Source organism: Zootoca vivipara, chromosome 6 (genome assembly GCF_965207765.1).
Source record: "Zootoca vivipara chromosome 6, rZooViv2.hap1.1, whole genome shotgun sequence".
NCBI classification, from domain to species: domain Eukaryota; kingdom Metazoa; phylum Chordata; class Lepidosauria; order Squamata; family Lacertidae; genus Zootoca; species Zootoca vivipara.
Window position 1 is genome coordinate 9,547,825 of NC_142589.1, and position 117,836 is coordinate 9,665,660.

Consider the following 117,836-nt stretch of genomic DNA (forward strand, 5'->3'; position numbering starts at 1 on the left):
TATAAACTATATCCACTTCTGCTACCGGAACCTCGAACTCAGGTCCCCATATTCCCTTTAGACTAAAAGTTTGGTCTTTAAGGTACTGATCCTGTGTCACACAGTGTGATCTAACCAGACTCACTTCTGCACCTGTGTCACGTAAACCCAAATATTCTTGATTATTTAAAATCACTGGCTCCATAAAGTCTTTATTAATCCCCTGATCAGCTCTCCAGACCTGCCTTATGTTAGCCACAGTCTCTGAGGCACTGACAGTTGATTCGGGGTTACTTTCCTGAGGTGATTTTTTTACCTCAGCTTGGGTTAGCAACTTCACTGACTTGGTAGCCGTGTTGGCATTTTGTTTTTTTGCTAATTGCGGGCATCTTGATCTTATGTGACCTTCTAATCCACAAAAATAGCAAGATATTTTTCTGACTACTGGAGTGTCTACTTTGTCAGGAGCCCGGTCAGCTTTCTCCCCTTTTTCATAAGGCTTCATCTGCCTGTTCTTTGGCCACTGCCTTGGAATCAGCATTTCAGGACAATCTCCTTCAATCTCATCTAATATTAAAGCCATTTTGGACACATCCATCAGCCTTTTGTCTTTAATAAACCAGCGTAGATTCATAGGGACATGTTTATAAAACTGCTCCACACAAATTAGCTGTTTTAATTCTTGGAAGCTGGTCACCCCGCTCCCCTGAATCCACCTGTCCAGCAAACGATCTAGCTTGCTTGCCAGCTGAGAAAATGTCTCTTTGGGACCTCTTTTTAGTTCTCTAAAGGCTTTTCGGCTTTGATCAGCAGTTAGCCCACAGCGTACTCTCACCCGCTGCTTAAATATCTCATAACTGGATAGTTCAGTATCCCTTAAGTCTGAGTATATTTCACTCAAGATGCCACATATTTGAGGCCTCAGATACATCATCCAGTCCGCCTCAGCTATTTTTAATTCCTGACAAATGCGTTCGAAACTGAATAGAAAGCTTTCGGCATCATCCCCATTTACATATTTTGGGAATCTCTTGAGGTTTGCTGAGGTAACCTCCACATTTTCTCTATTTGGAGATACCTCTCCTCTCAATTGAATCTCTTCCAAACGCATTCTCCCCAGCTGCATCTCCTTTTCTGCTTGCAATCTCTCCTGCTCCAATTGTGTTTTTAATTTCTCAGACTGCATTCTCTCCTCAGCCGCTAACTTTTCCCTTTCAACTTCAATCCTAGCCTTCTCCTTTTCACTTTCAATTCTAGACATCTCAATTCTCAATCTCATAAGCTCTAATTCAGAATTTGGGCTCCCCTCAGCCCCTTCTGTCCTCTCATCCCCTTTAGCCTCTCTTGCTTTTCTTAAATGTGCCATTTTCCTTCTCTGGAAAATATCGTTTTAAAACTCCCACAAACTTCAACTTTGGTTGTGGATTCAGATCACGACGCTGCCACCAATAATGTGATGGATCCCCCACCTCACTGCTTAAACCTCAGAGGCTCTCCCTGTGCTTCTCCACAAACGGGAGAAAAAAAAAAACCTCCAGAGTCCAAACTGGACTTGTCTCCAGAGTACCTCAGGCTCTGCGTTCGAAACCTATGGCCACCAGTGGGGTCTTCCTCCCTGGGTTCCCTACAGCTACAGTGTGCCTCTCCCTTAGGCAACTATGTGGCTCCTTCGGCTTCGCTAACCAGCCCTTTGTATGACAGGAGAAACAGCAAACAGTTTCCTCTTCCCCAGGAAAGCTTTGTTCTCCCCTCTTTGTCACACCTCTGAAGGTACTGAGACACTGCCGAGTCAGTGAACGTTTAAGCACATTTGACTTTATTATTTAACTTCTAAACATGAGTTTCTTTGGTTCTTAAAAGCACAAATCTTCTTTTTATTTAACACAGTTTTCTTCATACAGCTCCTGCATCCCACTCTCTACCAACTCCCTAACTCCCAACTGCCAACTGCCTAACCACCTCTCCCTCGCTCCCACAACCGAATTAACTCCCTCCCATTCCTTTTAAACTCCTGGCAGTCCCGCCCCTCAGGAATGGAATGCGTCATTTATCCAGGAGGTTGGGGTTTAACTCTCTGCACCCTGGAGTTCTTTTGCCCACCAGGCCAATCCGTCACACTTGGCAATACATTCATCTTTAAATTCAACACTCTACCTAGTAGTGGAAGATTCATTCTGTTCCAAATTTGCAAATTTAATATCTTTCCAGGTTTTTAAATAATTATCTTTATACAAATTTATATTGTTTGCTGTTGTTTAAATACTTAAGCACTTAACCCATGGCTGTGCTGCAGCCTACATTTAAAGCAGGTGGCTTCCCCCAAAGAATTCTGGGAACAGTAGTTTAAGGGTGCTAGGAAATATAGTTGCGGGATGGGAAAACTTCTGTTTCTGGGATTCTTTTTTGTTAGCTTTTGGGACTTTTTTTGTTAAGAGAAAAAGCAAGGAAGAGAGGCCACATTGATGGAAGTTTAGAAAACGATGCACGGTTCGGGGGAAGTGGAAAGAGAGAAGTTTTTCTCCTCCTCTCACAACATCATGGTCATCCAGTGAAGCCGAGTCAGAGCAGAGAACAAGAAATGCTTTTTCACACAGCTATGGAACCGTTAAGCTATGGAACTCACTGCCACAAGAAGCAGTGACGGCCACCAACTTGGATGGCTTTAAGAGAGGACCGGACAGATTCATGGAGGAGAAAGCTATTGATGACTTAACCACCACTGTGGTCATGCTTCTGGATGCCGGTCGCTGGGAAATGCAGGAAGGAAGTGCTCATGTGCCCTGGTCTTATTTGTGGGCTTCCCGTAAGGGGCATCTGATCGGCCACGGTGAGAAGGTGACGCTGGGCAGAATGCCCCAATGGCCTGATCCATCAGGGCTGCTCTTAGGTTCTTACGCAGCCTTGGTAGGTAAAAAAAGGACCCCTGCGCAGTTATGTCCAGTCAGAGGCGACTATGGGGTTGCAGCGCTCATCTCGCTTTCAGGCCGATGAAGCTGGCATTTGTCCACAGACAGCTTTCCGGGTCACGTGGCCAGCAGGACTAAACCGCTTCCGGCGCAATGGGACACTGTGACGGAAACCAGAGCGCATGCAAATGCCGTTTACCTTCCCGCTGCAGCGGTACCTATTTATCTACTTGCACTGGCGTGCTTTCGACCTGCTAGGTTGGCAGGAGCTGGGACAGAGCCACGAACCGCCGACCTTCCAATCGTCAAGCCCAAGGGGCTCAGTGGTTTAGACCACAGCACCACCCGCGTCCCCACACAGCCTTGGAGAAGAACTTGGCATTGAACGAAACGAGACTTTATCTATCTCTCGCTTGCACCAACCTCCCGCTCAAGGCCTGCTTGCTGCTTTTCTCCATTTAGCATCCGTTCCGTTGAAAGCCATCCCAGCCTGCAGCAAGCACAAAGGGAGATATGGTGGGTGTATGTGTGTATTTTTTGCAGGGCCTGCCTCCCAGCTGGAAACCCTCACCCCCAACTCCCTTCTCTTTGTGACATCCATCACCTCTTCATTAAATGCTCGGCTAGGCAGGCGACCTCTCCGCCTCCTCTTCCTCGCACCCTGGGTTCCTTTTTCCGCTGATTAGGCTGATGATGAAGGAGCCTGCTGGGAACAGCTGAGCCTCCTCCCCCCCTGCCACAGCACACCCCAAAAAGAGAAGCTTCCTTCTACATCTTCAGGGACATGCTTCTCGTCTCATTAGCTCCCGCCTGTAATCGACCGGGTTGGGATTAACTTGTGCCATCATCCGTTTGCTCCTGGACTCAAAGGTTGGTGGGGGGGGGGGGGAGAGAGAGAGAGAGAGAGAGAGGCTGAGTGGAAGAAGAAAGAAAAAGTACAAGATAATTTCATGCTCGCTCTGTTATCCGGATCAGAAAGGTGGCCAAGCACCTACAAATTCCAAAAGGATCTTAAAAAGGGGGCCTGGGGGGAGATTGCACCTGGAAGACAAAGGATTGTGCAAAATTTGGGTTAATACTGAAGAATGCAATGTAACAGACATCACATATTTTGAGGGTGCTGAGACTTTCGGTTTCCGTTCAGGTTGAAAGAAAAGGTTTATAGCCGAGTTAAGACAATAAAATGGATTAGAAAAAATTTAATTAGATGCAAAAAAGATACGGAAAATTGGAAACCGGGCGGGGGGGAGTGTCTGAGGGATCTAATCTATCCCAGAAGGATAGAAATTGAAAATGATGTGAATGTAGAATAATGTTGTTTAAAAAATGAAAATGAAATATTAAAAGAAAAAGTTTATAGCCCTTCTTATTTATATTTCATGAAGTCTATATACCCTAAGCCTCAAAACAGATTATTATAGGCTAGCACAAAGTGCTTGGGAATTTTTTTATTTAAAAAAAAACGAAAAGAGGTGTGTTTTTAAACGGATAGTGTCATTTGTGAGTTTGGACCAGCCACACAAAAAATCAGGCAAAGTCGTGCTGAAGTCTCGTTTCCACCTGGCATGTTGGTTCAAAAAGGCACCCAAACATTTGACGTCGATCCTCAGGAACTCTTGTATATCTCATCAAGATGCAGCTGAACCTGTTCCCCCTGAACAGGCCTAAGCCATGCAAAAGTGATTTTTCTGTCCACCATCTTGTTGCAAAATGGTGCCTGGCATTCCAACAGCTACAAAGTGTGCCCCCACCTCACCCCCCAGGAACCCCTAATGCAGAGTTTGGCAACGATATCACAGGAACCTATGCCCCCAAATGGGCAGCGTCATGCCGGTTTTTGTTCCGCCATCTTGATTCAAAATGGCGCCTGGCGCCCATATGTTTCTGCCCCTCAAGTCCCAATGGACACCAGCCATGAGTGAGGGGGGGGGGAAAGAGGCCACATTCCATAACTCCCAGCATGCGCTGCGATGTCCCCAACCACACTGCTACTAGCAAGTCCCAAGCTCTTCCTCTCGTTCGACACATTTTTAAAAAAAGGCAAGTCACGTAGGCATCGACTACATTTTATTTCATTTCGATTTCACTTCTCTCCTTCCCCGTACAAGCGTCTTAAATATCCGACCTCTTCCCCCTTCCCCTGCAAGAGAAAACGAGAAGACGCAGGAAGGAGACCACAGTCCTGCGCCTTTATAATTAAATAAAAACAGAATAAATAGCCAGCCAACCACAAACTGCGGCTCCCCAGAGGGGGGCAGCTGCATTGCAGGTGGTCGTGCTCATCCTGATTTTTTTGCAACTCCCGTTCTGAACTAGAGGCTTGTAAAGCCATCAGTCCCACTGATCAGAGAGTGTTGCACTGAAGCAGCAGCTGAAAGTTTTCTTTTTTTAGAGTGCAACCCAGAAACAAGAGGGGTGGGTGGGCCAGATAGAGATTTGGGGTGGGGTGGGGAATAAGGATTTCTAGCTGCCATTAGTCTTAAGGAAGAGGGAAAGGGATTGTAACAACCCAAGAAGGGCTCAAAAACATCCTCAAGAGTCTTTTGGATCAGAAGGGAGATGTGCCTGTCTTAACTGGCCTCCCGCTTTGAAGGCAATTGGGTGTGTGTGTGTGAATGCAGCCAAGGGCGCTCCCTAGAGGCGTGTCTGGGCCACTGTGGTTCCACAACCTCACACCCCTAAGGTTTTTGACTTTTGCCGCCAGCCAAATCTGGGAGGGTGTGTGCCTTTTCTCCCTTTCACGGTTCCGCTGGAGAGTTCAAGAGTGTGTGCATGTCTTCCAAGACCTGCCAGAGGCAGCTGTCCAGGGGGAAGTCGTTGTCCACCAAGTTGACCAGGTAATAGTTGTCGTGCATGTACTGGAGGATCATGCGGGAGGGAGACTCCTCTTCGTACAGCTTGGCCCACTGCTCGATCCACAGGGCAAAGGCCTCATCCTGTCCAAGGGGGGGCAGAGAGAGAGAGAGAGAAGCGGGTCACACTTAAAAACAACTCGGGGTAGGGGCGGGAGTGCAGGAGGAACTATGGGAAAATAATAATAATAATTATTTATTGAATTTATATACCCAGGGGTCTCAGGGCGGCTCACAGAATAAAATCAAGCTATAAAACCACAAAATACATATAATATTTTTTTTAAGGGCATAGGATGCAAATCAGATCAACCAAAGGCCTGCACTAAAAAGGAACGTTTCTGCTTGGTGCCTAAAGGCGTATAATGAAGGCGCCAGGCGAACGTTCCTGGGGAGAGCATTCCACAGACCGTGAGCCACCACAGAAAAGGCCCCGTTCTTGTGTTGCCACCCTCTGGACCTCTCAAGGAGGCCCAGGAAGGAGGGCCTCAGAGGATGATCTCAGGGAATGAGCGAATGGAGGTGGCTGCATTATGCAGACTCAGACTTAACGGTGAAACTCGCTCAGTGTTGCCTGCTATGGCCAGCAGTGGCTCTCCAGGCTTTCAGGTTGGGTGCTCCCCCAGTTCTACCCAAAGATGCCAGAGACCGAACTTGGGGCATTCTGCGTGCAAAGCAGATACCCTTGCCTGGAGCTACAGGCGGAAGAAGCTGCCTTAGACAGAGCCAGACGGTTTGGTTCGTCAAGCTCAGCACTGCCTATACTAACTGGCAGCGGCTCTCTGGTGTTGCATAAAAGGGGACATTTCCCAGCTCTACCTGGAGGTGCTGAGAAATTAACCCTTCTGCATTCAAGGCATATGCTCTGCAACTGAGCTACGGCCCTTAGCATTCAGAAAAGGACCTGCATGTTTCCCTTGGAGGCACCTGGTTAGCTAATGTGATCATATGAACCTACCTGGACCCTGAGATCACCCTCTGAGGCGCTCCTTCGTGTGCCTGCTCCTCGAGAGGTCCAGATGGTGGCAACATGAGAACGGGGCCTTCTCTGCAGTGGTTCCCCGTCTGTGGAATGCTCTCCCCCAGAGAAGTTCGCCTGGCGCCTTCATTATACACCTTTAGGCGCCAGGCAAAAACATTCCTTTTTAACCAGGCCTTTGGCTGATCTGTTTGACATCCTATACCCTTTTAAAATGTTGTTCTTTTTTGGGGAGGGGGTGTTATTGGGTTGCTGTTTTTATCATGATTATATATGTTGTGATCTTTTCTGTGAACCGCCCTGAGACCTCCGAGTATAGGGCTGTATATAAACTCAATCATGGGCGTACCCAACAAGGGGCGGGGGGGCAGCTGCCCCCCCCAGAAGCACAAACTTTTTAAAATGGTTATAAAGGAAAGGCGATCGGAGCAAAATGCTCCACGCGTGCAGCCCGGCAACAACCGTGAATCAGCTGTTAAGCAGCGGCGGCGGAGCCGCATTTACAGGCAAGCTGGAGAGGAGCCCGCAGAGCCCACAAACGTTGGCACCCCCACCCCCAAAGGGTGGGAAACTGGGAGGGGGAGGGACAAAATAAAAAGGGGAGGAGGAAGCCTATAAAATGTGGGGGTAGGGAAGGATGTCACAACCTGAACGAGCTTGCCCCCCCCCCTAGTTTTGATCCTGGTACGCCCCTGAACTCAATCAAACATCATCATCATTGATGGACCACTGGTCTGATCCAGCAGGCTCTTAAGTTCTTATGACTTGATACAGACCTATGAGTTCGCTGAACCTGTGCAGGCAAAAGTGGGAGTTGTACCCCCAACTTGTTATTAGAGGAGCAGAAGTACCCTGGCACCACAAATTCTAGGGGATAGTACTTCTGTTCACATACATTTTTCGCAGAAATTTACCAAAGCCGCAGATCTGTACCAACAGGCCAAGAGTTTCCTGGGTGTTTGGGGCAGGGCAGGGAAGCATAACCCTCTTACCTTCCAGTACATGAAGCTAACCGGGTCTACAACCGTCGGCTGAATGATCTCTCTGCCGGGGAAGATGCCCCACGTTACGGCGTTGGGCTGCATTTCATGCGCGTTGGTGATGTTCTCACCCTACCGACGGGAAACAGGAAGGTGTTTAGAAGGAAGAGGGGGAAATGGGGCGCAAGCAGTCTGGAAACAGCTGCATCACGGTTTTGTATACACCTGTTAATTTGCTGCCAGGCCTGTACAGAACTCAAGATGCGGGTGGCGCTGCTGTGGTCTAAACCACTGAGCCTTTTGGGCTTGCCGATCGGAAGGTCGGCGGTTCGAATCCCCACAACGGGGTGAGCTCCCGTTGCTCAGTCCCAGCTCCTGCCAACCTAGCAGTTCGAAAGCACGCCAGTGCAAGTAGAGATGTAGCTGTGGTGGGAAGGTAAACGGCGTTCTGGTTTCCATCAAGGTGTCCCGTTGCGCCAGAAACGGTTTAGTCCTGCTGGCTACATGACCCGGAGAGCTGTCTGTGGACAAACGCCGGCTCCCTCGGCCTGAAAGCGAGATTAGCTCCGCAACCCCATAGTCGCCTTTGACTGGACTTAACCGTCCAGGGGTCCTTTACCTTTTTTTCTTTTTCTTTTTTACAGATCTCAGGCCCAACTGAACAGTTCCTCCCTGCATCCAACCAGGTGAAGTAAACCCAGAAAACTCCTCCAGGGAACAATATGCTCACCCAGGGAGGCTGATCAGATTCTCTGGCTAAACAGGAGGCACTGAAGCTGGGCCACAAAGAGGGGCCATGAACCCCAAGCCGATTGTCCAAGCAGAGGCTGAACAAGACTGCAAATATTCTCCAGAGATCACCAGCAAGGAATTGAGCAGAGGGCTTGCTCCCCACATCCGCTCTCAGTCCAAGCATCCCAAGTTACCATGGAAACGTTTTCGGCGCCAGCCTACCAGAGGAAGGACTTAAGTGTTGGATTAAACCCTGTGGAGGCTCCTAGGCAGTCAGAACCACGGAGCGAGGCCCCCTCACTAATTATCTCCTAATGATGGATTGTAATTTTCTTTCAAGGACAAACCAACATTATTTGGATCTGTTGTTGAGGGGCCCCTAGGCTCATAGGCCAGGGTCCTAGTCTGTCTATTTGGTTGAGCTGATCTGTGACCGTAAATAAAATTGAATTGAATTGTCTATTTGGTAATCTGGCACTGAGGAAGGACGCACCTTGACATTGACAATGTGGTAATTCACTCGCTGGCCGTAGTTCTTCAGCACTGTTTGGAGGGCTCTGACGTTCTCGCTGGAGGTGAAGAACTCCAGGTAGGCCTGGAAGGAGTCGGGAGGAGATGTTGAAACCAGAGAATCCCGGCAACGGCACAATTTCAATGTTTAAATTAACTTTTGTAAAAAAACAAAAAAACACAGACATTTTTCTATTAGGGATTGTAGGTGCCGATATTCCAAGGGAGCAGAAAAGACTTTTTATGTATGCGACGACAGCCGCCCGGATGTTACTAGCCCAGAGATGGAAAGAAGACAAAGTCCCTAACAGAGAAGAATGGCAAATTAAATTGTTGGACTATGTCGAAATGGCAAAACTCACCGGAAAGCTCAGGAACCAAGAAGACCAAAACTTCAACAAAGAATGGGGAAATTTTCTCATTTATCTTGGAGACCAGTGTAAGCAGATGAAAACATTAGCAGGAAAACTTAGTTGGTCTTTAAGGTGCTGCTGGAAGGAATTTTTTTATTTTGTTTTGACTACATCAGACCAACACAGCTACCCACCTGTAAATAATATATAATATAATAATAAATAATACTGAATAATATGCTGGTTGACAATAGGACCCATAGAGGGAAAGGTGGGAAGTCCAGAAATCCGGAGGAATCTTTAAATACGGATGTATATGGTTGTATTGTTATAATTTTATACTTGTAAAACCAAATAAAAATTATTTCAAGGGGGGGGAAGAGAATCCCTGGCAGCGGGGAGCAAAACTTGAGGATTGCCCTTTATTTATTGCATCTATACATAGTTCACCATTCTTCTCAAAAGAGCTCATATGCACCTTCCCCCCTCTCCTCATTTAACCCACACAACAACCCTGTGAGGTAGGCTAAGCTGAGAAGCAGTTACTGACTCCTCCCAAGTCACCCTGTGAGATTCATGGACGAGTGGGGATTTGAACCCTGATCTCCCAGGTCCTGGTCCGATGCGCTAGCCATTATGCCACACTGCCTCTCTTCCCCCTTGCTTGGGGAAAGGCTGTGTAGCCCAGTGGCAGAAGGCCCCAGGTTCAACTCCCGCCATCTCCAGGTCAACCTGGGAGAGACTCCTGTCTGAAACCCTGGAGAGCTGCTGCCAGTCAGTGTAAGGAATACTGAGCTAAATTGACCAAGGGCCTGACTGTTTTAAGGCAGCTTCCTGTCTTCCTATGTCTTAAGGGAAGGGCTGCAGGTCAGTGGCAGCGTCTCTGCTTTGCATGCAGAAGGTCCCAGGCTTAGTCCCCGTGAAAACATTCTGGACGCACCGAGGTTGCATTACAATCAAACGATAAATAAATGTCGTGACGTTAATAAATAAAAATGTGAAATGTAACAGCTATTCTTCTTCTGACAGTACCGCTTGACTGTCCCTTTGTCGGTCTGGGAGTGTGTTAAATCCATTCTCCTCTACTTCAGTGTTTCTGCTACCATGTGGAGCAGAGCAGCTTAGAAACAGCAACACCGATTGCCTCTGAAGATAAATACCCTCCCCCCCCCACCGGCCACCCCAGTTCACATTTGGATTAGCTTTGGGGCACTGAGCAAAAGTCTCACTTGACCTTAATCTTACTTGGATTATAAGAGAGAAGGGAGACAGTACCAAAAATAAAATAAAAAATCAAAGAAGTTGATCCAAAGCTGGATGCTTTTTGTTTCAATGGAAAGGTAAACTGGACAGACTAGATTTCTCATTGTGGTCAGAGTTTTGTAGTAGTCTGGCACCATTTATGGGGAAATGTCCAGTTGGCAGAGCCTCCGGTTTACAGGATTATGGCTCCCAAGTTGATAGTCATGTGGAAATGTGTGTGTGATTCTGGTCAGAGAGAGTCAAAATGGTGTCAGTCAGGCCTGTCTTCATGTGCTGTTTCAGACCTGTGTCTGTACATTCATGTACATGTTTATGAACAATTATTATTATATATATATAGAACCTTAACATTTACAACAGTTTCAAAAAGGGGAAGGGGTGTGTGGCAAAGATCAAGAGGCTGCTTTCGAAAGCAAGACAAATCATGCAAAGCGCTCTGGTGGCGCACTGGGAGGGGAGCAATTTCACAACAGGGGGTCCCCGTTTAATGGGGGCTGCCGACACAGCACCCCATGGGCTCATAATGAGAGCTTTTGAAATCCGCAGCCCTGCAGCCTTTTGTCTCGGGGATGCAAAGGGCAGATCTGCTAGCCCCCTGCTAGCGTTGCTTAATCTCCCCACCGCTTGCTTTGTAGCCAGCTGGCGCAGAGGATCACAGCTCTCCCCCCCCCCACAATTTACTTGCTCATTGTAAGGGGCTTGTCACACACACACCCCACACACACCCTGTCCCCACACTTCAATATTTCTGGGGTGGGGAATCTTTATTTCCCTCCACTGCTTCTGACACCTGCCGGCACCGAGTGGCCAGACTTCTTTGACTTAGCCGGCCTGCTGCTTGACAACTGCTTGGGCCAAGTTAATAACAACAACAACAACAACAACAACAACATATTAATTATTATTATTATTATTATTATTATTATTATTATTATTATTATTATATATACCCCGCCCCTTCTGGCCGGGTTTCCCCAGCCATTCTGGGCGGCTTCCAACAAAACATTAAAATACAGAAATCCATCAAACATTAAAAGCTTCCCTAAACAGGGCTGCCTTGAGATGCCTTCTAAAGGTCTGGTAATTGTTGTTCTCTTTGACCTCTGGTGGGAGGGCATTCCACAGGGTGGGTGCCACTACCGAGAAGGCCCTCTGCCTGGTTCCCTGTAACTTAGCTTCTCGTAGCGAGGGAACCACCAGAAGGCCCTCGGAGCTGGACCTCAGTGTTCGGGCAGAATGATGGGGGAGGAGACGCTCCTTCTGGTATACTGGACCGAGGCCGTTTAGGGCTTTAAAGGTCAGCACCAACACTTTGAATTGTGCTCGGAAACGTACTGGGAGCCAATGTAGGTCTTTCAGGACCGGTGTTATGTGGTCTCGGCGGCCGCTCCCAGTCACCAGTCTAGCTGCCGCATTCTGGGTTAGCTGTAGTTTCCGGGTCACCTTCAAAGGTAGCCCCACGTAGAGTGCATTGCAGTAGTCCAAGCGAGAGATAACTAGAGCATGCACCACTCTGGCGAGACAGTCCGCGGGCAGGTAGGGTTTCAGCCTGCGTACCAGATGGAGCTGATAAACAGCTGCCCTGGACACAGAATTGACCTGCGCCTCCATGGACAACTGTGAGTCCAAAATGACTCCCAGGCTGCGCACCTGGTCCTTCAGGGGCACAGTTACCCCTTTCAGGACCAGGGAGTCCTCCACACCGGCCCGCCTCCTGTCCCCCACAAACAGTACTTCTGTCTTGTCGGGATTCAATCTCGATCTGTTAGCCGCCATCCATCCTCCAAAGTTAGAGCTACAGATCAACCTTTCAAGCTAAAGAACGAGGGGAGGAGCCATAGCCCAGTGGCGGAACACCTGCCTTGCATGCAGAAGGCCTCGGGAAGCAGGTTCAACCCTCAGCATCTCCAGGTCAGCCTGGGAGAGAGACTGGTCTGAAACCTCAGAGAGCTGCTACGAGTCCGTATGGATGAGACTGAGCTGGACAGAGCAACGGCCTGACTAATCATAACACAGTTTCCTATGTTCCTATGTCTGAAGAGAAGGGTTGTGGCTCAGGGGCAGAGCATCTGCCTTGCATGCAGAACGTCCCTGCTTCAATCCCCAGCATCTCCAAGCAGCCACTGCCCAGCAGTGCAAACCTCATTGGGCTAGGTGCACCCGATTCTCCGACTCTGCATAAGGCAGCTTACTATGTCTTAAAGGAAGAACAGCAGAGATATTTTGGCTGGTCCTAATAAAGCAGGTGTGGGCAACATTTGACTCTCTGGTTCTTGCTGAACTACAACTGCCATCGGCCCCAACAAGTATGGCCAGTTCAGCGACCTGTGGAGGGCCAAAAGGTTCCCCACACTTCAGCTTTTTAATTGAGAGCCATTTTAAATTTCCCAATCCTAAATTTTCATTGGACCTATACAGCCTAGAGCAGGCACCCCCAAACTCGGCCCTCCAGATGTTTTGGGACTACAATTCCCATCATCCCTGACCACTGGTCCTGTTAGCTAGGGGTGATGGGAGCTGTAGTCCCAAAACATCTGGAGGGCCGAGTTTGGGGATGCCTGGCCTAGAGTCTTTCTTTGTTTACACTACCCAATGTCTCCGGATAGGGCTGGGAGAGTCCCCAGCCAGAAATCTTGGAGCATCACAGCCAGTCGGTGTAGCCAACATTAATCTACAGTGGTACCTTGGTTCTCAAACTTAATCCGTTCCGGAAGTCCGTTCCAAAACAAAAGCATTCCAAAACCAAGGCACGCTTTCCCATAGAAAGTAATGCAAAATGGATTAATCCATTCCAGACTTTTAAAAACAACCCCTAAAACAGCAATTTAACATGAATTTTACTATCTAATGAGACCACGGATCCATAAAATGAAAGCAACAATCAATGTGCTGTACTATGAAATAAATACGACAGTATTGTAGGTGATAAAAATTAAAATTATTTTTTTTCTTTCCTACACTGATGATAGTCATTGTTTGGATGGAGGGCTTTTATCCATTTCCGCAGTCACTCACTCAATCAGTAGCTGAACTGGGTTCCACACAGTCACAAAAACGAATGAACAGAAAAAGCCTCAAAACCAAAATACATAGCAAAAACAAAATCCGTTCCGGAAGTCCATTTGACTTCCAAAATGTTCGAAAACCAAGGCGCAGTTTCTGATTGGTGCATATGCCCCGGAAACAATAGTTGTTTGGCTTTTGAAAAACGTTAAAAAACCGGAACATTTATTTCCAGGTTTTCGGCATTTGAGAACCAAGGTACTACTGAACATGACTTCATGTTGAAAGACAACTAACTTCCTGTGCTCCTATCCCTAACTGAGCATTGTCTTTCCCGAAGACCGGCCCCTGAACAGCACAAATCTATCTTCCTAATTTGCCATAGCACACGACTTGGAATCGCAGAACTGTGGAGTGGAAGAGACCCTAGGGGTCATCCAGCCTGACCCCCTGAAATGCCGTATTTTGTAAAGCTTTGCCGCAGTGTGGTTCCTCCTTTCACACAAAAACGCAAGCTCGAAGTTAACACACTTGATCCACGCAAGAGGACAGGACTGCTTGGACTGGGAGGGAGGGAGGGGGAGAAGAGCACCCCAGGCATGTTACCTTCTGGAAGACGTAGCCTCCCTCGGGACCCCAGCCCACAATCGGGTCGGTGGAGGGCTTGCCGTTGATGTTCGGCTGGGAATTGATGGTCAGGATCCCTCTCCTGTTCACCTTGGCCAGCTCTTCTTTCATTAGGTTGGTCTCGGGTGCCAGAGGATCGTCGTTCCAAGGTAGGCAGGTCACCTATCGGGGGAGGAGGGGAGAGAGAGAATATATCAATATTTTGGAAAGGAGACCGGGCAGGTTGTGTGTGCACACAAATGCACAGCTTTCTCCCATGTTGTTGCTGTTTAGTAGAAGAAGTAAAATAAGAGAACAAGAAAAATACACATTTAAAGAAGATTGGAAAATGTTCATTGAATATATGGGGGGGAGAGAATTGTGTACACTTGAAAACGTTGGCAGCATTAAGATAAATCAACAATGTAAATAAGTTTTGATGGATGTAATTACGGAATACTGAAGGGTTTAGTTTATGTAAAATATGCAGGGATTTATGTTATACAAAATGAACCACGGAAAGAAAATAAGGAAAGCCATTGATATTTTAAGGTTGTTTGAATGAATATTCTAAATTGCAAAGCAGAAAATTATTATATTTGTAAATAATGTGTTTTTTTAATGTTGGAAGCCGCCCAGAATGGCTGAGGCAAACCAGTCAGATATAAATAAATAAATGATGATGATGATGATGATGGAATAGGACATCCCCAATTTCATTGGAGAAATATTGGAGGGTATGTGAGACTTGTGCCAGGACTCTAGAGACCTGACACCAACACCTGTTCACCGCCTATGTGGAGGTTCATGGGCCAGGGTCCTCCCTGAATCTCTCACCTTGTGGCCATCCTTGTTGGGCTCTCCAGCGATGTAACACCTGAACACCTCGAAGACGCTTTCCTCGCTGGCCAGCTCCTCACCCCACATCTTCAGCAGCTCGTCCCTGGGAGATTTGCTCTTCAGGTAGAAGAGGTAATAATCCTTCAGCTCCCCAAAGGCTGGGGAGGATGAGTTACCCCTGAGGGTTGCGGGAGAGAGAGGGCATGTTAGGGCAGGGCAGGAACAAGCCCCCTTACGGGCAGGATCACCTCCCCTTCACATTCCCCCATTTGACTGCTTCGATCACCAGAACTGTTGGCAGGGACCACCCAATCCCTGTTCTAAATTTATAAGAAGTCCATCTTTTAGTGTGGTAATACCCAAACCCTGGAATTCCTTGCCTACTGACCATTAGGCAGGTCCCTTCGCTGTACTCTGTGCTAGAAACATTTGTGAAGCCCACCCAGATGTTTAGAAAACGGATGCCTATTTCCATCTGTTTTTAGCCAGTTAACTTGAGCTCTTGAAAGTCTTACATTATTGCTGTTACATTTTTCTTACTGATAAATTTTATCGTTTTGTTTTTTTCGTAAACCGCTTTGAGGCTCGTTTGCTTTTTTTTTTTTTAACAGTCAAGTGGTGCATCCATTTCATGAAATAATGAATCAAACAAAGAAACAAAACAAGGAAATCTGCCCAGAAAGTATAGGGTCTTCTCTGGACTTGGTAGGAGACAATCCTATGGGTTTCAGTCAACTAGGTTTTACTCAGGGTAGCCCCGCTGAAATTAACGGTCCCAAGAGATAGTCATTCCATTAAGCCCAACAGGTCTATCAGAGGGAAATTCCCAGGAGTCAAAAAAGACTAGTACTGCGGCCCATTGTCTTGTTAGCCCCAAAATGGAAAATGAGTGAGGTCCCAACCAAAGAAGAATGGCAACTTAAACTGATGAAATATGCGCCACTTGCAGATTTAACATATAGAATAAGAGAACAAGAAGAACATACATTTAAAGAAGACAGGAAAAGGTTTACTGAATATATTGTGTTCATTTAAAAACACTGGTAGCATTAAGGTACAGTAAATTCAACAGTGTAAATAAGTTTTGATGGATGTAGCAATGGTTTCCTGAATGATTTCGTTACAGGTAGGTAGCCGTGTTGGTCTGAGTCGAAACAAAATTAAAAAATTCCTTCAGTAGCACCTTAAAGACCAACTAAGTTTTTATTTTGGTATGAGCTTTCGATCTGAAGAAGTGTGCGTGCACACGAAAGCTCATACCAAAATAAAAACTTAGTTGGTCTTTAAGGTGCTACTGAAGAGATTTTTAAATTCTGAATGATTTAGTTTATGTAAAATATACAGGGATGTATGGTATGCAAAATGAACCACAGAAAGAGAAGAAGGGAAGTCACTGATTTAAGGTTTAAATGAATATTTTGAAATGTAAAATTTAATAAAAATTATATATAACAACCTCAACGGGTCTATTACCATTGCATCTTTCTGGCATCTTCTGTTTTATTTCAGATATGCTTCCCATTGCTTCCCAGTTCAACCAGATCTTTCCAGAAGGATACATCTACCTGCCACCCCTACCTGCCACACTCACCAGCGGCCATTAGGAAATTCATCCCATTCCTGAGTTCGGTAGATGTAACTCTTTGGCCTGGAGGCCCAGAAAATGGGTCGGACATCTTCAACTCGCCGTTTGGGGTGAGCACTGACCGCCCAGGGCAGGGAACGCCTTGCAGGGGAGGGCGAAGGAGGGAGAGAAAATTAAAACATATATTTGCACCTATACTTGCGTGCTGCATCTTTTTCAAAATTTCCCGGTAGCTTACACGTGTTTTGTTCCCCCTGAATTAAAAACTGAAGGGGTGGCTCACTTTTATACCCAACAAGTGAGTGACAGTGTGGTTGTAGTGGTTGGACTGGGACTTGGGAGGCCAAGTTTCAAATCCCCACTTGAACCCTGAAGTTCACAGGGTGACCTTGGGCCGGTTACTGTCTCTCAGCCTAGCCTATTTTGCAAGATCGTTGTAGGGATTGTATGTGGGGGGGGGGGAAGAAGTGCATGCAAAAAGTGGGCCATAAATATGAGTAAATGAATGAAGTTTACTTTTACAGCATGCAAGTAATGAAGAACTCATTACACCCTGGTGTGTGTGTGTACATTAGGGTTACCAGACGTCCCCGGTTCCCGGGGACAGTCCCCGGATTTGCAAATCTGCTCCCCAGACAAATTCCGCCCCTGGAATGTTCCCAGATTTGCAAATCTGTCCCCAGGAAATGTGACAGCGGCAGCCTCAGCAGCTTGCTGCTGTGGCACCCACCATTTTTCCTTGCCAAAAGTCCCCATACGATGTGTCTTGTACGCAACACATCATATGGGGACTTCCGGCGAGGAAAAATGGCGGGCGCCACGGCAGCGGGCAGCTCCTGAAGCCAGCCAGAGCCAACTGTGCTACCAGGCTGGCTCCGGGATGCTGGCTGTCACAGCCGCCGCCACTGCCAAAGGGGAACTGGGGACGTCCAGCGGTACAGATCTCCTTCCCCCTTCGTTTTGTCTGATTGGGGGAGGCTCAGGAGTCACGGCCGGCCAGCCATTGCCCAGTTTTTTAAAAAAAACTCTGCGCGAGTACGAAAGAAGGGATTTGCACCTTGCCTGGCAGAGAAACCGCGTGCCTTGCGCCCCTCCTGGGCAACGCCCACCTACCTGTGACTCCCGAGCCTGTCAAAACAAAGGGGGAACGGGGCATATCATCGGGGAAGGCTTGGGATATGCATGTGTACTTGGGCCCAGGGTCTTTTGCCTCTTCATGCCCACTACTGACTCCCTGTTGCTACTCAGCTTCAAAAAAAAAAAAAAAAAAAGTAGTGTCCCCGGATTCATTGAAAAAAATCTGGTAACCAAAGTGTACATCACTGTTTTGAGCATGCCTTGTAATTCAGAGGAGCTAAGCTCAGGCAAGAACAGTGGCATGCAGAGACAAAAGAATCAATCTCTCATCCAAGGAGGCTGCCTGTTCTGTCTTTGTGTTGGGAGAGACTGAACGCTCCAGAGGAATTACACATTCCTAGCACAGGCTGACTGGAGGAGGCTAGTGGAGTCTGCTAGTCAAAGCAATCTCTTGCTGAGACAACTTGGGATGCCTGGCCCCACTTGCAGGAGAGCTCTCCGTGGTCCTTAACCCAAACTTTAGACTGCTCTCCAATGTGCTGTTGCCTTTTCAATCAAGAGTTTCTGGCCTTCCCTTGCTTGGGGCCACCAAGCAACTGGTGGGAGAGAATCGCCCTCTGCTCCTCTTCTGCCACTGGCTAGAAGGCCTTTTTAATTTTTTTTTATTTGTAGCCTTTACCTCCATGAACGCTGCGGAGGATGAAGTTTCCCTTACCCGGCAGCCAGCATGGAAACAATTACCACAAGCTAGTAAAGAATGTGGCAAGATGGATTCCTTTGGGTTCAACGAGGGAAAATAAGATAAACAGATTCCAACAAGGATGGGCAATGTTTAAAGAATTATGGAAGGCCAGACAGAGGGGGGGGGTTGGATATAATCCTTTTAAAATTCTGTTGAGAGCATATGAATATTGTTCTTAAAGATCATAAATATATAAATAAAAGGGCCCACCCACTGGATACCTCGGTTAGATTGTGGTGCTGATAATGCCAAGGTTGCAGGTTCGATCCCCATACGGGACAGCTGCATATTCCTGCATTGCAGGGGTTTGGACTAGATCAGGGGTAGGCAACCTAAGGCCTGGGGGCTGGATGCAGCTCAATCGCCTTCTAAATCCGGCCCATGGACGGTCCAGGAATCAGCGTGTTTTTACATGAGTAGAATGTGTCCTTTTATTTAAAATGCATCTCCAGGTTATTTTGGGGCATAGGAATTTGTTCACCCCCCTCCAAAAAAAATATAGTCCAGCCCACCACATGGTCTGAGGGATGGTGGACCGGCCCACAGCTGAAATAGGTTGCTGCCCCTTGGACTAGATGGTGCTCAGGGTCCCTTTGAACTGTACAATTTTCTGATTCCACTCGATAGCTTTCCTTATTATTTTGCTGTCTTCTTTCCTCCGTCATAACTTGGTGCATCTTTGCAAACTGTGCAATTATTGACCGGAAGCTTGTTTGTTTCCATTTCTGCACTTGCATTGCTTACAGCAACACAAATAAATAAACTGGTTTTCCTTTTTTAAAAAATAAAAAAAACACGATGTTGCAAGCCAGTTAATTTTTGTAACCTGGTTTACGAAGATTGGCTCTTTTAGGAATAGGACAAAAAATGCTCACCTGGGGTCCTCCTTCCAGAGGCCCAGGTGCTTGAGAACCTCCATGGTGGCCACTTCCCGGTTCAGGGTGTAGAAATGCAGGCCGTGGACCAGGCCGCTGTCCAGCAGCTCCCGGCACATGGTGACGGCCAGCTCAATGCCGTAGTTCCGGATTGCTGCGTCATTGTCCTTGATGGGCTCTATGACGTCCTTGATCTCCTGCGGCACCTCCAGCTTCGAAAGCTTCACAAGCTGGCGCAAGGAATGATAGCCCTACAGCGCGGGGGGGGGTGCGGAGAGAGAGAAATTATGGGTTGGACCAAATGCTAGCCTTGTTCAGAGTTGGGGCTGGACAATATGTCTGGTATTTATTTATTTAATCATTCACATTTTTCAAATTTATACATTTCACAAATTTTAAAATCACTGATTTTACAATCATTTTGACATTTCAGAACTTGATTTCCTCCTTCCTGTGGCTCCTTAAATTTATTTTTAACATCTTCTGCATATCCAAATTAACTAAATTTGATCATTCATTTATCTTCTTTAAATATATACTCATATAAAACTTACAATAACCCTGGCGATCTGTTTATAATTTATCTGTAAATATTCAAGAAACCATTTCCATTCTTTTATTTTTTTAAAAAATGTTATCTTGATTTCTTATTATTCCATCAAGTTTCACCATTTCTGCGTATTCCATAAGTTTTTGTATCCATTCTTCCTTTGCTGGGACTTCTGCTTCTGACATCTGGTTTTCAATGTCGCAATATATCACCATCTAAACGTCATAATATACTGATATAGCACAACGTCTGAAATTATGATGGAACTATGTAGAGCCATTGGCCAGCTTCATGGTTTGTCCTGCGTTGCCATTTTTTGCATAGCACACCACCATGATTTGCAATATCTTGCCAGTTCAAAAATGACAAAACTGGTATTATGATATGGACTTGAAACCGGTTTTGGACACTGTGTCGCCTAGCCCTAACACACATCATGATTCGCAATAGATTGCCAAGTCAAAAGCTATGAAATTGATATCACAATATGGACTTCTTACAGGCTTTGGACAAGAAGTTGATACATCGTCCAGCCCTACTCAGATTATCATGATCATCAATTTATTAATCACCTCTATACAATTGTTTCAAGACTCAAGGCCAGGGGTCCCCAGACTACGGCCCGCGGGCCAGATGCGGCCCAATTGGCCTCCCAATCCGGCCCAGGACGACCCCCGCTGCCCGCTCTTCAGGCGCGCAGCGCGGCGGCGCACTTCTAGATCGAAAAAAATCATTTGTGCGCATGCGTATGGGCCTCTCCCGACCCAGAAGAGGTCATTTCCGGTGCACTTCCGGGTCGACGGAGACCCATACGCATGCGCACAAACAATTTTTGGTGATTTTTTCCGACCTGGAAGCGCGCCACCGCGCCAGTAAGTGTGTGTGCGCATGCGCACGGGCGCTCACTCCCCCGCCCTCCGGCCCGCCGTACGATTGGCGCGGTGGGCACCAGCCCAAAGCCCGGTAAGTCTGGGGACCCCTGCTCAAAGGCAGTTTAAAAAAAGCAAACAGTTAAAAACACAAAAAAGCAATATGCACACACACACACACACACACTTGTGCCTTGGTACTCGTACGTTTTGGCTCCCAAACGCCGAAAACCCAGAAGTAAGTGTTCCGGTTTTCGAACGTTTTTCAGAAGCTGAACGTCCGACACGGCTTTCACTTGAGTGCAGGAAGCTCCTGCAGCCAATCTGAGGCCACACCTTGGTTTTTGAATGGTTTCGGGAGTCGAACGGACTCTTGGAACAGATTAAGTTCAAGTGTAAGTGTGTGTGTGTGTGTGTGTGTGTGTGTGTGTGTGTGTGTGTCTAAAAATGAAAGAATTTAAGAGCCCTGCTGAATCAGGCCAATGGCCCATCTAGTCCAGAATCCTGCTCTCAGGGGGGCCAACCAGAGGCCCCTGGTTGGGGGGGATCCCACAAGCAGGACCCAAGCACAACTCACCTGTATAGGGAATATCCCGGGCACGACAGGGCAGGTGATGCCAATAGCCTGGCAGTCCTTCAAGAACTTGAGGAAGGTCTCCGACCTAAAGAACAGCTGCGTTATGACAAAGTCGGCTCCCGCAGACACTTTCTCCTTCAGGTGCCTCAAGTCCTCCTCGTAACTCTCTGCTTCCGGGTGTCCCTTGGGGTAACCTTCAGGGCCAACGAGAAAGACAGGGGGATTCAGGGGTGGAGGTTGGTTGTTTTGTTTACCAAAGGTTACAAATTATTTGGATCAAAGGTGCAAAGGTGTGGCCCACGGTCCTAAATTATGCGTTTGAACCAAAGAATAAAATAGGAACTTTACCGGGGGACTGCAAAGGTTCACCCTAGGAGATTCTGAATGGATTTAAAAGAGGGTCGGTCCTATTCATGGAGGAGAAGGGAACTATCAAGGGCTGCCAGGCACAATGGCTATGCTCTGGCTCCATGGTCGGAGGCAGCAATGCTTCTGAATACTAGTTGCTGGAAACCACAGGAGGGGAGAGTTGCTCTTGTGTTCGAATCCTGCTTGACCGTTTCCCCGCAGGGATCTGAGAACAGGGCTAGCTGGGCCTTTGGACTGATCTGGCGGGATTTTCTTATGTACCCAGACCAGAGTTAAAGTCGGTTCACAGAGCGGATCTCTATCAAGCTCAGATTCTCACATTCCTTTAGTAATCCTTGGAGAACTGGCACGTGCGCACACAGACACCGCCAGTCTCTCTCTCTCTCTCTCTTACCTGCCACACAGATGTCAAAGTAATCCTCAAACTCGGAGCGGATGTGCTTCACCAAGTCGACAGCGTGGTTGAAACCCTCGACCTCCTCTTGCCACTCTTCCCCAATGGGGTCTGTGTGAAGAGGCAGGAAGTGCCAGGCCAACACTTTAGTAAATGCACACTCTGCCTACAGTACCAGCATTTACTTCATTCATTTCGACCTTTCTCTCTCTTTCTCTTTCTTTCTCTCTCTTTTTCTTTCTCTCTCTCTCTCTCTCTCTCTCTCTCTCTTCGACAAGACCACAGCCAGATTAAGCCGTTTAGAGACCCTAAACCAGGCATCCCCAAACTTCAGCCCTCCAGATGTTTTGGACTACAATTCCCATCATCCCGGACCACTGGTCCTGTTAGCTAGGGATCATGGGAGTTGTAGGCCAAAACACCTGGAGGGCCGCAGTTTGGGGATGCCTGCCCTAAACACTCAAAAGGTTTGGGTGCCCCCTGTATATATCCAATACAAAATACAAACAATAATAAACCATAAAACAAAAATTTATTTTTCGAAATGAAACAAAGCCTATCATAAGACGGAAAATAACTAGGGTTGCCAGACTCAAGAGAGGACAGGACTTCTGTGCCTTTAATTGCCCTGCTCTCTTTTGAGTCTGGAAACCTTAAAGAGAAACCAGCAGACCCTTTGCTTGGAAATTAAACAATTGACATCTGTTTCCAGACTCAAAAGAGAGCAGGGCAATTAAAGGCACAGAAGTCCTGTCCTCTCTTGAGTCTGGCAACCCTAAAAATAACATTCATTTTTGTATACTTCCTTTTTATATTTATACATGAAAAAAAATTCTCCTGATTTTGCAAAGTCTTTGATCAGATCCTCAAAATTAATCTTATGTAACACACCTGCTTCTGTACTTAGTAGAGATAAGGCCCCCAGCCTGCCTCGTTGCATAGCTGTTCTGTTGGGATTTTTTATATACTGTACTTCAACTGAGAAAATGAATGCTCAGCTCATTTTGTGTGCCTGTGTGTAGAGAGAGAGATGGAGTCTTTCTTGTGGAACCTGGTTCAGCTGCACCATATGGTCCATGGTAAATCTGACAACGAAAATTTCCTGTGATGCCCCCTGTCCCTTGATGCTCTAAGCACGTACTTATTTTCCTTAATGGTTAAACAAGCCCAGGACAAGACATCCAGTGAACATGGATGTGTATTAAAAATTAGGCGTCCTCCTTCCATATGGACTAGCAGGGGTCAGCAACCTTTTTCAGCCGTGGCCCAATCCACCGTCCCTCAGACCATGTGGTGGGCTAGACTATATTTTGAAAAAAAAAAGATATGAACAAATTCCTATGCCCCACAAATAACCCAGAGATGCATATTAAATAAAAGCACACATTCTACTCATGTAAAAACACCAGGCAGGCCCCACAAATAACCCAGAGATGCATTTTAAATAAAAGGTCACATTCTACTCATGTAAAAACACCAGGCAGGCCCCACAAATAACCCAGAGATGCATTTTAAATAAAAGGACACATTCTACTCATGTAAAAACATGCTGATTCCCGGACCATCCACGGGCCAGATTTAGAAGGCAATTGGGCCGATCCGGCCCCTGGGCCTTTGGTTGCCTACCCCTGATATGGATCAACAAAGCCGGAACTTCTGCCTACTGCTTTTCTGGTCCCTCCGACAGACAACAGAGGCTCAGTGGATAGAAAACTTCCATCCCCGATAGAAACCCATGTCTGCTCCTGACGGCCTGGCTTAGTCCTGTTATGACTACATCTTCCTTCAGCCAAAACAAATAAAGCAAAGTTGGCGCTGTGGTTAAACCACTGAGCCTAGGGCTTGCTGACCAGAAGGTCGGTGGTTCGAATCCCTGTGACGGGGTGAGCTCCCGTTGCTTGGTCCCAGCTCCTGCCAACCTAGCAGTTCGAAAGCACGTCAAAATGCAAGTAGATAAATAGGAACCGCTAGAGCGGGAAGGTAAACGGCGTTTCCGTGTGCTGCTCTGGTTCGCCAGAAGCGGCTTTGTCATGCTGGCCACATGACCTGGAAGCTATACGCCGGCTCCCTCGGCCAATAATGCGAGATGAGCGCGCAACCCCAGAGTCGGTCACAACTGGACCTAATGGTCAGGGGTCCCTTTACCTTTACCTTTAGGCTCCCAGAGCAGCATACACAGATCCAACAATAAGGCTGCTCCCAGATTTACAATCTAAAGAGAGACGCAACACAAAGAGGAACTGGGAGGAGGAGGACAAATTCATTCTCCGTTAAAATAATTATTACAATCTGAACCAAAGATGAAAGAAAGACGGGGATGGAGGAGGGCGGGAAGTCAAACCGAGCACTTGTTCTTTGTGATATCTAAAACAGACTCAACACAAAAGGAAGGCGGATTAGGAGGGAAGAGGAAAAATAGAAAACGCGGGCACTCCTCCTCACTGATGCAATGACCAGCAGAAAAGAGTTTGGAGAGGGCCAATGGAGAGGCCCCACAACCCGATCTCTCTCAGGCCCGAGGGAACAGCAGCCGCTCCATTATCTAGCTGCCACCTGTCCTCGATTTACCACAAGAGGGCCGAGAGGCAACTTACCTCCACGCAACGCCATGATGTTCTTGAGACCTAGCCGCTTGGCCTTCTGCAAGTGTGCCGTGATCATCTCCTTGGTCTGGTTGCAGCAGGTCATGTGGAGGACGGTGTCCAGGCCACAGTAGTTGAGCGCTGTGCTCGCCATCATCATGGAGGAGGTTTCCTTGTCGGAGCCTGGGTCGCCAGCCGGGTGCCAGGTCACGTCGATGAAGAGCGGGCCGCCCGCCCCCATGTGGTCAAGCCTGCAGATTGTCACCCAACAGAAACAAAAAAGGATTGTGGTGGACGTGCAAGATAACAAAAGCATTCGGGGAAATGATTTACAAGGAGTCGAAAACAATGTTCAAAATAACATTTGGGGGAAAGCCAGAGTCTTTTCTTCAAAACTTATTTAAAGAATAAGTGTATAGTAGATTAGAAATAAGAGAAGTGAGGGAGAAAAATGAGAGGTTGTAGATAATATAATGGCAAGAGATAATTACAGTTAGAAATAAGGATTTTATTTTTAATTTTATTGAGAAGTAAGATCTAGATAGAATATATAAGGATAAGATGTATAAGATAGAAAAATAAGGGAATATTAAGTAACAAGTGAAATTTATATAAGATTTAGACTTTACTACAGAAGTGGTGTAAAGAATCGCAGAAGGGGAGGGAATGAGGAAGTCATTAGATTGGAGACAAGTTTTATAAGTTAGAATTTTTTGTTTTCCTTATTTATTTTTTGTATGGTGGTACTTTTTTGTATTCTGTATTTTGTATTTTGTATTTGTTTTTGTATTGTTTTTTGTTGTGTGGGTGTGTATTTTTATATGCCTTGTTGTTTCAGAAAATTCTTAATAAATACATTTTTTAAAAAAAGAAAAAAAGCCAGTCTTTTCTACTAGGTGTTAGTAGTAACCGGTAGCGGCACCTATTGATCTACTTGCACTGGCGTGCTTTCGAACTGCTAGGTTGGCAGGAGCTGGGACAGAGCAACGGGAGCTCACCCCGTTGCGGGGATTCGAACCGCCGACCTTCTGATCAGCAAGCCCAAGAGGCTCAGTGGTTTAGACCACAGCGCCACCCTACCAGCTGCTGGAGACCACATGTGGTGGGCTGAGTTGCTTCTGAGCTCAGGTCCTGCTTCTGGGCTTCCCATTGAGATGAGGATGTTGCACCAGATGGGCCACGGGTCTGATTCTTATTAAGCTCTCAATGAGGCCACCACACATTCTTGTGGCAGGGAGTTCCATAGTTTAACCCCGTGCTCCCGCCATCCCTCTCCCACTGGCAACACATAAGCGGCTTCAACACAACGCTCAGATTTCAACGGCCTGCCCCGGAGCACTCCTCCCCTCACCTGGAGATCAGGTTGACGGCCCCGGTAGATGTCCTCGGAGGGAAGAACTCCAGGGAGAACCACTTGTCCCCAGACTCCTGCCGCCTCCGCATCTTCTCCCACAGGCGGTCGTGCCGCTCATTGTCGAGGACAGGGGTGGAGCATCGCGAGCTTTCCTTGGAGCTGTCGCTGCCACTGCTGCCGTCGGACCTAACGACGGCCGCCCCATTGCCGAGGATGGCCACCCCGTTGCCGGCACCGAAGGACTCGTTCACCATGGCGAGAGACCTGGGAGGCAGGAAGCAGGGAGAAAGGTTAAGCAAGCAGGAGGCCACTTACGCTAGCCTGAGGTGCCCCCACTGGAAGCTGCTTATCAGCAACTTGGCCTTGCCAATCGGAAGGTTGGTGGTTCGAATCCCTACGACGGGGTGCAGCTGTCCCAGCTCCTGCCAACCTAGCAGTTCGAAAGCATGCCAGTGCAAGTAGATAAATAGGTACCACTGCGGCGGGAAAGTAAACGCCGTTTCTGTGCGGTCTGGTTTCCGTCACTGTGTTTCATTGCACCAGAAGCAGTTTAGTCCTGCTGTCCACGTGACCCGGAAAGCTGTCTGTGGACAAACACCAGCTCCCTCGGCCTGAAAGCGAGATGAGCGCCACAACCCTATAGTCACCATTTGACTGGACTTAACGGTCCAGGGGTCCTTTACTTTTTTTACCCGTTTTTATCAACAATTCCCATCAGGAGCAGCCAGCTCAGCAGCCATTCCATCAGGCAAAGGAACTGGAGGGTTGCTCTATTAATGTGGCTAAGAAGACCAGCAACTTCATGCTCCTCTCCCTCAGATTTTTTATTCACTGCAACCAGTGAATAAAACCAGTTTTTCTTTTCTTTCTTTTTTTAATAAGAAACTTTATGGTTGCCATCATCATTTTTCATACAGAATGGTTATTGACACGAGCACATACAAAATGCAGTAAGAACAATGAATGCAAAAGTCTAGAAGTAGCATTATGACCAATTTACGATGGGATGGAAGGTTCACAGGCTACGAAGGACTTGCTCACAAATTTATTGACAGCTGCACAAATTATTATAGCTAGGAAGTGGAAGGGGCAAGGAGAATATAAAATGGAAGAATGGTATAAAGAAGTGTGCGATCTAGCCGTTAATGATAATTTAATATGTGCCATTAAGGCAAGACAGGGAATATGGAGGAGAAATGATTTTGAGGAGATAGGGTGTTTGTAGAATTTATACTGTTAAAACGGAAAGGGGTGAAACCATCGCAAGAGGTGTTGAAATTTTGGGAGGTTGGATAGTTACAATGGAATGGTCTCGGGGGTGGGGTGCACAGTTTTATTCTTATTTATTTGTGATTATTACTTTGTCCAAAAAATTAAAACAATGAATGCAAAAAAAATACAAATAGATAAACAAAAATGAGAATACAGAGGGGAGGGGGAAACCGGGAGACAACTGGGAATGCAAAGCCACATACATTTATCAAGTACAAGAATAAAAAAGTGAGTCAAATTACTTATCGATAAAGCCTCTCCACATTTTGTTTGTGAGTAAACAGGGGGTTTAGTGGGCTGTGAGGACGAGTTAACATAGGAGAAAAACTTATACCAAATTGAATAAAAGCGGTCTATTTTTGTTCGACCATTAAGGACTCCCCGTGTCAGGTGTTCTGGACGGTACAATGTCTCATTCCTTCACTAGTCACTCCCCCTGGAGGCGAGTCGGATTTCCAATGGGAAGCCACTGGCATTCTGGCTGCGGCAAGTAACCAGTGCTTTTATTCTAGGAAAAACGGTACTGGTAATGCGTACCCTAGAATACACCCCCCCCCCCGAAAAAGCACTGTAACTAAGAATTAGAGCCTGGACTTGCTTTCACGTCCTCTTCCCTCCCACTCCTCTTTCCTTTTGTGTCATGTCTCATAGACCACACCCACACCCACAAATTTAAAAGCATGTTGCTTCCTTCAAAGGATCCTGGGAACTGTAGTTTACTGTTCTCAGCAACCCTAAACAAAGTGCAGTTCCCAGGATCCTTTGGGGGAGGGAAATTGGATTTAAATCATGTCTGGTTTGGATGTGACTTTAGACTGCGAGGGTGTTCTCAGCGACATTTGTAAGCCTTTTTTGATGGAAGGGTGGCGTGAAAATGCCTAGTAATTAATTGCTCAGCTGAGAGGAGAATCCACATCCAAGAGCTACACAAACACATGCCTAATTAACAGGTTTAATTGCAATTAACTATCTCACACACATCCAGGAAAGAAAGAAAAATAGGGCACCTATTTACAGCAGATAAGATGCAAGGCTGATAAGGTCCGTTTGTTATTAAAGGAGTAATTCCATATGTGATCCTTTCCTCAGGGGAAATTGTTCAGCTGTTAGCTAGACAAACGTTATGAGCTGTGCAGATCCGTTGACATTTGCGGACATGGCCAATTTCAGTGGGTCTACTCTGAGTCAGACATAGTTGGAGACAACCTTACTTCTAATAAAAACATACGTTGCAGAGCCACTTTGCCTCATTTTCCCCCACGCATCAGCGAAGGAGTCCTCAAGACCACGACCCCCATAGACTGACTCAGCCCATCAGTGCCAGGACTGTCAACACTGGCTGGCAGCAGCAACTCCAGGGCTTCAGGCACAAAACATTCCCAGCCCTACCAGGAGATGCCACTGGGGATCTGCACCCGGGACACAAGCAAGATTTCCTCCACCACCGAACTAAGACTCTTCTCTTTCCACGGCTGTCACAAATCACAGGCAAATCTAAACATCCAGGGGTTCTGCGAGGGAACAAGGGTTAAGAAATCGCTTGCCTTTTTTGCAGGCGAGATTTTTCAGGCTCCCGCTCTGAGCAAAGGGAGTTGGAACAGAAGGTCTTTTACAATAAAGGATCTTTCCAAGGCGGAGGTTGGGGCTGGGCAAGTAGGAAAGCGGGGAGAAGGGACGACAGCACAAGCCTGCAAGACCCATCGCAACACTTGCCTGGTGGAGTGGTCCTTCCATGCAACCGTCCACTGCAGCTTGGAGTGTTTCTCCAGCTGGACAGGCTTTTTACTGCGCTCCAGGTTATTTACTCCGGCTGTCCACGTGCGCACACAGTGAGATTCTCAGGCTTCGCCGACCTTGCTTGGATCGAGTGCACAGCCACTCTCCAAAATGGACTCCCGCCAACAGCAGCAGCAGTAGCAGCCTCTAAGCCTCCGCTCTACAGCTATGCAAACAGACGCCACTTGGGCTCTCAGTAACTGCACATACAAAGCCAACCCCCTTCCCCCCCCCGCAAGGTGTGCATTCAAAGGCCCCCCTTCTGCTCCAACCAGAGCCCAGCCCACACCTGCGGGTGCCAGACCTGACCTGCCAATCGGAGGCCAACCCTGGCACATCCTCCAATCGGAGAGGCAGGGTTCTCTGCCTGCTGCTCCAATGGGCAGTGAAGATCCAGCCCTCTAGAGAAACCCTTCTGTTTGTTAAGCATAAACGCTCCTTTTGATTGTCTGGTCTGAATGCCCCGTTGTTTGTACAAGGGCCACTGTCTCTCTTTTACAGAATGTTTTAAGTTCTGAGAGCAGAGCTACATATTATTCCCTGCTGGCCCTCTCAAAAGGAATCAAAATTAGGGGTCCCCCTGCTTTTTATAGTAAAGACACCGCCGCCAAAAATGTACTTTTGTTATGCGTAAGAACCGCACAGTGTCTCGCTTCTTTTCATACTTAAGAGAAGGGGGAAAGTAAAGTTCTCCTGGCAGCCTGACAGAGAGAACCTATAGGGACTGTTTTAAGACCACGTAAAGTGACATTTGCCTGGCACCTCCTTCATATAACATAGGCAGGTGGTTAGAAAACTATTTTATTTTCTCAGGTTTTAATCAACACATTGTGGCTCTGGAAGTGCTATTGCTACACTATGTATCACTTTGTGCTGTATTCTCAGTTTTGTTGAATTTGTATGTAGCCATTTTACTGCATTTTTAATAAAAAAGGGATGGGGGGGGAGGAAGGAAACAATCACACAGCCTCAAAACCGGCAAGAAACATTTTGGCATCTAAAAGGCTAACTTGGGGTGGGGAACCTCAGGCTCCCAGAGAACAAATGTGGCCCTCTGGGCCTCTCTGCCTGGCCCTCAAAACTCTCTGCAGACCACACCCATCATAGGCCTTGCTCCTTCACACACCTTTCTTTTTTTCTTGGCCTGGCTGGAATGTTTTCTTTGAACCCCAATAATGCATTTTGCTTGTCTGGATGAAAGAGGGGGGTGTGAGAGACCATGCAAAAATCAGCCTACTGCACAAACAAGAAAAGCTTGCTGGATCAGGGCAACGGCCCCTCTAATCCAGCATCCTGTTCTCACAGCGGCCGCCCAGATGCCCCAATGGGAAGCCCACAAGCAGGACTTGAGTTCCAGAGCCCTCTCCCCTCCTGAAGTTCCCAGCAACTGGGGTGCAGAGGACTTACTGCCTCCGGCTGTGGAGGCAGGGCAAAGCCATTGTTGCTAGCAGCAATGATAAAATTTATATTGGCTCCCCAACCCACTTTTGCCTCTGGCCCTGCCCACCACAGGCATGTGGCCCTCAGAAGGTTGCCCTGATGGGAATAACGGCCCCCCCTGGGCTAACACATCCCTGGGCTGGCTTATTTGTTATGGCATAAGCCTTCCAAAGGAGTTTACACAGGGTGCCTGTGGTTGATGGGATGTGTAGCCCAGGCACCCCCAAACTTCGGCCCTCCAGATGTTTTGGACTACAATTCCCATCTTCCCTGACCACTGGTCCTGTTAGCTAGGGCAGTGTTTCCCAACCAGTGTGCCTCCAGATGTTTTGGGACTACAACTCCCATCATTCCTGACCACTGGTCTTGCTAGCTAGGGATGATGGGAGTTGTAGTCCCAAAGCATCTGGAGGCACACTGGTTGGGAAACACTGAGCTAGGGATCATGGGAGTTGTAGGCCAAAGCATCTGGAGGGCTGCAGTTTGGGGCATAGCTGCCAAGTTTTCCCTTTTCTCGCGAGGAAGCCTATTCAGCATAAGGGAAAATCCCTTTAAAAAGGGATAACTTGGCAGCTATGGTTTGGGGGTGCCTGTTGTAGCCCAAGGCAGCAGATTAGCCTTCTCCAATCTCAAAAAATAAATAAATAACCAAGAGCAGCAAAGATTCAAAGTCTTTCCAGCAATGCCCTGGCTGGCTGAGCTAATTGATTCTTACTGCCAAGTACCTCCTCAACCCTCACCCCTTCTTCCAAGCCTCAAAAGCCATCTAAGGTGAGCTGGGGGGCGAGGAATGTTTGCAAATTCTAAGAAGTCAGTTCTGCATAGGATTTAGCCCAGGATGAAAATTTCCATGTTGCTGGTTGCTAGGGCTTCTTTTTCCCCACTCACCCCACATAGCCCCATATCTTAGGAACACAGCGTGCTGCTGCCCCCGGCACCTCCATGTCAGAATGCTGGCATTCATTTTAGAAGCAGGTGGATCTTGGAAGGCCAGGGACATTTCCAAATCAATACCCAACAGTAAAAACAGCCGAGGTGACTCACAGAACATTTTACACTGGGTTCTCGCTTGTCCTACCCAGGGATGTAGTCAGTGCTAGAGCCCTAAGAAGCGCCAGCTGGATCAAGAGAACGATTGCCCTCTAAGGCCAGCATCCTGTTCTCACAGTGGCTAACCAAAATGCTGCAGCGGGAAGGATAGCAAGTAGGATCTGAGTAACTTCTGTGTCACGGACACACATTCCCTGCTTTAGTTACAGGTAGGTAGCCGTGTTGGTCTGAGTTGAAGCAAAATAAAAAAAAATCCCTTCAGTAGCTCCTTAAAGACCAACTAAGTTTTTATTTTGGTATGAGCTTTCGTGTGCATGCACACTTCGTCAGATACACTGAAACAGAATCCACCAAACCCTTATGTATATTCAGAGGGTGGGGTGGGGGTGATGGGAATGGGTGATGGGCTGATGGGAGTGGTAAACCTGTAGATGGCTGTTAACAACTGCTGATGACTGCAATTGGTCCTGGGGGGGGGGAGCAAGGGCTGAGGCATGATCAAGCTTTCTTTAGCGCCTCAGCCCTTGCTTTCCTTCCCCCCAGGACCAATTGCAGTCATCAGCAGTCGTTAACAGCCATCTACAGGTTTACCACTCCCATCAGCCCATCACCCATTCCCATCACCCCCACCCTCTGAATATACATAAGGGTTTGGTGGATTCTGTTTCAGTGTATCTGACGAAGTGTGCATGCACACGAAAGCTCATACCAAAATAAAAACTTAGTTGGTCTTTAAGGTGCTACTGAAGGAATTTTTTTATTCCCTGCTTTAGATATCTTTTTCACCTGAGCTTAGGATGCAATCCTCTGCTGTGTGGACATGAGAGGGGGAGAGAGAGAGAGAGAGAAACTCGCTTGTTCCCGTCACCTCAACTAACCTCGAGCAGCCTGACTGCATTCCTGCTGGAGTTATCACTGTGGGTACGGATCAAAGTTTGCTAAGAAGGGAGCCTGATCCTGGCTCCCTGACTGGGACTCTCTCCAGCTGGCAGCCACTCTGGAGAAAAAAGCAGTACTCCTGAACCAAGTACTTCTGAGCCAAGAACAATTACAACCACGGTGAGCAGAAACCAGCTCTGAAAGGGTTATGTGAGCAGCAGCTCTGCTGAGGAGACACCCAGATCCTGTTTCTCATTCCCGAAATGTGGATCTAATTTCAGGTGGTGGAATCGTGACCCCCAACTGCTTCTAAATGCATGGGCTGCAATTGTAACAGAAGCAGCGAACAGGGCGAGGGGTTAGCTTTAGTTCATGAGCATTGCTGAGCTGGATAGACCAAACGTCCGTTTAGCAGGGCTTCAAAAAAATTGCCGCTGGAAAGCTGGCGAGAAGGATGTGGAAAGGGGAGCCGATTGCCGCTGCCCTTGTTCCCAACACTCAGACTTGGAGGGCATGCAAGACTTGCCACACTTCCCTCCCAGGCAAAGCTGCAAATTGAACAACCCAAGTTACTACAGTGGTACCTTGGAAGTCGAACGGAATCCGTTCCAGAAGTCCGTTCGACTTCCGAAACATTTGGAAGCTCCTGCAGCCGATCGGAAGCCGTGGAGGACGTTCAGGTTCCAAAGAACGTTTGCAAACTGGAACACTCACTTCCAGGTTTGCAGCGTTCAGGAGCCAAAACGTTAGACTCGCAAGGCGGTTGGGATATAATAATGAATAAAGGTAAAGGTAAAGGGACCCCTGACCATTAGGTCCAGTCGTGATCGACTCTGGGGTTGCGGCGCTCATCTCGCATTATTGGCCGAGGGAGCCGGCGTATAGCTTCCAGGTCATGTGGCCAGCATGACAAAGCCGCTTCTGGAAAATCAGAGCAGCACATGGAAACGCCGTTTACCTTTCCGCTGTAGCGGTTCCTATTTATCCACTTGCACTTTGACGTGCTTTCGAACTGCTAGGTTGGCAGGAGCTGGGACCAAGCAACGGGAGCTCACCCCATCACAGGGATTCGAACCGCCAACCTTCTGATCAGCAAGCCCTAGGCTCAGTGGTTTCACCCACAGTGCCACCTGTATAAAGGATACAGCCCTGCATTTATACGTATGAGAGTTGCTCCTGCATAGCCCACAATGAAAACTGAAACTGAGCTGCACATGTTGGATCAAAGTATATGTGTAAAATAATATACCAAAGAGGCAAAAATTATGAGGGAAGATACCTAAAACTTGTGGGGTAGGGCTGAAGGGGCAAAATATTTCTTTAAAGTCGGCAAATTTCAAAGGGGTAAACATGATGAAATATGGCAGAGGAGAATTAAGAGGGGAATATGGAGGTATTTCCTGAGGGGTAACAGAAATATAAACAGGAAGGACAGGGTTTTTTTAAGCTGCTGGGCAACCATATAACATTTCCTAATAAATGGTAGGGTGGGGGGGGGGTTAAAAAAAAGATTTTTCAGAGAATCATAGAATTGTAGAGTTGGAAGGGACCTTGAGGGTCATCAAGTCCAGCCCCCTCTGCTTAAAAAGCCATCCAACCTCTGCTTAAAAAGCTCCAACAAAGTAGAGTCCACAACCTCCTGAGACCATTCCAATGTCGAACAGCTCTTATCGCCAGAAAGTTCTTCCCAATGTTTAGTGGGAATCTCCTTCCTCATCACTTGAAGCCATTGGTTCGAGTCCTACCCTCCGGAGCAGAAGAAAACAAGCTCCATCTTCCCTGCGACGGCTATGAAAAAGCCCTTTAGATATTTGAAGATGGCTATCATATCTCCTCTCAGTCACTTTTTTTTTTTGCAGGCTAAACATACCCAGCTCCCTCAACTGTTTCTCAAAAGGCTTGGTTTCCAGACCTTTGATCATCTTGGTCGTCATCCTCTACACATGTTCCAGCTTATCATCATCCTTCCTTAAATTGTGGCAAGCCAGGCGTCCTTCATCTTATCTCTGTGCAGCTGGTTCTTCCTGCCTAAGTGCAAAACCTTACAGTTGTCCCTATTGCAATTTGTTTTGTTGGTTTTGGCCCAGTTCTCCAATCTGTTACTACCAAATCCCAATTGTGGCTTCTGCAGCATTAGCTACCCCTCCAAGTTTGGTGCAATCTCCAAATTAGAAGAGCATCCCCTCGATTCCTCTAATTTGTTTATGAAGACGTTGAATGAAAACGGGCCCAGAACAGAATCCCCTGTCATCCCACTTTTGTCACTTTTTCCCCAGGATGACAAGAAACCATTCATGAGTACTCTTTGGGTTCAGTCTGTCAACCCGCTACAAAACCACCTAACAGCAACCTTATCCAGCCCACAATTTACCAGCTTCCATACAATAATATCGAGGGGGGGGGGTTGTCAAAAGCCTTCTTGAAATCAAGATACACTATGTACACAGCATCCCCCTGATCCACCAAGCTTGTAACTAAAAAAGAAGAAGAAATGAGATTTGTCTGGCATGACTTGTTTTGATAAGCCCATGCTGGGTCTCAATCATCACAGCATCCTTTTCTAAACGCTCACCATTTAGTTTAGTTGTATCTGGGTTTATAAAAAGTTATGTGGAGATACTGGTATTTCCTGAGGGTTGGGGAACCAGGCAGAGGGCCTTCTCGGTAGTGGCACCCACCCTGTGGAATGCCCTCCCACCAGAGGTCAAAGAGAACAACTACCAGACCTTTAGAAGGCATCTCAAGGCAGCCCTGTTTAGGGAAGCTTTTAATGTTTGATGGATTTCTGTATTTTAATGTTTTGTTGGAAGCCGCCCAGAGTGGCTGGGGGAACCTGGCCAGATGGGCGGGGTATAAATAATAATATATTATTATTATTATTATTATTATTATTATTATTATTATTATTATTATTATTATTATACAGGCATGGCCAAACTTGGCTGTCCAGCTGTTTTGGGACTACAATTCCCATCATCCCTGACCACTGGGGTCCTATTAGCTAGGGGTGATGGGACTCATAGTCCCAAAACAACTGGACGGCCAAGTTTGGGCATGAGGCCATTTTTGGCTTGCAGAAAAAGTTCTGACGGATTTACAAGAGGAAGAAAAGTCTGTCTTCCCTCCTTAACTTTGCAATATTACAATTAGTACAATATAGCAAAATAATAATATAATAATATAATTATTACAATATTATAATATCTTATATTGCGGTGCTTATGTGTTGCTATTGTTATTATAAATTGCATTATGCTAATCGTATATTATAAATATTATTTCTTTTAGTGGAAATAAGAGTGGGGGGAGAGGAAAGGAAAGGAGGGTTTAGCCTCCTCGCTTCCCCCTTTTTTACTTCCCAAAATGGTCTCTACCATTAATTAAAAACCTCTATGAGAAAAGGAGACGCCTGGTCGAGAGCCACACCCCCCCCCGGTTTTCCTGAAAGTTAGACCTTTCCACACAGGCACGCGCGCATCCCCCGCGCTCCCTCTCCTTCACTCACCTTTTCTCCGGCGTCTCCCTCTGTGGGGTGGGGGAGGGGAGGGTTGCCTGGGTCTCGATCCGAGGCGGGGGGGGGGGGCGAGAAGGAAAAAGTTGCTCACGCGTGCACGCACACAGACACGCTTTCGGTTCCTCGCTCCTCCCACCTCCTTGAAAATTTATGAAGCCACGCCCTCCTTTAAATGCTGCTTTGTGCCCGATTCCAATATGGCGGCCAATAAAGGGCTGCCCCGCCCCGCCCGGCTTCACGCCTCAACAAAGATGGAAGCCGTTATATCGTTGCCTGGATACCGTCCCAAACGCCTCGCTGGATAGCGTCCCAAACAAACCAATAATAACCAATGGCAGGAACAATTTCCCTTTAACTTGGTCAGCAAGGTCCAATTTCTCTCCTGTCATTATTATTATTTAATTAAACTTATTAGTCTATTATTATTATTATTATTATTCTAAAGTAACTCCAAGCCACACGTAGATTAAAAGCAACAAAACCTGAAAAAAAAAATCTAACGTACATATTTTTAAAAGGCAGGACTAGCATCCCACTCCCTGGAAGAGGCCATAGAAAAATTAAAAGCCAAAGGCATGACAGAAGAAAAAAAAAGTTTTTTGCCTGGTGCCTACTTGTTTATCTCTCTCTCTCTCTCTCTCTCTCTCTCTCTCTCTCTCTCTCTCTCTCACACACACACACACACACACACACACACACACACACTTCTAATGTTTCTGCCAAGTTTTTGTATTCCTTGGAGACCTAAGACACATGAACACCAACAGTCTTCTTTAATGATACTGCTTCTTGTTTTTAAGTTACATAAGACTTACAGACTTTTAAAACATTAGTGCTTAATATTTCAAATATCTCTTAAGTGCGCAAAACTTAAAAACCGTATATATCAGGCATCCCCCAACTTCGGCCCTTCAGATGTTTTGGACTACATTTCCCATCTTCCCCGACCACAGGTCCTGTTAGCTAGGGATCATGGGAGTTGTAGGCCAAAACATCTGGCGGGCTGCAGTTTGGGGATGCCTGGTATATATGCTTTGAAATAGTTGCTTTTAAAAGTCATGCTTTTAAATAAAGCAGCAAGCTCACTATAATCTGGCCAAAGGGTGCCTCAGGCAGCTGTTTTTTGAGTGTCAGAAAAGGGCCACAAATGAATAAGATACTGAAGGGTTGTATCTTTCCTACGTTCCAGAAGAGAAATTTCCGGGATTTTCTGTCTTGACTGCCAAATAGCTTGGGCTAGTCTAGGATACGGTATTCTTATTTTTATTATTTTCAGTTTATTCCCTGCCCTTCACCATAAGCTCCCAGAGCGAGTTACAACAATTAAATATATATATAGGATATAAAATATCGGTTCAAAATTACAGCCACAAGAATAAACACTTTTTGCTTCAGGAAGAGACGGCTCTTTCCACCTCAAACAACAAAATGTGTTAGGCCCGTTTATTCTGCATTGTACTGTACTTCAAAGCATGTTTTTCTTTGCTTATCCACCCTGAGAATTACTTTTTTTAAAAAAAAAATGCACATGACATGAGTTCATTGCATAAAAATAAGAAAAGTTCTAGCATAATCCTGCACACTGTCTTGTGGTGATTGGAGAGATGGAAGCTCTTTTAGACGGTGGTATCCGGTTTCCTGATGGACACTGCCAGGGCGAGCTAAATATAGTGGATTTAAAATAGCTCCCTTTGTCTAAAAGTGGCGCTGAAATATCGTAGTTGCTTCTGCCTGCAGTGAAACATAAGTCCGTTTATCTGCCTGAACCCTAGGTCATCACAAACCCGTTAAATAGATGGTGGTTACTTATTAACAAGACTTGTTGAACTCAGACGCCGAACCCTAATCATTGCAACATTCTATTCTGTTATTGTGTCTGCAAGGAAGTAAAACAAACCAACCACGTGAAACTTTCTGTCTATTTTCTGATTATTTCCCCATGCCGAGACCGCATTTAATAAATCATTTTTAAATCAATAAATCATTTTTTAAAATATGCTGCTTGATCGTAAAAACAAACAAAAAACTCAAGCAGTTTACAAAAAGAACGAAACAATGAAATTATCAGTAAAACACAGTGAAAAACAGCCGTATAAAATCTTCAAAAGATATCAACCATAAGCTTAAAAAAACAGATTAAAACACGTGTCAACAACATCCTACAGGTCTGGATAGGTTTGCCCAAACGAAAATGTTTTTAGCAGGCGTTGGGAAGAATGAGGGTTTGGTCTAATGTCAATAGGCAGGGAGTTGCAAAGTGTATGTGCTGCCACACTAAAATACTTATTTATTGCAAATGCAGAATGAGTACAATGAGTATTATTTATGTAGGACTTTTAATGTTGCCAGTTGCTCAGATTGGAGCAGTTGTGTAGGTGTACATATATGGCCTAAATAAGGCAATCTCACAGGTAAAATTGGCTTGCATGTTATTAATTCATATAATGAGATTGGGCTTGTTCACATGTTGCACTGAACACTGGTATGAAGTGTCCCTGTACATGACAAGTGTTTGTGTGAAACTGTGTGCCCTTGATTTGCACGCTCGGCTGTGTACTCCCTTGTTCGGGTACACAGACTATACATTCATATTAAGTCTTTACATTTAAATAACTGCATGAGTGTACAGCTCAACTATTTGTATACACAGGTACACAGATTTTGCGCTCATCAAAAGTAACATGTGAATGCCCCTATCTTGTGCTCCAAAGGGGCTCTGGGTTTCATCAGTGGGATTGTCTATCCTCTTGGAAACTCTGTGGTTACAGTTTCGAAATAGCTACTTTCCTATTTGGACATCTGGTGAGTAGGAATCGCCTTCTAAATGGCCGCGACAAGAAATATTTTGCATGAGAGGTGATACTGAGTGTGTGGGGGGGGGGGTTTGTGTGACCAGACAAACTAGCTTAAGCAGTATTTAAAAGAGGTCAAACAAATCCAAGGAGGTTACAGGTACTGTAGTTAGATATGTTGGTCTGCCGTAGTTGAAACAAAATTTTAAAAAATTCCTTCCGGTAGCACCTTAGAGACCAACTAAGTTAGTTCTTGGTATGAGCTTTTGTGTGCATGCTTGCACACTTATTCGGATACCCTATCCAAGGAGGATAGGCATTATCAAGTACCGTAGCCAAGGTGGTGTAAATGGAACCTTCACGTTCAGATGCAGACTACCTCTCTGCTGATGGAGATAAATAGGCAAGAGAGGGATGCTGCCTTTTCACAGCTTGTTTGTGGGCTTCCTGGCTGGCTAATGGGAGAGATGGATCTTCAGTGGGTTCTAGCAGGGAGCTCTTGCTATGATATTACCAGTTAAAAATGTGTCCTAGTAACATTGGTAGGTGTAATTGTAAGACTGCTGTGGACTCCTCACCCTCTGGACAAATACTCTCTTTCTTTCTCTCTCTCTCTCTCTCTCTCTCTGTGTGTGTGTGTGTGTGAGAGAGAGAGAGAGAGAGAGAGAGAGAGAGAGAGAGAGACATACACATGCATGAATTTAATGCACAAGTGGGCACAGGGCCTAGAGATTGCCACCCTGGTGCTGAAAGGATTTTCTTCCACTCTGAACATGTATGGATTTCACTGGGACCCCCTTCTGCCAGTTGAAAGCCTCCATCCTTTTAATAAAAGGGAGGGAGGCTGAAATTACAGTGACCTCCCCTACAGGGTTACTGTGACAATTGCATAAGCAGTGGTGGTTATCTGGCAGGTGGGTGGAGGGGGAGGAAAGCAGGTCAATGTGGAAAGGGCGAGGCAGTATCAAAACCCCTAACAGCAATTTCTAGGGATTTCCAAGAATGCTGCAAGATCTTGTTTGGCTGGCTTTCAAGGGCTGGTGTTACGAGCAACTGTGATTTATTTTTAGAACCGGGAATCTCTGGCTTGGTTCTGCAGGTGCAAAACTAGACTTTATTTCACCCGAGTCAAATACCCAGTTTGGCACACAGCCCACATACATTTGCGGAGAGAGAGAGAGAGAGGCTGGGAGCCTCAATGGCACCCCTCTGGAGGTTTTGCCTGCAGTAAAAAATTGGTCAGGGGTCCCTTAACCTTGAACTTTAAGAGAATGCAAGGACATCAGTCATCTGAAGAACAACTTTTGTGGATTTGCAACAGGTAATCTCACACATCTCCGCTGCCCCCTGCCCTACTCCAGCTCCTATAAAAAAATCCCCACGGTTGGAAGCGGCTTGGAAATATTAGGTGCACTTCCTCCAGGGTTTTTTTCCCTATACAAAAAGAAACAATCACACAAAATTACAAAGAGAAGGTGATGCTTTTAAACATGTATGTAAGGATTTATGCAAGATCCACTGGCAATTTGGGGATTTTCTTGTATACGTTATCATAATGTTATATTCGGTACTTAAATATTTCTTAATCTGTGGGAAGGTTTGGGTTAATGTTCTTTCATATGTCCCTGATTTGAATGCAAGATAAAATGGTACCATGCTAACAAATAAACATCAAATCTTTTTAGCTTTGCCTGTAGCTAATTTAAGTTGGCATGGGTTTTTTTTTTGTCATAGCAATTTTCAATATGTATCTTCAGGCCTCCCATAGGTGGCTTCTCCCCCAACCTCAATATTATTTATTCCATTTGTTCGTCATTTTTTACAAAGATGTGTCAAAGCATCTAACAAATCCATACCCCCCCCAAAAAAAAACCCACAAAAAACAAAAGCTACTCCACCCTACAAAAATGGGGACTGGGAATTTTATGATTCAGAGGGCTAGATCTTTATTTCCTGACACTCTGCAAACCAGCTTGGACAGGTGGGCAGGATCTGCCCCTTTTCAGCTTATAGAATCCCTGCAAAAGCTGATCTCGTTGCTCTAAAAACTCCCACCGGCTACAGTTTATCTCTTACCTCTTTTGCAAATTTCCTTTCTCTCTGTCACTCCCTCCCTCCCTCCCTCTCTTATTGGAGCCTGCCCCCTTGTGGCGAAGCAGATGTACAACCACAGATTATTCTTATTTTTTTAATGTAATTAAAGTGTTAGGCGCTAGGTGTCAGAAGAAAAGGTGGTTCAGGAGGGGAAAACCTTACAGCTCCCAGGATTGTGATATAGAAAAAATAGGGGTGGTTTGTTTTTGCTGCCCAACTCCCCAAGGGACTGAGTCTATGATGAATGGATGGAGGCAGGATGCAGTGAAAGCAAGGCACATATTTATTTTTTTCTGTTGCAACAGAGTTCCCTCCTCTCCTAGCAAGGAGGCAAGAGAGACCCAGAACCAAGAAGAAACTTCTTTTTTAAGGGTTTGCATTTTGGAGGGGAGAAGAATCTACAAACAGTCAGAAATTACATCACACATAAGGTGGGGTTGCTGTGGCTCAGGCAGGCCAAGGGGTGATATTCCTGAGGATTGGGCAAGTTTTACATAGTTCCAGACACATTTTACACAAAACATTCGCATTTGATAAGACAATCAGGATGCCCGTCAGACATCCCTCAATGTAGAACATCTGGACAAACAATGGCAATTAATACAAAGGAGGTTCATAGATATAGGAGAGGAATCCCTTCAGGAACTTCCCCAGATTGCTACCTGCCTACCTGTTCTCAAGTTTAAGGAGGCAGAGGAAATATTGAGTCTCTTTAGGAGAGCCATGATGGCTTTTGGATTGCCCTCCTGTACTATTTTAGACATGTGGTTTATATACTTACTATGTGTGTTTACCTTGTGCAATTATCAACATTTATTCTATATTTGAGACCTTAGAATTCTTTAAAAAAATGTATTTATTTGGTTTTTCAGATTAAACTTTTACAGTCACATATCCAACATACAACATAGAAACAAGATTCCAAGGAATCTCTTGGGACTTCCCTCCTCGGGTTCTATTTAGGGTTGCCAGACTCAATAGAGGACAGGACTTCTGTGCCTTTAATTGCCCTGCTCTCTTTTGAGTCTGGAAACCTTAAAGAGAAACCAGCAGCCCCTTTGCTTGGAAATTAAACAAAGGGTCTGCTGGTTTCTCTTTAAGGTTTCCAGAGTCCAGACTCAAAAGAGAGCAGGGCAATTAAAGGCACAGAAGTCCTGTCCTCTATTGAGTTTGGCAACCCTAGTTCTATTGTTAATCATTTCATCCTGCCTCTTTTATGAAAATCCAAGTCTTTTACCCCTTCATTGTGTCCAAAATTCACCATTAAACTACAATGGAGACCTTAGGATTCCCATAACAATTGGGAGGCGGGGTGCTTTAAATGTCGAGGGCATCTTGCAGCCTCAGTCTAAACCGCTGCGCAAAGCATATCGGAACGAATGCTTCGCCGCTGAGTTGCAGGCCTTCCCTTAGGAATGAATACAAGCAAGTTCCTAGTCCTTAGGGAGGACTCGCTTGCAGAGCCGCGCTTTCCCAGCTGCAGGTGGTCGGGGCTTCTTACGCGTACCCGGAAATCTCCCATGCAGAAAAAAAAGTTGGACCTCTCAATTTTTGTGTGTTTCGTATCTCTGTGGGCTTCGCTACCAGCACTTCCGTTTTTCGACCGCGCCTCTCCTTGCTCCTCGAGCGGCAGGGCGCATGCGCGGAGTTCTCCGGCTGGCGTCTGCCTGGGGCTACGAGGAAGATGGCGGCCGGCTGCGGGGCTGGTGCTTGCTGCTGCTGCTGCTGCGGGGAGAGGGAGAGCCGCACCCCGGAGGAGCTGGTGAGGGAGGGGCGCCGGGGGGCCGTGAGAGCCTGGCTGGAGCCAGCACCCTTGCCTGTTCCCATTGCTTGCAGTGTGCTTGATCTTGGGAGGTGGCTGTAGCAAAACAGGGGTACAGTACCTCTGAACATGGGCAGAGTGGACTTCCCTCTTCAAGCGAGTCTCTGCAAAACCCTCACCTCCTGCAGAGATATGCGCGTGGGTGTGTTTGCAGCGATTCATTGGAAAGGGAAAAACCGCTCTGTGCATGCTCCGAGGCAGCCCACCTGCTTTGCTACAGCTGTAAAATCTTATCCCTTGGGACATGCATGTCTGAGGGAGGGGATGCTTCTATGCAAGTACAGAGTGCTTCTCCGATGGGTCACTCTGAAGCCCCCCCCATATATCTGAGGGTTTTTTCTCTCTCTATTGGCACTGCGAGGGGCCCTTGCAGTGACTCGTTGGAATGGGAGAACTGCACCCTACATGCTCAGAGACGCCGGCTGCTTGTCATGTCTATATAAATATTCTGTCTTGGGGCATGCATCTCCTAAGGGGGATGCTTTTGTGCATGTACAGAGTTCCTTTTCAATGGGTCATTGCAGTGATACTTTTTTTATCTCACATGTATAGACAGGATTATATTCCACGTTGGTTCTAGTCAGAGCAAATTGTTGGACATGTTTTCCCAGAAGCCTATTAGTTTCAATGGGTTTACTCTCAATAGGCTGTTGTCGGAAGCAACCCATCTTCGGTATTGGAGTGAGGTGTCTGCAGCATCTAATGCAATAACTTTAAAGTCTGTTTTTATTTTGTTTTCAAATGTATGGAATAGCATGTACTCAGACATTTCTGTGACTGTTTGCACACTGATGAAGAACTAGTGCTTTCTTGAAAGAAGCAAACTTCTAAATGTGGGTATGCAGTAATGGAAATACATTGGGTGATATTGGAGGGTGATATTGGAGAATTCTGATATTTACCAGTTGGGAATCCACTGAGCACCTTTGCTAAATGTTCAGATGCTACCTTTTTGTCATCAAAATGCAGGTTAATGACAAACATTTCTGCTGTAGGGTATTGGATCTCTTACAGTTCTTAGGAGACACTCTATTTCCCGCTCAGAGCTACAATTTTTAGAGTTCCCTGGGAAGATGGGAATGACTGTTAAACCACCCTGGAAATTGTAGCTGTGCAAGGAGAGTAGTCTCTTTCCTCACTATTCTCAGCACCCATAACAAACTACATTTCCAGGATTCTTCAGGGAGGAAGCCATCATTGTTTTAAAGCCGTATAATAGTGCTTTAAATGTGTAGAGCAGTTGGGGCCTTACGATCACAGTTCATTTTTTAATTTTTTTTTAAAGTAAACCCAAAATACATAAAATTAAAGGCTGATTGTCTTAGATCCAAGGTTGCCAATTCATTCTCGGTGCTGAGTGTAAGAATTTGCTGGGCAGCCGGAAATGAGTGGTGAGCGTTGGTTTGTAAGCTGTGTGAGTTAATGGTGATGTCTGTTGGCAATGCAATGTGTCTTGCACACACAGTTGATACTGGGAGAGATCTGCTCCTCTAAGTTCTTGAGTCTCCCAAGCAATTTAGGTCTTTCTACACTAGCACAGACCATATAAGCTAGTTTAGTGTACCGCCTTGGTGCCTTCCAGATGTTTGGGGCTACAAATGCTGGCCAGGACTGATGGGAGTTGTAGTCCACCACCTGTTTGTCAAAATATATTAGCTGTTCCATGTATTAGCTCCTTTTTAAAATAAAAATAAAAATGCTGGTTTTACTTTATATGTTCGCTTAAAATATTGTAAGTCGCTTTGAATTGCCACGGCAAAAAGCAACTAATAAATGTAATTAATAATTTTATATGTAAATGTATATGTGTGTGTGTGGCTAAGAGGTAGGCATTTTATTGTCTCCTTGTTGCATATTGGATCTCTTTTATTTTGTTCTTAAACTGAGGCGTTTTGCAGGGTATGGTTTATTTATGGTTCTCATGTTTAGGCTGAGAGGCAGTGACTGGCCCAATGTCTCCCAGTAAGTGTCATGCCTGAGTGGGAATTTGAACCCTGGTCTCCTAGGACATGGTTCTTGACACTCTTAACTATTATACCACAGGGGTTGTAGAATTTGTTTCCTGGTTTTTTTTTGTCCGTTTGGGGGAGTTTGAGACTGCAGGTGGTTTGAAGTTCTGAATATTACTCAGTTTTCCTTCTGTGAAATGGGTGCCCACAACAAGTTTTTTCCAACGTACCTTCCAGGTTCCCAAAAGTTGGGGACCTCTGGATTAGCCCAGTATCAAACAACGCCGCTTTGAAAAAGAATTGTGGATTAACTCAACTTCCATTTACTTCTGAGACTTAGTACCCTTAACCCTACTGGATCCCTATCAATCAAATTGGAAAACTACATTATACAAAAAGCTAAAAGGCTTGGGGTTTTCGCCACAGGTTATGAGAAAGCCAGAGCAACAATTCGCCAATGAATCTGGGATGTAGAATTTCAGTGTCGTGTGAGTGAGATGAATAAGCACCCAGCAATCAAAGACAATGGGAGAGGTTTTACCCCAGCAATATATCTATCAGAATGAAATGTATCTAAATATAGACGGTCGTTCACCCTCGCTAGATTAAATGTGCTGCCATCTGCCTTATTACAGGGCAGATATGTGGGTAAACCATATGCGGAGTGAGTCTGCCCCTGCGCCCTGATAGAGGTGGAAACCGTCTCTCATGTCTTGCTACTATGTCATTTTTATGAGGATATGTGCTCAGTCTTTATCACCCCTGTTATACAGAAAATTCCAAGTGGGTCTGAACCTCAATGCTTAAAATCCCTATAGAGGATAGGGATCCAGAGATCATGCTAAGGGTGGCCAAATTTTGCGCGGCTGCCATAAAACTCAGGGAACAAGCTGTGCTATTACAAAGACTAAGGCCTCAGATGCAAACTCTAGATAACATTTTAGAGACTAAGACCTAAACCACATTTCTAATGACTGTCATATTCGTATTGCTTATTGTCATATTCGATTATTAATTCAAACTTAATTCTGTTGTGTTTTATGTTTTCTTAATACGGTATGTGAATCTGGTCTGGGACCGTAATAAAGTTCATTCATATACTTCTGAGACTTTTGATTTGTTTCCCAGACTATCCTTGGAGAAACCGAGGAAGAAGATGACGAGATTCTCCCACGTAAGGACTATGAGGTGAGCGGTGACAGTTTTGTCAATGAGCAATTAAAAGAAGCAGATGAGTGGCTCCTGTGAAGGGTATGAGTGCATCCACAAATGTTGGATATATAAGCCAGGTACCAAACAGTACCTTAAATCTAGGTTGGAGTTGCCACAACGTGAGGTCTGTTTGCCAGGGGGTTGGACTGGATGACCCTCAGGGTCCCTTCCAACACTACAATTCTATGGTTCTATGACCTCAGCTCCATTGCTTGACTGTAGCTTGCTCTTGCGACAATTCACTTTTCCCAGGATATAAGAAGGAGAAACGCACGCAGTGGAAATGGAAATGGGATTAACCATGAACTAAGGCAGAGCTTTTGAGACTGTGGTTGCCAAACTGATGCCCAGAAATCTCCATGTAATTGCAGTTGTACCCCGTGCCGGTAGCAAAACGCGCCTGTCTAATTTCTAAACCCTGCTCTGAACTTAGACCATTGCTTGACTTTACTGCCCCTATCTATCTTTATTGCAAGATGGGGGCTATTGGCCACGTCAACACAGTCTAATGAACTTACTTGGTCGCTAAGGTGCTACTGGAAGGATTTTTTAAATTTTGTTTGAACTCTGGAGGGACACAGTTTCTCCCTCCCTCTGTCTGGAGTAAGAAATTTCTTTTCAAAAATGTGAGTGTGAATGTAGCGGTTCTTGCTCCCTTCTGTATTATGGGTTGCGTTCAAATGCTCTTGCTTTCCTCTCCCACCCACCTGCAGAGTTTGGACTATGATCGTAGCATCAATGAACCCTACCTGGAAGTTCTGGAAAGCCTTGACAGCAAGGTAAGGTGGTGTAGGGAAGTTACGGTCAGGGGCATAGCTGCCAAGTCTTCCGTTTTTCCCAGGAAACCCCCATTTTTAAAGCCTTTTCCCGCTGTCATCCCGAATGGCGAAATATCCCGTAATTCCCCCATGTCTGGGCACCGGAAATAGGGCAGCGCCGGCACCAGAAGTTGCTTCTACACATGTCGGGACATGCGTAGAAGCGACTTCCGGTGCCGGCACTGCTGATCCCGTATTTTTCTAACCGGGACTTGGCAGCTATGGTCATGGGAGTAATCGGTTCCTGCTGTTTTAGTCTTGATCAGCTAGCTTTAGGGCTTGCCAGCATGGTACTTGTGGCTCTAGTTGAGTTATGCATAAAACTGCAGAGATCCTCCTTTCATTTCCTTGATCATGAGGAGATGAGAGCTATTATTACCTTTTCCTTCCTTGAAGAGTACAATAGAGTTGCAGGAGGAAGTTGGAAGGATGACACTCTTTCCCACTTCCTCTTTCAGCTCTATGTGCTTTTCAATGCTCAGATTAATTCTACTGGATCTGACTTTTTCTCAGGGTGGATTTGATTTAAATCAAACCAATTTAAATCACTAGTCAGTAAGACTTGATTGAAATCATACTTTTTTACAGAAAGACTCATTCTTGCTGGTATAATCTTAATATTTACAACCATAGAGGTTTCATTTGTGGAATACAGTGGACGGGTGCGGGAAGCACGTTTGCAACCCGCAGCGCCGCATCTGTGCATGCACGGGTTGCGATTTAGCACTTCTGTGCATGCGCAACTGCTGAAACCCGGAAGTAACCCATTCAGGTACTTCCGGGTTCGGTGCAGGGCGCAACCTGACAAGACGCAATTTGAAGCATCTATAACCCAAGGTATGACTGTACTAAATTTTCAGAATAGTTTTTACAGTTATATCAAAAATTACTGATTTGGTTATACTATTAGAAATGCATAGACCCATAATTATGAAATTCTTGTGAGGTTTAATAAGTTAACTGTTTATATTTGGACAACTATTCTGCTGTACTTTATTGGAAGGAGAAAAATAATCATTTCCTTAACAATTTAAACAATTTAACTAAAACAATAACATTATATAGTATACGTATCCATGTTTGTTAACTGATGTGATTAAACATTTTTTTTAGAAGAAAACTTAGACTGAGTTTTAGCACACATGAAAAACTTAAAGCAAATCCTTATTTCCTGATGAATAGCTTTTGGACTATAATGTAACTTAAATAGAAAACTATGTTTAGAAAGGTTTTTCCTCCAAAAGCATATTATTCTAAAAATGCAATTAAAAAATAAAATAAAAATCATTGATTTTTATCCACCCTGCTTTCACTCCAATCCTTTGGAATAGGTGTGTGTGTGTGTGTGTGTGTGTGTGTGTGTAGCTCAGCCCAGAGAAATGGTGATGGCACATGATTCCCAACTGTCTTCCCCCCCCTCTCTCTCGCAGAAAGGCTGGCGTTATGAAGCAGTGAAGTGGATGGTGGTTTTTGCCATTGGAGTCTGCACTGGGATGGTGAGGGTCCTCACTAGCTTACTTCCTCCGGTGAAGGGCAGATGCAATGCTTGTCCTACTCAAAGTAGACCCATTATATCCAGTGCTTGTCCTCCACAGAGTAGACCCTGTCTACACGATACATTTAAAGCACTAGGATGCCACTTTAAACAGCCGCAGCTTCCCCTAAAGGATCCTGGGAACTGATATTTGTTAAGGGTGCTAAGTCACCCCTTTCCCCCTTGCAGAACTACAATTCCCAGAGTTCCATGGGGGGAGGGACTGATTCTTCCCCATCACACACATTTTCAAAGGGCATTATTGCTTTGCATTTGTTTTATTAATAATGATGTCGTGGCATGGGGAAGAAGTTATATGTTAAATCACTCTGTGAAGAGGAATGGGGGGGGTCCTGAATAATTCCCAGCACCCTTAACAAACTACCCCTCCCAGGATGCTTTGGGGGAAGTAGAATCGTCTGGTTTTTGTGTGGCTTGAACATATCCTAATACAGTGGAACCTCGGTTTATGAACACCTCGGTTTACGAATTTTCGGTTTACGAACGCCGCGGACCCATCTGGAACGGATTAATTCACTTTCCATTACTTTCAATGGGAAAGTTCGCTTCAGTTTATGAACACTTCAGTTTATGAACAGACTTCCGGAACCAATTGTGTTCATAAACTGAGGTACCACTGTATACACGTATTGATTTGCCTGTTTTTTTGCCTCTGGACCAACTCACCACTCATGTTTGTTTATTATTTTTAAAAAATCTATTATTGCGTTTATATTTCAATGTGATGTGTACATGGTTCCACCCCTCTTTCCTCGTTTTCTTCTCAGAACAACCCTTTGAGGTAGGTTAGGCAGAGAGGCAGTGAGAGGCCTAAGATTACTTAGATTACTTAGTGAGCTTCAAAGCTGAGGGTTGAACCCTGGTCTCCAAGGGCCTAGGCTGGCACTCTGGCACTTCCATGCGGCCCCTAGTAGGATGAAGAACCTTCCATTCTCCGATGCAATGTAATGGTGCTGGTCTTCGTTTCCTTAACCCCTCTTCTCCTCTTCTCACAGGTTGGTCTCTTTGTGGACTTCTTTGTACGACTCTTCTCCAGACTCAAGTTCCACATCGTGCAGAATTGTATCCACCTTGGTTTTGTCATTTCGGTGGCCTCTCTAATTGAGACAGTGGCTGGGTTGAACAAGAGAACCCTAGGAATTATTTTTGAGAGTTGGTCTGAGAAGCCTCACTGGCTTTGATTGAGACGCTTGATTTATGTGACCTGCCTGTACCACTTAGATTCAGGGTGGGAAGGAGTAATGATCACCTAGAGATGCTTCTTGCAATGTTTGCCAAACTGGGGTAAGCCAATGAGATCATCGGTGTTAACAGAATATTTTATTTTATTTTTTAAAGCAGTGCAGATAAATAAAAATGATTTAAGACTGTAAAACCAAACCCAAAATCAAAATGCATGATGGAATTAAAATGTCTCTAGAAGTTGCCGGCAGTTCAGCAGGGGAGATGGAACCTGTCTGACCTAAGTTAGGAAGGACTTCCATAAAATTAGGCCCGCAATACTGAACACATGATTTTTGGTGGCTGTGAGCTGTAGAGCACCACTGGCAGTGACCCCCCCTAAGAATGGCTGAGCAGGGATATAAGGATCAGGCAGTCCTTGGAAGTATCCTGGTGTCAGACTTCAGGGAATCAGCTTCCTTCTCCCTCTTTGGCAGTAGATAAGCAGAACAAAGGAAAGGAGCTTTCTTACCAGTTAGAAACTTTAATGATCACAGCGAGAGAACAAAGAATCCATTTCCTAGGAACGGCGGTGCTCCCAATTAAGGGTTCCACCCACTTCCTCCCTAGTCACCCACGTCACTACCGCATCTTGTAACCTGAACTCGTAACCACTGTGCTTTCTGTGCTGTCACCTTATCAGTTCTACTTGACCTTGGGCTGAGCAATGCTTTCCAGAGACAGTGAATCTGTTAACACACACTCTCCCAGTGCTTCTTCTTCTAGCTGTTCCCCATCCAGTATTTCCCAGCTTCTGCTTTCTGAACTATGTCCCTCTGCAAACCACTGTTCCAAATCTATACTGTCCTCCTGCTCCTGGGAAGATTCAGGATCCGGATCCGGAGCATGGGGAGGGGGAGGCTCCCACCATTCCTCCTCAGAGCAGCCCTCCTCAGCACAGTCCCTGACACCTGGCTATGAGTTGCTAAGGGCCTTGTAAATTAATGCAAGAAACTTTAACCTTGCCCACTAGCATGTGGAGAGACGGTGCACACTTTGGAGCACTGAGATTACATGCTGGTAAGTCTCTCCCCATGGCATTTTGCACCAGCTGCAGCCTCCAGCCCAGCCCAAGGGAAGCCCCGCAGAGCGCGCACTGCAGTAATTGAGTGTTGAAGTTGGGGAGCCTCTGACCCAGAGGCCATATTCGGCCTTCCAGGTCCCTCTGTGCCCTTGAACCCTGATAATGTTTCTGGTCTGCCTGGGTGGAGGAAAGAGAAGTGTGCGCAAGATTGTGTGTAGAAACTAGCCAACCGCAGAAAGGTAAAATGCACATTGGTTGCTCAGCCCACTTCTGCCTCTGGCCCTGCCTGGCACACAGCCCCTAGGAGCTTGCCCAGAAGGGAATGCGGCCCTCAGGCTGATTTACAAGTTCCTTGCCCCTGTAATGTGGGCAGGCTGGCCGTGCTCATTTCTGTGGCTCTGTCCCTGAAGTAGTGTGGGTTGAAGCAGTTGTTTTTTGCTGATAAATAGGAGCTCTTGTTGCATAGGTCAGCTGGGATAAAGCAGAGAAGGGTCTCAGGCTGGCTGCGTCCATTTCCTTGACTCTTGCTCTGCAGCGGTGGAGGAGTGCAGCGAGAAAGGCTGCCTTGCAGTGTCCCTGCTGGAGCTTCTCGGCTTTAACCTGACCTTCATCTTCCTGGCCAGCCTCCTTGTCTTGATCCAGGTAACACAAAGCAGCCAGCCAGGCTAGAAAGTTCTCTGATGCGCAGAATTTTCTACAGGCCAGTCTTCCCACATGAACCTGAGTTACGTCGTATGTGGGAAAGGGGGAAGAACTTTCCAATCTCTACTTTGCAAAAAAAAAAAAAAAGGTTTCTTGCCTGCCATTGGTGCATGCTCATCGTAGGCAAGCAGGCAAATAGTTACAGCAGGTGTGGGGAACCTTTGGCCCTCTGGATGTTGCTGAATGACAACTCCCATCATTCCTGGCCATTGGTTACATTTGCTGAGGCTTATGGGAGTTGTAGTTCAGGGTCAAAGGTTACCTACACCTGAGTTACAAGCATGGACGAAAGCTAAGGGATTTGAGCAACCTTTTTTGCCACCACATTTCTCTGGGAAGCTGTTGAGGAATCTCTTGGGCGAAGCCCAGTCTTCAGAATTACTGTTACTATTGTTTTATTTGTACTGTATTCCGCCTATCTGGCTAGGTCGCTCCAGCCACTCTGGGTGGTTTCCAGCACATATAAAAGCATAATAAAATGCTAAACATAAAAAAAACTTCCTGAGACAGGACTGCCTTCAGATGTCTTCTAAAAGTTGTGTAGTTCTTTATCTCCTTGACATCTGATGGGAGGCCATCACACAGGGAGGGCACCACTACTGAAAAGGCCCTGTGCCTGGTTCCCTGTAGCTTCACTTCTCGCAGTGAAGGAACCGTCAGAAGGCCCCTCGGCGCTGGACCTCAGTGTCCGGGCTATACAATGGGGGTGGAGATGCTCCTTCAGGGCCTTGTTTAAAGCATTTAGGGCTTTAAACATCAGCACCGACACTTTGAATTGTGCTCGTAAACGATTCAAGAACACCACTTGTGCTGTTGTAAGTGCATTTGTGGGTCAGACATATGAACCTCCTCCGATTCATATTTTGCCTGGGTCTCGAGCATTTCGCCTTCTTATTCATTTAGAAGATTAATACGCCATTTGATCAAAGAGCTTGCCAACAAAATGGTAAAATAAAACCTGGCTAAAATCCACAAACCAATTAAAAACAAACAATGCCTAAAACCACCATCATTAAAAAGACAAACAAACCAAAATCAATAACACTTGAAAAAACAAATGTATAAGTATAAGACATGTAGCTGTCTTATACTGAGTCAGATTCCTGTGGTCCTATCCAGTTCAGCCCTGACTACCTGACTGGCAGCAATTCTCCAGGGTTTCAGACTGGGCTCTCTGTCCCAGCCCTACCCTAAAAAGCCTGGGATTAATTCTGGGACCTTCTGTATGCAAAGCAGTTGCTCCATGGCTGAGCTTTGGTCCTTCCCCTAAAGAAAAACTAAGATCCTAGTCCTCCTGATTCTGAACAGAGGGCTGATTTGAATAGAAACTTGGGAAGCTCTTCATACTGAGTCAGACCACTGGTCTACCTAGCTCTTTGTTCTCTACACTGACTGGCTCTCTAGGGACTTCGGCAAGGGTTGCCCCCAGCCTTACCTGGAGGTTGCTCCCAGGGATTGAGCCCGGGACCTTCTACATGCAAAGCAAGTGCTCTGCTCCTGAGCTGTGGTCCTTCTCCTTGCAGCCTGTGGCCGCTGGTTCTGGGATTCCGGAGATCAAATGCTACTTGAACGGAGTGAAGGTCCCTGGGATTGTTCGCCTCCGGACTCTGGTGTGCAAAGCTCTTGGGGTGCTCTTCAGCGTCGCTGGAGGTAAGAGGGCACCTGTCCCCTGTGGGATTTTGCTCCCACCTGCATGACACTTTTTATTCTGTCTCTTGTCCTTCCAGCTCCCAGATCTTGGTTTTTATAGAGAACTCACCTACCCGTCTCTTTTTTTCCAGGTCTCTTTGTAGGGAAGGAGGGTCCCATGATCCACAGCGGGGCTGTGGTAGGAGCCGGTCTGCCTCAGGTGAGTGCCAGCAGAGGTGGCGTCTGGCCAAATGCCAGGTGGCTCTGTTAATGAGATTCAGAAGCAAAACAAACGCAAGTGAGTGAGAAGATTAAAGAGTTTATTCTGAACAGCAAGCGTTATATACATTACCAAGCAAGCACTTTGATCTGCCACTGGGAAGCCCTCAAGAAGTGGCGAAGCGACCCCCCAGGTAGCCTAAGGTTGCACGACCCTCCGGCTACGAGTTTGTTCACGAGCTTCACGAAGAGCTATGCCCCCAAACCATCCAATTTCTAGATACTAACCTGTTAGCCTACATGCCTTGCCCGACTAGCTAGTGCAGATTATTAATTAGCTAGCCCCCTTCTTTCAATTCTGCACATTCCTCCAAGCAATGTCTAACACCAAAGAAGGTCAGAAGGTACGCTGCATTATCACTTCTTCCTTCCACCAGATTATACATTAAAGGCTGCTATCAGCCCTCAAAGAACTTTAACAAGAGATAGAGAGGGGAAGCAAACAGAGGCAGGAAGAGATGACCATGTCCGATCACTAAACTCATCGAAATTACAAATATCTTCCGGATAGATTGCCCATACAGGTGGTCAGTCCATGCTCATTTCTGAGCTTGCAACAGGGATTCCCTGCAGGCTTTCAAGTCTCTCGTGAGAGCTTAACCTTTTTCAAGATTCCAAGAAGCGGAACTCTGTTCTTAGAATTCTGTCTCCTGATTTTGTGCTTGCTTCTGAGGACCTGAGCGCTCTCCCTAGTTCATTTACTGTGATTTTTGTGTGTGTCCTCATATGGGATCACGGTTTATATGCAGAGCATGGTATACAGTAATTGCTTGTGTGTGTGTATCCATATTGTTCAGCTTCTTAGAACTGTTATTTTTCTCTTTCTCTGCCCAGTTCCAGAGCATCTCTTTGAGGAAGATCCAGTTCAACTTTCCCTATTTCCGCAGCGATAGGTACATTGCCAAATCAGGGTGGGGATGTGGTGGTGATTTCAGATGCGCTATCTTAAGAGGTGCATCTTCATTCTTGTGGTTTATGCCACACTTGGGCAAGGAGGTAAGTGGGTGGACTGATGGCAAATCACTGGCTAGTTTCTGGAGAAAACCTGATTCACATTTAAAGCAAAATAAAAAAATTCCTTCAGTAGCACCTTAAAGACCAACTAAGTTTATATTTTGGTATGAGCTTTCGTGTGCTCATACCAAAATATAAACTTAGTTGGTCTTTAAGGTGCTACTGAAGGAATTTTTTTATTTTGCTTCGACTCAGACCAACACGGCTACCTACCTGTAACTAGAACTATGGAAGGCATCACATTTAAAGGAGAGAGCAATTCTTACATGCTCATGGGAACTGGCGCTCACAGTCGAAGAACCTGGGTCTAACGCACATTCATCAGCTGACAAATGGGGGTTAAATCCTGCACAGCTTGGCTGTGCATGCCTGTTCCCCAGCTGCAAACAGGCACCTGCAGCCCAAAGCACAGCACGGGGCTGCTTGAAAGCCCTTTTGCAAACAGCCTTGCTCTGCTCTTTGAACTTCCAGATTTCCAGAGCCCCATGCTGCACTTTGAAGTCCCAACAATTGGGGCTTCAAAGCACACTGTTGCCTGATTTCACTACGATGTGAGGTGATGGACCTCCCAGAGCCAAAAAGGTTCCCTTTCCCTGCCCCAGCCTCTTTTGTTAAGAAACATCTCCTAGGAAATGCTCACTAAGCGTGTGAAAGCTTTAAATGGAACGTGAGACTCTGATGACTTTATACAAGTGCTTACCTTTCTATTACCTTTTTGACTACAATTCCATGACAGCATTCTCCACTAACACATAAACAGTTGTGGGATAATGCATTTCACTAATGACAGTGTTTATATCCTACTTCTGGTGTGCGTTCCTGCAGCATCTAAAGCTCGATTGGAAACTGATCAAAACATTCTTTAAAAAGAAAACATCTCCCAATTTCTCCCTCAATTTTTCTCTTTTCCTAGGGACAAGAGGGATTTTGTGTCTGCTGGAGCTGCTGCCGGTGTGGCCGCAGCCTTTGGGGCCCCAATTGGTGGCACACTCTTCAGCCTCGAAGAGGGCTCATCCTTCTGGAACCAGGGCCTGACGTGGAAAGTGGTGAGGCTCTAAAGGGATGATTTATCACAAGTTACTGATTGAAAAATGAGTTTGTACTGAAAATGAATCTCTGGGAGGAAGACTATACCAAATCTTATAGGTAGGGCTGGCTCTGAAGACGGTTCGGAAACTTCAGCTGGTGCAGGATTCAGCGGCCAGGTTGCTCACCGGAGCAAGACGGTTTGAGCATATTACACCGATCCTGGTCCGACTGCACTGGCAACCAATGAGTTTCTGGGGCCCAATTCAAGGTGCTGGTTTCGACCTATAACTCCTTAAACAGCTCAGGACCGCAATACCTCAAGGACCGCCTCTTTGCATATGAATCTACCCGGACCCTGAGATCATCTTCTGAGGCCCTCCTTCGTGTGCCACCTCCTCGAGCGGTCCGGAGGGTGGCAACACGAGAACAGGGCCTTCTCTGCAGTGGCTCCCCATCTGTGGAATGCTCTCCCCAGGGAAGTTCACCTGGGGACTTCATTATACACCTTTAGGCGCCAGGCAAAAACATTTTAACCAGGCCTTTGGTTAACTTGATTTGACATCCTGTGCCCTTTTAAAATGTGGTGGCTTTTTTGGAGGGGTGTGTGTGTTATTAGATTGTTGTTTTTATTCTGATTATATATGCTGTGATCTTTTCTGTGAACCGCCCTGAGACCTCTGGGTAAAGGCACCGCCCCTTTCAAATGCTACCTTCTCTCTCTCTCCTTTCCCAGCTCTTTTGTTCTATGTCTGCCACCTTCACTCTGAACTTCTTCCGCTCCGGGATCCAGTTTGGAAGTTGGGGTTCCTTCCAGCTCCCGGGATTGCTGAATTTTGGGGAGTTCAAGGTAGGTATCGCTTGGCATAAAACGATGCGTGGCACGGAGAAATTGGAGCAAGGAAGGTTTTTCTCCCTTGTAACATTAGACCTCATTGGTATCCAATGGAAGATCTGTGACAGATAAATGAAAGTCCTTCACACAGCACATAGTTCAACTGTGGAACTCACTCCTGCGGGAGGCAGTGATGGTCACCAACAGGGCGGCTTTGAAAGAGGATTAGAGAAATTCATGGAGGAGAAGGCTATCAATAGCTACTAGCCATGATTTCCGTGCTCTGCCACCACCATAATTGGAGGCAGTCATGGTCCTGAAGACCACTTGCTGGAAACCACAGGAGGGGAGAGTATGCTTGCTCTCGGGTCCTGTTTGTGGACATCTGATTGGCCAGTGTGAGAACAGGATGCTGGACTAGATGGGCCACTGGCTGGCTCCAGAAGGTCCTTAACAACAACAACCTTATTATTTATACCCCACCCATCTGGCTGGATTTCCCCAGCCACTCTGGGCGGCTCCCAACAGATTATTAAAAACTCGATAAAACATCAAACATTAAAAGCTTCCCTAAGCATGGCTGCCTTCAGGTGTCTTCTAAAAGTCAGCTAGTTGTTATTTCCTTGACATCCTGATGGGAGGGCGCCACTACCGAGAAGGCCCTCTGCCTGGTTCCCTGTAACCTCACTTCTCGCAGGGAGGGAACTGCCAGAAGGCCCTCAGCACTGGACCTCAGTGTCCGGGCTGAACGATGGGGGTGGAGATGCTCCTTCAGGTATACAGGGCTGAGGCCGTTTAGGGCTTTAAAGTTAGGTTCTTATTAGAAACAGTGCAGTTATTAAAAGTGGCCATGAACATTTAGCAGCATGTCAGTACATAAAGCACAGGCCTGTCTCTAGCCTCTGCAGGAAATAAACAAGCATAACTTACTAACAACCCAGAGAGAGGCTTTAACATAACATGACATGGTTAACAAGCAAGCGCTTGTGAAAGTGACGTGGAGTGGAAAACCCATCTCTTTAGCCCCCAAAAGAGGTTGTGTCCTCTTTTTTTTACCATGCGCCTGCTTCTTGATTCCCCCCCCCCTTTGAAGCATAAAATAAAACGGCCACACCTGCCTCATTTTCTCCCCGTTGATTCACCTATTTCCCTTCCGTTCGCTCCACTCCCTCTAGTGCCCGGAATCTGACAAAAAATGCCACCTGTGGACGGCCGTGGACTTGGGCTTCTTCATCCTGATGGGGATCTTGGGCGGCCTCTTGGGGGCTACCTTCAACTGCATCAACAAGAGGCTGGCAAAGTACCGCATGCGGAACGTCCACCCCAAGCCCAAGCTGGTCAGGTACCTGCCCCCTTTCCCCTGCCTGTCGTCGTCATCTTGTTCTGCTGCTGCTGCTGGTGTGTGTGTGTGTGTTTGCCAGACTGTTGGTGAAGAAGGGGGTCAGACATGAGAGCCTTGACACATATTGGATGCTCTCCATCCAGGAAAGCGAGCGCATTATTACAGGCCAAGGGTAACTTACCAGCAAGACAAAAGATTTTGGAAAAGATGTGATGCAGGGTCAGTGGGGGGGCGTGGCCTGGGGAGGGTCTCCCAAGGGCCAGATGATGATAATAATAATAATAATAATAATAATAATAATAATAATAATAATAATAATTTATTATTTATACCCCGCAAATCTGGCTGGGTTTCCCCAGCCACTCTGGGCGGCTTACAACAGAAAAAATGAAATAAAACAATTAAACATTAAAAGCCTCCCTAAACAGGGCTGCCTTCAGATGTCTTCTAAAAATCTGGTAGCTGTTTTTCTCTTTGACATCTGATGGGAGGGCGTTCCACAGGACAGGCGCCACCACCGAGAAGGCCCTCTGCCTGGTTCCCTGCAACTTGGCTTCTCGCAACGAGGGTACCGCCAGAAGGCCCTCAGTACTGGACCTCAGTGTCCGGGCAGAACGATGGGGGTGGAGACGCTCCTTCAGGTATACTGGACCGAGGCCATTTAGGGCTTTTAAAGGTCAGCACCAACAGCTTCCAGTCACCAGTCTAGCTGCCGCATTCTGGATTAGTTGTAGTTTCCGGGTCACCTTCAAAGGTAGCCCCATGTAGAGCACATTTCAGTAGTCCAAGCGGGAGATAACTAGAGCATGCACCACTCTGGCGAGACAGTCTGCAGGCAGGTAGGGTCTCAGCCTGCGTACCAGATGGAGCTGATAGAGAGCTGCCCTGGACACAGAATTGACCTGTGCCTCCATGGACAGCTGTGAGTCCAGAATGAGCCTAGGGAGCCACATCTGGTGTCCTCCAGATGCTTGGGACTCCATCTCCTATTTCCCCATCCTTGGACTACCTTGGGACAGCCTGTTGTGAGGATCCCTCCATTTCTGTGGCTTCCCCGTGGATGGACGGGTGGTGGGCAGCAGCAGCAGCAGTGTGGAAGGGTGGGCGGCAGCAGCGAGCGCTTCTGAGCCACCGAATTCCTTTGCACGCGTCTCTTGCCTCTTCTCGCTTGCAGAGTCTTGGAGAGCCTGCTGGTGTGTCTAACGACCACCCTTGTGGTGTTTGTCGCTTCCATGGTTCTAGGGGAATGCCGGCCGCTGTCTTCCGCCAACCACGGGGGCAACAGCTCTCTCGGCCTGCAGGTAAGAGCGAGAGCTGGGAGCCCTTTCCTTGAAGAGAGGGGTAAAAAGGATGGCAAAGAACACATTCCTCTGCCCTTAGTTTTAAGTGCACACCCCTCCGTCCCTCTACTACCGATGCTCAGTGTGTGAGTGACGTTCCTTTTTTTAACTGTTGCTGTCTTGTTACGGGTTAGGATTCTTCACCTGATGAAGTGAATTCCAGCATTAAGACATTCTTCTGCCCAAACGACACTTACAACGACATGGCAACCCTTTTATTTAACCCTCAGGAGTCCGCCATCCTGCAGCTTTTCCACCAGGAGGGTGAGTGGCCGCTGTGAGGAACCCAGGGGAGCATGCTGGCAGTGCAGCGAAAAAGGCTGCTGCTGGCTTCTTGAAAACCACACCCTGGATATTTTTTGGTGCTCAGGCTGTGAGTGTCATTGTAGCTAAAAAGGAAAAGGAAAACCAATGCACAGTGTCACCCATGCCCAAGAGGAAGATGTCACAGGTGGGGGGGTTGTGGGGGGAACCCCAAAGTTTGTAGAAGCACAAAATATTCAGGGAAATAATTCTCAGGGAGAATACCCCAAAATAGCACAGGGATGCTGGCTAGTGGGCTAGTGGGGTTGTCATCGCTGACTCTACACGGCAACATCTCCCATTAGTTTTGTTTTTGTTTAAATAGGAAGTTTATCTATAAAACTTCCTATTGGACAGCTGCTGCTGTTACTTGCTATTTACTAGACTAGTAGTTTATCTTAATAACTTACTAGGTGTTATACATAAAGCAGAACTGCTGTTACTCAACTAGACGATTAGCCTTACTACTAATTGACTAATACACAGACTTACGGTGTCAAGAAGAGCTACCATTGCTACTATGGATTTACTAGACTATTGGAGTTGCTAGTAACTTACATGGGACCCAGGTGGCGCTGTGGTTAAACCACTGAGCCTAGGGCTTGCTGATCAGAAGGTTGGCGGTTCGAATCCCTGTGACGGGGTGAGCTCCCGTTGCTTGGTCCCAGCTCCTGCCCACCTAGCAGTTCGAAAGCACGTCAAAATGCAAGTAGATAAATCGGAACCGCTACAGCGGGAAGGTAAACGGCGTTTCCATGTGCTGCTCTGGTTTGTCAGAAGTGGCTTTTTCATGCTGGCCACATGACCCGGAAGCTGTCTGCGGACAAACGCCAGCTCCCTCGGCCTATAGAGCGAGATGAGCGCCGCAACCCCAGAGTCGGACACGACTGGACCTGATGGTCAGGGGGCCCTTTACCTTTACCTAGTTTATCTTAATAACTTACTAGGTGTTATACATAAAGCAGAACTGCTTTATGAACTAGACGATTAGCCTTAGTACTAATTGACTAACACAGAGACTTACTGTGTCAAGAAGAGCTACCATTGCTACTATGGATTTACTAGACTATTGGAGTTGCTAGTAACTTACATATAGTGTCCAGTGAGTCTGTAAGCTAGTAAAGCAGAAATGCCATGGGCCGCCCTAGAACAGCTCTTCTGAAAGTTAGGATTTTGTTGATACGGCAGTACCACCTGTGTCCACTTCAGGGTGCTCTCAGCCCATATACATATACACAGGGTGCTCTCGGCCCATATACATACACACAAAGACATCACCACGTCCTTGGGTAATAGCTGATCAAGGCTGAAGATAATGCAGGGAGTGGCAGGTGGTGTAAATGATACCCTTTCTGCAATTTTTTGCAGAGGGGAATGGAAGGTTGAATGTAGGAGAGAGGAATCAAGAAGAGCTTGAGAAGCTTTCTTCTTCTTCTCATGAGCAAAAACTGCTTTTTAGAAGCTCACAATTGAGACAGGGTCATTGAGAAGGCTGATACGGAGATAGGTAGGCAGAGTAGTCATTAAAACATTGCAATTTTCAGGGCAAGATTTGGGCGTTGTGTCTTTTGCCCAGAGCAGAGAATGTTTCCGGTGCAATTTCTCACGGAACCTTACATTGACCCCACATACCTGACTCCGGGGATTTAGAAAACAAAACAAAATGCTCATCCTTACAGAGAAGGGCCTGGGGAACACCTGAGGGTCCCCCGGATGTTGCTGGGCTCTAGTGGGAAGGGTATAATGGGAGCTGGACTCCCGACACCATGTGAGGCGCTGAACGTTCTCCTATAGAGCAATAAATGGCCAGTATCGAAATAACCTGAGTTGCTTTAGCATCCTAAAGCAGGGTGCTTCTGTGGGTGGGAGTCTTTTTAGGGTGGCAGAGCTCTTGCTGAAAGGGGCGTGGCCTTTTTCTTCAGTGGGCGGGGCTTCCACGGGCTGCCCCTTAAACCGCCTCTTTTCCCAGCCACTCAGAATAACCAGAGTGCTGTAGGATGGCTTCTGTGGGTTAGGGTGCTTCTTTTGGGGCAGGGTGAAGAGCTCTTCCTGAATGGGACGTGGCCTCTCGTGTCAGTGGGCGGGGCTCCTGTGGGCTGCCACCCAAGCCTCTTTCCCTGTTCTCTTTGCAGGTACCTTCAGCCCAGTCACCCTCTCCCTGTTCTTCCTCCTCTATTTCCTCCTTTCCTGCTGGACTTACGGGATTTCTGTGCCCAGCGGCCTCTTTGTCCCGTCGCTGCTTTGCGGGGCTGCCTTTGGACGCCTGGTGGCCAACCTCCTCAAAAGGTGCCTCCTCTGCTTTGCGCATGGCGCTACGGGGCAGGACCCCCTCTCCCTCTCTCCCCAGACCCTCCCTGCTTGTCTCCGCTGCATCCTGACACCCCCCTACCTTGTCTTCTCTCCACTCCCCTAGTTACATCGGCCTGGACCACATCTACTCGGGGACCTTTGCCCTGATCGGGGCAGCTGCCTTCCTGGGAGGGGTGGTGCGCATGACAATCAGCCTCACCGTCATCCTAATCGAGTCCACGAACGAGATCACTTACGGGCTCCCCATCATGATCACACTTATGGTGAGCCTGTTAGCAGCGGCACCAAATCTTTCAACGGCTAGCGCAATTGCAAAGCTAAGCAGGGTTTGGTACGGTTTCAAATTGGACGGGGGACTGTGTGTTGAGATACCTGCATTGGAGGGGGTTGGATTCGATGACCCTTGGGATCCCTTCCAATTCTATGATCCTCCACCCCCACCCCATGGAGCCACATCGGCAGTTGCGCCAAGCCCCTTTGTAGGTGCGGTTTGCATCCGACCACAAATTGACAAAATGAGGATTGCTGGACAGAAAGCTTCCTCAGCTACCCTGAGGACTTCCCAAAGCAGAACTCCCTAATTCAGAAATGAACTGGCAACCAATGTAGGTGCTTTAAAATGGCTTATATGAGCTCTAGAAGGGGCATGGGTAGTGCTGTGCTCTGAACCACTGGGCCCCTTGGGCTTGCCGATCGGAAGGTTGGTGGTTCGAATCCCTGCGATGGGGTGAGCTCCCGTTGCTCTGTCCCAGCTCCTGCCAACCTAGCAGTTCAAAAGCACACCAGTGCAAGTAGATAAATAGGTACCACTGTGGTGGGAAGGTAAACAGCGTTTCCGTGAGCTCTGGCTTCCAGCACGGTGTCCTGTTGCTCCTGTGGTCCTGCTGGCCACATGGCCCGGAAAGCTGTCTGTGGACAAATGCTGGCTCCCTCGGCCTGAAAGTGAGATGAGCACCGCAACCCCATAGTCCCCTTTGGCTGGATTTAACAGTCCAGGGCAGGCATCCCCAAACTGTGGCCCTCCAGATGTTTTGGCCTACAACTCCCATGATCCCTAGTTAACAGGACCAATGGTCAGGGATGATGGGAATTGTAGTCCAAAACATCTGGAGGGCCGAAGTTTGGGGATGCCTGGTCCAGGGGTCCTTTACCTTTACCTTATATGAGATCTAAAGGGAGCCCCAGCCAGCAATCTGGCTATTGTGGAAACCAATGGAGGTTTCCGAGTTGTCTCCAAGGTCTGCCCCATGTAGAACGCATTGCAGTGATCTAATCTGGAGGTTTTTCTCCTGTGTGGAGGAGCTTGTGGTACCAGCTCCTCCTCATCCTCCTCTTTCTAGGTAGCCAAATGGACTGGAGACCTCTTCAACAAGGGTATCTACGACATCTACATCAACTTGCGAGGGGTGCCGCTTCTTGAGTGGGAAACCAAGGCAGAAATGGACAAGTTAGTCCCCGATTTCAACAAGCCTTGTTAAAATTGCTTGCTCTCTGTGCATTTGCGCGCGTGTAACTCTCAAACCTGCTTCTTTCTGATGTTCCCCAGGCTGAGAGCCAGCGACATCATGGAGCCCAACCTGATGTACGTTTACCCCCACACCCGGATCCAGTCCCTCGTCAGCATCTTGCGTACGACGGTTCACCACGCCTTCCCGGTGGTGACCGAAAACAGAGCGTACGAGAAGGAGTTCATGAAGTGGGACCAGCTGATCAGCAACAACATCAAGTTCAAGGTGGGTTCTGGCGCCGGAGTCCCTTGTGGGGGAATAAATGGAGTGCTTTCCTTGAGTATGGCAGCACCTAGATCTTTGGAACTCCCTGCCCATTGATATGAGGCAGGTTGGACCAGATGGGTTCCTTTACAACCCTACAACTCGCGTGAATCTATCTCGCGGTATTACTTCCTCGGCCACCCAGTGCCTGGGCGAAGAGGAATGTTTTTCAAATTCCTCTTGGAAGTCTGTAACGGTGGAGGTGATGAAACAGTGGCGGTTTGTTTTTGCCAGAAATCCAGCATCCTCACCCGGGCCGGCGAGCAGCGCAAACGCAGCCAATCCATGAAGTCCTACCCATCCAGCGAGCTTCGCAACGTCTGTGACGACCACATCGCGACGGAGGAACCTCCGGAGACAGAGGACATGTTGCAGCAGATGTTGGAGCGGAGGTGAGCAAACACAGAACGGGACAGGGTGGGATCTTTTTCAGGCTGAGTGCAACAGTCCTTTAAAAAAAATTATTTGTTTTTCCAAATTAAAAAATTTACAGTCACCTATACAACATAAAAACCAGATTCCAAGGAATCTCCTGGACTTCCCTCCTCCCCTTCATGGGTCCTGTTATTAATCATTTCCTCTTGCATCTTTTATGACAATCCAAGTATTTTATCTCTCCATTGTGTCCAAATTTCACCCTTAAACTACAAGAGGTATTCCAATTATAAGAACGACGTCAACTGTTTACAATGGTTTGTAAAGTAAGTTATAAATTCTCCCCATTAATTATTAGAATTTTGGTTTTCCTGATTTCTGTCTCTTCCGACCATTTTAGCCATTTCACCATTTCAGGACTTTATCTTCTTTCCATCTCCGGGTCAATAACATCCGTGCAGCCGTGGTCGCATACATAAATAGTCTTTTCTGCTCCTTTGGGATTTCGGCACCCAGAATTCCTAAAAGGGAAGCTTCAGGTTTTGTTTTTTATAGAAAAGGTTATTTTAAACCTTTTCTTCAACTCGTTATATATCGTTTCCCAAAATCTTTTACTACCTTACATTTCCACCACATATGATAAAAGGTACCTTGAATGCAGCATTCCAACCCAAACAGCCCTCGGGTGGAAGTGAGTGGAGCAATTTCTCCTGCACACAGCAAGCTACCATTTATGCCTTCTCTATCCCCCATCCGGGCAACCAGGAGGCATGCACAGTGTTCCAGGACACATTCAGGCCAGACAAAAGCATCGAGGGCGGGGGTGAGGGGTGTGGCATAGGGGAGAGGGAGGGCTTGGCCTCGGGGAGAGCCCCACAGGCAAGGCTTGGACTTGAGGTCCCCACCTCTGATGGGGGATGTACAGTTCTCAAACACCTTGGTACTCAAAACAGTTTGGAACCCAACACTGCAAACCCGGAAGTAAGTGTTCCGGTTTGCGAACTCTTTTTCGGAAGCCGATTGTGCTCCGTTTTGAGTGTTATGCTTCCGATTTGAGTGTTACGCTGAGGTCTGTCTGTTTTCGCTATTTCTTTTACGTTTTTCTTTTTGCGGCTTTTTGTTTTCTTTTTGTGACTGTGTGGAACCCAGTTCAGCTACTGATTGATTGATTGATTGTGTGACTGCAGTACATTGTTTATTGCTTTCATTTTATGGATCAGTGGTCTCGTTAGATAGTAAAATTCATGTTAAATTATTGCTTAAGGGGTTGTTTCTAAAAGTCTGAAACGGATTAATCCATTTTGCATTACTTTCTATGGGAAAGTGCACCTTGGTTTTCCAACGCTTTGGTTTTGGAACGGTACCACTGTAGTCTAAAGCATCTAGCAGCTGCCAGGCCGGTGAGTTTTTCATCTCAACGCCAGACACTTAGGGAGCTAGTGAGAGCGTGCAAATGTTTCAGGGCCTGACTGGTTGGCTGGCCTGAGCCGGCCCCTTTTCCCTGCATGCGCCCCTGCAATCCATCTCCAAAATGTCTTGCTAAATAATTACCTGTATGTTACCTGATCGACCCCCCCTCCCATCCCAGGTACACCCCATATCCTAACCTTTACCCGGACCAATCGCCAAGCGAAGAGTGGACCATGGAGGAGCGATTCCGGCCCCTGACCTTCCACGGCCTCATCCTGCGCTCGCAGCTGGTCACCTTGCTGGTGCGAGGAGTCTGTTACGCGGAGAATCAGTCGGTGAGTTGGTTCCGCTCAGTGGATTACTTGGGCCTGTGAATGGCTTGGAGCGACGTTATCGTCTAGTGTGGAAGGGACTCTGCATTGACAGAATCCCTGACAGAGCTGTTCCCTTCTCACCTGCACCTGAAGGGAAAAGATCCCCATGTTCCTTGCCCCCCCCCATCCCAATGGATATTTGTCCTTTCTTTATTTAAACGATTAACATTTCTATTGAGCTTTGCCAAGAAAATTCCTCTCCTGTCGTGATATGTTTGAAGCATCCATAGAGGACAAACTAGAACCCAAATTTTATCTTAAAAGAGCTGTTCTTTCTTTCAGCTCATTGGGAGTAGTTCATGAATGATGTGTGTGCCTCTGCACTGCATATCTGATTTTAATCTTTTTACGTGGTTTTATTAATAATAATAATAATTTATTATTTATACCCCGCCCATCTGGCTGGGTTTCCCCAGCCACTCTGGGCGGCTTCCAGCAAAAATATTAAAATACAGTAATTCATCAAATATTAAAAGCTTCCCTAATAATCAGGGCTGCCTTCAGATGTCACCACCGAGAAGGCCCTCTGCCTGGTTCCCTGCAACTTGGCTTCTTGCAACGAGGGAACCGTCAGAAGGCCCTCGGTACTGGACCTCAGTGTCCGGGCAGAACACTGTTGTACTGTTTTAGGTACACTGCTCTGATATTATTATTTTTACTCAATAGCGGTACGTAAATATTTTTACAAACAAGTGGGGAAGACTATTCTCATTCAAAGATCAGAAAATCCCTTCCTGGAGCCTAGAGGACAGTGGTCCTGGCTCAGTTCCCCCCCCCCCAGCTGCCCTTGCAATAGAAATTCACAGTCCAGGATTTTCTCTTCTCCTCCACTTTTGATACGTTGTCGGATTTGATCTGTGTCCGCCTGACTGAGATTTGCCTTCCAGAGCACTAGCCAGCCTCGCCTTTCGTATGGCGAGATGGCAGAAGATTACCCTCGCTATCCCGACATCCACGACCTGGACCTCACGCTTCTGAACCCCAGGATGATTGTGGTAAGGGCAAGAGGGCGTGCTTGCAGAAATTTGTGGAGTGTCAAGCTATCAATAGCTGCCAGCCGTGATGGCGGTGTTCTGAGTACCCGCTGCTGGAAACCAGAGGAGGGGAGAGGGCTCTTGGGCTCGAGTCTTGCTTGCGGGTTTCCCATTGGGCCGCATTGAGAACAGAATGCTGGACTAGATGGGCTATTGGTCTTCGATGGTACCTAACTGTAAGGGGAAGAGAGTATAGAGAACCTCCCCCTCTCATCAGAAGCAGCTCCTCCCCAAGCAGCGATGGAAGCGCGGGCTCTGAAGAGGCTAGTCAGGAAACGGAGAGAGAGAAGGGGAAAGGGGGGAAAGGGAAAGCACGGAGCGTAGACCTTTTCCCCCGGTTCCGGAATTACGGAGGAGGAGAAAGGGGAGGAGATTCACTGTCCCGAGGCTATTATGTTGGGGGAAGTCGCGCAGGGAGGCTGTGCCGGATTCTGGATCGGAATGAGCAGACATGTTTCCAACACCCCGTTACACTGTAAATAGAGTGCACCAATAAAGACTGTTAAAAGGCAAGCATGCAGAGGGTCGTTACTCTAGAGTAGCCGCAACAACCTCTGACACTAACACTGAGCAAATTGGCGAAAATGTATGAATCTAAATCAAATAAGTGTTGGAACTGTAAAGAGAAAGAAGGTTCTTTTTTTTATCACGTGTGGTGGTCTTGTAGTAAGGTTAAAGCTTACTGGGAAATGATATACAGTGGTGCCTCGCAATACGAATTTAATTCGTTCTGTGAGTCGATTCGTTTTGCGAAAAATTTGTCTAGTGAATCCCATAGGAATGCATTGAAATCCCCCCCCTAGGAACACATTAATTGAATTTCAATGCATTCCTATGGGAAACCGCGATTCGCTAGATGAATTTTTCACAAAACGAATTCGTCTAGCGAGGCAACCTCCGCTCGAAAAATCTCTTTGTTAAGCGAAAAATTCGTCTTGCAGGGCATTTGTCTAGCGAGGCACCACTGTATAATGAAATGAAAAGGGTGCTTAAAATAACATTTGTAAAAAAACAACAAAAAACCCAGAAGCTTTTCTTTTGGGAATTCTAGGGACAGAACTACCTAAAATGTATAGAAACTTATTCCTGTATGCTACTACAGTGGCAAGAATGTTACTTGCCCCCAAATGGAAAGAAGCAGAAGTCCCAGCAAAGGAAGAATGCATACAAAAGTTTATGGAATATGCAGAAATGGCGAAACTTGCTGGAAAAATAGGAAATAAAGATAACAATTTTTTAAAATAAAAGAATGGAAATGGTTTATTGAATAGTTGCAGATTAATTATAAACAGATAAGAACATTGGCAGGATTATTGTAATAACCTGCAGTTTCATAAGAGTATATATTTAGAGAAGATGAATAAATGAGCAAATTAAGTTAATATTGATATGCAGAAGATATGAAAAACAAATTTAAGGAACTGCAGAAAGAGGGGAAAGGAAGTCAAGTTTTGAAATGTCAGAATGATTGTAAAATTAGTGAAATGTATAAACTTGAAAAGTACAAAATAAAAAAAAATGCATTAAAAGGCAATAATAATAATAATAATAATAATAATAATAATAATAATAATAATAATAATAATAGATGGGCTATTGGTCTGATCCAGCAGGCTCTCCTTAGCTTCTTGCTGCATCATTGCTGGGTTGCTTTTGACGATCTTCCCCCATGTCTGCTTAACTCCTCTGGCAGGACATTACGCCTTACATGAATCCCTCCCCTTTCACGGTTTCGCCGAATACTCACGTCTCGCAAGTCTTCAACCTCTTCCGGACGATGGGGCTCAGGCATCTGCCCGTGGTGAATGCTGTTGGGGAGGTGAGTTTAATCTGTACATACCGTCTTTGAGTTTAAAATCCAGAGGCCGCCTTGCTGGAGAATCCAGAGCTTTAAGGCAAATGTGTCTGCCTTATAACCACCACTAGATGTTGCTGTGCCCCAGAACAAGCAATCCCAACATATAGTGCAGAGCATTGTAGTATGCCGGGCGATCGGTGTTCCCCAAACTTGGGTCTCCGGCTGCTTTTGCACTACAGTTCCCATCATCCCTGACCCTTGGTCCTGCCAGCTAGGGATGATGGGAGTTGTAGTCCAGGAACAGCTGGAGACCCAAGTTTGGGAAACCCTGGGCTAGATGATCCCGGCATAAACTGCTAGCAGATGTATGGAGGCAAAAGACTGGGCGGCTCTCCCAAGGAGTGGGTCCCCCACTTGGGCAGTACTGTTTTGGGACTACAACTCCCATCATCCCTAGCTAGCAAGACCAGTGGTCAGGAATGATCGGAATTGTAGTCCGAAAACAGCTGGAGGCACAAGGTTGGGAAACACTGACCTAGGGGGTTGCTGGAGGTATAAATGACTATCAGACTCTGAAAAGCTGGTACCTTTAGATCAAGCTTATCAATGTTGTTGAATTCATTAAACAAAATACCATTTTTTGGATTTTGAGTAAATGTGCAATTAACTGTTTTATTGTGTTGCTATCTTCCTTAGTGGGTCATGCAAACACTATTCTGAATAATGCTTTTCTATACCACAATATAGCACTAGGTTATCTTGCAGGGAGCTAGCAGGTGTTAGGAGGCATAAGACTGCCTGTCTTCCGGGTCTTTTGGACTGCAGTTCCCACCAGCCTCAGCCAACATACAGTGGTGCCTTGTTAGACGAATTTAATTCATTCCACGGGTCTTTCCTTATAACGAAAAATTCGTCTAGCGAATCCCATAGGAATGCATTGATTTTTTTTTATTTTTTTTGCCCATAGGAATGCATTAATTAAATTTCAATGCATTCCTATGGGAAACCACGATTCGCTAGATGAATTTTTCATAAAACGAATTCGTCTAGCGAGGCAACCTCCGCTCGAAAAATCATTTCATTAAGCAGGGCATTCGTTAAGCGAGGCACCACTGTAGTTCAGACTCATGGAGGGAGGGCCAGATGCATTTACAGTTGTACCTTGGAAGTCGAACATCTTAGTTCCCGAACGTCGCAAACCCAGAAGTGACTGTTCCGGTTTGCGAACTGTTTTTGGAAGCCGAATGTCCGACGGGGCTTCTGCGGCTTCCGATTGGCTGCAGGAGCTTCCTGCAGCCAATCAGAAGCTGTGTTTGGTTTTTGAGCGTTTTGGAAGTCGAACGGACTTCCGGATTGGATTCCGTTCGACTTCCAAGGTAAGACTGTCTCTTTCTTTCTAGGCAAAATGCTCATGCGCTGGCAAATTAGAACTTCCGTGTTCAGAACTTCCATGTCTGGAGAGTTCAGACCAGGCTCAAGGGCAGCTCTACAGAGAGCACATTGCAATCTTCAGTCTTTTATTTCATAAAATATATGCATTGCTTGATTGAAAAAAAAAAGAGAACAAAAACTCAAAGCAGTTTACAAAGAGAATAAAACCAAGTTACCGGAAGGCTTGTCTAAACAAAAACGTTTTTAGCAAGTGGTGAAAGGAGTGAAGGCGCATGGCTGGTATCAATAGGCAGGGAGTTCCACACTAAAAGATGGACGAGATGGGCCTTTGCTCTGGTCCAGCCTTCTCCATAACATTGGTTTACCCTGCCCTCTTTTTCTCCCGCCGCCTCTTCGCAGATCGTTGGCATCATCACGCGCCACAACCTGACCCACGAGTTCCTGCAGGCCAGGCTACGGCAGCACTACCAGACCCTCTGAGCCCTCGCTTCCCGCCTCCCAAGCCGCTGCTTCGGATCCCGCGTGGCCCCCGGGTCACCTTCGTGCACTTTAAAGGCAACAAAAAGCGGACCGGCTTCTTTCTCACTGGGGGGAGGCCCCCCAGTGACCTCTCGGGGGGCCGGAAGACTCTGGAAGTTGTGGTCTGAATGCTCACCGGCTAATCTTAGGGGCTCGCTCACCTGCTGCCCCAATTGGCTTCGGATCGGTATCGTTCCGACATTTCACCGCCCTGCCGGCACGTTTTGAGAAGAGTCATATCTACGCCATATTCCAGATGGAAGGAACACCTGTCCTTTTCTGCTCTTCTTGCCTTATCCTAAGACCAGGTGTTAACCATCTTGAAAGACACAGAAGACCAACGCAGCACTTAGCCGCTATATCTCAAGCTTGGGCCAGCAATTCCCTCTTATTTCGCATTCGTGGTTTCAGTAAGGCTAAGAAGAAGAGACACTTTTTTTCTTTTCTTTTTTACCGGAAACTGGAATTGCCTGCATAGAGATTTCATTTTCATTCCACTTAACTTCACTTTTGAGTTGTTGTTTTTCTTGGCTAGAGGCTGGGATCCTTGATGTTTGGGGGTGGGGGAAAGTCTCCACTTGAGTGAATCAAACCCTTGACCTTTAATTATCTTTTTGGGGGGGGGGGAGTTTATAGGTGCATATGGAAGGGAACGGACAATCGTACCACTAAAAGTAAGTGTATGTTGGGGTGTGTTTGTGTGTGCTAGTGAAAGGCAGCGTCTGCCTCTTGTGAGTGTGAGAAAAGCCGCCTGGGTCAGTTTTGCAAGGGTTTGGCAGTTGGAGTGCTGTGGGTTTGTTTGCACCTACAACCCTCCAGGCATTGCTGGACTACAACTCCCATCACCTCTGACCGCTACTGGCTGTTGGGAGTTGTAGTCCAGCACCTGAAAGGAGTCACAGATTCACCAACCCTGCCTTGAAGACCCAAGATGGAGCAGGTATGTGCATGCAGAACAGATTCAGGTCTCCTAGCTCTCATAAGGCTTAATTTTTTTTAAAGAATAAGTCAGCACCCTGAATTGGAAATTGGGACCTCAAATTATCTCTTCCCGGGCCATCTTAGGTTGGCATTGTAGTATGGAAGCGTTAGAGCAGAGGGTTGGAACCTGTGGCCTTCCAGATGTTGGGACTACAACTCCCATCATCCCTGGCCCTGGGGCTGATGGGAGTTGGAGTCCAGTGGCTTCTGGAGGGCAAAACCCCTGCTCTCGAGGGAGACAGACATTGGCAGTTGAGCCGAACCAGTTTGCCTGAAGGGTTTCCAGCACACAGTTGGCTTGATGGCCGGTGGCGGTTCAACGTCACCGAGAAGAATTTTGCTTGCCTTGTGGGTGGCTGGCTGGCACCCTGCCACAGACATTTTGTAGGGGAAATCAAGCTCAAACCCACTGGTGACCGGCGCCTGTAATTCCTACCTGTCTCAGCCCCTTAAACTGCCATCAGCTGGTCGCTCCATACCAAGCTTCTGCCAAACTTAAATACATTTCTGGAGTGTTTAAAGGTTTTCTCCTGCATGCGCTAGGCATGTAGCAGCAATTCCCTAAGCAAACCCAAGCGGGTCACATGCATGGGGACAACAGCCCTGTCACTCCAGAGGCGCCAATTTGCAGCGTGGCCCTGCCATGTCTCCTTAGATATACCCGTGCCACATCTGGTTGGGTTTGTTTGACACCCACACACCCCACGGCAGATCTCCAGTCTTTCCCTACCCCCTGCAAGTGATCACAAGGACTGTTGGGGAATTCAGTCCTCAGAACAGGAGATCTCCAGGGGGTGTCCCTGAGAATCCAGTTTTCATAGAAAGACTTCCCTTTAACTAGCAAGTTTTGAAAAGTTGCAATTGTGACACCCAGTCCAGGACCAAAACAGGATTTTCTTTTGCAAGCGGGGGGGGGGGGGCGCTCGAGAGAGTTCCTGTAATTGCAGAGTCACCTCAAGCCAGCCCAGGCCGGTCTGCTGCTTCTCGCAGGCCCCAACTTGGCTGCCCCCACCGCAGTTATTCCAGCAGACTCCTGCCTCCGTAGGTTTCCCCCTCTGTTCTTGCCTCTGCTAAATCTCTCCGGTTTGGAAAGGTGACAGCCCTAATGCTGATGGTCCTGATAAAGCACAGTTGTGGAGTGTGGATTTTGCAGGTTTTTTCTTCCCAGGCCGAACAGCCGGAGAGAAAACGCATTCCAAGAAAAGGACCCCTACAGCTCTCTGCCTGCACACCCCCTCGCCACAAAAATAAAATAAAACAAAATCCTCCCTCCATGTCAGCCCACCTGTTAAAACCTGTTCTGTGCCACAAGGCAGGCAGGGAAGGAATCGCTTTGAGCGTCTCGCCCCATCACAACCTTGTCGGTGTCTTTAAAAGCGAAACGTGGGCTGTCTCCAATGTTAGTTTTACTTACAAGTAGTCCTGCTGAAATGAACAGGCTCGGGCCTGTGAATTTCAGTGGGTCTACTCTCAGCTGGATGCAACCATGTGTGTGTGGACCCCTCCCTCTTTTAAACCCCTCTGTGCTGCCAATGACGCTAATTCAGCCATCTCAGTTTCCTGTCTTCCGAAATTATATTATTTGTTTGCGTTTGGGCTCCTGGGGTGTAGCTGGGGGGTGGGATACAGAACTGGTTTCGAGTTTTGATTTCATCTCCTTGAACCAGGAATGCAGGTTGTGTGTGTGTGTGTAAACGTGTAATGTGTGTTTAAAATGTGTAAAGTCTGTCTCTGCATAGCTCTTTGTGATTGTGTGGTGGTGCGTGTGGGTTTTTTTTTTTAAGGGAAAGAAAATCAGAACCAGGTCCTGCTCTCTGTCCCTCTAAATCCATTGAAAGCCTTCAGCTGTTTTCTGCTTCTCAGACCCACTGCTTTATTCCTTTGACGCCTTGAGGAAGGAAGGAAGTCCACATCTTTAAACCTTAGTTTGGCCCTGGCATTTTCTGGTTGCAGCAGGTATCAGCTCAGCCCTGCATACCACTTTATTATTTATTATTATTATTATTATTTCCTCTCTCTCTTAGCTGGGGCATAATCAGCTTTCTTCCTAAACCTGTGCCCTTGACAGCACCTACTACTCTTAAATTGGCACGGCCACGCTCTTTAAAAAAAAAAAAGTTGTGACAAGTTTGAACCCCTCTGATGCTTATTGATCTGCAAGCCGTGATAAAAAAGTGGGAGAGCTGAACATTTCATTGGCACCAAATGAGAAGTCTGTGGTTCGCTGGGGGGGCATATGCGTGATTTTTCGTGCTGCCCCCTTGTGAAAGTCCCCCCCCCCAAGTCCAGCAGCCTGGCACTGAACAAGTGCAGCATCTTTGACGTCTTGACTTAACAGCCAGCTAAGTGAGCTGCTTTGCCACTTCTCTGCGCAGTTTGTCCAGAACGTGTCGCGTTTCTTCCTTCACTGCGATCTCTTTTAAGATGTCGAACCAATTAAGGACCGTCTCCCCAACTCCCCAGAGCTGTTGGCTGGAAGGAGCTTGACAATACATTTCAGTGTTCTGAGCCCAATTTATTTGTTTTTGGCATCCTGATGATGCCCGAAATGAAGCAGTGCTGCTTCATTTCAAAACCCAAAATTGCCCCAGTGGCTATAGGACTCCTATCCTGAGACGTGTCAGCTATCCTGACAGGGCAGCTGCTCTCTCTCTCACTCTCTGAGGGATCTTTCTTCCCTATCATCATGAAAAGTTCCACTGTTCCCGCACATGCCGACAAGGGGCTTGTTAGTGGAGCTAAGACACAGAGCTTCAGTGCGACTTGGCTTTTTGCTAGGTGATGCCCTTGTTCTCATTGCTGGGCTTCTTGTGGGCTTGAGATTGCCGAGCTTTTTTGTGCAGGGGGAGTTTGCGGGTGGGGGGCTGTAGGGTGTGTGTGTGTGTGTGTGTTTGGGTCTGGGGGAAAGGGGTATATCATGGTGCTGTTCATTTGTTGGCGTGCGTGGTAGGGGAGGGGCATGTGAGTTTTTGCTCCCATGCTGTTGTCCAGAGAACCGTAGCTTAAGGCGAGACTTACGTTCCTAAGCTGGGCTTGGTTCCGGCTTATTCACTTCCCTACAATAGACTCCCCTTTCTCTGTCTCTTACTTTCAGGTAGTGCCTTCTGAGTTTATTCAACCATGCTTTTAAAAAATGGGGGAATATATAACCCATGCAACAATGGCTTTGTGTTCCTATGTTACCAGGGGGAGGCTTGAATGGATGAAATCTATGCTGGTTATGCCTGCCGAACTCTGTGCCCTCTGCAGGAGTGTGCATGTCTTGGGTTTAGTCAGCTCGACATCCACACACATTTGGCGCTGACCACTTCCCACCATTGCCAAATGCCTCTTATCCAAAACAAAGCAATAGGAAAGGTTTTGCTTTTCTGGGTCCCTTCCAAATAATTCTGGGAGCATCTCATCCCCGTCACCCCTTTCGTTTTTAAAGGAGGAGGAAGCAGGCAGAATCTTTACTCGATGCTTTTCATTTTGCGAAGTTAAACTATAGGGGAGAAACGGGTTTACCACAGACGTGGGGGACCTTTGCCCCCCCCCCCAGATGTTGATGAACTATAACTCCCATCAGCCGAAGCAAACGGCCAGGGTTGATGGGGAATTGAAGTCCAGCAACCGCCTTGAAGGCCAGAGGTTCTTCACAGAAAGCCACACTTTTGTTCCACATTGCAAGAGAATCGTTTCCTTCTAACTGCTTTGAAAGTCAGCGATGCAAACCTGTTGGCCTCCCTGTCTCAAATGTACCACTCAAACCCTCCTTTCCGAAATGGGTCTTCCCAGACTGCTTGAGGGTCTGCTGGTGGCTTGACCAAAACTTGGCACCCACCCCTTCTCTCTCTTAGATCAGTGTTAAGCTTGAGCCCAGGGCAGAGAAATCTGGGGCAAATATTCATGCGTTCTCCTTTTCCCTGCCCGCTCTGGTCCCTTAAACAGTGTTAAATTGCCATATCAAGGCATAACCCCTATCTCGTTCCCCCCACATTGCAATGCATCCCCCTGGTTAAACCCTCTCAATGTTTTCTTCAATCTAATTTGTGTTTTAATTTTTTCCCTGAGGGGAGTGTTTGTGACCAAATGATGGGAATTAATTCTGTTGTGTATATAATTATTATTTTTTATTTTTTTAAAAAATGAGTGAGATTATTATTATTATTATTATTTGTGTTTGACCGCCTGTAGTGTTTAACCATGGCCATCCTCTTTTTTTGGGTGGGGAGAAAGAAAATAAATTAAATTCCTCCCGTGCACCTGTCTTCAAGGATGTTTTGTGATGACTATTCTGTTGCGCATCGCCTTTCTAGTTGCTTGGCTTCCTTCGGCCACCTGGGCATAGAGGGAAGCAGTAGCTCAGTGGCTTAGAGCACCTGCTTTGCATGCAGAAGGTCCTGGGTTTGATCCCTGGCATCTCCAGATGGAAAACCTGGAGAGCCTCTGCCAGTCGGCGCAGAGAATATTGAGCTAGCTGCTAGATAGACTGATGGTCTGACAGAACCTCCTATGGTTCTGTTTAAATCAGCTTGTTGCCCGGAGCCATGAGGACTAGAATCTTGTGTTACATGTTAGCGGAAGGACCATAGCTCAGTTGTAGAGCACCTGCTTTGAACATAGCGGTGCATGCTCTAGTTATCTCCCGCTTGGACTGCTGCAATGCGCTCTACGTGGGGCTACCTTTGAAGGTGACCCGGAAACTGCAACTAATCCAGAATGCAGCAGCTAGACTGGTGACTGGGAGTGGCTGCTGAGACCATATAACACCACCAGTCCTGACCTACATTGGCCCCCAGTACATTTTCGAGCACAAGTGTTGACGCTGACCTTCAAAGCCCTAAACAGCCTCAGCCCAGTATACCTGAAGGAGAGTCTCCACCCCCATCGTTCAGCCCAGACACTGAGGTCCAGCGCCGAGGGCCTTCTGGCGGTTCCCTCACTGCGAAAAGTGAAGCTACAGGAAACCAGGCAGAGGGCCTTCTCAGTAGTGGCGCCAACCCTGTGGAATGCCCTACCATCAGATGTCAAGGATATAACTATCTGACTTTTAGAAGGCATCTGAAGGCAGCCCTGTTTAAGGAAGTTTTTAATGTTTGATGTTTTATCGTGTTTTTAATATTCTGTTGGCAGCCACCCAGAGTGGCTGGGGAAACCCAGCCAGATGGGTGGGGTATAAATAATAAATTTTAAGTTGTTGCTATTATAAAAGGTCCGAGCTATAATCCCAGGCATCTTCAGGCAGGTCTGGGAAAGGTTTTCTGAACTGGATGGACCAATTGTCTGACTTCCAGTGTACCTGATCTCACATAGCATCCCCCCTGTTTGCCCTAAAAAAAGTCGGTGGGCAGCTAGCTGCCTCTGGGAAGTTTGCACCCCAAGAACAAGTTGGCCCCCAGCACTTGATATTTAGTGGTACACTGCCTCTAACCATGGGTCTCTATTAATTATAAAGCAGGGCTGACGTCCCTTTTTCAAGTTGAGGGCCAGATTTCTTTCTGGGTAGCCTGCTGAGGGCCACATGCCAGGGACAGGTGGGCCTAGGGGTGAAAGTGGGTGGAGCAACAAATGTAAATTTTACCATGTGTACAGTACTTTTCATCCTCCATTCAGGCAAGCAAGAGGCATCAGCATCCAAGGACACATTGCAGCCCAGCAGGAACTCAAAGCAGGGTCTGTAAGGGGCGTGGCCCGAGCAGAGTGGGGTGTGGCTTATTTGGAAAGGGGTGTGTGGCCTGGGGGGAGCATTCCAAGGACCAGGTGAAATTTCGGGAAGAGGAATCTCGTATCACTCCCAACCTTGAGGTCTTTTTACCTGCATCGCGCCAGGGAACGCAAGTATATACAGGCAGGTAGTAAAACAAGGGTTGCACAGATTTTGTCACTGCAAATGCACAATTTAATGCAGCGGTTAAAACAGCAAGCGGCAGGAAATGTGCCTGGAATATTGGGCAGGGGTCGTCCTTTATGAAAAACCAGCCACGGCAGCTGTTGAAAGAGGCTCTTGAGAAAATAACGGGCATAGGCTCCCTGCCTGAAACCCTAGAGAGCTGCTGCCAGTCAGCGCAGGCAATACTGAGCTAGATGGACCATTGGCACAACTCCTGTTGGGGAGAAGCAGTTTGGCAGGGGATGGAAGTCTCAGATGTTTCCACACCTACAAGCTTTTCTCAACCTTAGGATCCCAGATGTTGTTGGGCCACAGTGTCCATTAGCCCTGACCATTAACCATGCTGGCTAGTGGGAATTGGCATCCCAACATCTTTCGGAGAGCCACTGCCAAGTTGTGGGAACAAGGCAGTTCCAGGGCTTGAGAGACCGGGTAAAATGTGTGGTCTCTTTCCATGGTGCTGAATCCATTTTATATCCCCGAACAGAGCAAGGGCGTCCAAGTTGCCACATGCGTTTGAGGAAATGAAGCCAATTCATGTTACAAAGCAAGGGGAACATCCGATTTCTCTCCCACCCTGTCCCGAGAGCTTGCAGTGGGCTTACAAGTAGCACCCCATCTCCTTCCGTCCTCATGATGATCTCTGGGAGCGAAGTTATGGTGAAAGTGAGAAAATGCCGGTGAATTGTCCGCATGCCAAGGAAGTTGTGCATTCTTTGATAGGACTAGCCAGGAGTGCCTTAAAAGGGTTTGGTTGCCATGGGGGCGGGGGGAGGCTGAGGAGTTGATTGTCGTCAGAGACGGAAGATGGAGGTGGTGGCTTGTATCAGTGTCAGTTCTGCGAGAAGGGAGAGAGAATAAAAGAGCAACATTTATTACAAAGCCAATTAGGAGCGACAGCACCGTGTTGAAGCAGAGTTGTCTGTTACCGTGGGGTGTGGCAAGGGTGGGGGGTAAGCCCTGGAGTTGGGAGAGTTTGTATGTTAAGACAGGAAAAGAAAGAAATTGATGGGCAGGAAAGCATCATGAAATGATAGACTGGAAAAATCTTTCTCTACCCTCCTTCGAAACCGTCTACAGTCATACCTCGGTTTAAGTACGCTTCGGTTTGAGTATTTTCAATTTAAGTACTTCGCGGACCCGCCTGGAACGGATTAATCCACTTTCCATTACTTTCAATGGGAAAGTTCGCTTCAGGTAAAGTACGCTTCAGATCAAGTACGGACTTCTGGAACCAATTATACTCATACCTCGGGTTAAGTACGCTTCAGGTTGAGTACTCCGCGGACCCGTCTGGAACAGATTAATCCACTTTCCATTACTTTCAATGGGAAAGTTCGCTTCAGGTTAAGTATGCTTCAGTTTAAGTACTCCGCGGACCTGTCTGGAACGGATTAATCCACTTTCCATTACTTTCAATGGGAAAGTTCGCTTCAGGTTTAGTATGCTTCAGTTTAAGTACTCCCCGGACCGTCTGGAACGGATTAATCCACTTTCCATTACTTTCAATGGGAAAGTTCGCTTCAGGTTAAGTACGCTTCAATTTGAGTACTCCACAGACCGTCTGGAACGGATTAGTCCACTTTCCATTACTTTCAATGGGAAAGTTCGCTTCAGGTTAAGTACGCTTCAGGTTAAGTACGGACTTCCGGAACCAACTGTGTTTGTAAACCGAGGTACCACTGTATTGACAAAAGGTGCAAGCTATTATCTTGCTGTTGGATTTGAACTCCCATCTCCCCTCGTAATTGCCAGGACCCCACCAATACCCTCTGTATCCAAAGAGATCTGGACACAGAGGCTGTAGGGGCTCCAGATGGGGAGCTGGGTGCCAGCTAACGCCCATTCCGAACTTGTAAAAAATCAATCTTCTAGGACGGCAGCACTTAAGCTTTGGAACTCCCTGCCTCTTGACATCAGGTAGGTACCTTCACTGTCCCCTTTCTGCTGCCATGTTTCTTTAGACAAGCCTATCCAGACATATGGAACACTCGCATGCATTTTAGACCTTTTCAGCTGCCGTTAATTTTAATTTTGCCCATGCTTTAGAAACCTGAGATCTTATCAAGGATTTTGATGTTTCGTTTTTAGCTCTGCTAACCGCCTAGAGGGTGTGTATATCAATCTTGTTCGGTAACTAATAAATAAGTGAAAAGCTATTGCAAAATGTCCCCCCCCCCAACGCACAAAGGGCTTTAGCTCAGAGCTAAAGCACCTGGACTCCATGCAGAAGGTCGCAGGATCAGTCCCCAATGGCATCTCCAGCCAGAAAGACTCTCTGCCAGAAATCTCAGAATGCTGCTGCCAGCCTGTGTAGGCAACATTGCGCTAGATTGACCAATGGGCTGACTTGATGCCAGGCGCCTTCCTATGTTCCTAATCCCTTACCCGGCTCCTGTTACAGCCAAGTCCGGTTGAGGTCCCTATCCTGTCCAGTCTCTGGCCGAAGCAGTTTGAGGACCTTTGCAGGCTGCGGGGAGAGTTGAAAAGGGCTCTCAGTTTGTTCCTTGCAGCCGCTGATTCTCTTGCCACTGGCTGCTCCCAGCTGCTGGGGCCGAAGGCGCCTTCGCCCTGAGGCCGTGCGTATTCGTTGTCCCAGGTGGCAAAAGCCTGGGAGACATCTCTGGCTGTTTCATCATTGGGTTCATTCCATCCTTGACCGAGCTCCGACTCCTTTCCTCTGGATTCAAGTCTGTCTTCCAGGAGCTCCAGAAGGGCCTGGGAAACAGGAGTGGGGAGGGGAAGAGAACAAGAACCATAGAATCATAGAACGGAAAGGGACCATGAGGGTCATCTAGCTCAGCCCCCCTGCAATTTGCCCAGTGTGGGACTCGAACCAACAACCCTGAGATGAAGAGTCTCACGCTCTACTGACTGAACTATCTGGTTAACGACTGCAAAAACAAGCAAGCAAAAGCTAGACTCCTGTGCAGGAGGGACCCTGTAGAACAGACGCAGAATACCTGCTTTGCATGCAGAAGGTCCCAGGCTCAACTCCCTGATGGCATCTACCGGTAGGGCTGCGAAAGATTTCCTGCCTGAATCCCTGGAGAGCCGCTGCCAGTCAGGGCAGGCAATACTGAGCTGGGTGAACCCAAGGGTCTGACTCCAATTTAAACATCTTTCCTATGCTCTTGTGTTAAATCTGTCTTAATTTGCGGCTGATCTGGTAAAATTTGGAAAATCAATAAAAATGATTTGGCCCACAAAAAGGAAAGAAATACATTTCCTCGGAGGTACTTCAACCATGCCATTATTATTTACTTTACAATAATTGAATAACTGAACTTTTCTTTTTTATTAAATTTTCTGTTTTACAATTTAAAATACTCATTTTACATCATTAACATATCAGTGACTTCCCTTCTTCTCTTTCCATGGTTCATTTTACACATATCGCAAATCCCTGCATATTTTACAAAAAAACTATACCATTCAGTATTCCATTATTGCATCCATCAAAACTTAATTACACTGTATTATTATTATTATTATTAAATAATAGAATTTATATACTGCCCTATACCCAGGGGTCTCAGGGTGATTCACAGAATAATGCTTAATGCTGCCAGCATTTTCAGCTGTACACAATTATTTCCCATTTATTCAATAAATGTTTTCCAATCTTCTTTAAACATATGTTCTTCTTGTTCTCTTAGTCTATATGTTAAGTCTGCAAACTGTATGTAGTCCATCTGTTTAGGTTGCCATTCTTCTTTAGTTGGGACCTTGCTCGTTTTCCATTTTGGGGCTAACAAAACATGAACCGCAGTAGTAGCCTACATAAATAAGCTTTTTTTGACACCTGGGGATTTCAGTCCGAATTTATTAAGTCCATTGCACTGAATAATTGAACTTTTCGATGCATTGGACTAAATAAATTATTGTCTGTGCTCTTTGAAGCTAAAGCATCCCCTTGATGATTTCTAAGTGGTGGGGAATTGAACCTGGAACCTTCCACACACAAAGCAGGTATGGCTCTTCCCTTAACACACAAGAACCTGGGAAGCTGCCTTGTACCAAGTCAGACCCTTGGTTCATCTAGCTCAGTAGTGCCTACACTGACCGGCAATAGCTCTCCATAGTTTCAGAGGGGGGGGGGACATTCCCATTCTTACCTGGAGATGCCAGAGATCGAACCAGGGACCTTCTGGAATGAATCAAGGGTAGAATAATCTAGTTCATTGAGCTGTTGGTTGCTTTATATCCCACCTGTCCCTCAAAGAGCTCAAGGAAGCACGTATGGCTTTCCTGCCCCCTGTATTGTCCTCACAACGGCCCTGCAAAGTAGGCCAGGCTGAGAGCTGTTGATGTGGCCAAAGGTCTCCCAGTGAACTTCATGCAGCTGAGTGAGGATCTGAACTTGGTCTCCCAAGTCCTAGCTTGGCACTCTGAACCGCTGGACTGCACTAGGTTGCAGCCAGTGAAGTTTTACCCGGAGAAAACCCTCTGAAATTAATGGTCTTAAGATGTATAGTAGTAGTAGCTGTTGGACTGGTCATGTTGTGCGGATGATTATCGTCTTCCAAAGCAATTGCTCTATTCCGAACTTAAAAATGGAAAGCGTAATGCCGGTGGTCAGCAGAAGAGGTTTAAAGACCGTCTCAAGGCAAATCTAAAGAAAAGTAGGATAAACACCAACAACTGGCAAGCGCTCCAATTGGAGAACAGCCTTTACCCAAAGTGTCATGGGCTTTGAAGACACTCGAACTCAGGGCAAAAGAGGAAGGCACGCTTAGCAAACCCTCACCGTGATCAACTCCTGTCCAGAAACCAATGTCCCCACTGTGGAAGGATGTGCGGGTCCAGAATTGGCCTCCACAGTCACTTACAGACTCACTGTTAAGACCGTGTTCATGGAAGACAGTCTTACTCGGCTATGAGTGATTGCCGAAGAGGCAGCAGCTTTTTATTAAGAATCCTAATAATTATAGGTGAGTTTAGAAACAGCACTGAAAGTAAGAGCAGATAAATTTAAAAGCAACACAGAATGGGTACCCAATCACCCAGCTGTGGAAGTCCACGGGAACAAAGATGGCTTCAGCTGTTTTGGGGGAAGTGCAGAAAATTGTGGATGCCTGTAGTATTCTGAATGGGATGCCCATAGAACAAGGCAGCCACACTAAAAGCCCTTCTCTGAATTACTGCGGAGGTGGCTGCTGAGATCCTTGGAGTTTGCAGAAGAAGGTAAAGGTAAAGGGACCCCTGACTGTTAGGTCCAGTCTTGGACGACTGTGGGGTTGCGGTGCTCATCTCACTTTACTGGCTGAAGGAGCCGGTGTACAGCTTCCGGGTCATGTGGCCAGCATGACTAAGCTGCTTCTGGCGAAACCAGAGCAGTGCACGGAAATGCTGTCTACCTTCCCGCCGGAGTGATACCTATTTATCTACTTGCACTTTAACATGCTTTTGAACTGCTAGGTGGGCAGGAGCTGACCCCGTCAAGGGGATTCGAACCGTCAATCAGCAAGCCCTAGGCTCAGTGGTTTAGACCACAGTGCCACCCGCGTCCCCTGCAGGAGAAGTTAGCCCTGCCCATTAACTTTGAGGGGTCTACTCTGAGTAGGACTAGTATAGAACGCAATCCTTCATGTTTGATGGATTTCTGTATTGTAATATTTTGTTGGAAGCCGCCCAGAGTGGCTGGGGGAACCCGGCCAGATGGGCGGGGTATAAATAATAAATTATTATTATTATTATTATTATTATTATTATTATTATTATTATTCCGCTCCTTTTGTCTGAACCAACCCAAAATCAGAGCCCTGCTAAGCTTCTCCCTCTTACCTTGAGATCTGCTAGCTCTGAACTGTGGGCAGCTCTGCCTTCGAGTTGACCGCCAATGAAGAACAGGACAAGGAGGAAAGGAATCGCTAATCCCATGGTGTTGGGGTTGGACTAGATGGCTCTTGGGGGCTCTTCCAACTCTACGATGGCCACTGGTCTCCCTCTCTTCTTCCTTTCTCGGTGCAAACCCTGACGCTCTCCCCATCTTTATATCCCAGCAGGACCAGGAAATGTTAATGGCCAAAGAATGAACCCCACCACATTCCATCACCCGCACTCGATAAGGGATCTGAGATACCAGGAGCTGAGAGAAGATTCCCTTTTAAAGTGATCTGTGTTGGCCTGACGGGAAGAACTTCTCAACTCCCATGAAGAGCAACTGGGGGCAGCCAGTTCTCCCTTGTGACACCACATTCCTGTTGACTCAACTGGAGAGGCTTCGCACTTCCAAGGTGTGAAAGAAGCTCCAAAGCACTGCCTCTTTGTTTATCTGCAATTGGATGGTAGATTCCAACAGTGGAAGGAAATGGGACAAAGAACTAGCTGGTTGGTAAACACATAAGAACATAACAGGAGCCCTGAAGGACCAGGCCAGTGGACCATCTAATCCAGCACCCCAGTGGGAAACCAAAAGGCAGGACTCGAACCCAAGAGCCCTCTCCCCCTGAAAATGATATATTGATGGTATCTAACATGGAGCAAACTGGCAAGAATGTATAAAACTAAATCAAATAAGTGTTGGAAATGTAAAGAGAAAGAAGGTTCTTTTTACCATGTGTGGTGGCCTTGTAGTAAGGTTATCGCTTAAAGGGAAATGATATATAATGAAATGAAAAAGATGTTTAAAATAACGTTTGTAAAAACAACAACACCAGAAGCCTTCCTCTTGGGAATTATAGGGATAGAACTACCCACATTGTATAGAAACTTATTCATGTCTGCGACTACAGCGGCAAGAATGTCACTTGCCCCAAAATGGATAGAAGCAGAAGTCCCAGCAAAGGAAGAATGGATACAAAAACTTATGGTATATGCAGAAACGGCGAAACTTACTGGAAAAATGAGAATTCAAGATAACATTTTTAAAAAAATAAAAGAATGGAAATGTCTCTTAAGTTCTTTGATGGCATGAGAACAGCCTTTAATGTCCTAATCTGTTGGAAGGAAGCAATAGGGTTGGGTTACTTTATTTGATGTTGGACATCGTTTGGAGAAAGCGAGGCATTGGGAGAGGGTGTATGTAGCCAGTCAGGCAAACCATACAGGTGTTATAGGAATTATAAGGTCTTATATATAGAGATGTGGGTGGCGCTGTGGGTTAAACCACAGAGCCTAGGGCTTGCCAATCAGAAGGTCAGTGGTTCAAATCCCTGCGACGGGGTGAGCTCCCGTTGCTCGGTCCCAGCTCCTGCCAACCTAGCAGTTCAAAAGCATGAAGTGCAAGTAGATAAATAGGTACCGCTACAGCGGGAAGGTATACAGCATTTCCGTGTGTGGCTCTGGTTCGCCAGAAGCAGCTTTGTCATGGTGGCCACATGACCCGGAAGCTGTATGCCGGCTCCCTCAGCCAAAAAAGCGAGATGAGCACTGCAACCCCAGAATCGTCCGCAACTGGACCTAACGGTCAGGGGTCCCTTTACCTTTATATATAGAGAATAAATGTTCATAAATGTACAAGGCAAACACACATGCATAAGTATAATGTCTGAAACAGTACAGGAGAGCAATCATGAAGCCATTTTGACTCTCCCAAATTGACCTCAAATATTTCTCTGCAAGGAAGAAGGAACTGGGAAAAGCTTTCCAATTGTCTTTGGACTGTAGGGACTTACACCTTCCTGCAAATACAGTCTGGCAAGGATCTGTTAAGCTGAGCACACTAACAGTAAGGTTAAGAGATTCAGGAACTAAGTCTTTTACCATCTCAAAGGAATGGCCAGGCTACCCGGAAAAGGTAGGCAGAAAATATAAGGCATTCCCAGGTATGCTGGCAGACAGGAGAGAAGCAACACTCTCAAATTTTTACTGGGGACCACCTCTTTCTTGAGCTACAGGGTTGTTGTTGTTGTTTAGTCGTTTAGTTGTGTCCGACTCTTCGTGACCCCATGGACCATAGCACGCCAGGCACTCCTGTCTTCCACTGCCTCCCGCAGTTTGGTCAAACTCATGTTCGTAGCTTCGAGAACACTGTCCAACCATCTTGTCCTCTGTCGTCCCCTTCTCCTAGTGCCCTCAATCTTTCCCAACATCAGGGTCTTTTCCAAGGATTCTTCTCTTCTCATGAGGTGGCCAAAGTATTGGAGCCTCAGCTTCACGATCTGTCCTTCCAGGGAGCACTCAGGGCTGATTTCCTTAAGAATGGATAGGTTTGATCTTCTTGCAGTCCATGGGACTCTCAAGAGTCTCCTCCAGCACCATAATTCAAAAGCATCAATTCTTCGGCGATCAGCCTTCTTTATGGTAGGCAATTTCAAAAGCCTATATAAGAGTCTGGGCACTATTGTTCTGGGTTAGCGGGGGGCCCTGTTGCAACCTAAAGGTCATGCTTACTAGCTGTTTTGCTTCTCAGTATTATCTGGTTGGCCTCTAATATTTTCTCCTACCGATATAAAACCTACATAAGGACTCTCTATGGGCTCTGGGAAACCCCATAAGGAATAAATGAGCAGTTTTTTTCTCATAATACAGGCTAACTGGCTTTCTTGTTTAAATTGGATAGTTTTGGGCATAGTTTCTGAGAAGCTTGTGCATGGACTGATCAGCCGCAGGGCCATGCAAACTGAGGCTACCTGTGGGGTTCATTTCGTCGCTTCTCGAGGGCTTCCATGTGGCAGATTGAGGTGCTTGCTTGGGATGTACCTATTGCTTGCTGTTTAGAATAAAATCTTTTTATTCAGGACCTGGGGAGGTGGAAGTCCAATGCTTACAGGGGGTACTTGCCGCCTTCGTCTTCGCCTCACGGCCAGTCTGACCCCCTCCTGTCATTGTTTTTACCAGGTGGGCACCGCATCAAAATTTGGATTGCGGGGCACAGCATTGTCCATTGGGCACAAGAAAGGGCAGTTCAAACCGGTCTGGGGAGTGGTCTTGGCCTCCCAGAAAATGTTAAGGTGTCGTGGATCGCCAGACGAGGAATGCAGTGGAAGGAACTCCTGCCAGCCGCCCAGGCCAGGGCTGCTTCATTTCCCCCCCCCCCACGCGCTGGTCATACAGCTGGGGGCGAACGATTTGGCGTACAGGAACGCAGTGGACTTGAAATGGAATATCTTTGAGGACTTTGACAAGCTTTTGGCTTCTTTCCCTGGGATGACGTTGCTGTGGTCCTCTCTGCTGCAGAGACGCGTTTGGCGAGATGGGCATTGCCCCAAGGCTTTGAACAGAACCAGGAGGCTCTTGAACTCGTTTGTGGTTCGCAGAGTGCTAGATCTGAACGGTCAGATAATTGCACACCCTGACCTAATATGCACTGAAGCAGCCCTTTATCGTAATGACGGGGTACACCTATCACCGCAGGGAAACGACATTTGGTTAGATGACATAATTGGGGCTTAAAGCATTGGTTACGGGTGTGAGGGTATTGGCGGCGAGCCTCTGGAGGCTCGAGTGGCGGTTAGGCATTGGAAATGTGCATAAAGAAGATGGGGAGGCAGATTACGTCATCCTCTGCCCAGAAATTGGAGAATTAATTCTGTTAAAGGGATTCCGGGGGCGGTAGCTTTGTCCTGAGCCTGCGGAGGTCAGGGCCTTATGGCACCCCCCAACGGTGGCCACAGGAGGTGTCTCAGTAGATGTACATCACTGGGCTCCTTTCTGGTGGTTAATTTCTCCCGGACTGTAACACACGGGTTACAGTCGGATATAGCCGGTTAGGTTCCAATGCCTAAGCCAATACCGCTCCACATCCGAAACCAATAAAGTTGTGGCCTTTTCACCCACTTAAACTTATTCATTGTGTCTTGTGTCTTATTTCTCGCGGAGGGAGGGACATTGCCACACAATACAGGCTAACAGGCTTTGTTGTTTAAATTGGATAGTTTGGGGCATAGTTTCTGAGAAGCTTGTGCATGGACCAGGGGTCCCCAAACTACGGCCCCCGGGCCGGATGCGGCCCAATCGGCCTTCCAATCCGGCCCGCGACGACCCCCGCCGCCCGCTGCCGCCGCCCGCTCTCACGGGGCGCGGCGCAGCGACGATCTAAAAAATCGGCAAAAAATCGCCGAAAATCCTTTGTGCGCATGCGTATGGGCCTCTCCCGACCCGGAAGAGGTCATTTCTGGTGCACTTCCGGGGCGGGGGAGGCCCATACGCATGCGCACAAGCGATTTTCGGCGATTTCCCCCCCCGCCCGTGTGCACATGCGCACGGGCGCGCACTCCCCTGCCCTCCGGCCCGCTGCGCGGTAAGACTGGGGACCCCTGGCATGGACTAATCAGCCGCAGGGCCATGCAAACTGAGGCTACCTGTGGGGTTCATTTCGCCACTTCTCGAGGGCTTCCAAGTGGCAGATTGAGGTGCTTGCTTGGTATGTACCTATTGCTTGCTGTTTGGAATAAAATCTTTAATCTTCTCACTCGCTTGTGTTTTGTATTACTTCTGAATCTCATTTGAAAAGAACCACCTTGCGTTTGGCAAGACTACCATCCTGACACGAAGTCTCTCTCGGATATACCATGCTGCTTTCTCTCGTTTTTTATTGCATCGTTACAAAAGTCGGCTGCCTGCTCCTCTCTCTGCCAAGCCAGTGGCAAGAGCCCCTGAGGTTCCCGGCATTCACCTTGTGTTCCTTTGGAGAATTGAGACATGGCGGAGACTGTCATAGAATTAAGAAATATGGTCCCCCCCCCCATCTATTTGCTCCTTCAGTTTACTGAGTCCATGGACCTCCCTCAGGAGGTTATGGATTCTCCTTCCTTGGAGGTTTTTAAACAGAGGTTGGGTGGCCATCTGTCATGGATTCTTTAGCTGAGATTCCTGCACTGCAGGGGGCTGGGCTAGATGACCCACAGGACCCCTTCCAACTCTTCAATTGTATGATTCTATGTGTAAAAAGAGCACCCTTCAGCAATTCTGCACATTGGGATAATCTGTCAATTCCAGGTTCTCCGTTACTCCGTTATACCAATCCAGCCCGGTACAGTGGCTAGAGCATTGGACCTGCGTTCAAATCCTCCGCTCACTGGCGATGAAACTCACTGTGGTGACCTTGGGCCAGTCACTGCCTCTCAGCCCAACCTACCTCACAGGGTTGTTGTGGGGGAATGAATGTATGCCACCTTGTGGCTCCTTAGAGGAAAAGGTAGAATATAAGTTCTAATCATAACAATAATCTTAGATTCAGTCCTCTACATATCTATATCAATTTGCCATTTATTTATTTTTTGAAGTTTTATTTAATTTTATTAAAATGCATATTAATGGTGTGGGTTGTTTTTTTTAACAGACTTGTAATTTCTAACATATTCTAACATATCTCAGGTCCGATTCCTCTTCTCCATTGGTATTTCATACCTGTTTTCTGAGACGAGTCTGTTCTAAGCTTGATTTTTGTGTTTTAATAAAAACCTATTCAGTTTTTTTTAAAATAATCCTTGTTAAAATCAATTGATGTGAATTTTCCCTAACAGATACAAGTTGTTGTTTTTGCAAAGCAGTTCTCCCTAAAACAATGCATTCTCACATGCTACTTTCACCAAAACATATGCATTTTTATGCACAGTTTACCTGGATATAATTTAATTCTGTATGCATTGTTTGGCTGGAGACTTGCATTGCAAAATTGGGAGAAGTGCACATTTCAAATATTGCAGGGGGGCTGGGCTTTGCTTCATGAAATAATAATAATAATAATAATAAATTATTATTATTATTAATTTATTAATTTATTAATTTATTAATTTATTAATTTATTTATTTATTTATTTATTTATTTATTTATTTATTTATTTATTTATTTATTTATACCCCGCCCATCTCGCTGGGTTTCCCCAGCCACCCCGGGCAGCAATTGTATATGTATTGTTTCAAGTAGGGATGTGGGTGGTGCTGTGGTCTAAACCACTGAGCCTCTTGGGCTTGCTGATCAGAAGGTTGGCGGTTCAAATCCCCGTGACGCGGTGAGCTCCCGTTGCTCTGTCCCAGCTCCTGCCAACCTAGCAGTTTGAAAGCACGCCAGTGTAAGTAGATAAATAGGTACCACTGTGGCGGGAAGGTAAACAGTGCTTCCATATGCTCTGGCTTCCGTCATGATGTCCAGAAGCGGTTTAGTCTTCCTGGCCACATGACCCGGAAATCCGTCTGTGGACAAATGCCGGCTCCCTCGGCCTGAAAGCAAGATGAGCGCTGCAACCCCATAGTCGCCTTTGACTGGACTTGACCGTCCAAGGAAGGACAGATCCTGAAGCTGAGGCTCCAATACTTTGGCCACCTCATGAGAAGAGAAGACTCCCTGGAAAAGACCCTGATGTTGGGAAAGATGGAGGGCACTAGGAGAAGGGGACGACAGAGGATGAGATGGTTGGACAGTGTTCTCGAAGCTACAAACATGAGTTTGACCAAACTGCGGGAGGTGGTAGAAGACAGGAGTGCCTGGCGTGCTATAGTCCATGGGGTCACGAAGAGTCGGACACGACTAAACGACTAAACAACAACAACAACAACCGTCCAAGGGTCCTTTACCTTGCTTTTACCTTATGTATTGTTTCAGAAAGTGTGAATTACGAAAGGTAAAGGTGAAGGGAGCCCTGACCGTTAGGTCCAGTCGCGGATGACTCTGGGGTTGCAACGCTCACCTCACTTTACGTACAGCTTCCAGGTCATGTGGCCAGCATGACTAAGCCGCTTCTGGCGAACCAGAGCAGCGCACGGAAATGCCGTTTACCTTTCCGCCGGAGTGGTACCTATTTATCTACTTGCACTTTGACATGCTTTCAAACTGCTAGGTTGGCGGGACTGAGCAACGGGAGCTCATCCCGCAGTGGGGATTCGAACCGCCGACCTTCTGATCAGCAAGCCCTAGGCTCTGTGGTTTAAACCACAGCGCCACCTGCGCCCTGTGAATTAGGTAGGTTTGCCTTTAAATGCAAACATAATCTAGTAGTGTCTCCTGCAGCTCTCCATCCCCAGCACTGAATTTCCCTCCATTTCAGCCTTCTGTATCCTGGAGGAGCTTTGAAATTACACAACTAGGAGCTGGTTCAGGAAGTGGGTGTGGCTATGCAAATACTCCCCCCCATGTTTGAAAGGAAAGAACATGGGAGAGGATGAGGAACAAGCAGATCCAACAGCAGGGAGGAAAAGAGCAAATGTGTTTGATTTTATTGTTTCAAGCAACCATCTCTGTGCCGAAAGTAAGAAAGTTGGTTTGTTTTAGAAAAAAGAAAAGAAAAAAAAAGAAAACACAAACATACAAGAGGTCAAAGAAATAAATAAATCAATAAATTAAGAAATAAATAAGCGGGAAGCATTATTCCAGAGGACTTTTTGGAGAAAGCACACGTCTTCAGAAATTCACATGTCGTCGAAAAGGCTGGATCCCTTTTCTAGGGCAGGGTGGGTGAGCTGATGGCAGGAAAGCAGATCTTAATTCCTCCTCGTCCCTGGAAGCAAAAGGGTTAAAAAAGAAAAGGGTTTAGAATCATAGGATTGGAAGGGGTCCTGAGAATCATCTAGTCTGACCCCCTGCAATGCAGGAGTACATAGCTGTTCTTTTACAAACTTTATAGACCCCAGTAAGATTAATTCCTTGCCTTTTTCATTACAGATATGTGAGCCAAGCAACAGAACTTGGGAGATCCATTAGATTGATCAGTGGGAGGAAGCAGCTGGGAAGCAGAGTCCGGCGAAACATCAGACCATCCGGATGGCTTTTCTGTAGTTCTCCCAGAAAGCGCTATTCTAGGTCAGGCAATAACAAAGGGGTGGGGTGGTGGGGTGGGGAGGGCTCACCTCTGCATCCCATCCCAGTCACGGACCCGATCCGGTCCAGTCTCCTCCCGAAACAGCCGGATTCTCTCATGCTCTTCGCTGTCTGGATTCCCCGCATGCGCTTAAGCAGGGCGCTGCGGTCGGAGGGGAACGGGGCAGAATCAACCGGGGTCTCGACTTGCTGGCTGTCGCCATCATCCAGGAACTCGGCCAGCCCCTCCCTCTGGATCTCAGGATCTTCTAGGTTGGGGCTGTTCTGCAGTTCTTCCATCAGAGAGACTTTCTCCTCCAACCTCTGCAGAAGGGCCTGAATGGAAAATGAATATAACGTTCCTATTTCGTTCCTCTGCATTGCCTCCAAACCTTTCTGCTGCCTGAACCTCACCTTCCTTCCTTCCTTCCTTCCTTCCTTCCTTCCTTCCTTCCTTCCTTCCTTCCTTCCTTCCTTCCTTCCTTCCTTCCTTCCTTCCTTCCTTCCTTCCTTCCTTCCTTCCTCCTTCCTTCCTTCCTTCCTTCCTTCCTTCCTTCCTTCCTTCCTTCCTTCCTCAGGGGTTCAGCTAGCTCAGTGGTTCCCAAACTTTTCCAGCCCCCCTCCCCACCCCCTTGGTTCCATAAACTCATTCTTCGTGCCCGTTGCCCTACTCTATAAAAAGCATTATTCAGAATTGCAGTTGGCATTCAAAAATTCAAAGCAGTAACAATCAATGGCACATCTCTTCAAAATCCAGTTTAGACATTTTAGTTTGATTAATTTGACACAATTGGTGAATTTGATCCAGTGAGACCAGCTTTTCAAAGTCTGATAGGCGCTGTGATTCTCTAGCGGTTTGGCTTCACCCCCGTGGTTGCACTCCATTGTTTCTTGAGACAGAGGGCAACCGACCCCCACCACTGCCTTGCCTATTAGCGCCCCCTAGGTAATCCCACCACTGCCCCTCCCCCAGGGGGCACTACTGTCTACTTTGGGAACCGCTGAGGCAGGTAATTTTAGACCCTGAACAGTGCAGTCTTATTTAGTTACTTTTATTATTTCGTTATTTGTTAGGTTTCCATCCCTTCTTCTTCTTCCTCCAAGGAGCTGCCTGCTCCTCCAAGGAGCTTCCTCCAAGGAGGTGGCACACATGGTCCTCATTCAATCCCCTCAACAACCCTGTGAGGTAGGCTAAGCTAAGAGACAGGGACTGGCCTAAGGTCACCTCAATGACCTTCATGGCCAAGCGGGGATTTGAACCCTGGTCTCCCAGGTCCTAGTCCGAGACTCTAACCATTAGGCCATGCTGGCTTTTTAAATGCTCATGAAGCTTTCCCTTCCCCCATTGCTGGGTGTTTCTAGCTTAATGACTCCCTCCCTCCCTGTGTTTTCATGTCTCCAGCTTCCCCTTGCCTTCTAGCCCAAGCAGGCAGGCACAGCTAGCAGCCACCAGCCATCAAAAGCCATCGCAGAACCAGCAGTGGCTGTGAATCGTACAAAATCGTACAAAATGGGAGAAGGGTCGTACTTCAGTGGTAGAGCACGTGCTTTGCATGCAGAAGGTCCCAGGCTCAACCCCCTAGTTCCTGGAAACGGGCAAATACAATTCTTTCTTTAGGGCTTGTGATTTTACAGATATGAAACATGCGTTTTGCTGCTGAGCTCCAGGTCTCCTAAACTGCATAAGACTCCCCAGCGCCAAGGCCAGTGAGTCAGATGCCTTCAAGAAGTTAACAAGGGAGACACCTGATCATTCAAGACCCAGGGTTCAAATCCTCCCTCAGCCAGAAAGCTGAGACTGCCTCTATAAGCAATTTCGACCAGCACATTTGCACAAGCAGATTCCCCCAACATGATGTATTTTAGCGCGTTCCTTTTTGTTGGCCTCTGCACTTTTGCACACACTTGTTGACGGAGAACCGCCCTGCAAAATTGGGAGATGTGTGAATTTCAAAGGTCGCTTCTGTTTCATTTCGTGTATCCTGTTGAGAACTGTGAATCGGGTTGTTTTCTCACTAAAATGCAAAGAAGATCAACTTTCTTCCCCGACCCTTCCTACATGTCAGGGTTGTTGTGAGGGTAAAATGCGGGAGATGGAGGGGAGAAAAACATAGGCCACCTTGAGCTCTTTGGAGGAAAGGTGGAATATGAATGTAATAACAGGTGATAAATAAATAAATCCCAGTTAGACCCTCCGCAACATGGAAAAGCCTTGTCTCCCTGCCACAAGCCTGGAATCCTTTATGAATTTTATCATTTATTTGTTGCATTTCTATCCTAGAATTTTAGGTTCCGCTGAGAGGCAGGGACGGATCCCAAGGTCACCCAGCGAACTGTAATGGACAAGCGGGGATTTGAACCCTGGTCTCCCAGGTCCTAGCTCTGTAACCACTCTGCGACACTACCTCTCTTTTACAAGTCACCTACGCTCACTGCCATCCTAACATTCTGCAGTGATGAACTGCAACCGAGGAAGGCGAAGGACAGATCCGCCCAGCCATAGCTAAGAATGGAAGAAGGGCAAAAGGCACGACCTGGTATTTCGTTCCCAGCAGCGACCAACCAGAGGCTGGCATCGCTCCCGTGTCAATTACCCCCGGTACCCTCCGACTCTAAGATAGACTGCCTCTGAACATGGAAGATCAACCTTCCATCAATTTCTTCTCCAGGAGGGGAGAGCCCACCCTAGAATAATAGAATCCTAGGACAGAGTCTCCCAAAACCTGCCCCTCTGGGTTCCTTACCTCCATGCTGGCTAGCTCCTTGGCGGGGCTGAGGCTGTCGATGGGGTGAGCCATGGAGTGTTGGAAGCAGAGGAGGAACAGCAAGGCAAAGGTGACTGCGCTCGAGCCCTGGGTGTCCATGCTTGGAGAAGGTGCGTTCGGCTTCCTCGCCCTGGAGACGGTGTCCTTTTTTCGAGAAACCTCTGGCTTCGCTTCTTCCCTTGCTCTGCTGTGTCCTGTGCTGCCTGCTTCTCCCCAGCCGGCCTTATATACCCTTTGAGCCGAGCTCTGCTTCCTTGGGTTATCGGTGGGATTATCTGGGGTGCATTCCAGCCCCCTCTCCGGAATGCAGCTCCTTTCAGAGAAGATTCCCTTTATTAGGTGTCACTGGGCAGCTGATCGCCTAGCATGCAGGAGTCACAAGCTGGTGATTTCATGCCGCCTGCCCTCTCGGCTGATACTGGCCTCGGAGATTACAAACCCCATCCCTCGTTGGAATTTCTTTTACCTCCCCCCCACCCCAACTTTCAAGCATTTCCCAGATCTGAGCAGAGAGGACCCTCGAAATATCCCCAGAAATGCAACTTGGGGAAATCGCCTTGTATAGCAAAAGCAAGAAGCTCAAGAGGACAGCTTTATTTTATTTTTTTTGCAGGGTGAGAGGGAATCTGATGAAACCCCTGTCCCGGACTTTTCTCCAAGGGCCATTCCTATATATGGAGTAATGAGGGTATCAACTCAGTCCCGGCTTTGCTTCCTTTCCAAGTGGCTTTGTTCCATTTGGGGCTTAATCTCGGCACCGAGAAGAGTCAGACATCTGCAAGAACTCAGTTCTTTTAGCGTGGCAGCACTTTGGAACTCCCCGACACTTGACGTCAGGCAGCTGCCTTCGCTGTGCTCTTGGCTGTACCTGCTAAATGAAAAAGGAAACAAATCCGTTTTCATTTAGACAAGCCTGCCCAGGTATTTAGGAAGTTGATGTGAGTTTTTAATCTGTTCTTTAGTATTTTTCCTTTTTTTTTTGTCAACCACTTTGCGTTTAAAAAACCCCCAACAACAATCAAGCAGTGTATAAATTTTATGAACTCAATCAATCAATAAAATTAAGCTTACCTGCGCATAATGACCCTTGGCCCAGGTGGGGCAGCTAGCCTGCGGGTCAGATATCTAAACTGAACCTTAAAAGGTAAAGGGACCCCTGACCATTAGGTCCAGTCGTGACCGACTCTGGGGTTGTGCGCTCATCTCGCATTATTGGCCGAGGGAGCCGGCGTATAGCTTCCAGGTCATGTGGCCAGCATGACAAAGCCGCTTCTGGCAAACCAGAGCAGCACATGGAAACGCCGTTTACCTTCCCGCTGTAGCGGTTCCTATTTATCTACTTGCATTTTTGACGTGCTTTCGAACTGCTAGGTTGGCAGGAGCTGGGACCAAGCAACGGGAGCTCACCCCGTCACAGGGATTCGAACCGCCAACCTTCTGATCAGCAAGCCCTAGGCTCAGTGGTTTAACCACAGCGCCACCTGAACCTTATTTCCTTCTTTTTCACTTTTACTGATGTATTGTAATGTAGCAAAAAAGCAGGCCTCCCAAAAGTCTTTTCATTTCAGATTACGTTCAAACGAGAGAAGTTATTTTTGGCTTGGATGAATGCAACTGTATATGCTTAAGTTAGAATGGATGGGTTTTTATTTTTATTCTTACTGTAGGCTGGCAATGTTTCTCCCCCTCCCAGTTTTTCTAAAATATATAGAGTTCACGCCAGCTCAGTCCTACTCAGAGTAGATACACCGAAATGAATGGATCTGGGTTAAGCAAGGCCACCTACCCCATACATTTCAAGTGCTATGACCCTGCTTTAAACAGCGGCTTCCCACAGAGATCTCTGGGAACTATAGTTTGTTAAGGGGGCCAAGAGTTGTCAGGCAACCTCTCCCGGAGCTACTATTCCCAGAGTTCCCTGGCAGGGCAGATGGATCATTAAAAAAACCACTCTGAGACTTGTACCTCTGCAAAAGGGGGTTTCCTAACTCTCAGCGCTCTTAGCAAACTACATTTCCCAGGATTTTTTGGATGGAAGAGCCATGGGTGTGTAAAGCGATGCCCTGGGGCTTTCAAAGTATGGTTGCTGCTGCATTTTGAAAGGGTATGGGGTGTTTTAAAGAGTTCTAATTTCGGTTCCTCTGTTTCGTTTTTGTCGGGTTGGTGTTGGTTAAATGTTTAGTTGGGGTCGGCATTTACTTTAATTTGGGTATAGCTGTAAACCGATTATGATTCTTATTGTTGTCATTGGTTTTTTTAATTGATTTGTTGGTTTGTTTGTTGCTTGTATAGGCTATCTTGTTTTTTAACGTTTGATGTTTCGTTGTGTTTTATATGTTGTAAGCCACCCAGATCATTATTATTATATGGTGTGGAGGTGGCTGGGGTCAAATTCTGAGCAGGACTGAGTACAATTTTTAAAAAAGTTATCCCTATGGCAGGAAAGTTTGTGAAAAGCACTGTTGCGATGCATCAATTTGCGCCCGGAGTGTCCTTTTCTTTGAAAGTGGTTTGACCTTGGCGGAACGGTAGGCATTTTTGTGCGACAGCCTCCTTGCAAGCTCGCTTTGCAGGGAACCAGAAAATAATAAGCTTCCTCCTAGAAAGAACTGATGTGATCCAGGCCGTTGGCTTCTCTCCAAGGTGCTGAATCAAACCTCCCTCCAGCTACTTCCTTAAGCTAGGTGGGGATGTTGAACCGCAAACCCTTTCCCAGATCAACAGAACCTGGCTCTCTTATCCAGAGGTCAGCAATCTTTTTCAGCTGTAGGCCAGTCCACTGTCCCGCAGACCATGTGGTGGGCTGGACTATATTTTTTTGGGTGTGTGTGTGTGTGAACGGATTCCTATGCCCCACAAATAACCCAGAGATGCCTTTGAAATAAAAGCACACATTCTACTCATGTAAAAACATGTTGATTCCCGGACCGTCCGTGGGCTGGATTGAGAAGGCGATTGGGCTGGATCTGGCCCCTGGGCCTTAGGTTGCCTACCCCTGCTCTTATCCCAGCATGGATTTGCTTTTTCTTTCCCACTCCCTTTGGGGGGGGGGGGAAACAAACAGGAGAATTGTTCATGCCACAGTTCTGAATCCTCAGGTCTCTGCATGTCACAAACCTAGTCTAGTCTTGCAGCCAGAAATCAAGGGCTTTAAAAATTGATTGGGGTGGCAGTGTTTAGGGGAGTAGGGAAATCGGGGATCGGTGGGAGATCAGGTTACGACAAAGCAGGAAGGTTTTCAGGTGGCCTTCTACTGAGTCAGCACTCCACCCAGCTCAGTGTTGTTGGCCCTGACAGGCAGTTTCAAACAAGGCAAGGATTTTGTACCATTCACAGCCACTGCTGGTTCTGTGATGGCTTTTGATGGCTGGTGGCTGCTAGCTGTGCCTGCCTGCTTGGGCTAGAAGGCAAGGGAAAGCTGGAGACATGAAAACACAGGCAGGGAGGGAGTCATTAAGCTAGAAACACCCAGCAATGGGGGAAGGGAAAGCTTCACGAGCATTTAAAAACAGAAAGGTGAGAGAGGAGGTGGACTCTTGTAAACTTTGGTAGCTGCCAGTGTCCTCAAACTGTGTGTAAAATAGATCCAGCTATCCTGTCTGAGAAGGCAATAATTTAGATCAGGGTTTGGGAACCTTTGGTCTTCTGGGTGATGTGGTACTGCAATTCCCAACCAACCCTGGCAAACATGACCAATGAATGATGTGTGTTGTAGTCCTGCAATATCCTGAGGGCCACAGGTTCCCCAAGTCTCACTTAGAACATCTGGGGGAATTTTTACCGATGTCACCTCACCCTATTATCCCAGACACTGGGATATTCTGCTGTTGCTCCTCTAATGGATCACCCTCCCCTCTTCCAGACATGAAGCGCTGTTGATCTGCGACATCTGATATCTTGCAAAGGCTTGTCTTTTTGGCCAGGCTTTCCCTGACCCCTAAGAATGGACCATGTTATCATTGAATTCTTATATATAAAGAATATATTGGATGCTTTTGATGTCGTTAATCTAATCATACCCTTATATGATTTTTCCTGTAAACCACAGGAAAGTGAAGATCTCGCTTTCTGTGGCTGAACTGATATCTCATAATGACCAACCCCAATAAGTGGACTTCTATTTAGACGTATAGGCTGCCTGTATTAATGAATGCATATACCGTAAGTGTATTAGGGCCAAGGGAGTGCTTTTATTGTTTAATATCAGCTGACAATGTTTTGCCAATTTAAGAAAAAGTAAATTTTTGAAAAGGAGAAAGGATTGGATACCCTCCTTTTTGTTCTAAACAGAGGAGGGGGGAAAGAGCTTCTCTCTGTGAACAAATGTGATAGTGACTGACAAAGTCGAAAGGGTCCCTCATGTCATTTTGTGGTCATTTCATTTTCCATCTCATGGCAGTCATTTTGTGACTGGCATCCACGACTTGTCCTCAAAATTCTGAATGTGCTCCTTAGTCCAAAGGAAGTGTGGTGACCCTTACTTTAACGCAAGTTTATCCTCATATTTCTTTTTTTTTTTTTGCTCGGGGAAATGTTTTGCGAGTCTCAGAGGCATGTGTATTTCAAAGCTTGCGGTGACAATTACATAGGCTCATGAATGCAAATTGTGAAATTTCTCCACTATCACTACAGCACAGTGAAAACACTCCATTTCTATAAAACGTTTATTGAGATTTTGCAGCACCAAAGCCCCCGTTTCGGTAGGCCGAAAAACTAGCAGTCTCAGTGGCATACCACTAAGCTTCAAATGTAACGGGAGCCCATAAAATATGAATATACAGGTTTTTATATTGTCTAGGAAGGGGTATGATTCTTGAGAGGGACTGTGCGCAGAGAGTTCTCAAACAGATTTAACAGTCTGTATAAACTTTATGGCCTTTGTTTTCCAAACTTTTGGGGCGGCCGACAAAGAGGTCCTCTTCTGATTTCAACTTCTGGGTTTCCTCCAAGAACCTAAAAACAAAGAGTTAAAGATCTTTTGAGTTAAGGCTTCCCCTTCTGCTTAAAAGCAGCAGCATTACTCATGAGGACTAGCTGCTTTCCAAGCTCATTCCTCTCTATCAGGGTCATAGCTGCCAAGTTATCCCGTTTTTTAAGGGAAATTCCCTTATGCTGAATAGGCTTCCTCGTGAGAAAAGGGAAAACTTGGCAGCTATGATCAGGGTTAGTTCTGACAAAGGAGCGTGATATAAGGACAGCCCTGCTGGATCATACTAAATGCTCAGGGATGGGGAACCTTGTGGCCCTCCAGGATTCTTGGTCTGGCCCTTGGGAGGTTACACAAGGCCACACCCCTTCTTCACAGGCCACACCCCCTAAACAACTCTGCCTTTCACCCTCCTTGAGTGGTTTTGCCTGCCTGGAAAGGCGAACTCTGAAAATTGCCTCTTGCTTGACTGGACAGAGCAAAGAGTAGATTGTTTTGGTTTGACCCAGAAGGTTGCCTGCACTGTTTTCGAGCTGCTAATTCTAATATTTCTCGCAAGCAAGTTTTGTTAAATAAATAAATCCCACCTGCCCACCCAACCCAGCAATGAGAATCTTTAGAAAGAGACTTACGGGCTCTGTAGACATTGCACCCAAGGTCTGTCTGGGTCCCGATCCGCTCAAGCCTGGTCCCGAAGCATCCGGAGAAATATCTCCTCCGCTTTGGGGAAGCCAGGAATTTCATCCAGTGGTCCTCCACTTCTGCAGTCTGCAGTCTGAGCTGGCTGGAAGAGAGGGTTTCTGCGTCAACAAGGTCCACGTCGGAGCCATCATCTGCCTCGTCAGACCTCGAGATGGGAGCCTCCAATTCCCCTTCCGGGAATTTTTCCTTCAGGCGCTCGAGGAGGTCCTAAAATCAGAGGTGATGGAAACAGAATACCAATAAACAAACTCGGTTCAGAACACGAGGACCTAGAAAGCTTCCTCCTACTGAGTCAGACAATTGAGTCCAGGTAGCTGTGTATTGGGACCCAGGTGGCGCTGTGGTTAAACCACTGAGCCTAGGGCTTGCTCATCAGAAGGTCGGCGGTTCGAATCCCTGTGATGGGGTGAGCTCCCGTTGCTTGGTCCCAGCTCCTGCCAACCTAGCAGTTCGAAAGCACGTCAAAATGCAAGTAGATAAATAGGAACCGCTACAGCGGGAAGGTAAACGGCGTTTCCATGTGCTGCTCTGGTTTGCCAGAAGTGGCTTTGTCATGCTGGCCACATGACCTGGAAGCTGTACGCCGGCTCCCTCGGCCAATAATGCGAGATGAGCGCGCAACCCCAGAGTCGGTCAATACTGGACCTAATGGTCAGGGGTCCCTTTACCTTTACCTAGCTGTGTATTACCAGCATTGGCTGGCAGCAGCACAGTTTCAGGCAGGGGACAACCCCAGTCCTACCTGGAGATCCCATTGGGGTTTGAACCTAGGACCTTCTGCATGCAAAGCAGATGCTCTGCCGCTGAACTAAATGGTCCTTTGTGCGATCACCAGAGCAATCAATATTACATCAAGGCAGCAGATGCGTTCTTCCTTACACATACAGAGAAAATTTACAATCTGGCCCAGTTTTAGCACGCAGGTTTGACTTTTTTTTCAATTGCCACCTTTTAATATTTGACCTTGAGGTCTTTTTTCATTTTTTTAAAAAAGAAAACCTTAATTATTTTTAATGGATTTTCAGGGCAACCCACTCCAGTATTTTGCGATGAAAGCTCCATGGACATATAAAAGGAGAAACTTTGAGAAGGAAGTGAGAGGTTCCAAGGAATGCTCTGGTTCGTGGGGGTCATGGAGAGCCAAACACGACTAAGACGACTAAACAACATATTAAATATTAGTGTGCCTAAATGCCATCTTTTTACACCTGCATTTTCCCCTCTCCAAAACCTCAATTGAACAGTGTCTGGGGAAACTGGTGGGAAGAGAGAGATTTTGAACCAGAAGGGTCTAGATTTTGAATTTGTGAAAGAATATCTGGAGCTGGGAATCTTGGCTTGAGAGTCCTCACCCCACCCCAGCCTTCAAACAGAAGTTTCCTCTGGACTCCTTTAGGATATACCTTGGTTCTCAAACACCTTGGTTCTCAAAAGCCTTGGTTCTCAAACGCCGAAAACCCAGAAGTAAGTGTTCCGGTTTTCGAACATTTTTTGGAAGCCGAATGTCTGACGCGGCATTCGGCTATTGTTTCCAGGGCGCCTGCACCAATCAGAAGCTGTGCCTTGGTTTTGAAATATTTCGGAAGTCAAACGGACTTCCGGAGCAGATTAAGTTTGGCGCTTTTATTTTTGATATTTTTCTTACGTTTCTGTTTTTGAGGCTTTTTCAGTTAATTTGTTTCTGTGACTGTCTGGAACCCAGTTCAGCTGCTGATTGATTGTGTGACTGTGAAAATGGATAAAAGCCCCCCATTCAAACAATGACTATCATCAGTGCAGGTAAGGGGAAAAAATAAGAATTTTTAAAATCTACAATACTGTCTTATTTATTTTATAGTACAGTACACTGATTATTGCTTTCATTTTATGGATCAATGATCTCGTTGGATAGTAAAATTCATGTTAAATTGCTGTTTTAGGGCTTGTTTTTAAAAGTCTGGAATGGATTAATCCGTTTTGCATTACTTTCTATGGGAAAGTGTGCCTTGGTTTTGGAACGCTTTGGTTTTGGAACGGACTCCCGGAATGGATTAAGTTTGAGAACCAAGGTACCACTGTAATTTTTTTAAAAAATTGGGGGTGCCAATTCCCTTCTCTCTCCTCTCCAAAATTTACCACCCCCACCATAGGCAATGCCTTTGATTCCTGCAATGCACATTGATCGATCTGCGAAGACCTTTTTCTGCTCACAAGCAACTAGCAAGTTCAAATTATCATTCTCCTTAGTTGCATCCAGTGCTAGTCCTACTCAGAACAGACCCATTGAAGGTAATGGAGAAGACTGACATAGGTCCAGTAATTCCAGTGGGTTTCCTCTGAGTAGGAATCTTAGAACTGTGCTGTTGCAAAGGACCATAAGGGTCATTTAGCTCAACCCCATACAATGCAGGAATCACAGCTAAAGGGACTGAGTTAGATAGAATCCATTAATCATCATTCTTTGCTAGCACTCCCCCCCATGTAAAATATTTCATTTCATTTATTTATTTATTACATTTATAAGCCGCTTTTGTTCTCCAGTGATCTCAAGGTGGTGCTCATGGTTCTCCTCCCTGCCTCCATTTTATCCTCCCAACAACCCTGTGAGGTAGGTCAGACTAAAAGATGATGGCTGGCCCAAGGTCACCCAGCAAGCTTCATGGAGCAGTGGGGATTCGAACTCGGCTCTTACATTATTTTCACCAAGATAAGCATTTTGGAGTTTCTTTGAAAAGCTTGTTGCAAAACTCGGAAGAGTACAAAAAAAAACCAACTTGTGGGAGGGGCTGGAGGGTTAATGGTTTGTCTTGCTTTTTATTACGTTTTCATCTTGCATTTTAACCGCTGCTCTGAGATCTACAAATATAACTCAATAGTGATTAAATTTTGAAGGATAGTTGCATTTCAATTTGCCTTGGGGTGAGTTCTAAGTTTGATAAATGAGATACGTTTCTGCAGGTGTGAATTGGGTACCTCCTAATCAAACTGAATTCCCAACAAACAAACAAACAAACAAACAAACAAACACACACACACATCCACCCCCATCCCTGACCTGCCTCCTCCTTCCTCACCTGCAGGGACCGCAGTTCTTCGCTGGAAGGGCTCCAGGCCACAGGATTACTCAAACCCATGCCTGCTTGGGCGAACACCAAGAACACAGAGGACCAGCGACACCAGGCCACAGCATCCATCATCCTTCTGGCCTCTGAGATCTGGTAACTTTGACTGGGGATACGAAGCACTTCTTGGCACACCCAAGGAGCCTTTCTTTATAAGCCCCTTCCGAGGATGGCTCCTTGCTGCTTCCAGCCGGCCTGGACCCCAGCGAGCTGAGCCACTTGGCTCTGATAAGAGAACCGGTTCCAACCAGCGGCGCTGAGCCTTTCGGAAATGACACATTCTGCCCCCACCCTGCTTTGAACAGAGCAATTATAGGCGCTTTCTTGAGCGCCAAACCGTTCACGGCCGCGAACCAGCAGAAATGTCTTTTCTTCTTTCTTAGAGGGAAATGCCGGGCTATGGCTTGCGTTACGGATGCGTCCCCAAATTAGGCAATTCCGTGAAGATAGGGAAAGTGGGGTAATAGCTGGCTGTCCTTCCGATTTTACAACTCGGATATCTTAACTGGGCAGGGGATTAACACAACACCTCTATAACTGCTGCCAGAGTTATTTTTTGTCCAAATTGGTGTTTGAAATGAGATAACACCCTCCATGAGATGACTAAAATCTGGGACACAGTGTGCATGGCTAAGCTTATATTTATATATGGTGAGAACCAGGGAAGGCATGCAACAAGATAATGCCTTTATTTATTGAGAAATGGAGCAATAGGTTGGAGGATAATGTAAACCCATTTATGTTACAGTGGTACCTCGGTTTACAAACACAATTGGTTCCGGAAGTCTGTACTTAACCTGAAGCGTACTTAACCTGAAGCGAGCTTTCCCATTGAAAGTAATGGAAAGTGGATTAATCCGTTCCAGACGGTCCGTGGAGTACTTAAACTGAAGCGTACTTAACCTGAAGAGAACTTTCCTATTGAAAGTAATGGAAAGTGGATTAATCTGTTCCAGACGGGTCCGCGGAGTACTCAACCTGAAGCGTACTTAAGTATGAGTGTAATTGGTTCCGGAAGTCCGTACTTAACCTGAAGCGTACTTAACCTGAAGCGAACTTTCCCATTGAAAGTAATGGAAAGTGGATTAATCCGCTCCAGACAGGTCCACGGAGCACTTAAACTGAAAATACTCAAACCGAGGCGTACTTAAACCGAGGTATGACTGTACTTGGAGCCTTGTAGTATTAATTTATTATATTTGATTTTGGTATGGAAATTTGGCCCTTCTATATGTTAACTCTGCATGTTTTGTCAACTTAAGTTGCCATTCTTCTTTGGCTGGGACCTCGCTCGTTTTCCATTTTGGGGCTAACAACACACAGGCTGCAGTAGTGGCACACATATCAGTAAATAACCTTTTCTGACACCTGGGATTTTCAGTCTGGATTATCCCAAACAGACAGGACTCTGTTGTGGGGTTGCTGTTGTTTTTTAAAAGTACCGTACTTTTAATCCCCCCCAGTTCATTATAAACTATTTCCCAATACTCTTTTACCCTTTTACAAATCCACCACATATGATAAAATGTACCCTCATCTTCAATGGATCTCCTCCTCCTTGAGGAACGGGGCCCATTGCGCATCGTGAGTCCATGGCGAGACATGGGGTGCAGATTTGTCCTGGTGCGTAATGAAAAATTGCCTGATCCTCTTACCCTGTGACCCGGGGCATTGAGAAAGCTTCTAGTTTTAGCACAATGTTGCTTTGGACACGAACAGGGAAGCTGCCTTATGGACATAAGATGAATCTTGCTGGATCAGGCCAATGGCCCATCTAGTCCAGCATCCTGTTCTCACAGCGGCCAACCAGATGCTTGTGGGAAACCTGCAAGCAGGATCCGAGCACGAGAGCAAATTCCCCCCTTCTGCAGTTTCCAGCAACTGGTCTTCAGAAGCATCGCTGCCTCTGAACACGAGGGCAGAGCGCAGTCATTGTGGCTTATAGTCCTCTCCTCCTCTTCTTCTAAGGCCATCCAATTTGGAGATCGCTGCTTCTTTCTGCCGAAGCAAGTTTGATACCATGCGATGTGCGAAAAGGGGCTTTCTTTTTACCTGTCGCGAATCTTCCTGCATTCAGCTTTTATGTCAAGTCAGGGTTACAGGCCCATCTAGTTTAGTGTTGCGTACTCTGACTGGCAGGGACTGTCCAGGGTTTCGGGTGGGGCATTTAGTGGCTGACGGATGCTATGACGGGCAACCCTAAGATCATGCAGTGGGAGAATGTTTTCAACTGTCACTGCTTTTAGAATTCTTTTTAGATACAGCTGCTTTTAGTGGTTAGAACTACGGCCTGGGAGAGACCTGGGTTCGAATCACCCCCTGGCTGCTGTGATGTAGCTCACTGGGTGACCTTGGGGCCAGTCACTGTCTTTTCTCTCAGCCTAGCCCACCCCAGTCTAGGGTTGTTGTGGGCATTAAAATGAGGAAGGGGGTGGGGGTGGGAGAGAAACCGTGGATACTGCCTTGAGCTCGTTGGAGAGAGAGAGGTCTCGTATCGTTGCAATAAATAAAATAATAAATAAGAGGGCTGGGAATGTCTCCTGATCTTGGAGAGAGCTGCTGCCAGATTTACATATAAGCTAAACAAGTTATAGCTTAGGGCCCCACTCTCTTGGGGCACCCAAAAAAAATCAAAGAAAAAAAATCTGGATGTACGCTTCCAAAATATAAGATAAAACACAAATAAAATAAAACCTACATACAGCAACAGTGTTTTGTGTTGTGTAGGCTCCTATGATGTAAGTCATGGGCCCCTGCCTGCTAGCCTGCTCCCTAAAACATCATTGGTTTGCTCATTTCTATATATAGGGTGCCTACATTCTGCATGGAGTGGTTGCATGGCAACATGTGCTAATGGCTTGAGATACCTATTAGGTCCATAAATTACCATATGGCATATATTCAACACAAAAAAAACAAAGGCAATTTGTTGTTGATGAAAGGACAGCTGGACATATAAAGGGCCCCATTACCTTCAGTAGCTTAGGGCCTCATCAAACCTAAATCCAGCCGTGGCTGCCAACCAGTGTTGGCAATGCTGAACTAGATGGACCCAGTGCACAACATCTCAAGTTGTAGACATGAGACAAATACATAAATAGAGTGGTTTAGCTCTTTTAGAATGCTCTGCTCTGCTTGGTTCAGGCTCGGGTATCTGCTGGGATCAGGACCCTTTCCTGCAACGTTATTTCTGTGCGCTTTTAATTTTGCATGTTTTCCAAAAGCCTGGCGATGCTGTGAAAACGCTTTTGCCAATCTGCTTGGTGCCGGCTGGGAAACGAGGCTTTACAGCTCAGCTAATAGACCCGTGCACCTCTGCTTTCCTCCACCTGCTCCCATCGGGGGGGGGGGGGGAACTGCCCCCCACCCCTCTTGGTGATGGAAGACCCTTCATCTCTCCCACGCCAGGCTCACTTCAAAGGGCAGCTGTTATCATTTATATGCTAATCGGAACAAACACGTTTGCCCAGGACGGGAATCGGCAGGCGCGCTTAATTAGCTGTGGCCTTTTATGCGAGAGAAAATACGTTCCCTCGCCACACGGATGGCTTTGTGGTTTAAGTTGACCGTTCCCGCATGTAGAATCCCCCCTCTATAATTTTTATTAATTTTTCCTGTTTTACATTTTAGAATATTACCGGTATATCATTTCCCAACTCTACAAGTCAATGATCTAGTACTGTATGTGGACATGGTCAAGGAACCAGCAGCCCTCCTCCACAAGATGTTGGGTTCCTCTCCCAGCCGATGGTCAGGGAGGATGGGACTTGGAGTGCAGCAAGATCTGAAGGACCACAAATTCTCCACCCCCGTAGTAGAATATAAACAACCATTTCTAAAAAACCTTATGGCATGTTGCTAGTCCTCAGCCTCTACTTGCCACCTGTAAAATGGGCATTATTTAGGGTTGCCATATTTCAAAAAGGATGAGATGGTTGGACAGTGTTCTTGAAGCTACGAACATGAGTTTGACCAAACTGCGGGAGGCAGTGGAAGACAGGAGTGCCTGGCGTGCTATGGTCCATGGGGTCACGAAGAGTCGGACACGACTAAACGACTAAACAACAACAACAACATTTCAAAAAGTAAAAACCAGGACACCCCAAAAGTTGTTGAAAATAAAAAAAAATTAAAACCCTGCAATTTTTCGATTGACTTGCCTAAGATCATAGAATCATGGAGTTGGAAGAGACCACAAGGGCCATCCAGTCCAACCCCCTGCCAAGCAGGAAACACCATCAAAGCATTCCTGACATATGGCTGTCAAGCCTCTGCTTAAAAACCTCCAAAGAAGGAGACTCCACCACACTCCTTGGCAGCAAATTCCACTGCCGAACAGCTCTTACTGTCAGGAAGTTCTTCCTAATGTTTAGGTGGAATCTTCTTTCTTGTAGTTTGAATCCATTGCTCCGTGTCCGCTTCTCTGGAGCAGCAGAAAACAACCTTTCTCCCTCCTCTATATGACATCCTTTTATATATTTGAACATGGCTATCATATCACCCCTTAACCTTCTCTTCTCCAGGCTAAACATACCCAGCTCCCTAAGCCGTTCCTCATAAGGCATCGTTTCCAGGCCTTTGACCATTTTGGTTGCCCTCTTCTGGACACGTTCCAGCTTGCCTGTATCCTTCTTGAACTGTGGTTCCCAGAACTGGACACAGTACTCCAGGTGAGGTCTGACCAGAACAGAATATAGTGGTACTATTACTATTACTTCCATTGATACAGGACAAAGCGCCACATTTCAGAAATCCCCTCTTCATGTCACTTCTGCCTTTGAAGTCCCAGTAATGTCTGGGGAAATCCGGACATATGGCAGTCCTAGCATAATTGTATCTGTCTGTTCATTCTCTCTACCCCTTGTTTTGTATCCTTCCCTTTCTCTCGCCGGGGATTCTAGAACCCTTAGGCAAACTGCTAGACCTCAGCCTCTACTTGCCACCTGTAAAATGGGCATAATTTTCTCTGTCTGTTCACTCTTTCTCCTGATTTGCATCCTGCCCTTTCTGTTGCAAAGAGTCCAAGGCCGGCTTGAGAGAACTTTGGGATTCTTGTGAGCTTGGAGACAAATCCTGGCTGCTCATGAAAAAAATAGTTCATTTTACGCTTGTGCTGACACAGAGACCCAATGCTCTGGGACTTGCTCCTGGCCATATTCCCCTCCCTCATCATCTCTTTGGCAGCAGGAACACTGCTCTTTTGCCTGCCTGCCCAAATCATTAAGCATTCCACATTAATGCGCGTGTCAAAATCTTCTTGTGCGTCTGTGTGTTGTTGAAAGCCCATACCGGCAGTTTTCATCTTAGCTGAGCTGAAGGCTCAGTTCCTTCGCTGCGCAAACACCCCCGTGCAGTTGATTTGAGCATCAGGAGCCAACATCCACACCTACGCAGGAGATCTGCCCCTTGCAAACATTGACATTCTCCTGCCTTCTCATAACTCTGGAGCCTGTGTAGTTAAAGTCAAGTTTAATTGCCGAGCTATTGGATTCACCAGTTTTCCTGCTTGGGGAAACTGGTGAGAGGAGGATGGTCTGATCCAGATTTAGGGCTCTCCTTCTGAGTTGTATCATTGGTTGATATCCCACCTTTTTCTCCAACGAGCTCAGACTGGCATACGTGCCCCCCCCACATTTAATCCTCACAACAACCCTTTGAGGTAGGTTAAGCTGAAAGGCAGTGGTCCAAGGTCTCCCTGGAAGCTTCATGCCTGAGTGGGGATTTGAACTCTGGTCTCCCAGGCCCTAGTCCAACAATCTTAACCACTCCAACACCCTGGCTTTCTGAAGACTAGCATAGAATCCAACCTTCCCCTAATTCCCCCCCCAAAAAAAAGGGGCACTCTGCAGTCTATTCTCAGAGTCTTTTCCAAGTCTGAGAGCCATATTCTAAATGAGAGTTGGAAGAAATAAATTGTGTTCTTTTTTTACACACACACACTCACACTCACACAGAGCATATTGGAAATGAATTGGACAAATTATGAAAACCAGTTTATTTCGACAACTGTCTGCATGCAGAATTTTGCACATGAGCGAGACACGGAACAAAAGTTAGATAGGATTTATCGTAGACACACACCTTTGCCACAAATGAGAGAGGACTGACTGGAGGTGTGGGTGTGTGAGGGCCGCGATCTGATTTCTCTAGGTTCCATCAGTGCCCGAAGGGTCTTGATGGGTGAACTAATGTTTAATGGGAGAATGCTGGGCCTCAGGGGTTCTGTGAATTTTTTTCTGGGTCGACTCATTCACACCTGCCCACCACCCAGAAGAACTGTCTATGCTGGGCCGGCCCAAAGTACCAACTAGCCAAGCCTCCTGTTTTCCGCCTGTGGGACCGCTAAACTCTTTTTTAGGGCTGTGATTCTTGGGTTGCAGGGGGGTTGGGCGAGATGTCCTTTAGGCTCCCCCCCCAACTCTAAAATTCTAGGAAATTCATGGAGGAGAAGGGTATCAATGGCTAATAGCCATGATGGTTAGATTTTCTACCTCCACTGTCGGAATCACAAGTGGGAATCCCTAACTGCGTCCATGTCCTGCTCCTGTAAGCATCTGATTGGCCACTGTGAGAACAGGATGCTGGACTAGATTGGCCTGTTAGCAGGATGCTTCTCATATAGCCTCCCTTCAGCTGTTGTTTCCCTCTAGTGTTTGGTATTCAGGGTATACTGCTCCTGTCCATGGAGTCTCTGTTTTGCTATCTTAGTTAACGGCGCTGCCCCATCTCCCCTCAATTTGGCTAACTCTTAAAGAAGAAAGTTATCACCACCGCTTCTGATAAGGAAGGTAGCAGTTTAAACATGACTTGTATGTGGGGGAAGAAAGCAGCTTCAAGACAAGTGGGGGGGGGGGAATGAGCCAGGACAGATCGAATCACACTAGGGAGGTGGGCAGAGGCAGGAGGTGTGAAGGTTTTGGCTTGGTTGAAGAGGCGTCTCTGGGGGACTGGAAGGCGGGGATGCCTTGGCGATGAATGAGGATGTTGGTTGTCTCTCTGGGAGGCGATGGGTCCCGCCGGCGATGGGTCCTGCCGAGGGAGAAGAATGGGAAAAGAAAAGGCATCATGTTCTGAAACGGCCTCTCTCTGGAACAGCCGTGCGAGAGAGGAAGCTCAAAGCGCCTGTCATGCTTAGCTGCCTTCATTGGCAAGGTTAATTGGCTGAAAACCTTTTCTTGCAAGTGGAAGAGAAGGCGCCCCGATTTAATTGGATTGGTCGATTCCCTCCCCCAAGGAATATTATTTTTAATGTAAGAAATGCAGATCGCAAGCGCTGCCTAAAGAGCTGGGTGTGTATTAGGGCAGAGGTTGACCCCCCCCCCCAGGTCCTTGCGGAGAAGTGGAGAAGCTCAGTGGCAGAGCACCTGCTTTGCATGCAGAAGGTCTCAGGTTCGACCCTCAACAGCATCTCCAGGTAAAGCCCTTGCCTGAAACCCGGGAGTGCCGCTGCCAGTCAGGGTTGGCAATGTTGAGCTAGACGGACCAAAGCTCAGTAGAAGGCAGCTTCCTACCTTTCCATTTAAATCACACAAAACCATGAGGACTAGCATCTTTTATAAGGCAGTTTCCTCTCTTCTTTTAGGAGCCTTCCTTAGTGCTCACAGAATCCCCCTCCCTGAGTCCTGGATTGGGGGACGGACGGACATTCTGTCGTAGCCGAAAGAGTGTTGGTTGCATTTTGGTGCCCAGAACAATTTCTCGATATTGGAACCAGGCTACAAATAAGGTTGGCAAACCCCGTGTCAGAGAGACTCTCTTGGTCTGCCATCCCTGAGAGATGGCTGCCCAGCCTCTATGAACCCAACGAAACTCCTGCCTGAAATATATATATATATATATATATATATATATATATATATATATATATATATCATAAAACATATACACCGCTTGATTGTAAAACAAAAACCTCAAAGCGGTTTACAAAAAAAGGTACCGGCAATAAGATTATCGGTAAGAAAGATCAACCACTTTCGAAAAGCTAAAAAAGAAGAAGATTAAAAAACAGATCAAAACTCACACCGACTTTTAAAACATCTGGTCGGGCTTATCTGTTTTCAGCAGACACCAAAAAGAATTCGGTGAAGGCACCTGCCCGAAGTCAAGAGGCAGAAAGTTCCAAAGGTGTTGCTGCCACACCGAAAGACGGACTTCTTACAAATGCAGAACGGGGATTCTGTGGCACCTTCCGTAGTGCCGGTTCTGCCGATCAAAGCAATCGAGTGGGCATATTTGGGGTAAGGTGATCTCATAGGTAAACTGGCCGAGCTGTTAAGGGCTTTATGTACTAATAGTAACACCTTGAACTTGGCCCGGTAGCAGATCCCTGAGCCAGGGCCGTCTTAAGCATATCCAGCGCCGTGGTGCAAAGATCGCTCTGGCGCGCCCCTCCTTTCCCAGAGTTGACGTTTTTTTAGGGCTGGAGGAGGCAGGCAGCAGCTGGGGGGTGGCTCCTCTGGTGGGGAAGAGTCGGAGGCTGAACCTCTTGGCTCAGCTGGCCGCTTTGTGCCACGGCGACCACGGCAGGCAGCACACCAAGTGAGCAGGGCTGCACTGAGCGAGCGAGGGCGCGCGTGCTGCTCCTGCCAAGTGTTGGCTCGTTTCTTCCCCTTTTAGCCTTCTGGCGCCCCACAGAATTTGGTGCCTGCAGGCTAAAAGGGAAAAAAAACCAACTAATGCTCTGCGGGAGTGGCACACGCACCCTCACTCACTTGGTGCGCTCGTTCGGTGCTCCCCGGACTCTCGCCTGGCACCCTCCAAAACTTGGTGCCCTGGCGCCCCGCACCACTAGCCTCGATGGGCAAGACGGGCCTGCCCTGAGCACAGATATTGTATGCAATTGTGCTGCACAAACTGCATCTTCCGGATCACTCACAAAGGAAGCCCCACATGGAGCGCATCCAGTCTTGACGCAACCAGCTACTGTGTGGCCAGAATCTTCCGGTTGTGGACACTTACCTGCCGGGCTGCCTTTCAGCACCCCAGCCCGCTCAGAGCCCCGATCCGGTCCAGCTTGACCCCAAAGCATCCTCTCGAAAGGCCCTTTTTGCTCCTTCCTCGATACCTCCGGGAGGAGCCCAGGAGGTCATTGAAGAGCCTCTGGAAATTGCTTTCTGAGAGGGGCACCCCTTCCTGGGGTCTCCTGGCCCATGGCAGCAGAGCGTCCTGTTGTTCCAATGCTCCTCCGGTTAGGAGGGTCTCATCTTGGTCCTGCTCTGTTTCCTCGGACCCTGCTGGCTGTTCGAGGTCCTCCTCTAACCACTTAGACAGGGTCTGAAAAATACAGGAGGGTGCGGGGAGAAGGAAGAGCAACAAAATAAGCACCAGCAAAGCTTCTTGCCCCCTCTGCTTCCCCCCCCCCCCCGCAAGCTGACACCTATAAATTTGTCTTGCTTCTAACTATTGGGGTGCCTTTTCCCCCTTTTTGTATCACCTCCAATTTTGGTCCAGGTGAGTCTTTATACCCCCAAAGTGCCTCTTCCCATCATTCCATTGGAAAATCCCAATTTTCTGGGGGTGTTCCTTCCTCTTTCCTAGAGATGGGACAAATCTGTCGCTTTCGATTTCTAATTTCCCCCATCTAAAGTTCCGCTCTCAACATTAGTTTTGCAGTGAATAAACAACAACCTAAACTAAAAAGGAATTGCTCTTGGAAACTTAGCACAAAGGTCTCCTAAGAATCTTTATTTACCGGTCTTTGCTGCGTTTTTATCCCACTATTCTTCCAAGGTGCCCAAGGGGGTGTCCATGGTTCCCCTTCTCCCCATTTTATCCTCACAGCAACCCTGTGAGGTAGGGCAGGCTGAGATGCAGTAACTGGCCCAAGGTCACACCCAGTGAGCTTCGTGGCTGAGTGAAGGGGGGATTTGAACCCTGGTCTTCCAGGTCAAAGTCCGACACTCTAACCACTGCTCCCAAACCAGCTCCTAACATAGGGTTACCAGACATCCCTGTTTCCCGGGGACGGTGCCTGGATTTGTGAATAAGTCCCCGGACAAATTCCATCCCTAGAATGTCCCCGGATTTCATCTCATGTCCCCGGGAAACACAGCAGCAGCAGTCTCAGCAGCCCAAAGCAGTTGGCTCTGGCTGGCTTCAGGAGCCGCTCGGAAGTCCCCATATAATGATGGTGCAGGGGCTCCACCTTCCCTGACCCCAGCAACTAAGCTGTGAAGGGAGGCGAGGCTTCATGCTGCCTATCGAAGCAGCCTCCCAACTCCTACTTGCATGCAGGAGTGGGGTAGGGATCTCTCAGATGGGCAACGGGAAGCCTCCCTTCCCAGCTGAGGGATCCCCGCCCCCTCCTGCTTACACGCAAGTAAGAATGGGATTGGGGCTGCTCCGAAAGGCAGTGTGAAACCTCCCTTCCCTCTGCAACCGCCATCGCTGCAGCATCAACGTCCCGAATGTGTGGTATTGATTGATTGATTGATTGATTGATTGATTGTGTCCCCAGACTCATTGAAAAAAATCTGGCAACCTTATCCTAACAGTAATCTCCTTTGCAATGAAATATTTGCAATAAAATAAAATATTTGCAATTTTGCCTAATGTGCACGTTTTTGCAACATCTCTTTTTGTAGTGCATTTCTGTATTCTCTCTAAAAAGAAATCTACGCACTTTTACACATGCTTTACCCTAGCACAAGCATTCATTGATGCCCATTACCTAGCTGGATTGCATTGCAAAATTCAAAGGCTGCTTTTCAGTTCACAAATTGCTTTGGAAAAGTGTGGCTCGGGTTTGGATCGCTTTGAAATGCAACCAGATCCTTCTGACCCCATCCATCACCCCTTCCACTTACCTGGACATTGGTCACTGGCTTGGCTCTTCCTTGTTGGTGAGCAAAAAGCAGCAGCATCAAGACCCAGCCGGCATGCATCACTTTGGGGTTCATCCTCTGCTTGGCTGCCCTAGTTGGATCCCCTGAGCTTTTCCCCTGCGGCAAGGTGAGCCGGCTGGTTCTCTGCCCGGCTTTTATATCTCCCTTGACCCCTCCCCAGGTCCACCGCTGAGCTCCTGGAAGATGCCCAAGGATTGGCTTGAGTGCATCTCATCTCTTGTCAGGGAGGAGGGGAGTTCGCAAAGCATCTTTGCTAATGCATTCTCTCCCTCGGCAGGTGGTAACAAAAAGAGGAATTTTTGCATTTGGCAGATGCTGGAGATCTTGAGTTGGAAATCTTCTCTGCTTTTTCGCCTCTGGACACCTCCACCTGTCAGTTTTGTTCAGTTCTCTGCTGGCTGGCAGCAGGAAAATTACTACCGCTGTTAGGATACTCCGGTAGAACATTGTTGTAATATATAGAAAGCCTGTGGGGAAATAGCCTCAAAGGAAAACAGGACGTTGACTTACGCTGACTTATACACTGGTCTATCCAGCTCAGTATTGTCTACACTGACCGGCAGCAGCGGCCCTCCAGGGTTTTGGGCAGAGGGCATTCCCCCAACCTCCAACATTTCTCTGATTTTTCTATCAGGGAGCTTCTCCTGCACTTGATCTCGCCGCACACATGAACCTCATATACACATCTACTTTGCTTACCGTGAGCAATTACATTCTCGCCACCAGCCTACCTCACAGGGTTGTTGTAAAGAAAAAAGGTGTAAGGCAGTGGTGTCCAAACTTTTCTTAAAGAGGGCCAGATTTGATGAAGTGAAGGGCCATGAGGGCCGACCAAAGTTGTTGAGATTTTTTTAGGATTGAAGATGTTGAGATTTTTTTTAGCTGTAAACTGCCTGGAGTCCCTGTTGGTAGAAAAAAGTGGGATATAATAATAATGATGATGATGGAACTGTGAGAATGATCAGTAACCTCTCAGAAAGTAAATCCTATTGAACTTTCTGAGTAAAAATGCTTAGGACAGCAGCCCAGACTGCCCAGTCTTTACACTGTCACCTGGGAGTAAGCTCCATTGAAGACAGTGGGGCTTACTTCTGAGTAGGCACTGCAAGGCTCCATTTACAATAATGGAACAGACACACACACCCCACATTCTCTAAGAAATAGCTGGCTGCTGAAACATTGCAAGGAAAGATTCCAATGTCGATTGCTGACCTTTTCCTTCGGAATTATAGGAAGGGCTTCGTATGCCAGCTTCACTGTTTCTTTCATTCGGTGCGGGGATTTTATTTTCAGGATCAATAGGACTCCCTTTTTCACCTACACATACTACTTTAAATTGTTCTCCGAGACATGGAGGAGAGGAAGAAGGAAAAATATGGAGATTCCGGGATCAAATCAGAAACTGGTACACTTCCACTGAGCTCCTAGGTGCTCTGCCTGCCCATGTGTAGAATGCTGAGCTGGGAGGGTCTGACTCTGTGCCAGGCTTCCCGTGTTCCAAAGGGAGATCTGAAACACCTTTCGATAAGGGAAGCTCAGATAGCCATGTTCAAATATATGAAAGGATGTCATATGGAGGAGGGAGAAAGATTGTTTTCTGCTGCTCCAGAGAAGCGGACACGGAGCAATGGATTCAAACTTCAAGAAAGAAGATTCCACCTAAACATTAGGAAGAACTTCCTGACAGTAAGAGCTGTTCAACAGTGGAATTTGCTGCCAAGGAGTGTGGTGAAGTCTCCTTCTTTGGAGGTAAGAAGAGGCTTGACAGCCATATGTCAAGAATGCTTTGATGGTGTTTCCTGCTTGGCAGGGGGTTGGACTGGATGGCCCTTGTGGTCTCTTCCAACTCTATGATTCTATGATTCAGAGCCATTTATTATAACTTTTAAAGGAAGGAGGGAAGAAAGTCAACAGGGCTCTCAGCGGAACGATTCCTGTCTGGTTACAAAGAGAAATGACGACTGCTCCTTGATTTATTGTTCCTATCAGCCAGTTTGGGTTCTTTGCAGAGTAGCGTCATCTTCAAATGGGAGGTCTCTGCGCCCAAGAAGCTTACAGTCCAATCTCCAGTAAAAGGAACCCTGCAAGATCTCCCCAGGCAGGGCTGGGCAAGGCCCTTCCTGGAAACTGCCGAGAGCAGCTGCCAATCTGTGTAGGGAATACTGAGCTGGGGAGAACGACGTTCTTACATGGTAGGAGGAAACGGCTTCCTGCATCTTAAGGGGCGGACCTTAGCTCAGCGGCGGAGCACCTGCTTGGCATGCAGAAGGTCCTGGATTCAATTTCTGACAGGATCTCCAGGTAGAGGCCCCAGGGGTGATGGGAGCTATCGTTCAGCAACACCCAGAAGGCCACAGGTTCCCCATGCCTGCTTCCAGCCATCCTCAGGCAGGCCAGTCTTCTCTCAGTCTAACCTCAACCTTCAAGGTACCAGTGTTGGCATTATAAATCTCTAAGGGGCTTGGGGCCCAAATATTTCCATGCTCTTCTCTCCCTTTAACAACCATCTTGAGCCCTATGATCAGCGGTGAGAAGGTCACTGGGTGATACCTGTTTGGGGCTGGCCCATGATGGGGCCTTCTTGGTGGTGGCTCCCTCTCTGTAGATTGCACTCCCTGGCAGAAGTGCACCTTCCCTCCCTCATTGCTGACTCCCAGGAGGAATTGAAAGACATTCCTATCCAGGTCAGCATTTGAAGGCTGGAAGATCCTGTCCCTGGCAACCTTGAAATTATTAGCTGTGACCGCAGGTGGCTATTTCACATGTCTTATTATTATTATTTTACAATTTGTATTTTCCAGCCGTGTCTTTGCAGCCGAAGGGACTAGCAGCTTGCCTTGGTATGTTTAAAGGAAAGCTGAGGTATTTGGGGCTTTCTGCCATCCTGTATCAAAGTCTGGGTTCCACACACACACCCTGCTCAGCTCCCGCAGAAGAACGGTTGGACATTATTCCACACGGCCCCGATCATCATTCGGCGCACCCCAGGACACCGGTGGGCCTAGCAGGAAACAGACAGTGTGCTGCTTAATTGAGCCTCAAATTAGCATCAGAAGCCTTAGATTAATTTTTCACAACTGCTTACGGGGGGGGGGCAGATCCCTGATTTAGAGCTCTAACATTGCCTTCCATCCTGCCAGGAGCCAGTTTTGCATGCAAATCCTGAAACCTGGAAAATCCCCTTTCTTCTTCATGCAAAGCCTAGTCGAACTGCAGAACTAGCCGCAAAGGCTGTGCTTTGCCTCCACAGTTGTTTCTGAATACCAGTTGCTGCAAGCAGCAAGAGAGAAGAGAGCACTTGTCCCCAATTCTGCTCACCGGTTTTCCCCGGGCCCTGGATGACCCCTGTGAGAATAGGATGCTGGACTAGATGAGCCACTGGCCTCATCCTGCAGGCTATTCTTATGTTCCTGTGTTATGTGCACATACATGCAAGGATGCCAGTGGTGCTGTGATCGAAACCACTGAGCCTCTTGGGCTTGCTGAGCGGAAGGTCGGTGGTTCGAATCCCTGTGACAGGGTGAGCTCCCGTTGCTCTGTCCCAGCTTCTGCCATCCTAGCAGTTCGAAAGCACGCCAGCGCAAGTAGATAAATAGGTGCCCCTGTGGTGGGAAGGTTAATGGCATTTCTGTAAACTCCGGTTTCTGTCACAGTGTCCCGTTGCACCACATGACCCGGAATGCTGTCTGTGGACAAACGCCGGCTCCCTCGGCCTGAAAGCGAGATGAGCGCCGCAACCCCATAGTCGCCTTTGACTGGACTTAACCATCCAGGGGCCCTTTACCTTTGTTGTTGTTGTTTAGTCGTTTAGTCATGTCCGACTCTTCGTGACCCCATGGACCATAGCACGCCAGGCACTCCGGTCTTGCACTGCCTCCCGCAGTTTGGTCAAACTCATGTTCGTAGCTTCAAGAACACTGTCCAACTATCTCGTCCTCTGTCGTCCCCTTCTCCTAGTGCCCTCAATCTTTCCCAACATCAGGGTCTTTTCCAGGGAGTCTTCTCTTCTCATGAGGTGGCCAAAGTATTGGAGCCTCAGCTTCACGATCTGTCCTTCCAGTGAGCACTCAGGGCTGATTTCCTTCAGAATGGATAGGTTTGATCTTCTTGCAGTCCATGGGACTCTCAAGAGTCTCCTCCAGCACCATAATTCAAAAGCATCCATTCTTCGGCGATCAGCCTTTTTTAATGGTCCAGCTCTCACTTCCATATATCACTACCGGGAAAACCATAGCTTTAACTATACGGACCTTTGTTGGCAAGGTGATGTCTCTGCTTTTTAAGATGCTGTCTAGGTTTGTCATTGCTTTTCTCCCATAGCTCATAGCTTCTCTGAGTTTTTCAAGCCCCTTTGCCACGACAAGGCATTGATCCATGAAGGGGCCTTTACCTTTACCCTTTTTTACATGCATACTTAATTTTTTTTGTACGCTGGCTTTCAAACCATGCTCAAGGAGGCTTGCAATATGGAGGAAAAAATCCATAACCACAACGAAACAAAAGTAGTCTTAAAAAAGAAATAAATATCGAGGTTGGTGCGGGCATCTTTCTCAGATGATGGTCCTGAAACAACACAGAATGGTTAGCAAGTGGAGTAACATGATTGATCTGTTCCACGTTTGAGATATACTACTGGCAAATACTACAAGGCTCCAAGTACAGCCATACCTCGGTTTAAGTACGCCTCGGTTGGAGTATTTTCAGTTTAAGTACTCCACGGACCTGTCTGGAACGGATTCATCCACTTTCCATTACTTTCAATGGGAAAGTTCGCTTCAGGTTAAGTACGCTTCAGGTTAAGTACGGACTTCCGGAACCAATTACACTCATACTTCGGGTTAAGTACGCTTCAGGTTGAGTACTCCGCGGACCCGTCTGGAACAGATTAATCCACTTTCCATTACTTTCAATGGGAAAGGCGTATTTAAACCGAGGTATGGCTGTATAAGCATCAGTAGGGAGCAGGAAGTCACTAGCTGTGTTGGGTAACAAATGTAACTTTCAATATGGAAAAAAACAATAGAATATTATTACTGAAAGGAAAAAAGAAGAGCCTGCTGGATCAGGTCCAATGGCCCACCTGTAACGTCATCCTGTTCTCACAGTAGCCAACG

General features: G+C 46.9%; 6 protein-coding genes across 8 annotated transcripts; 1 reads left to right on the plus strand and 5 right to left on the minus strand.

Annotated features, from left to right (window-relative positions):
• Positions 1-4,935: 4,935 nt before the first annotated feature.
• Positions 4,936-36,042, minus strand: MTHFR (methylenetetrahydrofolate reductase). Of its 2 annotated transcripts, XM_035120038.3 has the most exons (13): positions 35,900-36,042; positions 28,963-29,191; positions 25,975-26,241; positions 24,636-24,874; positions 22,042-22,152; positions 21,279-21,472; positions 19,283-19,533; positions 16,595-16,729; positions 15,001-15,181; positions 14,164-14,346; positions 8,922-9,023; positions 7,709-7,828; positions 4,936-5,821 (listed from the first exon to the last, which is right to left on the minus strand). In XM_035120038.3, the coding sequence occupies exons 3-13, from the start codon at positions 26,229-26,231 to the stop codon at positions 5,624-5,626; spliced, it is 1,971 nt and encodes a 656-aa protein (XP_034975929.1). In that variant the 5' UTR covers positions 26,232-26,241; positions 28,963-29,191; positions 35,900-36,042; the 3' UTR covers positions 4,936-5,623. The 2 variants fall into 2 exon arrangements, with proteins under 2 accessions (XP_034975929.1, XP_034975931.1); XM_035120040.3 differs by lacking the exon at positions 28,963-29,191 and having other exon boundaries at positions 35,900-36,028.
• A 6,378-nt stretch (positions 36,043-42,420) lies between these two features.
• Positions 42,421-70,351, plus strand: CLCN6 (Cl-/H+ antiporter 6). Of its 2 annotated transcripts, XM_060276261.2 has the most exons (23): positions 42,421-42,556; positions 45,694-45,753; positions 46,491-46,556; positions 48,026-48,091; positions 49,146-49,212; positions 50,931-51,037; positions 52,621-52,747; positions 52,879-52,946; positions 53,840-53,898; positions 54,933-55,065; positions 55,782-55,895; positions 57,056-57,222; positions 58,397-58,523; positions 58,697-58,826; positions 60,998-61,151; positions 61,279-61,438; positions 62,516-62,622; positions 62,722-62,908; positions 63,182-63,339; positions 64,911-65,067; positions 65,994-66,101; positions 67,834-67,959; positions 69,730-70,351. In XM_060276261.2, the coding sequence occupies exons 1-23, from the start codon at positions 42,479-42,481 to the stop codon at positions 69,808-69,810; spliced, it is 2,607 nt and encodes an 868-aa protein (XP_060132244.1). In that variant the 5' UTR covers positions 42,421-42,478; the 3' UTR covers positions 69,811-70,351. The 2 variants fall into 2 exon arrangements, with proteins under 2 accessions (XP_060132244.1, XP_060132245.1); XM_060276262.2 differs by lacking the exons at positions 58,397-58,523; positions 58,697-58,826; positions 60,998-61,151.
• Positions 70,352-76,536: 6,185 nt separating this feature from the next.
• Positions 76,537-82,585, minus strand: LOC118086842 (natriuretic peptides A-like). Its single transcript, XM_088671511.1, has 2 exons — positions 82,490-82,585; positions 76,537-79,420 (listed from the first exon to the last, which is right to left on the minus strand). Exons 1-2 carry the CDS (start codon positions 82,583-82,585, stop codon positions 79,079-79,081), a joined length of 438 nt encoding a protein of 145 aa, XP_088527637.1. The 3' UTR covers positions 76,537-79,078.
• A 6,558-nt stretch (positions 82,586-89,143) lies between these two features.
• Positions 89,144-93,322, minus strand: LOC118087774 (natriuretic peptides A-like). The gene is made up of 3 exons (XM_035120739.3): positions 93,128-93,322; positions 90,434-90,719; positions 89,144-90,084 (listed from the first exon to the last, which is right to left on the minus strand). The coding sequence occupies exons 1-3, from the start codon at positions 93,245-93,247 to the stop codon at positions 90,068-90,070; spliced, it is 423 nt and encodes a 140-aa protein (XP_034976630.2). The 5' UTR covers positions 93,248-93,322; the 3' UTR covers positions 89,144-90,067.
• Positions 93,323-97,603: 4,281 nt separating this feature from the next.
• LOC118086841 (natriuretic peptides A-like) lies at positions 97,604-101,953 on the minus strand. Its single transcript, XM_088670973.1, has 2 exons — positions 101,831-101,953; positions 97,604-98,984 (listed from the first exon to the last, which is right to left on the minus strand). Exons 1-2 carry the CDS (start codon positions 101,951-101,953, stop codon positions 98,481-98,483), a joined length of 627 nt encoding a protein of 208 aa, XP_088527099.1. The 3' UTR covers positions 97,604-98,480.
• A 5,907-nt stretch (positions 101,954-107,860) lies between these two features.
• Positions 107,861-113,097, minus strand: LOC118087828 (C-type natriuretic peptide 1). Its single transcript, XM_035120840.3, has 3 exons — positions 112,684-113,097; positions 110,837-111,151; positions 107,861-108,907 (listed from the first exon to the last, which is right to left on the minus strand). Exons 1-2 carry the CDS (start codon positions 112,774-112,776, stop codon positions 110,852-110,854), a joined length of 393 nt encoding a protein of 130 aa, XP_034976731.1. The 5' UTR covers positions 112,777-113,097; the 3' UTR covers positions 107,861-108,907; positions 110,837-110,851.
• Positions 113,098-117,836: the final 4,739 nt, after the last annotated feature.

Bases quoted from the DNA above. Each gene is read 5' to 3' on its own strand.
- MTHFR (XM_035120038.3), bottom strand. From the start codon at position 26,231: ATGGTGAACGAGTCCTTCGGTGCCGGCAACGGGGTGGCCATCCTCGGC. The intron at 19,534-21,278 runs GTGAGTTGTGCT...CCCGCGCTGTAG, and splicing joins CCGGGATATTCCCTATACAG to GGCTATCATTCCTTGCGCCA. The intron at 15,182-16,594 runs GTGAGTGTGGCA...CGCAACCCTCAG, and splicing joins GAATTTCCTAATGGCCGCTG to GGGTAACTCATCCTCCCCAG.
- CLCN6 (XM_060276261.2), top strand. From the start codon at position 42,479: ATGGCGGCCGGCTGCGGGGCTGGTGCTTGCTGCTGCTGCTGCTGCGGG. The intron at 45,754-46,490 runs GTGAGCGGTGAC...ACCCACCTGCAG, and splicing joins TCCCACGTAAGGACTATGAG to AGTTTGGACTATGATCGTAG. The intron at 62,623-62,721 runs GTTAGTCCCCGA...GATGTTCCCCAG, and splicing joins ACCAAGGCAGAAATGGACAA to GCTGAGAGCCAGCGACATCA.
- LOC118086842 (XM_088671511.1), bottom strand. From the start codon at position 82,585: ATGGGATTAGCGATTCCTTTCCTCCTTGTCCTGTTCTTCATTGGCGGT. The intron at 79,421-82,489 runs GTAAGAGGGAGA...CCTGTTTCCCAG, and splicing joins CAGAGCTAGCAGATCTCAAG to GCCCTTCTGGAGCTCCTGGA.
- LOC118087774 (XM_035120739.3), bottom strand. From the start codon at position 93,247: ATGGACACCCAGGGCTCGAGCGCAGTCACCTTTGCCTTGCTGTTCCTC. The intron at 90,720-93,127 runs GTAAGGAACCCA...TTTTCCATTCAG, and splicing joins AGGAGCTAGCCAGCATGGAG to GCCCTTCTGCAGAGGTTGGA.
- LOC118086841 (XM_088670973.1), bottom strand. From the start codon at position 101,953: ATGATGGATGCTGTGGCCTGGTGTCGCTGGTCCTCTGTGTTCTTGGTG. The intron at 98,985-101,830 runs GTGAGGAAGGAG...CTCTGATTTTAG, and splicing joins AAGAACTGCGGTCCCTGCAG to GACCTCCTCGAGCGCCTGAA.
- LOC118087828 (XM_035120840.3), bottom strand. From the start codon at position 112,776: ATGAACCCCAAAGTGATGCATGCCGGCTGGGTCTTGATGCTGCTGCTT. The intron at 111,152-112,683 runs GTAAGTGGAAGG...TGTATTTTTCAG, and splicing joins AGCCAGTGACCAATGTCCAG to ACCCTGTCTAAGTGGTTAGA.